This window comes from Mauremys reevesii, linkage group 12, assembly GCF_016161935.1.
Source record: "Mauremys reevesii isolate NIE-2019 linkage group 12, ASM1616193v1, whole genome shotgun sequence".
NCBI lineage: Eukaryota > Metazoa > Chordata > Testudines > Geoemydidae > Mauremys > Mauremys reevesii.
In genome coordinates, this window is record NC_052634.1 from 37,563,997 (window position 1) to 37,685,815 (window position 121,819).

Here is a 121,819-nt window from a genome sequence, read left to right on the forward strand (position 1 = left end):
TACTCACCCACCCCACCCACCCCAGAAGCGAAAGGTAAAACAATCCTCTGACTCTTTTACATGTCACCCTATCTTTACTGAATGCTGCAGATAGACGCGATAGTGCAGCACTCAACACCAACATCCTTGCTCCCCCCCGCCATGGGCGGCTGATCATACAAAAAGATGGCAATCCATCCTCATCATCAGCCTATTGGCCCTAATTTTTTCTGGTGGATGGATAGTGCAATATGGCTGGTAACCATCCTCATCATAGCAACAGGGGGCTGAGCTCCATCAGCCCCCACCCTTCATGTGTAAAGAAAAGATTCAGTTGCCCCTGGACTAGCAGTGGGATGCTGGGCTTCTCTCCTACACACTGCTTAATGTCCTGTCTGGACTATCATAGCAGCTGGAGGCTGCCTTCCACTCATTTCTCACTAACAAGTCAGTGTGTCTTATTCCTGCATTCTTTATTAATTCATCACACAAGTGGGGGGACAATGCTACGGTAGCCAAGAAAGGCTGGAATCAACAGATGGGGTTGTTACAGGAGCACCCCCTGTGAATAGCATACAGATAATAATTTCTGCAGGCTCTGACACAGAGCAGCTGTGCTCTCTGGTTCTATGATACGGTGGCTCTCTAGCACACTTACCTATATTAGGCAGCACTGATTCTATTTTTAGATACCAAAAAGGAGGGATTGACTCAGGGAGTCATTCCCAATTCTTGCTTTTGCGCCCCTGGCTGATCGGCCAGGGGCACTTATGACAGCAGCTAATGGTACAAGACGATGGAAGGTGCAATATGGCTAGTAACCATCTCTGCTGTCATGCAAAAGCAAAAGCATGCTTCTGTGTAGCGCTGCTGAATCGCCTCTGTGAGCGGCATCTAGTACACATACGGTGAGAGTCACAAACTGCAAAACAAGCTCCATGATTGCCATGCTATGGCATCTGCCAGGGCAATCCAGGGGAAAAAGTCGCGAAATGCTTGTCTGCCGTTGCTTTCACAGACGAAGGAGTGACTGACGACATTTACCCAGAACCACCCGCGACAATGATTTTTGCCCCATCAGGCACTGGGATCTCAACCCGGAAGTTCCAAGGGGCGGGGGAGGCTGCGGGAACTATGGGATAGCTAGGGAATAGCTACCCACAGTGCAACGCTCCAGAAATCGACGCTAGCCACGGACCATGGACGCACACCACCGATTTAATGTGTTTAGTGTGGCCGCGCGCACTCAATTTTATAAAATCTGTTTTACAAAACCGGTTTATGCAAATTCGGAATAGTCCCGTAGTGTAGACGTACCCTGAGGTGGGCTAGACAAAAAAAATCGGGGGGGCTGTGCTCCCCATCATCTGGCCCCACCCTTCACGGGGACCATGCCTCCCATGCCTCTGCTCCTTCTCAGTTAAAGGCCAGGCTCATCTCCTCTCCCCCTGGCCAGGGTTTAGAGCAATACAACCTTTATTAAAATAAAATAGTAAACAGGGTTTACTTTAAATAATCTAAATCTGTCCAAATTTTAGTATTAAATCCAAAGTTCTTAAAGATCCCATCAATAACCAAAGCCAAAATAAAAAATTGAAACCAAAAATAATGCTTAATTTAAAACCCAAACACTAAGAAAAACTTTGTTTTCAAAAATAAAAATTAACAAATACCATAAATTAATAATTTCAACATTTTATCCAAAAGGTGTGCTACAGCAGGATGATAAAATAACATAAAATAAATAAGCCTGACCACTAAAACCTTCTATAAAGGATTTGGATCCTTGAATACTGGCCAAATCTGTATAAAATATGCAGAACTATGTCAAAACTGGTGTTGTAGGTCAGCCATTCGAATCCAGCAAATGTCAATTAAAGCTCCAGTCCAACTTAAAAACAAAACAACCCAATAAACCAAAACAGTCACAGCCTGAAACAAGCCTACACAGAAGCAAAATTAAACCTGTGCCAACATTGGAACAAACGATGTAAATTTCTAATTCTAACTTCTTGTTTCTCCCAGGAGGAAAGTGTTTTGCACCCCAGTAACCAGGCTGTCACTGCAGCTTTCCTTTCACTAAATAAGATTTTTACCAAATATAAATTGCCCTCAAATTTCTCTAAGAGAAATTGAAATTGTATCTTTGCACTAATATCCCAAGTGTGCAAGTCCATCCCCTCAGAGCAGTCCCACCCCCTGAGCCCAGGGGAGAATCCCAACTGGTTTGTGCATTTGTAACCCTGGGGCCTGAAGCTGATGAGAGAAAGGGAAGTGAGCCATCTTGGAGCTTTCCGATACCACCTGCTGGGAGCAGAGGGAATTGACTGAGCGACGTCCTGGCTAATTTTCACCTTGTTGTCCGCCAGCAGGCTCCACTGGAGAACTCGGGAGTGACTTGACCATGGCAGCACCCTATTTACATATTAAAAGCCGGCATTTGGGGGCCATTGGGGTGAAATGTGAGTACTTTTGGGGTTGGGACCCACATGAGAAGGGAAGTGGAGAACCTGGAGAGAGTCCAGTGGCGGGCAATAAAAATGATTAGGGGGCTGGAGCACATGACTTACGAGGACCTACAGGCCATATCCTGTATGTTAAGCTAAGGCAAAGTGAGCATCTCTACAGTGTGACCTTTTACTCAGAAAGGAAAATTGACCTTTATCTTGTTACTCAAATAGAGAAGTACCCACACCTGTCTAAGGCCTTTACCTAGACCAATCGACAATGGAGAATGGCATAAGGGGTTTTTCAGTGTTGTACCCACAGATTTAACAGGTACACCACAAGGGAACTTATGTGCATATGTACACGTCATCAACACGCACAAACATACTAGCCTATGAAGTAAGCGTACCCTAACGTTTTGTGGGTAAGGAATGAAATTTGGGCATAGGAGGAAGGATTTCCGGCGCTTGTGCCCTATAAAAGAGGTAACCCACCTCACTAGAGCACGTCGCTCTATCATTCTGACTTACTTCCTCCATTCTCTATCTACTATCAGTAGGCTGTACTTGTTCTTAAACTTTAAGTTTCAAAGTAACTCGGCTAAGCTCGGTTTCCCTAAGTTTTTATTCTTTGTTTATTAGGTTTTGATTTTAAGTTTAACTTATTCAAGTAAACCCAAAGTAACATTAGCTTTTTCTAAGCACTGCATCTTTCACTCAAGAATTGAGAAACCTGAACTGCAAGGCTGGGCCTGTGTCTCTTACCACCAGGTTATCAAGAAAGGGTGTGAGTATATTAACCAAACCTTTGTTGCATATAATGCCATATGTATCTTTTGAATAGCAGTAATGCAACTGTAACTTTATAACTCAATTAAATTAAATAAAATGTAAGCTAATAAATTAAATTTTCATCATATTTTCCAAATTAATATTATTAGTACACCCTAAATCAGGCTACATGGGACAGAGAGTTGGAGTGCAGGGGGATGAGAGCACTGGCTAGGGGGTGCAGGCTTTGGGGTGGGGGTGGAATGAGAGGTTCAGGGTGCAGTAGAGGGCTCAATGTTAGGGTAGAGAATTGGGCTGTGAGGGCTCTGGAACAAGGCCAGAAAAAAGAGAATTGAGGCATGCAGGGCCGTCCTTAGGATTTATGGTGCCCTAGGCGAGATTATTAAACTGGTGCCCCTGTGCCTGATCTGCTCTTAGCAACAGAAATATAAGCTTACAGTATTGGAAAACTTGCCACATTCACGTTATTAAACCAGTTTAACTTAATGAAGCACACTGTAATGCTGATGCACTAGCACTAAAGAAGTGGCACTATAGGAAAAATTCTGATTTGACAGAATGATGCAAATAATATAATTTTTTTAATTTGTCAAAATTGTATTGGAAATTTATATGAAGAGGTATTGAAACAAAGATTTGTTTTTAATTAAAAGCAATCTTTCTGGCTTTTTTGGCTGCAAAATCAGTTTAATAAGCTGGGTTTCCAAACAGTGGGAAAATATGACCCTAGTTTTACTGCTAGGTAAAGCACAAAGTGACCAAAATGAAGTCAGCACAGAATCATCTCATCTAGATTAAGGTAGCACAGAAATGTTACAGAAGTCCTATTGTGCCTTATTTTTGTTTGGAAAGACATTGGCAATAGCAGCACATTCACATGATAAAATACATGATAAATCACTGCCTCTAAAGTTCCATCAAAAACTGACATTTTCACAGCTCTAGCATGATCTGCTGTACAGATTCTTCACAAGGAAGTGTCCCTGGCCTTTTTAACTCATATTAACTATGTATTTACTTTATGAAAGTTGGAGAAAACATTGAAAATGTAAAACATTGGCTGCCCAACTTCTGGGCTGGCAAAAGCTATACTGACTCACAGGAAAAAAAAAAGCAGGAGAATCTTAGTACAACATATGGTCAGTCTATACCAGGGGTCAGCAACCTTTCAGAAATGGTGTGCCAAGTTCACTGTAATTTAAGGTTTCTCGTGCCAGTAATACATTTTAACATTTGTAGAAGGTCTCTCTCTATGTGTATATTATATAAATAAACTATTGTTATTATCTGAGGTCCTACTCAGGCCGCTGCCAGCTGAGTAAATGGAACCCCAGACCGGGTGCAGGCTGAGCGGGGCTGGTGGCTGGAACCCTAGACAAGGATCCCAGGCCCTGCTCAGCCCGCTGCTGGTCTGGGGTTCTGACCACCAACTCCTGCCAGCCAGGATCCCGGCCACCAACCCCCCTCAGCCTGCTACCAGCCTGGGATTCTGCTCACCCAGGCTGGCAGGAGGCAGAGTGGGGCCGGGGGCTGGGCTCCTGACTGGCAAGGGGCCGGCAGCCGGAACCCCGGAGTAGCAGCAGGCTGAGTGCTGCCGGCACCCCAGACTGGCAGCAGACTGAGCCACTCAACCCTCCACCGGCCCTGCTCAGCCCGCCACCAGCCCACTCAGCCCGCTGCCGGCTGAGGGAATGGAACCCCAGGCTGACAGCAGGTTGAGTGGTTCAGCGGCCTGCTCAGCCCGCTGCCAGCCTGGGGTTCCTTGGGGGGTCCCCAGGCCAGCAGCAGGTGCTGAGTGGGGCCGACGGCCGGTATCCCAGCTGGCAATAGGGCAGCAGCCGGTACCCCAGAGCAGTGATGGGCTGAGCCGCTCAGCCTGCCGCTGCGTACCATCAAAAATCAGCTCACCTGCCACCTTTGGGACGTGTGCCGTAGGTTGCCGACCCCTGCTCTATACACCAGTAAGGAGATGAGCATATTACAGTTGTTGGAGGGCTCTTATCAGGAGTAATAGGCTATGGGAAAGTCAGTCAACCTTTTTTGTTTCTCTGATGAAAACTGGCCCACTCCCTGCTTCAAACCAAACCTGTCACTAATAATTGTCAACAACTTAATTTTCTGGTTTTGGCTAAGAGATTGAAATTGGATTCAGGATTGTTAGCAAGAATTTTTGGCAAACAAAGTTGTTAAATGACAATCTAAATGGCAACACAGTACTGCTTTCATGCTTGGCTCACCCCCAGCCTGCTGGTCCAACAGCTGCAGTAGACCCCAAAATCCACCTCTTGGGGTGCAGAGTGGCAACAGCAGCAGCAAACCCTCAGGTCCAATCACACGCCAATGGGCACCACCACCAGCCTTACGGACCATGGTGAAGTTAGCACAGCATCTGATCTCAGGGACAGGTCACCCATGGAGCCACAGCAGCTCATCCTGCCCTGTGCAGCTCCCCCCGGATGAGGTGGATTGCTGGCAGCTGCCAGCCCAGGGGAGATGCGCTCCCCAGCTAGGTTGACCAGATCCAGATGTCCTGATTTAATAGGGCCAGTCCCAATATTTGGGGCTTTGTCTTATATAGGCACCAATTACCCCCACCTAGAGTGACCAGACAGCAAGTGTGAAAAATCAGGACAGGGGGTGGGGGGTAAAAGGAGCCTATATAAGAAAAAGACCCCAAAATTGGGACTGGCCCTATAAAATAGGGATATCTGCTCACCCTACCCCAACCCCCTGTCCTGATTTTTCACACATCTGGCTAACCCCAGCCCAGCCCTGTGTGACATTCCAATCCTGGCTCGCTGCCAGGAAGTGAGTTACTTTCACTTTCATTCCTCAGCAGGCAGCCAGCCAGCCTCCTCCCCCCACTTACCCCCCAGCACCTCACCCATCCCAGCCCTGAGGGAGGGGAGGGAGGAGAGAGAGGGATGCTTCTGGGGAGGAGGGAGAAAGGAGGGGGTGCTCCATGGGGCAGGGGCGGGAGAAGAATGGATGTTATGGGGGACAACAGAGGATACTGGTTCCAGAGCGGCAGAGCCTGCCTCACCTCACCTCAGCCGGGGGGAGAGTCACACTCACAGGTGAGCTCCCTCCCCAACCCCTCCCCCTCCCAGAGACCCCAGCAGCCAATCCCCTCCCTCAGACTGTGCTGCATTCGGCTCTCTCTAGGACCCAGCAGCCCTGCTCTTACATGCTCCACTGCTTCCCATCTGTCCAGACTCCCAGCAGAGCAGTGCCCCCAGACCTAGTGGTGCCCTAGGCAAAGGACGGCCCTGGAGACATGAGAGAGAGATCAGGCTAGAGTAGAAAGTGGTTGGGGGGGTGAAGAGTTTGAAATGGAAGGAGAAGAAAAATCTTCCTCCTGCGCCCTCTCATCCGAGCATCTAAAAACCAGGTGAGATATACCTCTCCCCCACTGCAACACCAGTGGCGGGCTTGAGCTGAGGAAAGAACTTCTTTCCCCAGCAGCTCCAGCACACCTGGGCTGGGCCATGGACATCTCCCCCCAAAGATCTGGTGTGCCTGGCCTGGGACAGGGGAGGGGCTCCTCTCCTCTCCATTGGGGACATGGCGGGATGAGAGATGTGACAGGGCTTTATGGGAAATCATTATTTGCCTGATTCATGTGCCAGTCCTAGTCCCTGCTGACCCAACAAACTGTTTATCCTGCATGCTGATGCCAGTTTGGAGGGTCTGGGAGCACTCTCCTACCAGGAAGTGGAAGGTAAATGTAAATCTGTAGCCTTTGCCAGCTGAGGACTGTCTGATAGCGAAACTCGCTATCCCATCCACCAGCTGCAGTTCTTGGCCTTGAAATGGGCCATCACTGAGAAATTTCCAGACTACTTGTCAGGTGCTCAGTTTCAGGTATGGACAGAGAACAATCCACTGACTTCTGTGTTAACAAGGGCTAAGCTGGATGCTACAGGGAGAGATGGGTGGCTACTTTTGCTAGCAATAACATCAGCATTCAATACCAGTGAGCTGGTATAATAGGGAGTGTGATTTATCAGGATCACCAATTCTTGGCTGGGGGGAGGATGTAAGCAGGGTCAGAATGAACTCTACCCTGCCATCTGTTGGTGATGTGATGCAAAGGCATTTAGTTGCTGATGTGCATGGTCACACCCACCCCGCATTGCATGATGGGGGTGCTTGTCCAAATGGTGATTTTGGCTGCTGTGGGATCCCCAAACACTTCCTTAACAGGGCAGGAGTAATAAAGTGTAGTAATCCTGGTCATATGAATCAAAAACAGTAGAACGGTACTTAGCAGTTCATGATTTCGGGACTCACCCGAACCTACAGAAAAATCGTTAGACAAGAGACATGGGTTCCAAAGAATAGCAATTTAAGAGAGATTGAAAATAAATATATGTTTAACATCATGAGATTCTTCTGAACTATCTAAATGCACATTTTATGGTTTTCTTCTCTCTTTAGTTGAAAAATAGAATTAATTATTATCCCATTATAAATAATGTGCTAAAGCATACACTTAAAATCTTAGATAAGTAAAAATTGAGTTATACTGAAGGAGGTGGACTCTGATGCTACTTAAAAGCTTAAGTTCGTAGGAATATAGTTCAGAATGAGAACCTGGCAGAAAAGTTTTGCTGGAAGAGTTAGCAGAGTGAGATTGTTAGTCACAGGTCAGTGGGTGGGTTTATGCAAATACTGGACTCTTGGAGAGGAGGGGAGCAGGGAGGGCACATGACTTCTGTGGCACATGCACCACCTCTGCAACTAACGTTTGCTACCTCACTCCCTAACAACAAACCTTTTACCTCTCAGGACCAAAGCACACCGTGAAAGAGATCTAACGACATAAGCTTAGGGTGAGCAACTGCAGCACTAATAACAATTTTAAGAGATTCAAAACCACCTCTCTCTTTCCACACCAGGAACAGCAGAAAGGACATCAGCAGCACCTGCAAGAGACCAACAAACATCCATTTCTACCTCCCTCCACGTGATGCTGTTAGGAACCCACACCCCTTAATGGTGAGTACTTTTCAGACGAGGGTGACGCTCTCAGGCCTCAAATGCCAGGTACAGTTACTCTGTCCTTGATCCAAAATCAACAGGAAAATACACTGGATTACTCCTGCCCCAATAACAAAGAGACTGGGGATCCCGCAGCAGCTGAAATGACCGTTTGGACAAGCACTCCCATCATGCAATCCGGGATGGGTGTAACCATGCAAATGACATCAGCCCCAAAAGGCCTTGACGACAGATCACCAACAGATGGCAGGGCAGACTTCATACTGACCCTGCTTCAACTAGATTGTGGCAAAGATTCCAAAACACCGAACGTTAAAACTCACCTAACGCGGGTCAATCCATCCTCATCGTCGTAACCGCTCGTTATACTCCACACCCGAACGTAGCCCTCATATGGACAACATACCCTCCTAACTCAGTGTCTATACGTTAACCTTTTACCCCCAGTCAGGGCTATTGCAGATTATGTATTCCTTACGCCACCCCATTTTAAACCGAACTTTGCACCCCTTGGGTAAGCTGTATGTTGTTCCCTGAGCACCAGAAACTTCTACGCCGAAACTCTGTACCGTACACTTTCTTTTTCTTTGAACCTCATCTTAATAAAATGTTGACTTTTGTTTGAGATCCCGGCTCCTGTTCCTTTGCAAGGCGTGTGCGTTCACTCCGCGTTTTAGTCTGCTAATACGGCGGGGGGCGATTGAGCCAGAGGTGCTTGCCTGCTGCAGACACGGATCCAAGGCTGAACCTCGTCCCCCACAAGCTTGAAAGCGTAACTGAAAACAGTTTAAGAAATGCTCCCGTCTCTGGCACTCAGCTACCCAGCTCCCAATGGGGTCCAAACCCCAAATAGATCCCTTTTACCCTGTAGAAGCTGTAAAATCCTGTGACCAGGGCAGCTGCCTAGCAGCCTGCGCATCTGCCTGCCAGAGCGAGAGCGTGTAAGGCACTAATCCGGATAGGGACGGCTAGGTGGCAGGGGGAGGGTGTGAAGAAGCAGCAGAGTGGCGCAGCGGGGGCGTGCTGGGCCCATAACCCAGAGGTCGATGGATCGAAACCATCCTTTGCTATGTGTGCGCTTGTTTCTTTTCCCTCTGGGCCTTCAAGCGAGCCTGTGACCAGCAGAGCACCAAGAGCCTAGGCCATGAGTCAAGAGGTGGCTGAGGCGAAGCGGCCTGCCAGGGAGCTCCCTGGCACCTCTGGCTGCCTGGGCTGAAGGCAAGAGGCAGGCCTGGGCGTGGTGAGGGCCTCCTGTCCTGGAATGAGGCTGCAGTGCTTCCTGGTCCCCTTTTCCCACCCACCCCGGCAGGCGGCTGCTGCGGGAGAACACGAGGGAGGCTCTGGGGGCGCTAGGCAGCGCTGTGTGTGTGGCTGTCAGGGGAAAGAGCCGAGGCTCCCGACTCGACCTGCCATTGACTCGCGTGGCTCTGCGCGGCCGTCAGCCGGGGCGGGCCAGGCTGCGGACGTGACTCAGGCTTGGGCCGCATGGCCGCGCTTTCCTGACGAGGCATGAGGCAGGCCAAGAGCTTTGCACAGCGTACAGGGAAGTGGGAGGGAGGCGTCTTTGAGCCGGCCTGTCTCCTCCGCTTCTCCCTTGCCGCTTGGGCGGAGGCGGGAAGGGAGCGAAATGTTCCCGGCTGAAAGTTTTTGTGCTCAGCTTTGAGGATTAAGCCTGAGCCTCCGGCACGGCTGCTGGCAGATGGGTTTCTGAATGGCATCCAGCCTGCTCTTTGGACCACCAGCTGAAAGCACTGAGGCCAAGAGGCAGCAAAATGGGACCTTTGAGGCTCCCCCACAGGCCTCGGGGTAGCAAGGAAGTAGCACGGGCTTAGCCTCATCCCTGGGTGGGCTCAAACCACAATCCTTTCGGTTAACAGCCAAACGCACTGACCCATTGCGCCACAGAGACATGAAGGGATAAGGCTGTATTGAGCCCAAAAGCTGGGAATCAGCTCAGGGCATACGGTATAGCACATGCATGCAGTGGTTAGCCAAGCAACAGCAAGGAACTGGACTGCTATGGAGGGGTTTTTTGCCCCACTTGCCCCCCCGCCTGGGTGGCGCTGCCTAAATGTGGTGGCCACCAGAGCCCAAGCAGTAGCCCCACCCCTTCTACTTGAGGCCACGCCCCTTCACCACCCCCTCCCCAATGCCCCGCTCCTACACTCCCTCATCCCCCAAGATCCTTCCTCCCGCTCACTGCTCTCTGTCCCCTCCCCACCCTCACTCACCCTTACAGTCATTACAAAGTGGCAAGGCAGAGCCCTCCCATTTTTTAATGTCCTGGGGTGTTGTTCCCCCATGTTCAGGCCCCTCTGGGGCCCTGCACTTCACACAGCTCTCCCTGATTTCAGCTGTTAGTGAGGGAGCCTCACTGCTAGCGCAGACTGGGCAGTTTCTTCCATGAGAGACACTGTCCCAAAGCAGGACTAATGCTTAGAGCTGGTTCCCAGTGATTTCAGATCTGTTGGTCTGCAGCAAGACTCTCCGTTGAGTCTTAGCCAGCTCTGTTATTACACAGAGAAGAACAAAAGTGTCAAATGGTGCCCGGAACCCTTAAGAAGAATCCACCCCACCGAGTACAACACTTGTCGCTACCTGCTCTCAGCTCCACTGAGAATGTTTAGGGGTCACTCCTTGGCTGTATCAACCTAGGGATTTTGGAGAATCATAACAGGTGCTCCAGTGGCGCAATTGGTTAGTGTGCAGTACTTATAGGGCAGTGCTGAGAGGAGTTATGCTGAGGTTGTGAGTTCAAGCCTCACCTGGAGCACTGGTTTTCATTAGCCAAATGGCTTCACACAGTTATTTGGCCCTGTGGAATGTAGAATTCCAGCCCTGGGGACCCTGAGGCAGGGGAAGAGTCAAAAACACCCCCTTCACCTATTACCTCCTCTCCACAGCACAGGTCAGAACCTGCAATCCTTTCTTCCCCCCTCCCTCCTGCAGCCCCTGTGCCAGGATCCATCAAGCAGAGCCTGGAGTCCTGCCCATCCTTGACCCCTGAGCCTGGAGGGAGAGGAGCAAGGAGCCATTGTTAGAGGGCTTTCCCTTCCCCCGCCCACTTCCCTGGCTCTTGTCACGCAGACAGCAAGCAGCAAAAGACCGGAAGTGCAGACAAAGGGATGGTTACTGGGGTTAGTTTCCAAGCAAGCAGATTCCGAAGCCCTTCACACCAGTCGGGCTTATCTCTATAGACCGACAGAGTCTGTTTCACGTTGTTCCCTTCCCAGCTCTGACACCGCAGAGCGTTTACCCCACATCCCTACAGACAATTCTTTCCTGGGTGCTGGCGGGTGAGTCCTGCCCACATGCTCAGGATTTAGCTGATCACCATATTTGGGGTTGGGAAGGAATTTTCCTCCAGGGCAGGTTGGCAGAGACCCTGGGGCGGGGGCGGGTTCACCTTCTTCTGCAGCGTGGGGCATGGGTCACTTGCTGGAGGATTCTCTGCACCTTGAAGTCTTGAAACAACGAGTTGAGGACTTGGATAGCTCAGACATAGGGCAGGGGTTTGTTACAGGAGTGGGTGGGTGAGAGTCTGTGGCCTGCGTTGTGCAGGAGGTCGGACTGGACGATCATAATGGTCCCTTCTGACCTTAAAGTCTATGAGTCTATGAGCTCTGACACTGCAGCGTGTTTACCCCATGTCCCCCTTCCCAGCTCTGACACCACAGAGCTTTGGCTGTGTCCCTGTTCCCCGTTCCCTAGTCCCATCCCCATCCCCATCCCCCACCCCCCACTAGCATGATTCCAATTTCCCCGCCCACTTCCTGTCTGACCCCAGTTTACACAGTAATATTCTCAGCTAGACCTTAACCAATCATTGTAACTAACCAATTCTAACCTATTGTAACAGAATTCTCTAACCAATTACATCTCACTCCCATAATTAACTTACACCCAGCAAAATTAATTCTGCAGCATTCAGAAACAATTAGAGAAACAGACAGATTGACAATAGAAAAGTGAGGGCCAGAAAGATAAACCCTACAGAAATGAGGGTTTCACAACCACAACCATTGAGAAGGGATTTCTTGCCAGACCGGATGCTCCCTTAAGATCTGTTTCTTTATCTGGTGGTGATGGGCACTATCGGGACAGGATCGTCTTCCTAACAGCCCAACCCCACCTTAGTTCAGTGTGACGGGTTTGGGGGGGTGAGGATGGGACCGTTCGCTTCCCAGCTTATGGCTGCCCCTGCTGCTTAGCCAAAGGCCTTCGCCTACGAACAAGGCTCAGACTCTCCTACGGAGAGAAGGCCCAGACACAGGCAGACTGGGATTTTGGGTCTTTGTTTTATACCCCTGTCACTAGCTAAGTGATAAAAATGCACCTAAGTTCTTAAAGTCTAGGCCTGTACAGGCAGCCTGAATATTTCTATTCTAACAGCCATCAGTCCCTGTGGGAAAATGATCTATTCAGGGTTGTCCCTAGACATTTTGGTGCCCTACAGGGCACCCCTGTCCCCCAGCCCAAGCTGGCAGAGCGGAGCAGGCTGGGGCCAGGTCACTCCATTTCCCGCCGCTCGGTAATTGCAGGGCAGGCCCAACCCCACACTCACGGGGCGGCGGGAAGTGGAGTGATCCGGCCCCAGCCTGCTGCACTCTGCTCCCAGCCTTAGAACTTGGTGGAGTGGGGGAAAAACACCCCCCAGCACTCACCAGTGGCGTGGCTGGGAGCTGGTGAAGCAGAGCAGGCTGGGGCCAGGTCGTTCCACTTCCCATCGCCCGGTGAGTGCCAGGTGCGCCTGATCCCTCCTGCCCTCCACCGGGATGTAGCTCAGGGGAAGGGGCGGAGTGGGGGGGGATGGGGTGGAGCAGGGGTGGGAAGAGGAGGGTGGGGGTAGACCAGGGATGGGGGCGGTGGGGAAGAGGTGGAGCAGAGGCAGGGGCAGCTTTCCTGGCCAGCTCAGCCAGCCGGGGGATCGGGCTGGCCGCTGGAGCAGTACGCAGCTGCGCAGGGCACCAGGAAATTTGGGGCAATTTGGTGCCTCAGATTTCTTGGTGCCCTAGACAGCTGCGTAGTTTGCCTATGGGTAAGGACGGCCCTGTATCTATGTAGCTCACTGAGGGGTTGGTGGGCTGAGTTCCCCCCTGCTGGAGCTTTCCAGGGATGAGATTTTGATGAATTGCAACAAGAAGAAAATCTCCCCTGTTCCTGTTTGTCACCTTGGCCCCTTCTTGTGCCCCCCTGAGCCTCTGTTCTTCCTGCCAGGGGAAATACAGAGCCAAGCCCCCATCTTCCTGCGTCACAGAGTCTGTGGCCACCTCTGAACTATTGCCACTGGCGAGTGTGGCTCCCACTTCTTCCCCAGAGGGGCTGCAACAGCAGCTCCCCAGCTGGGTCTGGGGGTGTCAGAGATCCAGGCTATAGGGTACAGGTGATCCAGGGCCAATAAATCCCCTGCCTGAGGGGAGGCCAATGCGTGTGGTGGGCCATAAGCACCACAGGTTTAACCCTGTCTGCTCCCTTCCCCCCGGCTCTGATTTCGATGACATTGAAGTCCCCCTGTGGCTGGGGAGATGGATTTGTGGGCACAGCACAGTGCAGGGGGCTTCCAAGACAGCCTGTAATTCAGCAAGTGCTTTGCAGCTGGGCCTTGGGCTGGGGGTGATTTTCTCTCCTCACAGCGGATGGGGGATGCGCTGGGACCAGCTCCTGGCTCTGTTTCTGGGAGCTGGTTTCCCGTGAGGACACACCAGACATCACTGCTCTCTGCCTAGGGGAGAACCACCTGGGAATGTGCTCCTGGCCCAGCCGATCTGGAAGGGTAAACGGGATCGTGGCCAGCACAGCAATGTGGGGCTAGGTCCCTGAGAAAACAAAGGGGGTGAGGTAAGAGCAGAGACGAGAACTAGAGATAGGGGAGGAGACAGGGTCTCGAGGGAGGGAGCAGCTGGAGAGAACCAAGGAGCGCAGTGGACAAGTCTGCCATGTGAATACTAGTGGTCACAGGTGTTCTGCCAAAAACCCACAGCCAGCTGGTCCCGTGGTGTGATGGTCGGCCCTCAGGACTCTGACTCTCACAGTCCCAGTTCGGAGCTTGGCAGGATCTGCTGGAGCTGTGTCGTATTGGTACGAAGCCCTGGAGGCCCTACTGCTCAGCATCCCCAATGCACAAAAGTCTCTTTTCCTTCCTGCTGGGTTACTAATGCCCGCTCAAGGGAGATCTTTGGTCCAGATGGCCCCCTGATATTGAACCCGAGAATCCAGCTAGAGATGCCTTCCCTCCTTTGGGCTGACTCATCGCTGCATTCCTGGCTGCCTCAGCTGATGACCACAGGCTCTTCGGCACCCCGGCCCCTAACCCAGGGCAGGTGGAGGGTTTGGAGCTCCCCACAGAGCCTTGGGCTCCCTAGGTGGCTTTTACCATGGCCCGACTTCAGTGTCTGTCCTGGCTTGGGGGCAGGGCCTCCAGGGGAAGAAGAGAGTTGGGGCCATGGAGAAGGGCAGGGCCTCGGGGCTCCCCCACTTCTACCAAGGTTCCGGTGCTTTTGCTCAGGAGCAGAGGCTGCATCATTGTTTAAATCTAAACCAACTCCAGATGGGGGTGGAGACATTCCCCAGGGATCTCAGGCCGAACCTGCAGCCCTCAGCTGTTGCTGCTGGAGGGTGTGAAGCCCTTTCACTCATATTGCCTAGTGTCCCTAGCTCTGAGGCCTTCATCTCTCCTCGTCCTGAGGTACCTTCCACTCCATTCCCAACCCACCTCCTAATTATCCAGGGGCTCTTCTCCCCGAAGAGGATCACTCAGGGGCTGGATCCCTCTTTGCCTTTTCTGTGTGTCTAGCACAGTTCGAGGTGCCCATGGGTGGGGTGTTTGATCACAATGACCCTACGTGGAGCTGCCATTCAGCTTCCCTCATTTCGTCTCATCTTTCATTTTTTCAATCCCTCATCACCATCCTCCCAAGCACATTTCAATTGCTGCCACATCCCTTAACCAGGCAGCGTCCCTGTAGTGTGGGCTGTCTTCATAGGTCCTTTCTCAATCTTTCTCACCCTCTTGTCTTGAGTCTCCTGTGTCTCTGCTTTCTAAGCACAGACTAACTCTGGCTGTTCAGAGGAGGGCAGGACCATGCCTATGTGTGGCCAGCAGACAGCGACAAAGAACCCCAGCCAGCCTGCTCCCTGCCATGCCAAACACCCACTGAAAGCCACCCACAGACCAGCATGCAGGGCGGCTGCTGATGCTCTGTGGCCACCATCAGAAGATGGTAGGAAAGCAGGGCCAACCCCCCTGGTGGGGCCTCTGACCGTTCGTGCTATAGGTGCTCACTCTTGCAGTGGGGCAGGAGATTTTTCCCCAAGAGGCTTTTCCCCAGCTGGCGAGAAGCAGAGAAACACCCAGGCTCCCAAGGTGCTATGTAGCAAACCCCCTCCAGCACAGGGACAGGCGCACACTTGGAAGAGGGAAAGTGCTCCACACTCTAGCCCGGGAAGCTGCCCATTTTCTTTGGCAAGTCAGGAATGGCAAAGGCGAGACTGGAAGCACCTGGGGCTCATGCCCCAGCCTTTGTGATGCCCGACCCCCAGCTCCTTCCCGGGGCTCTAGCTGAAGCCAGAGCATTGGCCTGAGCAGCCAAGAAGAGGTTCAGGCCCTGAAGGGAGCAGGACTTTCAGCACAAAGGTAAAACTGCACAAGCACAACCACGAAGGGACTCGAACCTTCAATTGCCTGATCTAAAGTCAGCTGCCTTACCCATTAGGCCACATGGTCACCCTAGAATAAACTCTCCAAGTACTTCTTTAGAGAAGACGGACACTGTGTTTCTCAGACTCAGGTCATCTACCGAGGGGGTCCGAGACTCTCTGGGCACAAGAAGTCGAGTTCCCAGTGAAATGTGAGACTTAATTCTCTGGAGCCAGGGGCAGGGCTTTGGCAGGGAGGCTCAGGCATGGGGGACTGGGGTGCAGCGGATGGACCGGCTGTCTAGGTACAGAGATTTAGTCACACGAGGCACAGGAGGGAGGAGGAGGAGGAATCCTGCTGATGGTCAGTGGCTGTGCAGAAAAAAGGGTGTTGATTCCCCCATCCTAAATGGGCTGGTTGGCTTGACCCTTCTCCCCTCTGCAGAGCATGGTGGCGACTGCAGCTCACCCCTTGTGGGGCAGGAGGGAACAGGTGCAGGGCACTGGGCTCCGATGCACCTGGAAGGCAGCTCCAGTGTGGTGGGGCAGGGCAGGGCCTGTGGTTTACGTTCTGCGTTGCCTGGTGCTGGGCCATTGCACAATCCCCAGCCACGCCGCACAGCGCACCCCGAGAGGGGGCAGGGGGCCAAGCAGATGATCCAGCACGAGTGGGGTGAGGATGTGTGGTTGGGGGGAGGAAAGGCCTTGGGCTGCACTGGGGGTGTGCAGAGCAGGGGTGACACCCCAGAAACCTGCAGCAAAGGGATGGACAGGTGGGGTGGGTGGATAGAAGTGGCAGCGAGCCTAAAAGGGGAGTGGGGTCTAGTGGTCAGAGCAGGGAGGCGGCTGGGCGCCAGGACCTCTGGGTTCTATCCCTGGCTCTGGGAGTGGAGGGGGGTCTAGAGATGAGAGCAGGGGGACTGGGAGCCAGGACTCCTGGGTTCCATAGTGGCAGCTGCTTTTTCCTGTGTCTCCCTCCCTACAGATCCCAGCCCAGCCCCCTAGCAGAATCTGACTGGGGGAGGGGGTTGCCCTGCCACTCCAGACTCGTGATTCGAACCCCTCCCCCCATGGGCTCTGACATCACGGAATCTCCCTCCCCAAGTCAGAAAGTAGGAGCCCCTCCTCGCATGTGGAGGAAGCTAGTGAGTTTCTTGGGGGTCTCTGGCGGAGGTGACAGCACCCACCAGACACCCACTCATGGTTGCAAGGAGACCCTCCTGCACAGCCCCCTGCTACGAGGGGCCGGGGGTGCCCAGCCAGGGTCAGGAGGTGACATGGGGTCGCAGTGGCAGGAAGGGGGCAGAGCTGGGGGTGGTGCCAGGTCTGGTGCTGGCTACACGGGGAAAAACCACACTGCTACCCCGCAACACACACACATACACACACACTCCTGGTGTTGGGAGGGGAACAAGAGAAAGGACAAAAGAAGCAAGAGACAAAGAGAAAGGAGGAAGGGATTGATGGAGGAAAAGGTGAAACAAAAAGGACAAACCCTAATGTCCCCAGTGATTCTATGGGACAAAATTCCAGGTGCAGAATAAAATTCTGCCTCCTTAAGCTCGTGTTTTCCATGCCTAGAATTCAACTGTCACCAGATGGATCAGACTGAACAGGTTTCAAACCTCGAGGAGGCTCTTACCTTCTAAACAGGGACGGCTGTTTTCTAGTAAAATCAGGAAAAGGGAAGGAGAAAACTCAAAAGAGGTTCCTCCTGGCACTCACGTCCTTGAACCCGAATACTCTCTCAGTCCTCAAAGAGAGACCTGGAGAAGGAGACTTGCTGAAGAAAAGCCACAGGGGTCTCTGAGGTTTCCCTGGCCTCTCGCCCCTGTCCTGCCTGGCTGATGTCAGCATCTCTCTGTGAGGTCACCACCTCCCCACCACCTTTGACCAATAGTCTGAGGTCCTGCAAAAAGCCTTTGTGATGTCACTGCCACACCCCTCCCTTGCTGTGCTAATGTCCTGTCCCTGGCCAGGCACTGTGGCGGTTTGAGCTACTCCCTGTGGATCACCCCGCTGTTAAAGCAACAAAGAGTCCTGTGGTACCTTATAGACTAACAGACGTTTTGCAGCATGAGCTTTCGTGGGTGAATACTCACTTCTTCGGATGCAAGACGGATCCTCGCTGTTGAATTTTTGTGCCTTATTTATAATATGAATTTGTCTCTTTTCACCTTTCAGCCCCTGGGTCCTGTTATGCCTTTCTCTGCTCAATTAAAGAGCCCTTTAATACCCAATATTTTCTCTTCATTAAGGCCCTTCAACACTTTAATGAAGTCACCTTTCAATCTTCTTTTGATAAACTAAACAGGTTGAGCTCGTTCAATAGCTCACTAGAAGGCATTTTTCTCCAGCCCTCAGAACATTTGGTGGCTCTTTGCTGACAATTTCACAACATCTTTTTCAAATGAGGACACCAAAACTGGAGGCAGTATTCCAGTATCAGTCTCACTGATGCCGTGTCACCTCCTGTGACGTTATTGACATAATCTATAACTGTATAGATCACCGTTGCGACCACTGTTCTATATTTGCAGCCAATATGGTAGAAAGGTTGTCATGTAAGGGGTCTATGGAGAGGTTCTGATTGGCTGATTATAATGATGCTATCTCTAGATATGTATCATTTTTGTAGTTGACGTTATGAATATTGGCTCTATGCTGTCCGTATTTCAAACTTGTGTTATGCTTCCGGGAAACATCCCAGACAAGTTGGTGTCAGTTCTGCCTAGCCTGCTTGATGGCCCATTAAGGACCATCAGCTATACAGTCGACCCATTGAGAGAAGGCAGATAAACCTTGTGCCTCAGCAAAGTATGCAGGGACCTGCCTATGCACAGAACTCTAAGGTTTTTCTATGCCACATGCTGGATAGAGTGTCCTTGGGACAAAGAAAGCAAAGACCACATGGCAAGAGACTCTAAAAGGCTGATGCCTCATCTCCATCTTGTCATCATACCTCTGGAGGGACTTTGCTACAAACTGAAGCTCTGTACAAAGGACTGAATGACCTATCCCAGCTGTGGATGGACTCCAGAGACTTGATTTGAACCTGCAGTTTATTCCATCACTGCTACAAGCCTGAATCAAGAATTTTGGCATTACTGTAAGAGAAAGCTGGGTAAACAGAAAGACTTGCTTGTTAAGATAGGCCTGGTCAGCAAATTGCCAGGTGTTGGAGCTAAGAACTAAATAATTGTGTCTTATTCAGAGTTGCAGACTGAACAAAGAATCCCTGTTCCTATTGTGTTAGTCTCTTCTGTAGGGAGACGTTCTTTCCACAGAGCCAACCTTGAGTTTATGAGAAGTTGGCACATGTCAGTATAAGATATTGCATCCTTCCACCTTCCTTCCCAAGAGACCAATGCCTTGCCTTTAGACACACAGAAAACAATCTTTATTGCCATATACTTTCACTGTTTCTTTGCTTTAACCCCTAGGAATGTACCTGTTGGACAATGAAAGGAGTTGCTCCATTCCTATGGACCCCAAATCAGAATTCAGCATAGATATTTTATACTAATAGCTTTCTCCACTGATGTCAGCACCCTTTGTCATACAGGGGTTGGAGGTATCCCAGGAACAGGCCAATAGGAGAAGAAGTGCCTTCCTGAACAGCAAGGGGATCTGAGAAAGGGAAGCCAGTATGTTTCTGCGTGGTTTTGAACCAGGGACCTTTTATGTATTAGGCAAATGTGATAACCACAACACTACAGAAACTCTATCAACTTGGTTGCTGCTTGCCCTGGCACACACCGATGGGAAAACAGAGCGAGTGATGGCAGCCCTTCGACAGGTCAGCTGGTAGAGCAGAGGACTGGAGCCGGTGCTCAGGAAGTCATCCTTACGTCCCCCTTCTGAACCTTGCTTGAAGGGGAGCTTCTTTTTCTTCCCCTTGCTGACAAAGAGCAAGAGAAGAATGAAAGGTCAGGTGGGCCAACTCAGTGCAGAAGCCCATGCTGCCTTTTCCTGCTGCATAGCCTGAAATGAGGGATTTGTGGCAGTTAAAGGAACTGCTGCACTTTCAGAAAACAGCCCACCCTTGCACAAAGGGGGAAAGAAGAGCCCCCCCCAAATCTTGGGATTGAACCACAGACCTTTAGTCTCGCCCAGCTCAACTACTTCAACAGCTGCGAGGTTTCTTTTTAGCCTATTGCTTTGCTCTCTGGGATGCTTTTCTATCAGCGGCCCATTAAGGCAAGATTCACTTTTGCTTTTCTTAGCTGGCTAAAGCCCTTGTTTAATAAACCAGGAGATCCTGGGTTCAACTCCCAGTGGTGCCTTGTTGAGATGCTTTTGGGGCACCTGGCATTGGCTACTGTCAGAAAACAAGACTCAGAGTGAGATGGACCTTTGGTCTAGCCTAGTGTGGTTTTTCTTATGGTTTAAATTACACTCACAGGCACTGATAATAGATCTACTGAAAGTTTGGGAGTTAAGAGCTGATAGGTCAGTGGTCCAGTCCCCTCACAGATGACCCCCTCCCTCTGGGACAGGGGCAGGTCTGAGCTCTCACACCAAATGGCTCTTTGCAGCTGCCAGAATCTGTGGGCAGCTCATTTAGTTTATGCCGAGGGTTGAGTCCTGCTTTGTGCCCAGTGTCTGAGAATGAAAATCCTAAACCACCCTATGAAATAACGAATGCAGCAGGACGTGTTTTTGTCCCTGCCTCAGAGCAGACAGAACAAAGGAGAAATGCCATCAAGTCCATGGTAATACTTCCCTGCGGTTTCACCACTTCCACTCGCTAAACTCCCTCCAAACCTTCTGGGCTCCTAGAGCAGGGGACTGAGCCTGAGCCCAGACACGGACACTGCAACTTTACTCCAGACCAAGCCACATGGCCCTGATTAATGTGACACGGGCCAGTCGTGAGTGTTTCATTGCACTGTAGACGTAGCCTAACATTATGTCTATATTGTGATTAAAACACCCAGGGCACCTGTCTCAAAGCCCGGGTCAGCTGATTCAGGGTAATGGGGCTTGGACCACAAGACTATAAAATTACAGTGCAGACATATGGGCTTGAACCCAACCTCTGAGGCCCCACGAGGGGTGAGGGTTTCTGAACCCAGGCTTCAGTGTGAACACAAATATCTGCACCACAGTTTTTAGCCCCTCAGCTTTAGCTCCAGGAGCCCAAGTCAGATGACCCAGGCCAGCCCTGCTGCCATCTTTATCCCAGGAGAGATAGACTCGAAGGATACATCTCCACTGCAATGGAAGCCCAGGTGTGGCACGCTGTGCTCAAAGCAGCACCTGGAAGCCCCATATTCACCACTCTCATATAATGATGAGATGGTTTGTACAAAGTCTGCCTGGTGAGGTATCATTTCAAAAGTCTTCATCTGTTGTACATTAATATCGTGTTGGATTGTGTGTGCTCGCATTGGTTGGGAAGTTATGAAGTTTTGCTCTGTGTGCGTTACTGGGATATGTTATGAGGTTGGGAAATGCCCCCCACCAGCCCAGGTGTGACAAGGGAGGAGCCAGACTCACTGCTGGCCCATTGAAGGGATCCACACTCCCAAGGACTATCCCAGGAACCGTGTACAATGCAGGCTTCTCCGAGATAGCACAGCGACAATGGACACTGCTTGACTCACATGGTAGCAAAGGAGCTTCCTAGCAAGTTGGAAGAAGCTATGAAAGAGGGGAAGAGACATCATGACTTGGCCTCTCTCCCCCACAACTCGGCAGGTGGAAACACACCTGGAGGACAAAGACTGAACTGAGATGAATCAGAAGAGAATAATAATAATACATTCAAATCAATGTCCCCAAACAGACTAGTATGGGTGTTTCAGCAGAAAATTTTCAGTCTGGGGAATTTTGTTTTCTCAGTCAGACCTTGCCAAGGGAAGTAGGGAGAAAATGTTTGAGTTGCCTCCTTCAGAACAGCTTGGTCTAGACACTATCTCTGGTTCACTGCTCTGGCCTTGCTCGGGTTGAGGATATTTTAATAATTTGGGGAGGTGCCAGGGTGGTTGAGGGAGATGAGAGGGATGTTCCCTTTTGAGATAAAAACTAAGAAATACAGAACTAGAGAATTTTTTTGTTTTGTTTTAGAAATCTGGGATTTAGACATTTTATTTAAAGTAAGGGAGTTCTGAGTTTCTGTTTGCAAGAAGTACCATTGTTTGATCTGTCATTGTACCAAAGGGGGAGATGGTTGTCTATAAAGGATGGGTGAAGACTAAATGCAGCCGATGAGGATGGGATTCGAACCCACGCGTGCAGAGCACAATGGATTAGCAGTCCATTACCTTAACCACTCGGCCACCTCATCAGAACTGTAAAGAAAAGGACAGGAGGAGAAATCTAAGGTCAGCAGAGACAGGGGCAATAAGGCATTTTTAAATACTAAGCGGAAGCAGGGGCTGAATGAGCTCCCTCCTCACATCTAGTGAGGATCTGGGGGAAAGACTTCAGGAACAGATGATGTTTGCATAGACAAACCTACTCTGCCTAGATATGCAGCATGATGGGGCCACTTTCCCAAAAATGACCAGTTTTGGCTGGTGGCGGGTTACAAATCACTTTAGGATTGAGTGGAATGAAATGTTATTATCCTTCCTGCATGAGTGAAGGGCAGCAGAACATACCTAGTCGGTCCTGATGGAGGGGTAGGTGGGTGAGGAATAGCTTTTATTGGACTTCATAGAAGTGATTGAGAACATCACCCTAAACCAGTGGTCCCCAAACATTTCACACTGTGCCCTCTTATCCAGTTGGGGAAGGGCAAAACCAGAGCTTGAGGGATTCAGCCCTGGGTGGTGGGTCTCAGACTTTTGGCTTCAGCCCCAGGCCCCAAGAAGTCTAATGCCAGCCCTGGTGACCCCATTAAAACAGGGTTATGACCCACTTTGGGGTCCTGACTCACAGCTTGAGAACCACTGCTCTATGCTGAGGGGAGAGAGTTTTCCTGTGGGTGCAGTTAATCCACTTCCCCAAGAGGTGGCAGCTATGTCAGTGGGAGAAGCTATATCGGTGGGTGTGCAAGCTGTGGTGTTTGCCACATTTAACAAGTTTAATCAAACCCCATTTTTAAAACCATCTGTAGCCTGGGAATGGCAAAGGACCTCGATGAAGCAGGGTCTGTCCTTTAAAGTCCTGGAGATCATGAGTCGATGCTTTTGCTATCATGGGAGTATAGCTGAGTGGTAAAGTGCTTGATTGCAGATCAAGTGGTCCTTGATTCAAACCCCAGTGTTTTCTTATAATCTTCTTTCTTTTTTTAAAAAAAAGGAAAACATTTTCATTTTCATTCTCCATTCTGTTCAGGAGCTCCACTGTACAGGGGTGCTTGATATGGATGTAAACACTCAACATTTCACTGTCCAAATGCATAAATACCTAGCAAAGCTGTCTATCAGCTGAAATCAGTTTCAGTCCTCAAAGTGTCAATTTATGTTTTCATCAATTAAACAAAGGTATCATATGAATGTACATTTGCAGATCCCTCTTCTCCAGGAGCTGTGCTGTGCAGAAGAACAAGAGTCACATCCAGCTGCAGTTCAGGAGTCTGATAACCAAAGAGCTGTTGCCGGCTCAAAGAGCCTGAGGCGGAGCAACAGCAGGGTTCATTGCCTAGTGTGCGTAGCACTAATTGACACACCAGGGTGGAGAAGCAAAACCAGGTTTATTTGAGCCCAAATAAGGTGCCAGGGAGAAAAAGCATTCTCAAATCCTGCACACCCGCGCGCAGGCGGGGTCCCAGCATTTATACCCCACTTGTTTGTGTAAGCCTTTTGTTTGGTTTTCCCCCTCACCCCTCCCTTCACAACAGCAGTTACTTTAAACATTACATTTCAGCGTGTTAGAAAAGTTCTCATTCGCATGCTTATCTATGGCCTTCACAGCACAAACACATACAGATTTTCCTCCCCGCCGCTTCTGCTGTTTTAAACTCCTGCATTTGCAAGCTGAGACAGCTGACAGTTACACATTTTGCTTGCTGTCTGTTAGCATCTTAGGCTGGTTAAAGTTCACAGCATGGAAGACCTCTGGTTCACTCAGGCCTGCAGTCACAACTTTGGTTTACTTAGGCCTAGTGACACCAACAGAGCCAATAAATGTTCTGAGGGCTGGAGAAAAATGCCTTCTAGCGAGCTATTGAACAAGCTCAACCTGTTTAGCTTATCAAAAGAAGATTGAAAGGTGACTTCATTGAAGTGTTGAGGGGCCTTAATGGAGAGAAAAGATTGGATATGAAAGGGCTCTTGAATCTAGCAGAGAAAGGCATAACAAGACCCAGTGGCTGGAAGGTGAAAAGAGACAAATTCATATTACAAATAAGATGCAAATATTCAACAGCGAGGATGATTCACCACAGGAACAAGTTACCAAGGAAAGAGGTGGATTTGCCATCTCCTGATGTCATTTAATGAAGACTAGATGCCTTTCTGGAATGTGTTTGCCCCAAAAGTAGCTCTTGTGTCATACAGGAGGCCTGTGATATGCAGGGGGTCAGATTAGATGCTCTAATGGTCTCTTCTGGCCATAAAGTCGACTAATTTCTGAAAAACTGAGTGTAGCATTGGGAGCAGCATCTGATGTTTTCCTGTCTAGCCGGCTTGCTGCCTAGAACGAACGCTCCTTGAGTGGGGTGATCCACAGGGAGTAGCTCAAACCTCCAAATTGCCTGGCCAGGGGCAGGACATTGGCACAGCAAGGGAGGGGTGTGGCAGTGACATCACAAAGGCTTTTTGCAGGACCTGAGACTATTGGTCAAAGGTGGTGGGGAGGTGGTGACCTCACAGAGAGATGCTGACATCAGCCAGGCAGGACAGGGGCGAGGGGCCAGGGAAACCTCAGAGACCCCTGTGGCTTTGCTTCAGCAAGTCTCCTTCTCCAGGTCTCTCTCTGAGGACTGAGAGAGTATTCGGGTTCACGGACATGAGCGCCAGGAGGAACCTCTTTCCAGTTTTCTCCTTCCCTTTTAGTGATTTTACTAGAAAACAGACATCCCTGTTTAGAAGGTAAGAGCCTCCTCAAGGTTTGAAACCTGTTCAGTCTGATCCATCTGGTGACAGTTGAATTCTAGGCATGGAAAACACGAACTTAAGGAGGCAGAATTTTATTTCGCACCTGGGATTTTGTCCCATAGAATCACTGTGGTCATTAGGGTTTATCCTTTTTGTTTCACCTTTTCCTCCATCCATCCCTCCCTCCTTTCTCTTTGTCTCTTGCTTCTTTTGTCCTTTCACCTGTTCCCCTCCCAACACCAGGAGGGGTGTGCGTATGTGTCTCAGGGGAATGCTCTGCAGCTCCCACTGTGGGAGGTCCACCCAAAAATGTGGGTGTGGCAAAATACCTGCCCCTCTGCTTGTTAGCTCAGTCCTTCCCAGCCCCAGAGGCACAGGCTAGGGCACAAGGGAAAAGAAAACCCTTCTCAATCTCACAAGGCCGGGCTGATTCCTTCTCAGCCGGCCCCCTAGCTCTAGTTTCTTTCCCCCCCCTTGGGGAGAATACCCTCCGTCCTGCAACGAGTCTCAGAGCTCAGCTGTCCCTCCTTGCTGGCAGCTGCCCTGCTTCTCTCATCCTCCTTCCCCCCCCTTTTGCTTCCTTGTCAGGGAGGGTTTAAAAGGTCTCTAGCAACTGGGGCCAGCTGAACCTGATTAGTTGCTTCCTAACCCCTGCCCCAGCTGAACCTTATTTTGCTGGCTAAGCCTTCTGGGCTAATTGTTACCCCTCTCCAGGTAGCTAATTGGCCTGAATTTGCCACATATCCCCCCCCCCCCGCTCAACACTACGGGGTTGGGCCACTTGGGTCGGAAAACAATGTACCCTTGACAGGCCATCCGCATTGCCATGTTGAGTCCCGGACCGGTGCCGAACTGTGAAGCGGAAGGGCTGAAGCGACAGGAACCATCTTGTCACTCGCGCGTTCTTGTCCTTGTTCTGGTGCATCCATAGCAACGGGGCATGGTCCGTGACCAGGGCAAATTTCCGTCCCAGTAAATAATAGCGGAGGCTTTCTACGGCCCATTTTACCGCCAGACATTCCTTCTCCATGATGGCGTACTTCCGTTCTCTAGGCAGGAGCTTTCTACTGAGGTAGAGGATGGGGTGTTCATCATCCCACTCCTCACACCATGTGTGGCAAAATACCTGCCCCTCTGCTTGTTAGCTCAGTCCTTCCCAGCCCCAGAGGCACAGGCTAGGGCACAAGGGAAAAGAAAACCCTTCTCAATCTCACAAGGCCGGGCTGATTCCTTCTCAGCCGGCCCCCTAGCTCTAGTTTCTTTCCCCCCCCTTGGGGAGAATGCCCTCCGTCCTGCAACGAGTCTCAGAGCTCAGCTGTCCCTCCTTGCTGGCAGCTGCCCTGCTTCTCTCATCCTCCTTCCCCCCCCCTTTTGCTTCCTTGTCAGGGAGGGTTTAAAAGGTCTCTAGCAACTGGGGCCAGCTGAACCTGATTAGTTGCTTCCTAACCCCTGCCCCAGCTGAACCTTATTTTGCTGGCTAAGCCTTCTGGGCTAATTGTTACCCCTCTCCAGGTAGCTAATTGGCCTGAATTTGCCACAGTGGGGCTGAAATAGTGCTCAGGCAGTGATCCCCACCGGTGACCTGGGCCATCCTTTGGGCGAGAACCCTCAGCCTCCCGTCCTCAGTCTCTAACCTGATTGGCTGAGCAGGGGGTTATTGACAGGGAGGAGACTCAGGTCCTTGTTGTTCTCTTTGAAGCCCAAGGAAATAAGTCATAACCAGTCATATGTTTGATGAATTTTGCTGCTCCTCTGCATTAATTGTCTCTGAGCAGTTCATGATTCTCTCTAACATTGCAGTTCTCCTCAAATACTTGCTGAATATTTATTGTGCACTGTTGTTGGTCTGGAGCTCATCTGAGAACACTTTATTCAGGTCATTCAGTGTCTAAAATTCAAGATGCGATGGTTAGTTTGAAAATCAGGGCTCTTGGGTCCTATTCCCAACTCTGCCACTGGCTGGCTGATAATAATGATCTGCTCCTACCTACCTCACGGTGGGTGGGGATCCATTGGAGAGTGTCACTAGGAGTAGTGCATAATATGCGGTGTCCTATCACATTTACTCAGAGCAGATTATGACATAATAGAATAGCTGAAATAGTCTATTTGATTTGTATTTTTTTATTTTGAAATTGTTAAGAGCAGCAATTACTTAGCTCAGACTGAAGCATCTTATCTAATGTTTGAGATCTAAGTGTCTCCTCTTTGTGTGCGACGAGACAATTTAACACACTGTGACAAACAGGAGATGCTTTTGTTTTGCAACAAAATATTTTTGCAAACAACTTTCATCTCACTTGTTTTGATTTCGAGAAACAAACTGGTTTAGTCTGAGGGGATTTTCTGACAGAAATGGTTTCAATGAAATTTCCCCACCATCTCGATTCCTGGGCTCTATCCCTTTCTCTGGGGTTTTTTTTGTCCATTAGAACAGGAGTCAGGACTGTTGGCTTCTCTTTCTGGCTCTGCCACCACCTCGCTGTGTAGGCTCTTGGGAAGGTCACTTCCCTTCTTTGTACTTCAGGCTTCTCCCCATCTGTCCAATGAGAACAGGGACAGTTCTCAAACTCTGGGCAGTCATTTTCAGCGGGGCCCCGGCAGGGATAACTAAAAATGTATAAGACTTTCATTTCTTAGGAACCGGTTCCCTATAAAAAGTTCTGATTTAAGGGATGTGCCACAGTACGTATTTTTTGTACCAATAGCGTTACCATGCGTCCGTATTTTCCCAGGAGGAATTTTTAAATTTTTAAATTTTAAAAATTCCTCCCAGACAGTGATTTAAGAACCAAAAAGCCTGACATGTCCAGGAAAATACAGGTGTATGTTAACCCTACCTAAAGTTCTTTTTTAAAAAGATGGGCCTGAACTAGAAACAAATTCCGTTTTACATGTGTGGGTCCCTGCCACTCCCTGGGGCTGTGCTAGGGTGACCAGATGTCCTGATTTTATAGGGACAGTCCCAATTTTTGGGACTTTTTCTTATATAGGATCCTAATAACCCCCACCCCCTGTCCCGATTTTTCACACTTGCTGTCTGGTCACCCTAGGGTGTGCACATGTGTGGGTCCCAGCTGCTCCCTGCCCCCCTCATTGAAGCAGGTGTGCAGGGTTACTGCCCTGGGAACTGCAGGCACCAGTGGACATGGGGCTGGCTGGAGGCAGGGCAGGGGCTGACTGGAGGTAGGGTCTGGCTGCAGGCAGGGCAAGGGGTGCGGGGCTGGCTGGAGACGGGGTGTGTGGGGCTGGCTGGCTTCAGGCAGGGCTGCAGGGGCGTGCGGCAGGGTTTGGCAGGGCTGGAGACGGGGTGTGCGGGACTGGCTGGCTTCAGGCAGGGGGGTGCAGCAGGGGTTGGCTGGAGACAGGGCAGGGGGTGCGGGGCTGGCTGGAGACAGGGCAGGGGGTGCAGGGCCGGTGGTGTAGGGCTGGTGCGGTGTGTGGGGAGCTGGCTGGCTTCAGGCAGGGCCGCAGGGGGTACGACAGGGGTTGGCTGGAGACAGGGCACGGGGTGCGGGGCTGGCTGCAGGGGGTGCGGGGCTGGTGCAGGCAGGGTGTGCAGCAGGGGCTGGCTGTGAGCAGGAGGTGCGGGGCTGGCTGGAGACAGGGGCTGGTGCAGGCAGGGCAGGAGGTGCAGGGCTGGCTGGTGAGGGGCTGGCTGTGGGCTGGGGGTGTGGGGCTGGCTGGAGATGGGCTGGCTGTGGGCAGGGGGTGTGGGGCTGGCTGGAGATGGGCTGGCTGTGGGCAGGGGTGTGGGGCTGGCTGGAGGCAGGGGCTGGTGCAGGCAGAGCAGGGGGTGGGGGGCTGGCTGGAGGCAGGGGCTGGTGCAGGCAGGGCAGGAGGTGCAGGGCTGGCTGGAGATGGGCTGGCTGTGGGCAGGGGGTGTGGGGCTGGCTGGAGGCAGGGGCTGGCTGTGGGCAGGGGGTGTGGGGCTGGCTGGAGATGGGCTGGCTGTGGGCAGGGGGTGTGGGGCTGGCTGGAGGCAGGGGCTGGTGCAGGCAGGGCACGGGGAGAGGGGCTGGAGGCAGGGCAGGGCAGGGGGTGCAGGTACAGAGGGTACAGCCCACCCTGTACGGTAAGTGCCCCCTCCTCCCTCCATCAGCACCGGGGTAGCAGCAGCAGCCCGGGTTTTGGGGGCTATTTACATGGCCCAGGGCTCCCCTGCTTCTACCACCCCGGCCCTGTAAATAGCTGTGGGAGCCCTGGGGAAGCGGCGGGGCTCTGGGGGCTATTTAAAGGGCCGGGGCGGTAGAAGCAATGGGAGCCCTGGACTTTTTAAATAGCCCCCAGCGCCCTGCAGCCCTACCCCAGCCCTATCCCAGCCCATGCTGGGAGCCCCAGGCCCTTTAAATTGCCCCCTGGGGAAGCCGGGCCACCCCAGTGCGGCGAACCGGCTCTTGCTGGTACACGGTACCGGGGCTTGGGCACGGGGCCCTCTTAGGCGTGGGGCCCAATTCAGGGGAATCGGGAGAATCGGCCTAAAGCTGGTCCTGTGTGGGGGTGGGGTGGGGCAGGACTTGGTCCCATTCTGGGCACCACCAAAAATTATCCAAACCTGCCGCCCCTGTCCAGCCCAACCTTCTGCTGATGCACCTCAGCCCACACACGTGCAGGGTTTGAAGCTTCCATTGCTTAAACTCCAGGACACTGAGGGATTTCAGCTCCCCTTTGCCCACAGGGAGCTTTCACCCCACTCCCAGCCAGGTTCTTGTCCATGGGATCACTGTAGGGGGCTGGGTCCCGCTGGGCCTTTTCTCTCTCTACGACAGGCCCGGGTGCAATAACTGGGACATCAGAGCACCCAGGACCTTCTGTGGGGCTGCCATTCCCCTTCCCCTTCTGTGGTCTCGTCAGTCATTGACTCCAGCCTTTTTTCTACCCATCGTCAGCACCATCCCAAGCAAACTGCACTCGCCTCAAAAAGACAGTGTCCCCTGGTGGGTGTAAATCACTGACCTCTCTCCTCTCTGAGCACTGACTGCCCCTCTGTTTCCTTGCCTCTCAGTCTGTGCAGATGGGACCTTTCTGGAGGATTCACCCTTCTCATCTACCCTTGTCCCAAGCAGCACAGCGGGTGGGAATCGTACATGTACTGAGGTGACTTAGGAGCAGAAACCACCCCAGACCTTACATGCAATTGGCACTTGCCCCTCACTGAGCAGGATTGAAACTCCTGCAGGGAGACTGCTGGGCCACATCCCCTCTGGGCATGAGCAAAGCAGGAGGGTGAAAAAAAGAACCTGGAGATGCTGGGGACTAAACCCAGGGCCTCATACATGCAAAGCATGTGCTCTACCACTGAGCTACAGCCCCAGATAGTCTTTGCTTGCTATGGGTTACACCAGGGGTAGGCAACCTATGGCACGTGTGCCAAAGGTGGCACACGAGCTGATTTTCACACTGCCCAGGTCCTGGCCAAAAGTCTTGGGGGCTCTGCATTTTAATTTAATTTTAAATGAAGCTTTTTATCATAGAATCATAGAATCTCAGGGTTGGAAGGGACCTCAGGAGGTCATCTAGTCCAACCCCTTGCTCAAAGCAGGACCAAACCCAACTAAATCATTTTAAACATTTTAAAAAACCTTATTTACTTTACATACAACAATAGTTAGTTATATATTATAGACTTATAGAAAGAGGCCTTCTAAAAACATTAAAATGTATCACTGGCATGCAGAACCTTGAATTAGAGTGAATAAATGAAGACTCGGCACAGCACTTCTGAGAGGTTGCTGACCCCTGGGTTACACTCAGAGCCCTCTTGTTCCCAGAGCATCCAGTGGCCTAAGAGCAGCCTGGGGGACACATTCCCTGCTCTGAGGGCCAAACCTGCTGTCCTGGAGGCTGCTGGTTCTTAGGGTCACTTTTGTGAAAGTAGAATGAATTATGTTACAAAAATAGATAGGATTAAAGAAATGCTGTCTGTACCTTTAAGGAAAGTCGCTGGAATGCTGGAGTCCAGGTGTCAGGAAAACAGACATTAACATAGAACAATTGCACCGTTTAAGGGCAATTGGTGAAGCATTAGCCTTAGATCGATAGGAGTTAGTAAGGAAGTAGGATATGCATGCTATGCCCCAGGTGAATTTTGCTGTTTTCTCCTCTGTCCCTTTGTTTGATTCCCGCTCTTTTATCTGTATAAATAAGACTGTTTGGGTCTTGCATGGCCGCTCACATTATCTGGGTGTTATTAGCAGAAGCGCTGTGCTAATAAAACAGAGTGGTCTGACAAACTGTGAGTCCTGAGTCTAACTTTGACAATTTGGAGGTCCCACCGAGATGGCAACCGTCTTCACTGGGGCTGTGTGATTCCTGACCGTTTTGTGGGACGACCGTGGCAGCCGGCACCTGGGCATTTGGCCCGAGCGGTCCTCCACCAGAACGGAAAGGTGCACGACCACAGTGAAGTCTACGCCATTGAACCTGTTGGTTCCCACTCTGTTCTGGTAGGGATCCTGGGATCTGACATCAGGAATCTGGTCAGGTAATTATTTCTGTGTTTTGTCCGGACTGAGGACTGTCCTGTCTCTGTGTCTATCTGTCTTCCTGTGGAGTGTTTGAGTCTGGGTGCCATCTCTGTCCGGGGATCAGCCGACCAAGGGGTTCCTGTCCCTGCGGTCTGAGTGAGTGGAATCTGCACAATTGCAGCCGCACCACACTTTGGGTAAAACCCCTGGTGTGAAAGCAAGGGCAATTGAGGCAGTAGCCAGTGGGCTCCTTTTGTGTGTTGCTCTGACGAACCCGAATTTCCTTCTTGTGCGATTGGTGTGTGAAGTCCTCCTGTATGGGTAACCAGACGTCTAAGTCAGGACAGTTCCCTAAACGAACGCTGGCTCATTTTATATATTTAGGATGGGTCCAGACTCCTGTAAGAAGGGTCCGGACTCCTGTAAATTTCTGGAAAAATGGTCTAGGCTAACTCAGGGGAATCCCAAAACTCAGTGGCCACTGTTAAAATCTTGGAACAAAGACCGAGTGGACATCTTAAATGACAAACTCGGCCAACCTAAAGCTAAATTGGCTAAAGAAGAGGTTAATTGTTTCATTCAGTGGTGGGAAGAGGCAAATCGTAGCTGGACAAAATCAAAAACTCGCCTCTCTCAAATATTCAAATAATAAGTTGAAAGCTTTATTAAAAGCCTCCTCTCCCACCACCAGACCGAGCGCTCCCCTTTACCCCGTTCTCAAAAAACCCACCCCGGATCGATCCAACCCCCTTAATACTCCCATCTCATTGTAAAAAGGACAAAAAGCAGGATCGGGCCCAGAAAAGCAGGCAAGCAACAGATAAAAAAAAAAAAAAAAAACTGAAAACCAGGTTGGAAGCCCTAAGGGCATAGTGTAAGGAGTAAGAAAAGCAGTAAGTGCAGGCATGAACCCCTGGAACAATACTTAAAATGGTGAAATCTGAGGTGATAAAGGTGTTATTTTGGGAGATAAACGAGTGATTTAAGGAAAGAGAGTGAAAAGTTAACTCTACAAAGGCTGGAGAGAATTAAGCAGTTAAACTTTGTGAAAATGTTAAAAAGGACCATGTTAAAGAGAGAGAATTCTTGGTTTCTTTGCAGCCATTCTGAAGGGAAAATGGGCCCTTTTCCAAAAGAATGCCTGTAAATAATCCAAATATATATAGAGCTATGTAAAAACAAAGCAGTGCAAAGGAATGTTAAGGAAAAGAAAATGTGTATGTATGTAGTTGTCTGTGAAAATATGTAAAGTTCTAAGAATCTTAACCAGCACATCTGGTTTGTAAAACTCCTGTTTTGTAGGTGTAAGATAAATTAGTTTTGTTTTTGTTTTAATGCCACTAAAAATTCATTTGACTCTTAATTCAAAGTTGCAAAACTGACAGACCTTTTTGCAAGACACAGGTAATTAGTGTTGTTTGGCTTTGGGATTTAGCATTTAACCCTTAAGGGGTAACTTGATTCTTTATAAAATTTAAAATGTTTTTTAAATAAAAACCAAGTCATGGCTGCAATAGGGCAGTCAAAATCAGGAGAATAGGGAGAGATTCTGGAGTCGTTTTGTTTGGTTGGTGGTTGTTTTTTTTTGGTAACAATAGCAGATAAGAGCTGTAGTGAAAGAATTAAAAAAAATATATTTTAACAGTGCCCCTCTGAAGCAACAGCAGAGGTGAGGTGCACAAAACAAAAAGAAGCAATGTTAAAAACACTGAGCCTTAAAATGGCTCTGTGTAATCAGACTGTCACTTTTGATAAGGGTACATGAAAACTCTGTAAGAAAAAAAGAAAGTTACATCGTATGTAAAAATTGATATGGCTAATGTTTAAAAAAAAAAGTTGTAATATAGAAGGAATGTGCTTTTTCCCTAGGACATGTGCAGTGTATATTGTAAAAAGGGGTAAAAGAAATACAAATGAAATATGCTACTGAATTAAAATCCTATTAGGGCTCCAAAAAGAGCCGCAATAGACTGTTTTCTTTTTCAGATCTCTGTGTGTTTTGTAAGCAGGAGTTGAAAGTGGAAAGAAATTAAAACTCTGGTGGAAGTTAATTGTGTCCCTTTTAAGACAAAGTCTCTGAGCTCTGCTAATGGCTTTGAATCCACAAGCCAAGCCTGTGTTAATGCAAATTACCTAACTGATAAAGGAAGGTAAAAACTGCCAGCACAAAAGAAATTGCCTAAATAAAAGACATGGTATAACAAGATCCCTTTAAGAGATTTGATGCTAAATGTTATTGTTAATATTAAACATTGAAATAAATTTAATGTTAGTAAGTACCCCTGTAACAACATATAGTGTGTATGATTTTTGAAAAAAAAAACCTTGAAGGTAATATGGTAATCATGCTTCTCAGCTATTACCTGTGAATAAACTTAAAGCTTAACACAGCAGGAAAAACATTACAAACTTGGTCTGCTATATAAGAAGAAAAACTTTAGTTATTAAATTCATGAGGTGGTATACCTCAACAGTGGAATAATTTCCCCATAACTCTTAAAAAGTAGAACCCATTAAAACCTGGCCTGCCTATAGAACAAAAAAACCACAGGAAAATATGGGGGTAATTCCTCTGTTTTGCCTGCAATCAGCAAGGGTATTTGTAAAAGAAAGGAATATTTTAAGCAACAATCAATGCCACCCTGAAAGGGGTAGAAAAATGTTATTTTTGTCTTTCAGAAAATCAGAAAAAGCTAATACCAGCTACAGAACAACCTATCACAAAAACAAATAAGTTAAAAAAAAAAACATACTGCAATAGCTATGAAATGTACTAAAATGCAGATATTTAGAACATAAGATGTTTTGGGTAATATCAGAAAATATTAAGGTTTTGATGCATCTGTTAAATCAAAGGAAAAGATTATTGTTTAATACCTATCAATATAACTGGATGCAGTATGTCTCCAGTACGGTAAGACAAAATTTGTTAAGTAAAAAAATTGTTGTTAAAATTGCACACCAACAGGCTCTGAAAAAAAAAATAAAAATAAAAATAAAAAGTTAGCCCACTCCACAGATTGCACCTGGGATCCTTCTGGCTACCTCAAACCTCAAGCCAGTGGGCTGGGAAGGAAGGGAAACTATTGGACACTAGAGGTTGTACCAAGTAAACTCCTCAACAGTGGGTATGCTTATCCATGCCTGTTGCTCCAAAGCCCTGTAGTAAAGACACCTCACTAGGATCCTGTATGTGGGATAAAATTAATAATTAGGCCAAAGTATTGTATAACGGGCAATGTGTGTGTTAATTCTTGGAAAGAAGTGTTTTAAAAGGATAAAAGTGTTAGCAACCCACCAGTAGACAAATGTACATGTAATGTAAGTACTGTGTTTACCAATAATCACATTTACTATTTGCCACAACCAAAAAGTCTCAGCTTACTGTAAGCACTGATTTAGCTGAGTTCTCTATCAGTCTTGGCATTAAATGGCAAACAGTTACCCATTATCTGTTTAAAAAGGTAACAAAACAATGTGGGAAACAGAACCATTCATATTATCTGGATGGTCTCCCACAACTACTGGCATACTAATGTTACTACCCCTAATTGTTTTTGGTTTTAAATTGTATGTGTTTAATTAAAATGTTTAAAATATGCTGGTAAATAAAACAAATGTATGCACAGCTAAAGCCACAGGCCCAAATCACCTCCCAGTATTTTACTACATAAGAAGTGACACTGGCGATTGATAATCTTAGTGTCAAAAGGGGGATATGTAGGAGCTGGACTTTATAATGTATAATTTGATTTCATCCTACCAGCCACCCTTTTTGAATAGCAGAAAGAAATGACCCTCTGGGACTATAAGATTCTGTTTTCCCATATGCATTACAAATTGGGCCCTCTCTAACTCTTTGTTTTAAGATTTAGGTAGTAAGAGACAGGATTCTCTATTGTGTCTATGTTAAGTAAATTAGAGAAACATTGAAGGCCTGGGTCTCAATGTAAATTGTCTTGGTTAATTGTAAAACTTAGCAAGGTTTAATTTGCAATGCCTTTTGCTCAATATAAAATACTACTGTTTGTATTCTCAATCTGTTTGTGTGAATGAGGAATGAATGCATCAGGAAAAGATAAGGTGTGAAGGCCATTGTTATAGCCAGAGTCAAGAAAAGAAGCAAAAAGACTTAAAGAGTATCAAAGAATCATCAGGCACTGCTTACTACCCAAACTGCTGTTAAACTGTCTGGCATCCGCAGCATGAATACATGCTTTGCCGTGTAAGAATGCACCACCCCAGCGAACCAATCACCACCTCAGGACCACGCAGAGTCAATTTTGACTCCAGAAGATGACGTAGAGGAACAGCCTGCAATACCTTACAATCTACGTTCTCGTAAGGGTTGCCAGAAGCAGACGACTACCTAAAGCAAGGCCCAAGAAAAAGCAGTAGTGAGCCTAGCGCCTGCTGCCTGGTGGACATAAAACTGTGACTACAGTTCCCTCAGCTGAGGTTGTCAGAACCAGAAGGGCCCTGCCTCCAACATGTGGTGCCTGTTCCTTGGCTGTTGGTGTCTGAAGGTCGGGGGAGTCCACAATGACAATTCTTTTATCCAGCAGCAAGTGTGGATAGCTCAGACCCTTAATATTTCTAAATGCTGGGTCTGCAGCCACATCCCAGCCCACTGTCAAACTGATGTTCCTGTCCTGGCTATCCCACTCAATTCCCCAGACCTCACTGGAGGACCTCGTCCGGTTAATACAATATGGAACAGTAATGACACCTGGGAAGAGACTATTGGCAGTTCCTTTAACCCACTTAGGGGAGTAATACACCGGGCAAAAAGGCTCCTGAGGTTAAAAGAAGTAGTTAAAATAATGGCAAATAAAACTGGAGAAAGTTTTAAGAGCCCTGGCCAAAGAAACAGGGGCGGTCCGACAGGTGGCCCTCCAAAAACGTCAGGCATTGTACATAGTGCTGGCGGCCAAAGGAGGGACCTGTGCTCTCATAAAAAAAAAAAACAATGTTGTGTGTTTATACCTGACGATACCAATAAGGTAATAGATCACGCTAGCCACTTAGAACAAATCGCATATATTCCCCATAAAAAGCCAAGTTCTTTATGGAAGTGGCTAAGTATTCTGTGGTATAGGAAACTGGTTGTTTCAGGAAGCCCTAACTATCCTGTTTGAAATCCTAATAATTTTTGTATGTTTTCAGTTAGTCTCCTGTTGTACCCAAAATTGTGTAAGGCATGCTACTCAGGTAACTGCCCCAGAACAGAGTGCTAATACAATAATTTTAAATATTGCTAATGAACAAAGAGATAAAAAAAAACGGTTAATATGTAAAACCCAGTAAAATTTTGGTCATGGCGTAAGCTTGACCAAAAGGAGGGATTGTGAAAGTAGAATAAATTATATTGTAAAAATAAGAATGGATTAAAGAAATGTTGTATGTACCTTTAAGCAGAAATAAGAAATGTTGAAATACAGGTGCCAGGAAAAGAAACATTAGGCATAAACAATGGTGCTAATGGCAAAACATTAACAGAAGATGGGTAGTAGTTAGTAAGGGAATAAAATATGCATGCCTAACCCAGGTAAACTTATCTGATTCTGCTCCCTTTGTTATCTTGTTAAGTTCTCATCCTTTTATCTGTATAAATAAGATAGTTTGTGTCTTGTATGGGGCTCACATTATCTGGGTGTTATTAGCAGAAGCGCTGTGCTAATAAAACAGAGTGGTCTGACAAACTGTGAGTCCTGAGTCTAACTTTGACACTTGCATACCCCCAAGTTTTACCTCACTTAAAAACTACTGGATTACATAATCAGATGCAACATTTATAAAAATAAATCACTTGAATATAAGTATTGTACTTACATTTCAGTGTATAGTATAGAGAACAGTATAAACAAATCAATGTATGAATTTTAATTTGTTATGAATTTGCTAGTGCTTTCTATGTAGCCTGTTGTAAAACTAGGCAAATATCTAGATGAGTTGATGTACCCCCTGGAAAACCATTGGATACCCCTGTTTGAGAACCACAGCACTAAATCACCCTTACTTTTAGAACTGGTGCCACTTGAACCAAGGCATTCTGAACCATTTCAGTGCTAGTAGGCAGTGGCAACACAGCTGCACTAGGTCTGTTGTTTCTCCCTGCACAATTCCCACTTGGAAAGAAGATATCTTCTGGTCTGACCCTATTTACTATTGTGAGCTGCATAGGCAACTTTCTCTGTGTTATGTGAGCAGAATCCACACACTATATACTACCTGTATGGCCCTGAGGATGCCACATCGGCCGCAGCTGCCGATTGGGCCACAAGTTGAGAATCACTAGTCTATAATTTTGCAAAGTCCATTGCCACAGGCTTTCCCCCCCATGGCTGCTGTGAGACAAGAGCACATGAAATTCATAGCAATATAAATATGAGTGAAACCACCCAAATATATTTACATAAAAACTAGACAGTCTCATTTTAAAACAAAGAAAAACACAGGCCACACAGGGAGTGGGGCAAGAGTCTTAAATGATTTATACCCTCTCCTACCCGCCATTCAGCATAAGAATTAACCTAAATGGATCATGACTATTTACATAGAGCATCTTTCTCCTACAAAGCAGAATAAGACAAAAGGTTGAGGCTGTTCCCCCTCACATTTGAGGGGGAGAGTAGAAGGAGTAGAAGGATTTAGATGCTCAATCCACTTCAGATTATGAAAGAAATCAGACTATTAGGTTAGGTTCCAGGGAATTTTTTTTCACCAGACAAAAGAGTATAAGGTTTAAACAAACAATTTAATACTGATACACAGTGATGATGATTGAGAAGCTTGGTTGAGGTAGAGGAGTCAGAAGGTGGGATATTTCCGTTGCTGCTAAATGATGAACTAGGAATTGGCTGAGCCCTCAAGGGTTAACTCTCTCACTCTGCAAGGCAGCGGGAATGGAGGGAGATATGCACATTTCCCTTAAGTACACTGCCTTGTTAATTAGATCAGCTTGCTGAGACCCCAGCTGCTGCAAGCTCTCTCCCTCCTGAGCCCTGCCAGACAGGAAGATGGGGTAAGCGGGGTGCAGGAGGAGGGGGTAGGGGACACCCTGACATTAGCCCCCCCCTTCCTTCCCTCCCCCCGGCACAGCAAGCAGGAGTCTCGGGGAGCAGCTCCAAGGCAGAGGGCAGGAGCAGCACATGGCAGTGGGGGGAGGGACACAGCTGAACTGCAGGCAGCTGCTGCACAGGGAACTTAGGGGAGTGGGGAGCTGATAGGGGGTTGCCGGTCCATCCTGGGTCCAATCCCCCACCCAGGGGCAGCAGGTTATATGGGCTCGAGGTGCTCGAGCACCAGGAATATTCAAGACTGGGGGCTGTGCTCCACCAATATTTGGAGCTGGGTTTCTCCCCTGGCCCTGCCTGGAGCGTCCCCTGCCCCCCCACCTTGGAGCTTCTCTGCCTGAAAAAAAAAAAAACAGCCAGTGCCTCTCTCCCTTGCTTGTGCTGCAGGCTGCCTGCAGCTGCTTCTGCCTAAGGCAGGGGTCGGCAACCGGTGGCTCGCGGCTCGCCAGGGTAAACACCCTGGCGGGCCGGCCCGGTTTGTTTATCTGCCGCGTCGGCAAGTTTGGCTGATCGCGGCTCCCACTGGCCGCGGTTTGCGGTCCCAGGCCAATGCGGGAGGCAGGAAGCCGCGGCCAGAACATCCCTCGGCTCGCACCGCTTCCTGCCTCCCACATTGGCCTGGGACCGCGAACTGCGGCCAGTGGGAGCCGCGATCGGCCGAACTTTCCGACGCGGCAGATAAACAAACCGGGCCGGCCCGCCAGGGTGCTTACCCTGGCGAGCCGCAAGCCACCGGTTGCCGACCCCTGGCCTAAGGCTATAGAGATCAGCGGCCGGCAGCCTGTTGGAGCACCAAGGGAGGGGGAGGGGGAGAGAGGAGGGGGGAGGAGGCACACACGTGCTTGGGAGCCCTCTCTCTCCCCCCCCCAGCACCCACCTGGAAGAGACGCCAAGGGGGACTCTGGCCAGGAGATGGACATCTGGAGTGGACCTCACTCACCTGAGCAGCTGCTGGGGCTTCTGTGAGGTTTGACCCTGTGATCCGCCCCCTCCCCCCACAGCCCCACTCCTGCCCAGTGCTGGGCAAGGGGCAGCCCCATCCCCAGTGAGACAAGAGTGAGGGGCAGCAGGCCGCAGCAGGGGAAGAAGGAAGCCACATGTGCTGGCAGTTCCCCCTGCCCCCCAGCACCCACCCACCCACCACAGGGGAGATTGGGGAGGGGGGCTCCCTAGACTTGAGCAGCTGGGGCTTGGGTGAATTTTGTGACACCCTGTTTCCCCCCCCCAGCCACCACCCTGCAGTCCCCACTCCTGCCCCACGCTGGGCAAGGGGCAGCCCCATCCGCCATCCCCAGTGAGGCTATGGTGAGGGTCAGCAACAGGGGAGGCCACACTTGATGGCAACCCCCCGCCCGGTACCCACCACAGGGGAGGCGAGTGGGCTTTCTGGACCTGAGAGAGGCCCTAGGAGCATGTGCAGTGACCATGGTGCAGAGTGAGTGTGCTGCCTCGGGGGGATCCTCTCTGGCCCTAGCCCTGGGGTAGCCTGTCTGCACCCCAAGTTCCTTATCTCCATCCCTGCCCCACCCCAGAGCCTGCACCCCCAGCACCCCAACCCTGAGCACCCTCCTGCACTGTCAACCCCTCATCCCCAGCCCCACCCCAGAGCCCTCACTTGAGGGGAAAAACACTCAATTTAAATTTGGTGGTCAGTTTGGAGTATCATTGTGTTTAGCACAATACTTGATTATTTTACACCCTTTAAAGTGTATAACTAGTCGTATACAGGTGTTACGAAGTGAGAATATTCTTAATGTTTTCTCTGAATACTGCGTGGGTGCCTCAGTTTCCCCTATGCATTTCTCAAGGATCTAGTTGGTGGGATAAGGGGGTGTGATTGTTGTAGAGCCCTAGAGGGCCAGTGTGATGCCATCTGCACAGAGAATGGCCGCAACCCTGTCTCCGGGCAACTGATGGCCTGGGCCACGCTCCTGCAAGGTGCCAACTGAAGGTGTTGGAGAACAAAGAGATCAGGTGGCCTCCTAATGCCTGGAAAAGAGACAAAGGCCAGAGGAGGGAGTGTCAGTGCCTGTGCGGACTTCTGGGAAGTGCACGGTGTGGAAGGGGATGCTGGGATGCTTTGGAACAACTCCATACAAAGCCAGTCAGGACTCTGGGGGAGCCTCCTCTCTCGGAGCAGACTGTCTCCAGGGCAAGAAGCTTACACCTTCCTGGGTCTGACCTCGGAGCATTCAGCATGCCCTTCCACATCATGCACTTTCCACAGCGAGTCTGCCCAGGCTGGTCCTGGGGCAACCAGAGGTCCCTGCACCCCCAACTCCGCAGTCAGATGTGAATCTCAGCCAGACAGTAAAACAGAAGGTTTATTAGATGACGGGAACACAGTTTAAACAGAGCTTGTTGGTACAGAAAACAGAACCCCTCTGTCAGGTCCATCTTGGGGGGGTGGGCAGCCCAGAACCAAGTTCTGGGTCTCTCACCATTTCCCCAGCCAGCTCCAAACTGACACTCCCTCCTCTGGCCTCTGTGTCTCTTCCAGACAGGGAGGCCACCTGATCTCTTTGTCCCCAACACCTTCAGTTGGCATCTTGCAGGGGAAACTGAGGCACCCACACAGTATTCCGAGAAAATATTAAGGACATTCCCACTTTATCACAACAGGTGCAACAAAATATAATACTGTATATTGAAGTAGGCAAGTGCTGCTTCTGACTTTCCACGTTTAATTGACCCTTGTAATCTTGTGGCACTGACGCGTTGTAGCTTCATTTTATATCAGCTTACAGGGCGGGAGCAGGGGGGCACCACCATTTTGGGCCCCACCAAAAATTATACAAACCTGCCGCCTATGTCAGCCGGTCCTTAGTTTCTGCTTGGTAAAGGCAAGTCAGTGGGGTCCATCCGTCAGAAAAAGAGTCCCAGGACATCTTGCTGGGTGCCAGGGTCCAAAAGCAGCACATTCCCTCCTGGAAAGTGCTGTGTTTCAAATGTCTGTCCAGTGCGCGTTGAAGGGAAGGACCTGCGTGCCTGGGAAGCTGCGTCCCTCCAGAGGCGCTTGAGAAGCCAAAGGGGCCGTGGGTGAGTTTGTGATGAGGTGAGTGTGAAGTGTGGAAGGGGGAGGGTGGCAAGAGGAGGTTTTGAGAGGAAAAAAGGTGCTGCTGAGCTGGTAGGGGAGGGCAAGGTCCCAGGCGGGTGTTGTGTGAGGAGCTGTGTAGGCCCGAAAAGGCGTCCTGCTGGGCAAGGGCAGGTGAGGAGGGCCAGGGCTGTTGCTGCAGCCAAAGCCTTTGGGAAGCAGAAGAGGGCCAGGGGTGTTGTTGCCTGCTGGGGCCCATGCGACGGTGTAGGTGTACGCTGACCATAGCTGGTATGTGGGAGCTGGGGCCACTCACCGTGCCCCTTTCCTCGTTAGTATAGTGGTGAGTATCCCCACCTGTCATGCGGGAGACTGGGGTTCGATTCCCCGACAGGGAGGGTGATCCCTTTTCAAGGGGGGAACAAAGAAATCCCTGGCCTGCCCGCCACATGCCTTGCATTCTCCTTCGACGGCCACTTCCCTTCGCACCCCGCACTGATGACTTTCACCTCCAGAGAGACAGTTACCTCGCAAGGACACGCTGGCCCTAGCCAAAGCCTCTCCCTGGCCTTCAGCCCCTGGGCCCAGCTTTGGGGCCTGCATGTGGGTGAACGTTTCAGAGCGGCAAAGGGAAATAGGCTGGCCAGGGGCATGAGGACATTGGCCCAGACAAACGGGGAGGGACTTGGTCCAGGGGTGGAGGAAGACAGAAAAAGGGACAGGCATGGGATTGGCTTCCTCTATTTTTTCCTTTGCTCAGCATTTTACCTGTGACTGTAATGGGGAGACTTGAGAAATACCTGTGGCCGCCGGCGAGGTAGGTGGCCGCCCCGAGAGCGCAGAGCTTAGCATTTTGCGGTGGGCTGCTGCCTGCACCCCCAGCGCCTGGCCGTGATCATATAGTGGTTAGTACTCTGCGCTGTGGCCGCAGCAACCTCGGTTCGAATCTGGGTCACGGCATTAATTTTTGGTGGGGAGGGGCTACCCTGCAGCACGCCTCATGGCTCAGTCTGATGGCGTCCGTTTGCAAAGAGAGCCATCAGCCGGTCCTCAGTTTCTGCTTGGTAAAGGCAAGTCAGTGGGGTCCATCCATCAGAAAAAGAGTCCCAGGCCTTCTTGCTGGGCGCCAGGGTCCAAAAGCAGCGTATTCCCTCCTGGAAAGGGCTGTGTTTCGAATGTCCGTCCAGTGCGTGTTGAAGGGAAGGATCTGCGTGCCAGGGAAGCTGCGTCCCTCCAGGGGCGCTTGAGAAGCCAAAGGGGCCGTGGGTGAGTTTGTGATGAGGTGAGTCTGAAGTGTGGAAGGGGGAGGGTGGCAAGAGGAGGTTTTGAGAGGAAAAAAGGTGCTGCTGAGCTGGTAGGTGAGGGCAAGGTCCCAGGCGGGTGTTGTGTGAGGAGCTGTGTAGGCCCGAAAAGGCGTCGTGCTGGGCAAGGGCAGGTGAGGAGGGCCAGGGCTTTTCCCAGGGCTGTTGCTGCGGCCAAAGCCTTTGGGAAGCAGAAGAGGGCCATGGGTGCTGTTGCCTGCTGGGGCCCATGCGACGGTGTAGGTGTACGCTAACCGTAGCTGGTCTGTGGGAGCTGAGGCCTTTCCCTATGCCCCTTTCCTCATTAGTATAGTGGTGAGTATCCCCGCCTGTCACGTGAGAGACCGGCGTTCAATTCCCTGATGGGGAGGGTGACCCCTTTTCAAGGGGGGAACAAAGAAATCCCTGGCCTGCCCACCACATGCCTTGCATTCTCCTTCGACGGCCACTTCCCTTCGCACCCCACACTGATGACTTTCACCTCCAGAGAGACAATTACCTCGCAAGGACACGCTGGCCCTAGCCAAAGCCTCTCCTTGGCCTTCCGCCCCCGGGCCCAGCTTCGGGGCCTGCACGTGGGGGCACGTTTCAGAGCGGCAAAGGGAAATAGGCTGGCCAGGGGCATGAGCAGTGATTTCCCAACACCCCCCTGCAGTTTTGTGAACTAGTTACATGCCAAACCTGGTGGCTGAACTTCGCGACTTTGTCCTCACCCACAACTATTTCACATTTGAGGACAATATATATCTTCAAGTCAGCGGCACTGCTATGGGTACCCACATGGCCCCACAGTATGCCAACATTTTTATGGCTGACTTAAAATAACGCTTCCTTAGCTCTCATCTCCTAATGCCCCTACTGTACTTGCGCTACACTGAAGACATCTTCATCATCTGGACTCATGGAAAAGAAGCCCTTGAGGAATTCCACCATAATTTTAACAATTTCCATCCCTCCATCTACCTCGGCCTACATCAATTCACTCAAGTGGTTCAGTTCCTTGACAGTACTGTGCTGATAAGAGATGGTCACATAAACACAACCCTGTACCGGAAACCCACTGTGGTGGAGTAGGGACTCTCTATGTGGGGGATGGGAGAGCAGGGAGGATGGGAGAGCAGGGAGGATTTTAGGTGAGACGCAGGTCTGCGGACTGTAACATGAGCTAGGCCTTGGGGAGGGGAGGTGACACCTCGGCCTAGGAGCTGGACAAAAGAAAAGGAGCTGAGTGGAGAGGGTGGGGTCAGTCTTCGGTTTTGGGACCGGGGTGGTGGGTTTGCAGGGGAACCTGTGCTGGAATCCAGACACCCTGAACCCCCAAAGAAGCCAGATTGAGGGGTCCTGCCTCTGAACACGAGCTCTGCTGTATCCGGTGTTCCTGTTGTCCAATAAACCTTCTGTTTTACTGGCTGGCTGAGAGTCACTGTGGGTCCCAGGAAGAGGGGTGCAGGGCCGGACTCCCCCACACTCCGTGACAACTGGTTGCAGTGGTGGGATCGACTGCGCCCCGTGGACAGCGCTTCCTGCAGTAAGTGACTGGGGAGCAGCAAAACGAAGGGGCGATTAACCCCCGGGAGAGTGTGACCAGAGAGAAGGACTTTGCAGTAACAGGGTCCCCTGGGGGATCACAGCGAGCGATCCCAGGGGCGGAGGAGTCTGCAGCTCGACCCTGGCAGAGAGGGGGCGACCTCAAGGACTGGCACACTAGGGGTCCTCCTGGAACCCGTGGGGAGCGGCGAGCACCCCGGCCTGCGAGCGGCCAGCAGGAAGATGTATTCCCAGCAGCGCAAGTGTGAGCTGGTGGAGCTGTGCCAGCGGAGAGGGCTGCACTGTGGGAAGCTCACCAAGGCCCAGCTGATTGCCCAGCTGGAGGACGCAGATCGTGTGAATGAACCAATCCCTGTCTCTGAGGGAAGCAGCCGGGCAGATGCAGCGCAGGCACCAGTGTGTGTCCCCGCTGGGAGTGGTCAGCCGGCCGCTGAGGGCTTCCCGAGACCTCCCACCCCTAGGCCTAGGGGGAGGAGGAGGAGGAGCCCAGCTACTGAGGGCACCGTGACCCCCCTGGCCAGCAGGGGGTCGGCCCGGCGAAGCTCACCCCCCAGCAGGGGATCGTCCCGGTGATGCTCGGCCTCCGTCGAGCGCAGGCGGCTGGACTTGGAGAGAGAGATAAAACTGAGAGAGCTGGAGGAGCGTAAGGAACAGAGGGAACATGAGGAGAGACAAAGCCAGCATGAGCTGGAGGAGAAGGAGAACCAGCGTAAACACAAAGAGAGGGAGGAGGAGAAGCAATGCGAACACGAGGAGAGGGAGAAGGAGAAGCAATGTAAACATGAGCTGGAACTGGCCCAGCTGAACAACAGTAAGGCCCCGGCTACGGTGAGTGAGGGGGGACCCAAGCCTACAAAGAGCTTTGATAAGAGCTTCCTGGCCCGGCGTAAGGAGCGGGAGGACATAGACACCTTCCTGACAGCCTTTGAGAATGCCTGCGAGCTGCACCAGGTGGACCCTGCAGACAGGATCCAGTTTCTCACCCCCTTACTGGACTCCACCGCCATGGAGGTGTACAGCCGAATGAAAGGGGCGGAGGCAGGGGACTACAACCTGTTCAAAGAGGCCCTGCTCCGCGAGTTTGGGCTGACCCCAGAGATGTACCGGAAGAGGTTCCGGAGTCAACATAAGACCCGGGAGGTCACATACCTACAACTGGTCAACCGGGCGCAGGGATACTCCCGCAAGTGGACAGCTGGGGCCCAAACTAGAGAGGACCTGCTTGACTTATTTGTACTGGAGCACCTGTATGCGCAGTGCCCCTCTGACCTGCGGCTGTGGTTGATGGACCAGAAGCCGGAGAACCCGCAGCACGCAGGCTGGCTGGCCGACCAATACATGGACAGTCGGACAGGGGATGGCAGAGAGGAGTTTCGAAGGAGCAGGCCTGCCTCAACGCAGAGAGAAAGTCACCATGGGACCTCCCAGCGGGGGCCTATGGAGAACCCCCACCAAAGGGGAACATCCAGCGTCAGGTCCATCCGACCCACTCGAGGGGACCCACAAGACATGGGCTGCTTTCTCTGTGACCAACAAGGCCACATACAGGCCCAGTGCCCCAAGCTCAGGGACAGATCGAGCAGACCCAACAAGCTCCTATACCTGGCCCATGACATTCCCCTCGCAGGGCACCAGGGAATCCGGCGCACCAGACAGAGGCTGCTACAGAACTTTTACTGGCCTGGGGTCTTTACCCATGTTCGACAGTATTGCCAATCCTGTGACCCCTGCCAGCGGGTGGGGAAGGCCCAGGACAAGGGGAAAGCAGCTTTGAGGCCTTTGCCCATCATAGAAGAACCTTTCCAGAAGGTGGCCATGGACATAGTGGGACCTCTCAGCAAGGCGACCCGGTCGGGGAAGAAATACATCCTGGTGGTGGTAGATTTCGCCACTCGCTATCCTGAGGCGGTGGCCTTGTCCTCTATCGAAGCAGACACCGTGGCAGATGCGCTGCTGACCATTTTCAGCCGGGTGGGGTTCCCCAAGGAAGTCTTAATGGACCAGGGGTCCAACTTCATGTCGACCCTGCTCCAGTCCCTGTGGCAGAAATGTGGGGTCCGGCACAACTGGGCCTCAGCGTATCACCCCCAGACCAACGGGCTGGTGGAAAGGTTCAACGGGACGCTAAAGATGATGCTAAAAACATTTAGGAACCAGCACCCACAGAACTGGGACAAGTTCTTACCTCACCTGCTGTTCGCATACAGGGAGGTACCCCAGGAATCTACCGGGTTCTCGCCTTTTGAACTGTTATATGGGAGGCGGGTAAGGGGGCCCCTGGACCTGATGAGAGACGAATGGGAGGGGAAGGCTGCCCGATGGCAAGTCAGTGGTGGAGTATGTCCTGACTTTCCGGGAAAGACTTGCCGAGCTCATGGGCCTGGCCAGGGAGAATCTGGCCCGAGCCCAGAGGAAGCAGAAGGTCTGGTACGACCGCACGGCGCAGGCCCGCGCCTTCGCCACTGGGGGTCAAGTGATGGTTCTCATCCCCATGAGAAAGAACAAACTCCAGGCTGCCTGGGAAGGGCCCTTCAAGGTTATCAAGCAACTAAATGAGGTAAACTATGTGGTGGAGCTGTCTAACCGGGCTCATCACTGCCGGGTGTACCATGATGAAGCCATACTATGACAGGGGGAATGTGGTGTTGGCCGTGTGTGGACATTGGGAGGAGCCGGGAGATGACCCTTTAGTGGATCTATTCCCGGGGACAAAGGCTGGCTCCCCCCTGGAGGCGATTCCCCTCTCTGATCAGCTGACCCTGGCCCAGCAGGCTGAGATCAGAGGGGTGCTGCATCTGTACCGACAGCTGTTTTCCAACCAGCCCAGGCGCACTAATTTGACTGTCCACCGGGTGGAGAAAGGGTCACCCCCCCCCATACGATGCTCCCCTTTTCGGGTCACAGGAAAAACTGCCCAGGACCTAGAAAGAGAGGTCAGGGACATGCTGGCTTTGGGGGTGATCCAGCCATCTTCCAGCCCCTGGGCCTCGCCGCTGGTCCTGGTCCCCAAAAGGGATAGGTCGATCCGGTTCTGTGTGGACTATCGAAAGCTCAATGCCATCACTGTATCTGATGCCAACCCCATGCCCAGGCCTGACGGGCTCCTAGACAAGCTGGGAGGCGCTCGGTATCTCACCACCATGGATCTTACAAAGGGCTACTGGCAAGTGCCGCTGGACGCAGATGCCAGGCTGAAATTGGCCTTTATCACCTCTCTGGGGCTCTACGAGTTTCTGACCCTGCCCTTCAGCCTCAAGGGAGCGCCGGCCACCTTCCAGCGTCTGGTGGATCAGCAACTGAGGGGGATGGAGAGTTTTGCCGTGGCGTATATTGACGACATCTGCGTCTTCAGCAAGACCTGGGAGGACCACGTGTCCCAGGTTAAACAAGTGCTGAACCAACTCCGAGAGGCTGGGCTAACCGTAAAGGCTGAGAAGTGCAAGGTGGGGATGGCTGAAGTATCTTACCTGGGCCATCGGGTGGGGAGCGGCTGCCTAAAGCCGGAACCAGCCAAGGTGGAGGTGATCAGAGACAAGCCTGCTTCCCAAACCAAGAAGCAGGTCCAGGCCTTTATTGGGATGGTGGGGTACTATCGAAGTTTCGTGCCCCACTTTAGCGCCATAGCCGCCCCCATCACTGAGCTGTGCAAGAAGGGGAAGCCAGACAAGGTGGTCTGGACCGAGGAGTGCCAGCAGGCTCTCCAGGCGCTGAAGGAGGCTCTGCTCAGTGGCCCAGTTCTGGCAAATTCAGACTTTGACAAGCCCTTTATGGTGTTCACTGACGCCTCAGACACGGGGCTGGGGGCGGTGTTGATGCAGGAGGATGAAAAGGGGGAGAGACACCCCATCGTGTAACTGAGCAAGAAGTTGCTACCCTGGGAGCAGAACTACGCGGCCATCGAGAAGGAATGCCTGGCCATGGTGTGGGCCCTTAAGAAACTGGAGCCATATCTCTTTGGGCACCACTTCACCGTGTACACAGACCACTCTCTCCTGACCTGGCTGCACCAGCTGAAAGGAGCCAACGCCAAGCTCCTGAGGTGGAGCCTGCTCCTGCAGGACTACGACATGGACGTGGTCCACGTGAAGGGAAGTGCCAACCTGATAGCAGACGCGCTGTCCCGGAGAGGGGGCCCTGAACTTCCCTGGGTCACTGGGCAGAGTGACCCCGCTCAGTTCAGTCTCGAAAGGGGGAGAGATGTGATGGAGTAGGGGCTGTCTGTGTGGGGGTTGGGGGAGACGGGGAGGACTTTAGGTGAGGGACAGGTATTCAGCCTGTAACCTGAGCTAGGCAGGGGGGAGGGGAGGTCAACATCTCTGCCAGGGGAGCTAGACAAAGGAGAGAGCCGAGTGGAGAGGGGGAGTCAGTTTCTATTTAGGGCTGGATGAGGGGAGTTCAGAGAATCCTAGGCTGGGATCCAAGCACCCTGAACCACAGAAGGGCCAGATTGAGAGGTCCTGGCTCTGCCCACAAGCTCTGCTGTAGCCTGTGTTCCTGTGTCCAATAAACCTTCTGTTTTACTGGCTGGCTGAAAATCACTGTGAGTCCCAGGAAGAGGGGTGCAGAGTTGGACTCCCCCGCACTCCAAGAGGCAGCGGGGATCAATGCCCACGTCCTCCAGCGGCAAGGAAGCCGCGGGACCTCTCCTGGCTTTGCTTGGGTTAGAGGAAAGTGGTGAAGATAAGAACGGCCCTCCTGGGTGAGACCGATGGTCCATCTAGGCCACTATCACGTCTTCTGACAGTAACCGATGCCAGGCGCTTCAGAGGCAATGGCCAGAGCAGGCAATCGTCAAGTGATCTATCCCTGCGTTGTCTTCTGAAGTTTGGTGCTTGTTTCAGGGGCTAACTCTCAGCCCAGACACACTCCAGGGAGGGAGCGTTGGTGTTTGTGCCGAGGAGTGTGGCTGGGACTCGGACCCCCTTCCCCAGCTCTGGGTAGCGCCCCCCCTCCCCATTTCAGGCTGTGTTCTGCTTAAGGCCACAGAGCCCTTGCCTTTTTTGCCCGGTGCCTGAGAGTCAGGCCAGCAGCGGGGAATTAGCTCAAGCGGCAGAGCACTCGCTTTGCACGCGAGAGGTAGTGGGGGACGCCGCCCACATTCTCCGAGCTTGTCGACTAAGGGCTCCTGATGAGCGTGGTGGACGGGAGAGCCGGCCATCTGACTTTTGGCCTTGCTGCCCGTAGCGGTCAGGCCGAAAAATCCAAAGCCATCCTCCCCAGGCCCACAGCCACCCAGGGGCTCCTCTGCACCATCTTGCCTCCACGAGTGCCACACTCTGACCAGCTGAACCAGGCAAGCCACGAGAAGCTTCTCAAGGTCTTTCTCTGGTGTGGGCTTGGATGCGAAAAGCATCTGGCCGTTCATCAGCTGTTGCAAGAAGTGTGGAGAGTAGGAGTAGCGATGGGGTTGTAGCTTTCCACAGCATCTCAATTTGGGCAGCTTTCCATTCCCCTTTTCTGTGTAATGTCCCTCCCACGGGTTTCACTTGCGGAGCTGTACGACTCTGGCAGGGTGGCCATTTAGAAATCTTTTCCTTGCTTTTCTTTTTCACCTGGCCCCAGCGTTAGGACCATTTGGGTGTTTCAGTGTGTGTGTTTTCCCATTTGGAGGCATTTGGAAGTTTGGAAGGGGAGCCGAAAGAGGAGTCTTTTTCACAAGCAAGTTGGCTTTCTGCACAGGTAGGGCCCTTGGCCGTAAAGCTTAGCTCCATCAGTGCGTCTGCATGGGGTTCCTCCAGTGCCTCAAGAGCCCGTGCTAAACTCTCGGTGTGGGTGTTTGGCTTGCGCCAGTCAGAGTGCCGTGCCTGCGTCTTCCCAGGGCCGGCTCCCGTGAGGCGCGCATAACTTGGGAGGAAAGGGGTAGAAGAGAAAGCAAGTGAAGCTGACTTCGAGTGGTGGTGCCCCTGGGCGGAGTGGTCCTCCTGCTCCTTCCTGTCGCAGGGGTGGGCTCGAGTGTGGGCTTGGGGGGTCTGGCTGTGGGCGGTGGGAGGATGGTGTCCAGGGAAGTCCCAAAGGTCACCCTGCGCTGGCGGAGTGTGAAGCCTCTCCCCTAGGTTGGGGTGCCGAGTATTAAGCCTTCCTCTGTGACTTGGGCTGGGGAGCGTGATCCAGCGTCGGGTCCATTTGGGTGGAGCTGGCGGCCGGCAAGAATTCGGGCCATCAGGTCAACGCTCTGTGGACAATGGGGGCGAGCCGGCAGGCCTGCGATTTTGGCTTCGCGGGCGGGCAGCTCAAGCCTGGCCTCCTATGAGCCTGGAAGGCAGCCGGCCGGGCTCACCCGTCTCCAAGTTCCTTTCAGGCAGCAGGTGGAGCAAGGAGCCCAGGGAGGGGAGTCCAAGGAGGTGTCTGGAGCCTCGTCCTGCCCGGTGCCCAGCAGGGCTCTTGCCCGCTCCCGGCCCACCTGGTTTTGGCCTCTGCCACCCCTAGCAGTCAGCCAAAAGAGCAGAAGTCACCCTCTCCCTCCCGCAGTGGCCAGCATGGGGCTTGAACCCATGACCTTGGCGTTATTAGCACCATGCTCTAACCAGCTGAGCTAGCTGGCCTACAGGAAGCCCTCCCTTCCCTGACCCTTTTGGAAGGAGTCACCGGCTGGCGCGGGGAATGATGTGGCCTCCGTTATCGAATGGATGGATCAAGACGCCATCTGCAAAGGTAGGGGAATTAGCTCAAGTGGTAGAGCGCTCGCTTTGCATGCAAGAAGCAGCAGGATCAATACCTGCATTCCCCAGCGGCAGGGCAGCCGCGGGGTCTTCTCTTGCCCTTCTTTTAGAAGCCATGGACAGTCAGCCGGCTCAGCTCCTCCAGTGGCCTCCATCCCTCTCCCCGCTTGGCCTCCCAAAAGGCCAGCCCTTGCGGAGCACAAAGCTCTTCCTCCCCGGCCCTTCTCCCCCTTGCGCTGACTGGGAGGCTGGAGACAGCTGGGGGAAGTTAGCTTAAATGGAAGAGCATGGGAGAAGTAGTCAGACCCATACACACATTCTCCAGCCTGCTCTGCTCTGCTCTGCTGGGCTGGGCTCTAGTGGGGGACCTGCACCTTTCTTTCTGAGCTCTCACTGGAGCACAATCCCTTTCCTCCTCCCTCCCTGCTAGTCTACGCCAAGCTCATTGGCCGGGAGGGAGAGCCACTCAAATACACAATTACTCACATCCCAGGGGTCCATGAAGGGAATGAGGAGATGGGCGGGGTGGCACGCGATACCAGCTCAGCTGAGACCGTGAGACCTCGCAGCCTCCTGATCTCAGGCAGCATGGCAGCCGTGGAGCAGAGCAGAGCACGCAGACAGCTTGGAGACAGCCAAAGCAGGGAAGGGCTGCGTTGGTCTGGAAGAGGGAGTCGGTGGCTGTCTATCCTGGCGGAGGCAGGGTCGTTTTGCTGTATGCTGGGCCAGGGGCCAGGGAGCCTGGTAGAGTTGCTGAGCTGGGCCTGCTCCTGGCTTTGCTTGGGTTAGAGGAAAGTGGTGAAGATAAGAACGGCCCTCCTGGGTGAGACCGATGGTCCATCTAGGCCACTATCACATCTTCTGACAGTAACCGATGCCAGGCGCTTCAGAGGCAATGGCCAGAGCAGGCAATCGTCAAGTGATCTATCCCTGCGTTGTGTTCTGAAGTTTGGTGCTTGTTTCAGGGGCTAACTCTCAGCCCAGACACACTCCAGGGAGGGAGCGTTGGTGTTTGTGCTGAGGAGAGTGGCTGGGACTCGGACCCCCTTCCCCAGCTCTGGTTAGCGCCCCCCCTCCCCATTTCAGGCTGTGTTCTGCTTAAGGCCACAGAGCCCTTGCCTTTTTTGCCCGGTGCCTGAGAGTCAGGCCAGCTGTGGGGAATTAGCTCAAGCGGCAGAGCGCTCGCTTTGCATGCGAGAGGTAGTGGGGGGCGATGCCCGCATTCTCCAAGCCTGTCGACTAAGGGCTCCTGATGAGCGTGGTGGACGGAAGAGCCGGCCATCTGACTTTTGGCCTTGCTCCCCGAAGCGGTCAGGCCGAAAAATCAAAAGCCACCCTCCCCAGGCCCACAGACAACCAGGGGCTCCTCTGCACCAGGGCCGGCTTTAGGAAGCGCGGGGCTTGTACTCACCGGGTGGTGCTCCGAGTCTTCGGCGGCAGGTCCTTCACTCACTCCAGGTCTTTGGCGGCACTGAAGGACCCGCCGCTGAAGTGCCGCCGAAGACCCAGAGCGCCGCCAGGTGAGTAAAATTTAAAAAGGCGCCTCTAGCCAGGGAAGGGATTCTCACTGGACATGGGGACCTCTTAGGCGCGGGGCCCGATTCGGAGGAATTGGTGGAATAGGCCCAAAGCCGGCCCTGCTCTGCACCATCTTGCCTGAGCGAGTGGAAGTGGAGCCTGGAACTGAGCTGAGGCACTGAGGGTTATTTGCTCTTTGCGCTTCACACGGAGGTAAAAACATGGGGCACAGATCTTTGAGCACAACCCTTGTCCTGAGGAATGGAGGGGGCTGCACAAAGAGAGACCGGCTCTTCCTGGCGGGGCTGCAGCGGCTCTTCACAGGGTCAGTCCCACTGGGGATTCGTACCAGAGTTTTGAAAGCCTCCTTTTCTGGCCTGGTTCCCCTCTCTTTAGGGAGACTGGCGGCCCCAAACTTCCCAGAAACCATCATAGCGAGGCCAACCTGAGCACAGACACCTGCTCAGCACCCCGGGGTGCAGCCCTGAACTCCGGCAATCAGCTACGCTCAGCTGCCCACCCAACAAGCGTCACACGCAGGAGCCTTCGTGCCCTGCGTGTTCAGGTCGCTCCCAGCACCTGCTTTAAACTCCGCTGCTCAGTTCTAAGCTTTGGCCACACGGGGGCAGCCCGGAGCTCAGCCAACGCCTCCCGGTGCTGGTTGCGTTTCCCACTCCTCGTGGCAGGTCCACACCCCGTAGGCAGATTTCTGAATCGGAGCCGAACCGTTCCCCAAATCCAGCGCTTTAGCAGCAGCTTTGCTAGGAAAGCGCTGACGTCCCCAAGTAAAGTAAGAGCCAGAGCGCTGTGTCCAGGATCTTCTATTGGGCCCCTCACCGTGGTGTCTGTCAGGCGCAAGGAGAAACCAGGGAAATGTTTTCATGGCGTTTCAGGGCAGAAGGGGCCATTAGCTCAGCTAGTCTGACCCCCGAATAACACAGAATTACACGTATTGATCCCACAGACCTTAGATAGATCAAAGCGTTTCAGCCCTCAGGAAGGAGGCTAAACTGGGTACCAGAGGCAGCGAACAAGGGGCCCCCAAGGCAATGGCAGGGAACTGACGAGGTGAAATATGCCCCGATGATCCCAGCAGGCGACCCACCCCCATGCTGCAGAGGTGGGAGTCCCTGTTCCTCCTGCCCTTAAGAATCTCTGGTGGTAAGTGGGTCCCCCCAGTTCCCCAGATAAGAATCCTCCATGTGGTTTCCCTGGCTTCACCTCCAGATAAGAACATTGTGTGGAGGGAGTGGGAGGAAGGTTGTCTGGGAGAGATGTAAAGGGGGACTGTGTCTCCCTGTCTGGCCCAGGCTCCTGGGAGGAAGTGATCTCAGTGTGTCTGGCTGTCTCCATTCGTCCCACTCATAAGAATCCCTGGTGTGTTGGTGCACCCTAGACCATTAAGGATCTCTGGGGGGTGGGTGTCTCTCTCCCCCTAGTCAGGATCTCTGGGGCATGGCTGTATAAAAAGAGACTTTGACTCACCCAGGCTGGGCTGCCATCTTGGAACAGACCAGGTCCTTCTGTGGAGGTTTTGCGTTCCTCCAAGGACGTGATCTCAGTGTGTGTGGGTGTCCCTGTCCCTTCAACCCTTAACAATCCCTGGTGCGTGGGTGCACTGGGCCCCATTACAATCCCCTCTGTCTTACCCCCCATGAGGGATCCGGTGGATGTGGGTGTTCTCCACACTACCGGGGCTGTCTGGTTCCCCTGTCCCTCCTGGTTAATAGTGGAGTGTGTGGGTGTCCCCCCACCCGTTAAGGATCTGTGTTGTGTGGATGCCCCCATTCTTCTCATTAAGAATGGTGCAACGGAGCATATGGGTGTGTCCCCCACCCCGTGAACTAGCTCCCGTGTGTGGTTCCCTTGCCCCCATCCAGGCTCTGTGGTGTGTGGGTGTCGCTGTTCCTCTTTTCAAGATCCGTGTTGCAGGGGGGCATCCCTTCCCCCAAGTCAGAATCCCCAGCATGTGGCTGCTCCCATACCCCCACCCAGGCTCTGCGGGGGGGAGGGAGGTCTAAAAAGAGACCACATCTCACTGTCTTGGCCAGGCTACGCTGCAGGGGCTATTCACAGGTGCAATCCCACTACTGATCAGCATGGGAGTTTTGATCTGCTCTGTTTCTGATCTGGGCCAGTTCACCCCTCCTTAGGCAACCTGGGGACCCCAAGCTTCCCCAGGATCACCATATTGATGCTGAAGTTAGTGCGGACACCTGATCGGCACAGCCCCCTGCAGCCCAGAACTCCTGAGCTCAAGCAATCCGCCAGCCTCAGCCTCAGCCTCAGCCTCCCCAGGTGCTGGGATCACAGGCACCAGCCACGGAGCTGGGCTTGTTTTGCAGTTTGGCACCTGGAGCTTTAAACTCTGCTTGTGAGCTCTGTGCCTTGGCCAGACGGAGACAGCCTGGAACTGGGAAATGCTCCTGCTCCCCTCGCCCCTGTCTCATGTCGAGCTGCAGGCACCGCTGTCCTCCCAGGTAAGATCCCGGATATTTCGGTGCCCCCTTTCCCCGCCCAGGTGTCCGGGTACCTCTGCCCCCCATACAGAATCCTGGATGTGTGGGTGTCCGTCCCTCTGCAGAGGATCCCGGAGTGTGGATGCCCTTGTCCCCCCCTACACGATCCTGGGTGTGTGGGTGCCACTCTCCCCCCCCGTAGATCTCTGGTGGGTGGGTCCCCAGGGTGTGAGTGCTCCCATCCCCCGATACAGGCTGGGGGGGGTATAACTGGCTCTCCCTGTCCTGCCCAGGCGGTGCTACAGCAGCTGTTCACAGGGGCAGCAACCCCACTGTCACCCTGCAGCTTTACCCTGCTCCAGGGGTGACCTGCTTCACCGTCCTGTGGGAGCCCGGGGACCCCGAACTTCCCAGAATCACCTGATTGATGCCGAGCTTAGCACAGACACCGGCTCAGCCTGGCAGGGAGCTGCCCTGAGCCCTGACAATCAGCTTCCCTCAGCCTCCTGCTGCACAGCGAGGGTCCCACGCGAGAGGCTTCGTGCCCAGTTTGTTCAGGAGCGTCCCAGGCTCCAGCTGTAAACTCTACTGGTCAGTACTAGTCTTTGGCCACACGGGGGCGGCACTAACGGTCCCATCTAAACGCTGTTTGCGTTCGGCCCTTCGGATCGCAGATTGTAACCCGCGGGCAGATCTCTGAGTGCAGCCAAATCCCTCCCCAAACTGAACATTGAAGCAGCAGCTCCCATTGGAAAGATCAGGATTTTTGCCTTTAAAAACAAGGAAAATGTCTCCAGCGAGAGACTGAAGAAGCTCAATTGATTTCATTGACTCCATGAATGTTCCTCTGTGTCCCCCTAGGAGTCATGCCCCACTTTTTGGGGACCACTGAACCCTACTGGCTAATCAGGGGCTAGTGATGCCAAAGCCCAGGGAAAGGGAGAACAAGTGCGGGGCCCCCCAGCACTGGAGCCATGTGAAGGGGCTGCAGGAGAGGGGCAATGGCTGGTGGCCCAGGGAGTTAAGGGCAAAGGGGGCACAGGAGGGGGCAGGAGTTAGGGGTGAAGGAGGCGCAATGGTTGGGAGTGCAGGAGCTAGCGGTTAAGGGGGAGTGGGGATCGTCCAGGGGCAATGGGGAAGTGCCAAAGTACAAGCTTTCCCCAGGGCACCATTTTCCCTAATACTGGTCTGAGCAAACAATTGGAAATGACCCTTCAGTGAGACCAGAACCATAGTGTAGAAAAGCCCCTTTGTTAAGTGGCTGTGGCTGAGGGCTTAGGGAGATGGCTTAGAAAACAACAGCCACTTGTCTGTGGAGGTTTGATTCTTGCCTGCTAGGCCAGGCTGGGGTGTGGTGTCTCCATGGCTGTACTTTCAGTGTCTGATCTGCCACAGGGAGCCAAGTCCAGACATACTCAGAGGCTCTATGCCAGGGTTTCTCAAACTTCCTTTCACTATAACCCCTTTTTGCCAAAAAACTTACTACATGACCCTAGAAAGACACACCAAGCCCCTCTACACTGAGCACAGGCAGAGGAGACAAAGCCTGAGCCCTGCCCCAGTTGGGGGAGGGCAAAACCAGAGCTTGAGGGATTCAGCCCTGGGTGGTGGGGCTCAGACTTTTGGTTTCAGCCCCAGGCACCAACAAGTCTAATGCCAGCCCTGGCGACCCCATTAAAACAGGGTTATGACCCACTTTGGGGTCTTGCTCCACAGTTTGAGAACCACTGCTCTAGGCTGATGGGAGAGAGTTTTCCTGGGGGTGTAGTTAATCCACTTCCCAAGAGGTGGCAGCTATGTCAGTGGGAGAAGCTATATCGGTGGGTGTGCAAGCTGTGGTGTTTACCACATTTAAGAAGTTTAATCAAACCCCATTTTGAAAACCACCTGTGGTCTGGGAATGGCAAAGGAGCTCGATGAATCAGGGTTTGTCCTTCAAAGTCCTGGACATCACGATTCCATACTCCTGTTGTCATTGGGGATATTGCTCAGTGTTAGAGTGCTTAACTGCAGTTTTCACATAGTCCTCAGTTCAAACCCCCATGTTCTCTTATAACCTTCTTTCTTTTTTATTTAAAAAGTTAAACATTTTCATTTCCATTCTCCATTATGTTCAGGGGCTCCTCTATACAGGAGTGCTTGATATTAATGTAAACACTCAACATTTTGCTGTCCAAATGCATAAAAAACTAGCAAAGCTGTCCATCAGCTGAAATCAGTTCCAATCCTCTAAGTGTCTAGTTTATGTTTTCATCAGTTAAACAAAGGTATCATACGAATGTACATTCGCAGATCCCTCTTCTCCAGGAGCTATGTTGTGCAGAAGAACAAGAACCACATCCAGTTGCAGTTCAGGAATCTGATGACCAAAGAGCCACGAAGTGTTCTGAGGGCTGGAGAAAAATGCCTTCTAGTGAGCTATTGAACGAGCTCAACCTGTTTAGCTTATCAAAAGAAGATTGAAAGGTGACTTCATTGAAGTGTTGAAGGGCCTTAATGGACAGAAAACATGGGGTATTAAAGGGCTCTTTAATCTGGCAGAGAAAGGCATAAGAAGACCCAATGGCTGGAAGGTGAAAAGAGACAAATTCATATTACAACTAAGGCACAAATATTCAACATCGAGGATGATTCACCACAGGAACAATCTCCCAAGGAAAGTGGTGGATTTGCCATGTCCTGATGTCATTTCATGAAGACTAGCTATCTTTCTGGAATGTGTTTGCCCCAAAAGTAGATATTGTGTCATACAGGAAGCCTGTGATATGCAGGGGGTCAGGTTAGATGCTCTAATGGTCTCTTCTGGCCATAAAGTCGACTAATTTCTGAAAAACTGAGTGTAGCATTGGGAGCAGCATCTGATGTTTTCCTGTCTAGCCAGCTTGCTTCCTAGAACGAACGCTCCTTGAGTGGGGTGATCCACAGGGAGTAGCTCAAACCTCCAAAGTGCCTGGGCAGGGGCAGGACATTAGCACAGCAAGGGAGGGGTGTGGCAGTGACATCACAAAGGCCTTTCGCAGAACCTCAGACTATTGGTCAAAGGTGGTGGGGAGGTGGTGACCTCACAGAGAGATGCTGACATCAGCCAGGCAGGACAGGGGTGAGGGGCCAGGGAAACCTCAGAGACCCCTGTGGCTTTGCTTCAGCAAGTCTCCTTCTCCAGGTCTCTCTTTGAGGACTGAGAGAGTATTCGGGTTCACGGACGTGAGTGCCAGGAGGAACCTTTTTCAAGTTTTCTCCTTCCCTTTTCCTGATTTTACTAGAAAACAGCCATCCCTGTTTAGAAGGTTGAAGCCTCCTCGAGGTTTGAAACCTGTTCAGTCTGATCCATCTGGTGACAATTGAATTCTAGGCATGGAAAACACGAACTTAAGGAGGCAGAATTTTATTCCGCACCTGGGATTTTGTCCCATAGAATCAGTGGGGACATTAGGGTTTGTCCTTTCTGTTTCACCTTTTCCTCCATCCCTCCCTCCCTCCTTTCTCTTTGTCTCTTGCTTCTTTTGTCCTTTCACCTGTTCCCCTCCCAACACCAGGAACGGTGTGTGTGTGTGTGTGTATGTGTGTATGTGTGTGTTGCGGGGGAGTGCTCTGCAGCTCCCACTGTGGGAGGTCCACCCAAAAATGTGGGGCTGAAATAGTGCTCGGGCAGTGATCCCCACCAGTGACCTGGGCCATCCTTTGGGCTCTCTGGTGAGAACCCTCAGCCTCCCGTCCTGTCTCTACCCTGATTGGCTGAGCAGGGGATTATTGACAGGGAGGAGATTCAGGTCCTTGTTGTTCTCTTTTAAGACCAAGGAAATAAGTCATAACCTGTTATATGTTTGACAAATTTTGCTGCTTTGCTGCATTAATGGTCTCTGAGCAGTTCATGATTCTCTCTAACATTGCAGTTCTCCTCAAATACTTGCTGAATAATTACTGTGCACTGTTGTTGGTCTGGAGCTCATCTGAGAGCACTTTATTCAGGTCATTCAGTGTTTGAAATTCACGATCTGATGGTTAGTTTCAAAATCAGGGCTCTTGGGTCCTATTCCCAACTCTGCCACTGGTTGGCTGTGTGACCTAAGACAAGTCAATTCTCCTTTCTCAGCCTTAGCTTCTCCCTCTGTCAAGTAGGGATAATGATGATCCGCTCCTACCTAGCTCAAGGTGGGTGGAGGATGGGGATCCATTGGAGAGTGTCACTAGGAGTATCAGAGGGGCCGTGTTAGTCTGGATTTGTAAAAGCAGCAAAGACTCCTGTGGCACCTGGCTAAGCAAACAGAACAAACCCCAAATCCCCCCTGTGCTTTGGGAGCCAGGTTTGCTGTGGGAATCCTGTAGTTCAGATGACTTCACGCCTGGGCATTGGGATTATTTACCAGTTTCTCTGGCATTGGGGCAGTTTTGTGCTCACAGCTGTGATGGCCGAGTGGTTAAGGCGTTGGACTTGAAATCCAATAGGGTTCCCCTGCGCAGGTTCAAATCCTGCTCACAGCGAGGCCTGTGTTTTAGCCAATCTCTCACCCGGGCAATACCTCTGTACAACCCCCTGAGACACTCTCAATTCTCTCCCCACCCCAAGTAAATTCTGTTCTGCTCCTTTCATAGAGATGCCTGGGACACCACCTCACACTGTGTTGTTGAGGGGTTGGGCAAACTCTCAGCACCTGAAGCCTCTGCCACTCACCTGGTGCCCCATAGATCAGCCATAGCCCTGGTTCTGCTCCTCTCTCTAGCATGTGAAAGGAGCTGAGTCAGCGACTCCATGGGAGCTACGGGGCTGCAGAACCAACAGAGAGAAGAAAAGGTGCTCAGTGCCCACTGGCAGCCAGCTCCCCCCCACCCACTACAGGCCTTGCTGACAAGCTCCTCACACTTGCCAGTGATCAGCTGTTCAGTGGGGTGCAGGAGGCGCTGGGGGGGAGGGGGAGGAGCAGGGAGAGTGGGAGAGGGAGAGGAATGGGGCAGGAAGGTGCAGGGCGGGAAGAGGTGGGAGAGGGGTGGGGCTTGGGGAAGGGGTGGAGTGGGGCCGGGCCGGGGGAGGACCGGGGGGATTTGTCCCATACCCCAGATCCCTCTAGGGCCGGCCCTGAAGGGAAGCACTGACTATCACAGTGACAATAGAAGTGACCAGCCTTGCGGGGGAGGCTGAGGGAGATCCGCACTCACCAGGTCTCTTCTCTCCCCCACGGTGAGCCAGACACTGCTCTCTCCTGGCTCTCACTCTAGCAGCTGGACGCCAAGGAGACATTTCCCCACAGGAAGTGCATCGAGTGCCCCTGTGGTGCTGGGGGGGCTGGCAGGGGGGCTGATGTCTGCACAGACTCTCAGCTGCCAGGCCGGAGGGGGCACTTCGTACCTTACCAGACTGGCTCAGTGAAGACGGGGCGTTGACAGAGCAATACAGACGCTCTCCAGAGCAGGGAGCAGCAGCCGCCCATGCAGCCAGGCAATGAGCATTTCCCACAGCCTGGAGCCGAGGGGGAGGCGGCAGCTGCTGTTCCAGCTCCTCGGGGACAGGCCCTGTCAGCCAACAGCCACTTCTTACTCCCCACAGCTAAGGGCGCCGGGTTCCTCCGGTGGGGGTGTGGAGCAGCTGTTCGTTTTCCTGTTCACGCTCCTCTGCGGTGTGAAAATCGGGGAGGGGAGGCAGAAGCCCCACTTCCCTCCCAAAATGACACCCAGTGGGGGAAGCCAGGACAACAGGGTGGGGCGGCAGGTGGTGGCCAGACTCTCACCGCCAGGGTCTAGTCTAGCTCAGGGTCCAGCTCAACTTCCTCCCCGCGCCACTGGCCCCCAGTCCCCTTCCACCACCAGGTCAACCCGGGCACTAGGGCAGGAACGGGGTGAGGCAGCAAGTCAAGCTGAGCAAGGCAGGCAAAAGTGAGTCTTGTCTTCATGGGCCGCTCACAATGACGTCCTTTTTGTGTGCAACTGCTGCAAAAACATCCAGGACAGAAAAGCAACAGGCCAAAATGCTGCAATACAGCTGCCAAAGTAGCTCAGTTGGGAGAGCGTTAGACTGAATATCTGAAGGTTCCTGGTTCAATCCCAGGCTTTGACAGGTTCTTTCATTCTCTTTGTACAGGTGGGCAGCTTGTTCTCTGGCAGCCCAGTGGTACTTGCACCCAAGGTGAGCAGAGCTGCTGTGGGGCAAAGCAATTTTGGGGGCCCCTTCCATTAAAAAAAGTTGCAATACTGTATTATCATGGGGGCCTGGAACAAATTGCCCCACTTGCCTCCCCTCTGGGTGGCACTGAAGGTGAGTCTCTGATCTTGGGCTCTGCAGTAGGAAAACATAGAATGGGCTTCTGCCCCTAGTTGGCCCACCTGACTTTTAACAAGGAGAGATGGGAGCTGTCTTTCCCAACATGGCAGGAAGAGAGCAAGGTAGGGTGACCCTCAGGAATGGTGCCAGAGGGCTGCTGGGCAGTGACAGGCAGGGATTGGGGATGAAAACTCCTCTGTGCAGCTGAGCGAGGGCAGTACCAGGGAAGGGGAGTCTGTAAAAGTGGCCCTGTGGAAGGTGGCAGGGATTTGGGGGCCCAGGAGGAGGCGCTTGATGTTCATTGCCTTGGAGCAGCTGGACTTGGCCATGGTGAGTGTTCAGGAAATGCACATTAACTACTCTAGGGTAGCTCAATAGGCAGAGGGTGATTGGAGGAAGGGCCTCCTGGCCAGGGAAGAATGATGGGGCTGGAGTCTTGTTCTTCACATTCGCGGTGCGAGTACAGAAGGGGCTGGAGCTCCGACCAGGGAGGGCATTTCTGGTGGGCTTTGTGCTCTGTGGCACTGGTTACGGCTATATTAGTGTGTATGGTCCCCAGTTAAGGCATGAGAGGGAAGATCAAAGGCTCCCTTCCTCTGGGCTGCATGATGTTTGTTGTTGGGGGGGATTTTAATTGTGTCAGCCGGCCTGAGCACCGCTGGTCCCGTGTTCCCAACCGTCAGAGGAAACATTTTTACAATGAGCACTACCTGGCGCAGGTCTGTAGTGAGGTCAGCTTAGAGAAGCTCACTCCAGCCACAGAGGGGGTTCACCTTTCTGCAGGGACAGGCCAGGACTCGTATTGACCGGATTTATGCTTAGCTTTTTTGTCTTTTGCATGTTGCTTCTCAGATTCTTTCTTGGCCCGACTTGTTACACTTTGGCACTTAACAGGCCAGAATTTGTGCACCTTCCGATTATCCTCACTAGGATCTGATTTCCAAATTTTGAGGAATGACTTTTTGCCTCTAACAACTTCCATTATTCGGCCGTTTACCTAGAGTGGCTTTCTGCTGGTCGTCCTATTGTCGTTTCTGATTTAGGGCAAACGTTTCATCTGAGCCTCTAATTGCGGTGTTTTTAAACGGTCTGCATGCTGCTTGCAGGCACCTAACACTTGTGACAGCAGCTCCTTTTAATTCCCATCCAACCATCTGTACTTATGCCGATAGGTTGACTTTAGGTCTTTAACTTTGAGCGGTAGCTGAGAAGATGGTAAATTGGGCAGAAACCTGTTCGACAAACCTCTTCATTTCCTTGTTATTTCCTGACTTCTTCATTCATCCCCTTTTCCTTATTTCCTGGATGAGGCGGCGGCCTGCCAGGGAGCTCCCTGGCACCTCTGGCTGCCTGGGCTGAAGGCAAGAGGCAGGCCTGGGCGTGGCGAGGGCCTCCTGTCCCGGCCTGAGGCCGCAGTGCTTCCTCGTCCCCTTTTCCCACCCACACGGGCAGGCGGCTGCTGCGGGAGAACACGAGGGAGGCTCTCGGGATGCTAGGCAGCGCTGTGTGGCTGTCAGGGGAAAGAGCCTTCTTCTCTAAAGATGGCTGGCAGAAAAGTGGTGCTCAGCTCTGTAAGCGACCTCCCCAGTAGCCTTGCTGCCAGGGGATGCAGACATTTCTGTAAGGTGCAGAAAGAGGGTATTTGGCTTCCAAGTTAATATGAGAAATATGCATTTAGGAGATTGAATTTCCATTTCTGCACAGGGCCCCAGTGGCCTAATGGACAAGGCAATGGCTTTCTAAGTCAGAGATTGTGGGTTCAAGTCCCATCTGGGGTGAAAAACTGCCTCTACATGGCAAGGAAACCTTGGCCTTATTTTCACCAAGGAAGCTGGGAGATGTTTGAACACAAAATATTGGATCTTGGGAAAAATGGCATCTTGACAAATGCTTTCTAAACCCATCAGTAGCAAACAATTAATGCTAGTGTTTGTCTGAGACTAGAGGGAAGGGGAGTGTTTACTCCAACACCTCAGTGAGTGAAACAGACGGAAAGAGCAAGGCCGTCCTGAAAGAGAATGGATCTGTCTGGAGACAAAGCAGCCCCTGAGAACGAGCAATGGTGTGAAAAGAAGAGGTTGAAATGTGTTAGATGTTACTTAGTGTTAGAGGGTTTATCCCTTCACCCTCCCATTACCAGGTCCTTCTTGCATACACACAGAGCAGCAATACCCAAAGTCCGAAGGTGCAAACAATGAGATGTTTATTAGATTGAACTTCCAGCAAGCAATGATTCCAGTTTCCTTCCTCAGTGTCCCCATCCCAGCCCTGATGCCACAGAGCCTTGCCTGTGTCCCTGTTCCCATTCTCCCCCTTAGCAAAACATAGGACATGTGGTGACACATTTCCTGATAGGGCCAGGCATCAAGGTGGAAGGTGTTGATATTCCATTTGTCCCACTGCCCCTTGCGTAGTACATTGCCCTGCACCTTCTCTCATACGGGTGTGTCACACCTGTTCCAATTAGCATCCAGACTTCCCACTATAGTGGGCCCGAGAAGGTTGGGTCCAGGTTATCTAGTACAGGGGGGAGGGGCTTACTCCATTACTTCTAGGTTATTTCCATAGGCAACGTCACACAAGTATACTTAGCAATACACCAGCCGCTGTAACAATCCACAGCAACACCGAGAGACCTGAGCACTGCAGCATGGTCCAACATCCCAGCCACCACCGAAACACCTCCTCTCCTCCTTCGACGGGGTCAAGCCCTTAACATGCACAGTTGCTGGCAGTTGCAATACGCTGCCGCTGCAGGTTTTCGTGCTTTTGTCCGTTTCATAAGTCCATTGAATGTCCACAGAGAAATGGGTTATTGTCCAAACCAACTTAACCTCATGGTGTGGAATCAGGCTGTATGCGCTGGTTTGATTATTCACAGCAGTAAGAGTCACAGATCTATCTGTGCGCCAAAGCCCAGAGAGCAGTGTGTAGTGTGGAATTTGGTTAGGGGCTGGTGTAATTGTGCCCCCAGTAATATGTACATTTCCAGCAAAACACCTCATACACAGACACCCAATTGTCCACCCCTTGCCATGGGCCATTGGGTGTGCTCCTCCACGGCCATCAGGGAGGGGCACATTCAAACATCTTCTCTGGATTTACACCATTTTACACACCCCTCCATTGATTCCGAGTGAGCAAATCCCCTTCTCATTATTCCCATAGGGCTTGTGGGGCCCACCTCAGCTGCCGATTCACTTCCAGATACCACGGTAGCTATTACACAGGTGCTGGCCTCCTTGTCGAGCATTTTGAATTTCCATACTCATCTTCCCCCAGGTCAGCCTTTTGAAGCCATCCCCATCCATGTCATGAGGTTTTCTGTTCATTGAAACACAACAATGCTAACAACAAGACAAACACCACAGACAAACAACACAAAACATAGATTCATGGTATTCTGGGTTAGTCTTTTGCTGGCACCAGCTTGCTTGTAGAGTGTCTGAAAAACAAAAGAAACAATTTCCACACACACCCCCAGTGGGGACAGATTAGTGCTTAATAATAATAATACCACTTCCTTTTACAAATGTCCTTGCTAATTGCAGGAAAAACAGAAGAATTACCTCCAGGCTGTCCTTATTTTGTTCTATAGTTAGATAGTGAATTACCCCACTCACGGGTCATTTATGAAATTCATGAGGTGGTGTGCCTCAGTTTCCCCTCTTGTACAACAGACCCAGTTTGCAATAGTTTCTCTGCTGCACCAAGCTTTAAGTTTATCCTCAGGTAATAGCTGAGAGACAGCTTTAGATTTAGCTTTAGCACTGTACATACACACACACACTCCTTAGGGTTAACCTGTCCCCCTTATTTTCAGGCTTGACTTGTTTTTTCACCTCCCTTTCCTGGAGGGCCACAATCTGAGTCTTCCAGTAGCTTGTTTGCTGACCAGATGTATTTATTATTTGCAGCTCCTTTGTGCTGCCACTGATGGGCAGTTCTCTCCTTCCCCCATCAGCTAGGTCATTTGCATTCACCCCGGCTTTCGGGCTTGGCTTTTGGATCCAAAGCCATCAGCAGCTCAGACACTGTCTTAAAAGGCACACAAACAACTTCCACCGGAGTTCTGATTACTTTCCACTTTCATCTTCTGCTTCAAAACATACAGATCTGAAAAAGAAACCACAGCCTATTGTGGCTCCCTTTGGAGCCCTAATAGGGTTTGAATTAAGTACCATGTTTTGTTTGCATTTCTTTTACCCCTTCTCCAATATACACTGCACACGTCCTGGGAAAATGCACATTCCTTCCATAGTTTAACCTTCATAACATTATGTTACAAAACATAAGTCTCACTTTAGGTTTTTAAAACCTGACACAATTACACACAACATTTTGTTTTGTCTAACAGCCCTTGCACTGCAATAATTTTTTTTATACAACTGTACCCCGATTACACGTCCATCTTGTACAACTAGAGCCAGCCAGGGGTAGACAAGTTAAGTTCCAATAGAAACCCCGGACATTCCTTTAGTGATTTTGCTAACATTACCCAGGAATCAAATCATTTTGATGAGATTCTCTCTCCGCCTGCTGCCTGCAGCCATCCCCTATAGACCGTTTCTGTGGGCAAAGGGCCCATTTCCCCTCAGAATGGCTGTAAAGGCTTCTCGGGACAAAACACAGTGGTGGTAGTAGCCACTTTACCTGACTGTCTTGTATAATTTAATTACTAAGCTTTCATCCAACGTGCGTGCACAGAGCTGCACATACAGTTACATTTATATAACTGGGTTTTATTATTAAACCAAAACCTGCCTTCTTGTAATACCACAACTGTTGCCTTTTACTATTTCCAAAACTCACAAATGTTTACTTTCCTCCAAACTCTGTATTATTAATTTTTGCAAAACCCTGGGCGGCTGCACTGCAGTGCTGGGGTGACTCTGCAGGGGGAGAAGCTGCTGTGGAGCAATGTAGGGCAGGTGCAGGAAGGAGCCGGGGTCACTATTCACATTCTGAACTGCACAATTTTCCATATTTGGGAATGTCCGAGAACAATTCTAAGGGGAAGGTGAATGCAGAGCAGTGACACTGGAGGTTCCCAGACCTCCAAGGGGGGCGGTGTGGAAATTAATAATGGGAAGATCATTTGCGAAATTAGTCGTCACTGACAAGATTTGTCTCTGTTCTCATTTCACATTGTGGTGTTATTTAGCAGAATCAGGACATATTTTACTATGTTAATTAAACACAGAATTTTATTTAACTATGCCAAAAACTTAGTGTCACTTATTTTTTTCTCTCTCCTAGCAAGAATGAATTGAATTTTGTGACTTTCTGGAAAGTGCAGCGAGATTAAACGTGGGGAATTCAGTCTCTGTGTTTGCAAGCTGATGTTTTCCTCTCACAGGTCAGTGCCTGCATTGAAATACCAAGAGGGATCTAAGGGCTGGTGTACGCTGGGCACAGGGGTGTTTGCAGAAGGGGCGGGGCTCAGGTGGAAGGGGCGGGGCAGGGCGTTAGTCTCCACCAGCTGGTGGTTCACGCCCTGCCCATGGTGTTGCAATGAAAGAGGCTGCCCAGTCTGCACTTGTAGCGAGGTTCCCCCACTAGGTGGCCGCGCAGAGGCTGCAGGAGACAGGCAGGGGGCAGCAGGGGAAGTGGCGACACAGGAGCTCTCAGCAGCAGGGTGAAGGACAATGCCGTGGAGCGGCAACGACGCAGAGTGAACAGGGCAAACCGAGAGCCAGTTGAAGGAGTGTCGGCAGCAGAAGCTGAGGTTTCGCTTGATGCCTTCCCTTCCCTCCCCCACCCCTGGGGCTTTGCTGCCCAAGGGGAGTGGGGGTTGGGGGAAGGAGAGCGGAGGAGTCTCTTAAAGGAACATTAGATTGGCCTGTCACACCGCAAGGTGAGAAACTGAGGCACAGCACTGCCCAGCGTACTCTGGGGTGAGGGGGTTGCTGATGAGCGTAGATGTGAATGTGGTTGTGGGGTTTTCCCAAACTCAGGCTTGATTCTCTTTCTCTTTTAATAGAAGTTCTCATTGGCTCTCCGCCCACGCAGAGCTGGGGAGTGGGGGCCTGTTGCCTTTTCCCCAGGCAGCAGGGTGACACCTGCCTGGTGAGTGAGGGTTGGTTTGGGTGACCCCCCACTCAGGGCAGGCTAAAGGCAGGTCTCTGCCCTTTACTCAGCCCAGGGGGAGTTTTTTGCACTAACATCCCAAGTGTGCAAGTCCGTCCCCGCAGAGCAGCCCCATAGGGTGACCTTGAAGAAACTGTGGAAAACGGGACGGGGGTGGGGGATAATAGGCTCCTATATAAGGAAAAGTCCTCCCAGACCGGCCTGTCCCTTTAAAAACGGGACATCTGGTCACCCTGGAGCAGCCCCGCACTCCTGCTCCCCGGTTGGTGCGTTTGTAACCCGGGGGCTGAAGCCGAGGCGAGAAAGGGAAGGGAGCGAGCTCGGAGCTCTCCGGCGCCACCTGCTGGGAGCAGAGGGAAATGATTGAGCGACGTCCTGGCTAATTTAAATATCACCTGGTTCTCTGCCGGGTGGCTCCACTGGAGAGCTGGGGCGTGGCCTGAGCGTGGCAGCACCTTATTTGCATAAATTAAAAGCAGCAGTTTTGGGCCATTGGGGTAAAATATGAGTAAGTTTTGGGGTTGGGCCCCACATGTTTAGTGCAGGCTGTGGGGAGCCGGGCTGAGCAGAGCCTGCCCCGACGGGGAGTGTGGTCACCCTGAGCTGTGAGCGTGTGGCCAGACATGGGGAAGGGGCTGCGGGGGGGAGGGGAGGAGAAGGTTGGTTGTGGGAAGCAGAAAGTGTTCCCCCCTTTTGGGGTGCCTGGGCGGGGTTTTTGTTACCTAATGCAGAGCAGTGGTGGGGGAGGGGAATTGAGACTCTGCTTTAGGGGTTGTTGTGGTGCGTGACACGAGCCACCCGGCGCTGGCTGCTGCTGTGGGGCATAGGACAGGTGGGGGGCGGGGCTGTCTGGGTCCTTGAGATGAGGGGCGGTTCCTGGTTGGCTGGTGCCTGCCTGCCAGGGGTTTTTTGACAGCTGATCTCCCATTGGCCCTCGTGCGGGGCGGGTCTCTGAAAGCTGGTCTCCCATTGGGCCCTCCCCACCTGACGTTTCTGACAGGCTCATCTCCCATTGGTGACGTTGTCTGACAGCGATGTGGGGCGGAGCCGCCAGGGCCTTGTGCGCTCAGAGCTCAGCGCCGCCCGCGAAGCGGCGCGAGGCCGCGCGGGGCGGGTCCCGCTGCCGGGCGGAGGGACCGAGACCGCAGCCGCGGCGCCGCCTCCCGCCTGGCGCGAAGCCGCAGCGCCGGGGTCACAGGGCGCGAGGCGCTTCCGCGCGCGGCTGTTTCCTGCCGGTCGCGGGGTGACGGGTCCTGCCCGGGGGCTGCGGGGTCCCGATGGCAGCGGGGGGCTCTGGCGTCCGCCCGCCCGCGGCGGCTGGGAGCTGCGGGGCCACCTGCACTGGCCGGGGGCTGCGGCTCCTCCTCACCCCGGTGACTGGGAGCTCCGGGCTCTGCCTGCGGTGTCTGGCGCCGGGGCTCCTCTCCTGCCGGGGCGGCCGGGAGCTCCCGGGGCTGCGGCGCTGCAGGGTCTGTGAGCAACGACGTGGGGCTGCGGGGCCCTCCCGCCATCAAGGCCTGTTGGGAAATCCCGGGTCCCTCCGCAGCGGCGGGGTGCTCTGGGGCCCGCTCGTTGGTGCTGCCGGGTCCATACGCAGTGGGGTGGGGCTGGGGGGGCTCCCCGGCCACCCATGGCTGCTGGGAGCTGCAGGGTCTGCCTGTGGGAGCTGTGGGGAGATGAGGGGTTTGGGGTGGAGGAGGGGGCTCCAGGCTGCAGGGTGGGGCCGAGGGATTCGCAGTGCAGGAGGGGCTGTGGGTTGAGGCAGGGGTTGGGGTCCAGGACAGGGTGCTGGCTCTGGGGTGGGGGCAGGGATGACGGGTTCCAGGTGTGGGCGGACGCTCTGGGCGGGGGGCGGCGGTTGAAGTGCAGGGGGGTGAGGCCACGGGGGTGCAGGAGGGGACTCTGGGTTTGGGGGGGTTCAGGGCTGGGGCAGGGGGTTGGGGTGCAGACTTACCTCGGGCGGCTCCTGGTCAGCGGTGCAGCAGGGGACCTACTGGCCACTTCCAGGGCGCAGCGGTGCCCTAGGACACGTGGGACCAGCCTGCCTGAGCCCCGCAGCACCGCTGACCGGACTTTATAACCCAGTCACCCCACTGGGAGCTCCAGGGTCCCCCTGTCACATGTGGTACCTGGGAGCTCTGGGATCCACCCACAACAGCTGGGAGCTCTGGGGCCTCCCACTGCTCACAGTAGCTGGGAGCTGTGGGGTCCATCCGTGGTGCCATGGGCCTGTGGGAGCCCCTTCCGACACTGGTGGCTGATAGCTGTGGGGCCCCCACCGGCCGACAACTCCAGTCTTGCTGCCCCAGGCCTGAGGTGGAAAATGTCACTGAGATCTCTGAAAGTCACAGATTCTGTGACCCCCTTTATATAATCTTAGCCTTAATCGTTGTTGACTGTCTCTCTCAATCTCTAGGTCTGCTCTAGCGCGGATGGGACAGGGAAGACAGACGCTCACCCCCCAGCACAGGTTTGGGCAGCAATGGCTCTTGGGCTATTTGCTGTGCATGCAGAGGACTTGTCCAGGCCGGTGGAGCAGCTCAGCCAGATGAGGAGCTGGAAGAAGGAGACCTGAGCAGCCTGGACATCCCACTTTTTCTCCACAGCCACTGCCTGTCAGCAGGATTCCTCCTTCTCCTCAGTGAGACCAAATCTAAGCACCTAGACAGCCGGTCCGTCCACTGCACCCCAATCCCTCATGCCAGAGCCTCCCTGCCAAAGTCCTGCACCTGGCTCCAGAGAATTGTCTCACATCTCACTGGGAACTTGACTTCTTGTGCTCAGAGAGTCTCGGCCCCACTCAGTAGAGGACCTGAGAAACACAGTGTCTGCCTTTTCCAAATAAGTGCTTGGAAAGGTTTTGTTTCTGTGACCACGTGGCGTAATGGATAAGGCGTCTGACTTCGGATCAGGCAATTGAGGGTTCGAGTCCCTTCGTGGTTGTGCAATTTTACCTTTGTGCTGAAAGTCCTGCTCCCTTCAGGGCTGGAATCTCTTCTTGGCTGCTCAGGCCAATGCTCTGGCTTCAGCTAGAGCCCCAGGAAGGAGTTGGGGGTTGGGTGTCACAAAGGCTGGAGCATGAGCCCCAGGTGCTTCCAGTCTCACCTTTGCCATTTCTGACTTGCCAAAGAAAATGGGCGGCTGCCCGGGCTAGTGTGTGGAGCAGTTTCCCTCTTCCAAGTGTGCGCCTGTCCCTGTGCTGGAGGGGGGGTTGCTACATAGCACCTTGGGAGCCTGGGTGTTTCTCTGCTTCTCGCCAGCTGGGGAAAAGCCTCTTGGGGTAAAATCTCCTGCCCCACTGCCAAAGTGAGCACCTTGAGTGGGAACGGTAAGAGGCCCCACCAGGGGGGCTGGCCCTGCTTTCCTACAGTCTTCTGATGTTGGCCACAAAGCATCAGCAGCTGGCTGTGGGTGGTTTTCAGTGGGGGTTCGGCATGCCAGGGAGCAGGGAGCAGCCTGGCCGGGTGTCTCTGTGGCTGTCTGCTGGCCACGCATAGGCATGGTTCTCCCCTCCTCTTGCCCTGCCCTTGGTTGCTCTGTGGCTTTTAAGCCTTCCCTTGGAGCTGTCAGCACCAGCCGCCTCTGTCCTAGGTGCCCAGAGGAGGAGAGGTGCTGGGCTCCAGCCTGGGACTCTTCCTCCCTCCTGCCTTTCCCTGACTATGAAACCTGGCCCTGACACTCCTTTCTTCAAGCGCCATGTGGGCAAGAGGAAAAGTGTGGTAGAAAGCACAAGGGCCAAACTTGTGGGCATCAGAAATCCCAAACACCCAGTCAAACCACAGCCACTTCTAGACCCCATTCCAACCAAAGACCTGGCTCCAGTGGGTATGAGTCACTCAGCACAAGGTAAACAACTCATTTTTATACAGCTGGAGACAGGAAAGCACTTGGATCTCCAGGGATTTACCATAAGGTCCCACTGAGATTTGAACTCAGATTCCAGCATGCCAACCATTACACCATGGGCTCACCTTATGCTAGTTTCTCTGAACATTGGTGACCCTATCATAGAATACCAGGGTTGGAAGGGACCTCAGGAGGTCATCTAGTCCAAGCCCCTGCTCAAAGCAGGGCCAATCCACAGGCAGATTTTTATCCCAGATCCCTAAATAGCCCTGTCAAGGACTGAGCTCACACACCTGGGTTTAGCAGGCCAATAGTCAAACCACTGAGCTCTCCCTCCCTCACAGGGCCAGCTTGTGTAAGGGGACTTTTGGCCCTTTATTAAAACTGAGTGGGGTTTATTTGGTTGGCTAGTTCCCAGTCCCAATAGAAGGGGGAAGGGTCAATGGGAAATCAGGACCCTGAGACTGACAGGCCCCTGGGGCAATGGTCACCAACTGGTAGGGAACAAGTGAGAATTTTTAATGAGTAAAATTCTTGGTGAAAATTGGCAAAGCTGTGGAGAGTTTGAAAAGTTCCAGTGAATTTACACATGAAGATACAAACAGAGAGAAAGAGACCATCACAGACTGCACAGGCCCACACAGACATAAACAAAAACCAAACGCACACAGCACACAGAGCCATATACACATAAGGGAAAGCCACACAAAACATAGAACAAATCCACACCAAAAAATACAGCAAAAGCCCACAACAGGAAAGCACAAAAACCACATACCAAAAGAATACTTAGCAAAAAACAAGCTGCATGCAAAAGTCACAGACACACACACACACACACGCGCGCGCGCATGGCATCCACAAAAATTACACAGGACCCACATGCACATCAACACGACAGACAACAAAAACCACCGACATACAGAAAGCCAGACAGGGTTTGAGTCTCACAGCGAAGAGGGTGAGCACACAGGTGGTTTGGGGAGCAAAGACTGAGGGGGAGTCAGGGGCAGTGCTCTGGGCTTTGATCGACCCCTCCTGACACAGGCGGCTGGTGGAGAGCAGAGCCTGGTAGATCTGTGGAATCTGCCCTGCTTTCTGTAAAGCAAGGGGACCTCGGTGTCTTCTGAGCTGCAATTGTATTTTCTGCAGGGCAAAATGATTGGCAGAAGCCATTTGCTTAAAGGAAACTTCTGCTGTAGGTGAAGTTTGAACTCACAACCTCAGCATAACTCCACTCAGTACTGCTCTGTAAGTACTGGGCACTAATCCATTGCACCACTGGGCCCTACTTTCAGGGAGCTTGCCTCCATGTTTCACGGATGGATTAGCGGAGTGGGGGGGTTGCATCAGCTAAAACAAATCCATATTAAAGGCTGCAGGATGGCAGCAGCAGAGGTGGGGAGTCTCCTTCCATGTGCTAGAGCTGGTTCCCCCTTCCATTGCTCAGGGGAAGGTTGGTGCTTTGAGCCCACCCGGTGCTGGAACGTCCCATGGGTGAGATTAACGGGACTCTTGGGAAGGGAGGGGAAGTCTTTTCTATCCCTGCCTAGCTCCATTGGTCTCCTGTGGCCCTTTCGGCTCTCTGCTCCCCTGTTGGGGAGATGCAGAGACAAGCCCCCATCTGAGTGAGTCACCGAGAGGCTGTGTCCCATGGTGTGTGTGGGGGAGAGGGGTAGGGGTTGGATGGGCTCAAGGGGAGAAGGTTGTGTGTGACAGTGTGTGGGGGAGGGGGAGGGTGTGTTCCTTAGGATAGAAATGATGGAAAACACAGGGGCAGTGACAGTGAAGCCCCGTGTCTGAGTGTTATGACCCTGTGTGGTGCTGCCGTTCACCTTCCCCTCCTATGGTCTCAGCTTTCATTGAATCCAGCATTTTTTCACCTGTCATCACCACAGCAGTGTCCCACACGCCTCAGATACCAAGTGTCCCTCTTGGAGACGCCGAGGACTGGAACTGATTTCAGCTGCTGGACAGCTCTGCTAGGTCTTTATTCATTTGCACAGGAAAATGCTGAGTGTTTAAATTCATTTCAAACACCCTGCCCCCATTCAGCGAACTCCTGAAAATACTGGAGATGGGTCTGGAAATCGATTTTCATTCAAAAAAGATTTTAAAGGGAATCACTTGGATTGGAACTACAAATTTATTATCCTGTAGGGAAACATTCACCCACTGACCTACCCTCACAACAGAGAGTGTCATGTATAGCCCAGAGCAGGAACAGTTTTTAACTTGGGGGTTAGTAAACTTTCTCTCTGTACAAACACCACAGCTTACAAACTCCCCACCCCCGCTCTGTGTCACCAGAGCACAACAACAACTCTCCTTGGGGCACACACAGCTCCCCAGCTCCCTGCCCGTCAGTCTCTCCAGCATTGCTCCAATCCCTTAAAGCAGGGTCTCAACCTCAATTTACCTTAGGGCCAGGGCCAGTCCTCCAGTTCTCCCCGTGGGCCAATAATGTCACTCATACTGCCCAGAACCCGCCCCCCCAAAACTCTGCCACTCAGCTGCCTAAGGCTCTGGGAGGGAGTTTGGGAGGGGGGAGGAGGTCTAGGGTGCAGGCCCTGGGTTGGGGCTGGGGATTGGGGTGCGGGAGGGGTGAGAGGCTGGTCTCTGGGAGGGAGTTTGGGTGCAGGGTGCAGGCTCTGGGCGGGATATTGGGGGCAGGCGGGAGGGGGCATGTGGGAAGGGGGAGGGGTGCAGGCTCTGGGAGGGAGTTTCGGGGCTGGGGGTATGGAGGGAGAGAGTGCAGGCTGTGGGAGAGAGTTGGGGGCAGGGGTGTGTGGAGGGGGGAGCAGGCTCTGGGAGGGAGTTTGGGAGTGGGAAGAGGTATGTGGGGAGGGGCTGGCAGTGCAGGCTCTGGGAGGGGGTCAGGGATGCAGCACTTACCAGAGGCTCCAAGGCAGGGTGGGCTGCGGGGCCTCCGTGTACTGCTGCCCCCAGACACCGCCCCCGAAGCGTCTCATTGGCTGCAAGGATTCAAAATTAGAATAAAGTTACAGCAAAATTTCATCATAAATGTTTGAGCTAGTTCTGTGGGAAGGAGCAGAAAAGAGCCTCGGGGCTGCGGAATAAGTGATCTCTCTCCTGCCATCCATCTCCATCCTCTGACGAACAGAGGCTAGGGACACCATTCTTACTCATCCTGGCTAATAGGCATTTATGGACTTAGCCACCATGAATTTATCCAGTCCCCTTTTAAACATTGTTATAGTCCTAGCCTTCACAACCTCCTCAGGTAAGGAGTTCCACAAGTTGACTCTGCACAGTGTGAAGAAGAACTTCCTTTTATTTGTTTTAAACCTGCTGCCTATTAATTTCATTTGGTGACCCCTAGTTCTTGTATTACGGGAATAAGTACATAACTTTTCCTTATCCACTTTCTCAACATCACTCATGATTGTATATACCTCTATCATGTCCCCACTTAGTCTTGCGTTTGCATAGGCTTTCTTTGCCCTGTTTTGCTGTAAGAGTTAACAGTGAGAGATTGGTAGTCCAGGTCAGTGGGTGGGTTTATGGAAATTAGGAGTATTAGAGGGGAAACCAGGGAGAGGAAGGAGGCTGAAAGACTTGTCTGTCTTTGAACAGAATTGTGTGTTAAGGGTTCTTGCTTTGAAGTCTTCCACTGGAGTCAATTCGGGGAAGTGATTCTCAGGTAGAGTTCCCGAGTTGTGGTGTTTGTTGCATATCTGGGAGCTCGTCCTGCTGAGGTCGAAATGGGTGGGCGCAGGGGTGCACATGCGTAGCAGAGTGTGAGCATTGTTTCTTGGTGCTAAGTTCAAAGTCTAGTAGCACGTCACCGGCCACTGTCAATACCAAGAGTAAGCTGGTGTGACTTTGTGCACCCACAAGGGGGAAGAGACCTGTAAACTTCCCCTGTTAGACTTTATCCCCTGAACCAACCAAACTGAACTCTGCCCTGTGAGGATCATCCTATCATCATTACCCAGTTGGCTCATTTATTCATGTCCATGACTATCGGTTACCTGCTTGTATGAGTGATGTACCCTCACTGCTTGCTGGCTGTACCTTGAACTCACCCACCGTATACCCCGCATTGGGGACATGACAGACTGTGTATATGTATATGCCGTCCAATACCAAAATGCTAACATCCCCCTACAACCTGTATGTTACCCCCAATGACACAATAACTGACGCTTCAAACACTTTGTATAGTTTATTTTTAAAAATTCTCTAATAAACTTTAAGTTCTTATCAGTTTAATCTCTGATATGTCCTTGATGTGAGGACTGTATATTAACTTGATTTTTGAAACAGAGGGGATTAGAACAGAAGCTTGCTTTGTCTGCCCCATGCATCGACCTGGTATTGCAGTGTTTCCAGGAACAGTGTATCTCCTTTAGGGGAGAACCTTCTGGTTAGAAAAGCAGAAAAGAGTTGAACTGTGATACTTTCTTTAAAGCAGATGTTTTTTGAAGTAGCAGAAAAATCTGGGTGTTTTTCTTCCTTTACAGTTTCTTGGAAGTGTTTTGTGAGTCTATAGATATGAGAGGTTCTTCTTTGTCTTGCTAGAGAATTATTTAAGAAGCGGGACTCCTTCTTTCTGCTGTGAGTCTTTTCAACAGTATGAGGGACAAATGCTTTCCAGATTCTGGGTCTGTTGGGGAGATGGGTTTCTTTGTTGTTGTTGTATTTTTGGGGGGTGGGGCGGTTGGTAATATTTGAGGTCATGTGTATATCCACAACTGCATGAGTTACATAGACTTCTCCCCACCCGGCCTACGTTCTATGTATCTTGGTTCGTAAGATCAAGTCAAGGCACTAGGTGTCGTGCTGCACCCGGCACACAGGGGCCCCAATCCTGATTTTTTCCCCCCCAAGCCTACTGTAATCTAAATGCTAAATAACAACCCTTAGCTTCTCATTGTTGCCATCCTCGCTATTGGAAAATCCCCAAAATCATGACAGTGGCTTACAAATCAGGAGCATTCTTTTTAAAAAAAAATGTAATCTGGGTTCTCTTTCTTTCCCTTCTGGTTTTCCGAACCAGGCAAGCTAGAAACTTACCTTTCTAGTGTGGCCAGAGCCCCAGAGAGCAGGAGCCCCCGGCGCCTGGGGCTGGCAGGCAGCGGGGCTCCTCACTTTAATTTCACCCACCAAGTATCAAGTGTGAACTCCTCGGGCACTAGAACAGCCTTAACATGGAATCACAGACAGACCCCTTGGGCACCCTGACTCTATCTTGCCACCCAGGTGTAGTAGAAGCTGCTGTAACACGCAAGCTCTGTATGTCCTTTAGGGCTAACCCTAGCCAAACAGCTGGGATCCCTTGTTGCTGCTTAGAAGGTGTGCCGTCTCCCTGAAGTCCAAGCAGCATCGTGGGGAGGGGGGACCAACAGTTTCTTCCTGACAGGGATTTTTATTCCATTCCCCCAGAGCTCAAGCTGATGGGGGCAAGTGTTTGTGCAGGGCTCTGCCTCCTCGTAGGTGTGTGAGGAGGAGCAATCAGCCAAGTCTTTTGTCCACGGATGATCCACGGTGGCTTGTCTGATGTCTCAGTCAGGGCCTTCTCTTGTTGGAAAGGAGACTACACCTCTTCTGGTAAACTGGCATTTCACACTTGGTAATGCTTCTCTCCTGACGGGTGGCGTGGCGGCGGCAAGGGTTTTTTTACAGCTTTAGTGCCAACGCTTATATATCACCTTACAACATGGGCTACGGCTATTATAGGTGAGAATAATGCATGCAGCAACTCACGAGCTTGTCATAAACTCTAAACACGTTTTTATAAAGCTAATGCCTGTTTTAACAACACTAACAAACAGGTGAGCAAGACTAGTTTCCACCCATGCATTTGTCACTTTTCAGTAAGGCCTAGGGGCCTTGGCATGAGCTGGCACCTGGTCTGCCAGTGTCAGAAGAGGATCTGCCCTCTCTTATCCCCAGGTGTCTGTACTGGGAGCAGTACTGTTCAACTTATTCATAAATGATCTGGGGAAAGGGCTAAACAGTGAGGTGGCAAAATTTGCAGATGATACAAAATTGCTCAAGAGAGTTAAGTCCCAGGCAGACTGCCAAGAGCCACAAAGAGATCTCACAAAACTGGGTGACGGGACAACCGAATGGCAGATGAACGTCGGTGCTCATAAGTGCAAAGTAATGCACATTAGCAAACATAATCCCAACTATCCCTATAAAACGATGGGGTCTAAATTAGCTGTTACCACTCGAGAAAGCGATCTGGGAGTTGTTGTGGATAGTTCTCTGAAAACATCCACTCAATGTGCAGCGGAGCGTTGGGAATCATTAAGAAAGGGACAGGTAATAAGACAGAAACTATCATATCGCCTCAATATCAATCCATGGTACGCCCACATCTTGAATACTGCGTGCTGATGCGGTCACCCCAACCTCAAAAAAGATATATGGGAATGGGAAAGATTCAGAAACGGACAGCAAAGATGATGAGGGGATATGGACCAGCTTCCGTCTAAGAAGAGATTCATAAGATTGGGACTTTTCATCTTGGAAACGAGATGACTAAAGGGGGATACGAGGGAGGTCTATAAAACCATGACCGGCATGGAGCAAGTAAATAAGGAAAGTGTTATTTACTCCTTCTCATAACACACGAACTAGGGGTCACCAAATCAAATTAATAGGCAGCAGCTTTAAAACAAACAAAAGGAAGTCTTGCTTCATGCACCACACAGTCAACCTGTGGAACTCTTTGCCAGAGGATGTCGTGAAGGCCAAAACTATAACAGGGTTCAAAAAAGCACCAGATAAATTCATGGAGAATAGATCCATCTATGGCGCTTTGAAAGCAGTATCCCTAGCTAGGTATCCCTGTTTGCCAGAAGCGGGGCATGGGCAACAGGGGATGGAGCACTTGATGATTCCCTGTTCTGTTCATTCCCTCTGGGGCACCTGGCATTGGCCACTGTCAGCAGACAGAATAGTGGACTAGGTCTTTAACTTGGACAGATAGCTAGGAAGATGGTAAATCAAACAGAACAATGCAATGAATGAGCCTCACCCTGGGAAAACCACCTGCGTGATCATGGTATCTCCCCTGCCAGATAAGTATGAGTTCCTGCTGCCCGGCCGCCGCCCGCCCTCGCTCGCCCCGCACTTATAAGACACGGGGCGGACCGCCGCGCCCCCACCGCCGGCCTCGCCCACACCGGCCCCCACTGCCGACAGCTGCCCCAACGCGGCCCCCGGAGACCATCCCTTCCCCACGCCGAGCTCCCGGTGCTAAAGTCGGGCCCTGCCTGGCAGCCTGCGTCCGCTCCCACGATGCTCTGCTCACACACAGATCTGCATACCTGCTCACGCGGCTCCGCCCCTCCGCTCGGGCCCCTCCCCCTGCCCGCCCAGGCCGCCGCTCTTGCGTGCTCAGCTCTTTGAGCTCAGATGGGGTGTAGTGCTCAGATCGAGTGCGACAGACCTTAACTTTGCCATGTGAGGGTCATTCTAGCCCCATTACCTGGCTTGCTTATTTATACCTATGACTGTCTTTAACTGTTGTATGGGTGATGTACCCTCACTGCTTGCTGACTGTATCTTGAACTCACCCACAGTATACCCCACATTGGGGACATTGCACACTGTATAAGTTATGTGCTGTCCAATACCGAAGTACTAGCATCCCCCTATACTCTGTATGTCACCCCTGATGACCAGTAACTGATGTTACAAACTCTCTGTATGCGCAAGCTTGAGAAATACGCCCCCTTGGCGGACACCTTGCGGTCGAAGGGCTACGAGGTCTGCACCGAGGCCCTGATTGTGGGGGCCCTGGGCGCCTGGGACCCTTGCAACGAACGTGTGCTTCGGACCTGTGGGGTGGGCCGTCGCTACGCGCAGCTCATGAGACGCTTAATGGTCTCGGACACTATTCGCTGGTCCAGAGACATTTACACAGAGCACATCACCGGCCACCGCCAATACTAGGAGTGAGCGGGCATGACTCTGTGCACGCGAAGGGGGGACGAGACCTGTGGACCCCCTCGTCGGACTCTATCCCCTAAGCCCCAAACCCACCAAACTGTACTCCACCATGTGAGGGTCGTCCCAACCCCATTACTCAGCCTGCTTACTCGTGCCCATGACTATCTGTAACCTGTTTGTATGAGTGATGTACCCTCACCGTTTACTTACTGTACCTTGAACTGACCCACCGTATACCCCGCACTGGGGACATGACAGACTATGTATATGTATGTGCTGCCTAACACTAAAACGTTAACATCCCCCCACAATCTGTATGTAACCCCCAATGACACAATAACTGACGCATCAAACACTTTGTATCGTTTATTTTAAATACTCTCTAATAAAATTTAAATCTATTCTTAAACATTTTCTAATAAACATTTAAAACTAAAATTGCCCTATACTCTGTATATCACCCCCGATGACCAATATCTGACGTTTCAACTCTCTGTATCGTTCATTTTCAAATATTTTCTAATAAACTTTTAAATCTTGGCCTATCCAAGGCCATGATCAAGTGTCTTGATGTTTTTGGTCTTTTGGCCTCGAGATGAAAACCTTGTCTGTGTCTTGGGAACCTTGAGGTAAAAAATTATTTAAGTTGTAGCGGGTCCCGTCCCGGGAAGCCAGGCCATCAGAGAGATGACGTGGCCCACCTGCTGCTGGGGAAAGAGTGCAGCTTGCATTTTGCTTCTCTCTCCCTCTCCCTCACTCTCTCCCCACCGGAAGTTGGTCCAATACAAGAATGACCTCCCCTGCCTTGTCTCACGTCAGTTTCTCCTCAGGGCAGAAGGTCGGGTGTTGTCAGCCACTCTCCAGAAACTGGATGGCCACTCGATCCCTTTTGTTACCTGCCAAGTGAGGCTGAATGCACTGGCAGGCAGCGCCGTTTGAAGAAGTGGAAGATTGGACAAATGACCAGGGAGGAGTATAAAAATATTGCTCAGGCACGCAGGAGTGAAATCAGGAAGGGCAACTCATGCTTGGAGTTGCAGCTAGCAAGAGATGTTAAGAGTAACAACAAGAAGGGTTTCTTCAGGGATGTTAGCAACAAGAAGAAAGTCAAGGAAAGTGTGGGCCCCTTACAGAATGAGGGAGGCGACCTTGTGACAGAGGATGTGGAAAAAGCTAATGTACTCAATGCTTCCCCACCCTCCCCCTTCGTGATTTTGTCTTCACGAACAAAATCAGCTCCCAGACTGCTGCTCTGGGCAGCACAGCATGGAGAGGAGGTGACCAGCCCTCTGTGGAGAAAGAAGTGCTTCGGGACTATTTAGAAAAACTGGATGAGCACAAATCCATGGGGCCGGATGCGCTGCATCCGAGGGTGCTAAAGGAGTTGGCGGGTGTGATTGCAGAGCCACTGGTCATTATCTTTGAAAATTCATGGCCATTGGGGGAGGTCCCAAATGACTGGGAAAAGGCTAATGTAGTGCCCATCTTTAAAGAGGGAAGAAAGAAGGAGGATCCGGGGAACTACAGGCCAGTCAGCCTCACCTCAGTCCCTGGAAAAATCATGGAGCAGGTCCTCAAGGAATCAATTCTGAAGCACTTAGAGGAGAGGCAAGTGATCAGGAGCGGTCAGCATGGATTCAGCAAGGGCAAGTCACGCCTGACTAACCTAATTGCCTTCTGTGAGGAGAGAACTGGGTCTGTGGATGAGGAAAAGCAATGGATGTGTTCTTCCTTGACTTTAGCAAAGTTTTTGATACGGTCTCCCACAGTATTCTTGTCGGCAAGTTCAAGAAGTTTGGGCTGGATGAATGGACTATAAGGTGGACTATAAGCTGGCTAGGTCCTCGGGCTCAACGGGTAGTGATCAATGGCTCCACGTCTAATTGGCAGCCGGTCTCAAGCGGCGTGCCCCAAGGCTCGGTCCTGGGGCCGGTTGTGTACAATATCTTCGTTAAGGATCTGGAGGATGGCGTGGACTGCACTCTCAGCAAGTTTGCAGATGACGCTAAACTGGGAGGAGCGGTCGATATGCTGGAGGGTACGGATAGGCTACAGAGGGACCTAGACAAATTGGAGGATTGGGCCGAAAGAAACCTGATGAGGTTCAACAAGGACAAGTGCCCAGTCCTGCACTTAGGACGGAAGAATCCCGTCCACTGCTCCAGACTAGGGACCGAATGGCTAGGCAGCAGTTCTGCAGAAAAGGACCTAGGGGTTACAGTGGACGAGAAGCTGGATAGGAGTCGACAGCGTGCCCTTGTTGCCAAGAAGGCTAACGGCATTTTGGACTGTATACGTAGGGGCATTGCCAGCAGATCGAGGGATGTGGTCGTTCCCTTCTCTTCGACATTGGTGAGGCCTCATCTGGAGTACCGTGTCCGGTTTTGGGCCCCACACTGCAAGAAGGATGTGGAAAAACTCAAAAGAGTCCAGCATAGGGCAACAAAAGTGATTAGGGGGCTGGAAGACATGATTTATGAGGAGAGGCTGAGGGAACTGGGATTGTTTAGTCTGCAGAAGAGAAGAATGAGGGGGGAGTTGATCGCTGCTTTCAACTACCTGAAAGGGGGTTCCAAAGAGGATGGATCTAGACTGTTCTCAGTGGCACCAGATGACAGAACGAGGAGCAATGGTCCCAAGTTGCGGTGGGGAAGGTTTCGGTTGGATCTTAGGAAAACCCTTTTTCACTAGGAGGGTGGTGAAGCACTGGAATGGGTTCCCTAGGGAGGTGGTGGAATCTCCTTCCTGAGAGGTTTTTAAGGTCAGCCTTGACAAAGCCCTGGCTGGGATGATTTAGTTGGGGATTGGGTTGGACTAGATGACCTCCTGAGGTCCCTTCCAACCCTGATAGTCCATGATTTGAAGCTGTTCCCGTGTATCAACGTGAGCTGCAGCTCAGCGAACCCCAAGGATCTGAGCGAGGCGAGCTACTTTGCAGCAGAGGCAGACCAAGCAGCAGGTACAACACGGGGTCGCACCCCGGCCGGCAGATAGAATCTCATGTGCGAGATCCCGGCTCCTGTTACTTTGCAAAGTGTGTGCGTTTGCTCCGGGTTTTAGCTGTGGGCCAAGTGCCCTCTGGCTTCTCGTCCGGGCTCCGTCCTCCATGCGCCTGGGCATCAGCGGGACTGTCTCAGGAGAGCAGCTGCCCCATCCCAATCTCCGCCCAGCCGGGGAAGGAGCAGAGGCAGCCCAGAGAAAAGACTCCTTTGAGCGCCAGAGACGGCCGGAGCATCTTATTTGCATAGCCACAGTGCATTGCGCGCAGCGAAGCGAGTCCCTGGTCGAGGGGCTGGTTTTGCTCCCTGTGTCCCCGGTTTCGATGATCCAACTCGGGCTGCCAATCGGTTCAATTCCATTTCCTCTGAAAGCTAGCGGTCTAGCGGGCTGGGAGAGTAGTCACCCTGACTTTTGGGAGCGTAGGCGGTTGCCCCGGCAGCGCCTCTGCCACGAGTTCTACATGCTCTGCTTTCTCTTCAGTTCGTATAAATCTTTCGCCTTTTACTAAAGATTTTCGTGGAGAGGAATGTTGATGAGTTTGTACCCAATTTTTTAAGGCTTTGCTTTGGCAAGGCTGTTGCCTGCTGTGAGAAAAACAGAAGAGTGCTCCCTGAGCTGGTGTCACTGGCTGAAGCTTTTCTATAGTATGAAAAAAGTATAGTAGAGAGCACCTGGCATTGGCCGCTGTCAGCAGACAGGATACTGGACTAGGTCTTTAACTTGGACAGGTAGCTAGGAAGATGGTCAATCAGACAGAACCCGTTCGACAAACCTTTTCATTTCCTTGTTATTGCCTGACTCCTTTAATTCTTTTCCTTTTCCTTATTTCCCAGCAGACCGACTAGCCACCAGATTTGGGTGCTAGCAGAGGGACCTGACGAGCTCCTTCTTTTCGGCAGCGTTGAACATGCCAGGGCACAGTCAGATTCTGGATGCTCATCTGAATGTAATGCCTAGCTCTCACCTTTATTTCTGTTTCTTAGCTCTTTTGGGCCATCGATCTTTGGTCTGACCCGTGGGATCCCTGCATTAGGAAAGATGGCTAATTAATGAGCCCATAAACCTTGGAAATCAAATGAAACCTGAAGTCCGTAGAAGACCTCGAAAGGCCCTTGGGGGGTGGAGTGCGAGCTGAGGAAGAGTTCCCTGCACAGCTTACTTCTCCATTCTCGTTTTCCTGTCCTGAGCGGAAAAGCCAGGAAGCATCTCCGGGTAGGGAGGGGATACCATATGTGTGCAGTGGTTAGACAGGAAACAGCAAGGAACTGGACTCGTATGGAGTGAAACTGTAAGCATCTTCTGTATGCCTGATGACTGCAGGTTTGAGAGAGTTATGTGGGAAGTGGAGGCTTTCGGTGGGCTTTCAGAGGAAATGTAATGGAAAGGCAGCCGAAAGTGGAATCCCAGGTTTTTAAACAATCCTCCACTAACACACCAAACAGCTCAGGTCTAGTTACTCATTGAAAATTAGAATAAAGTTACAGCAAGATTTCATCATAAATGAAGTCAAACCCTAAAGATTTCAGAACACAACTGCTATAAGGAGCCACGAGGGAAGCAATACAAAGTCAACCTTGCCTCAGAGAAAGGCAGTTAAACAATTTCTCTTTTTTAAAGCAGCATAATCTCCCCAAACGGAAGGGCACTGTTCCTGGAGAAGGGTCCTGGAGAGGGTTTTCCTCGTTGGTGCCGGCCATCCACCTCCCCGAAAGGCGGGAGCTAGGTCGACGGAAGAATTCTTCCGACCAAGGCGCGGACTGATGTAGCCGCGCCGATTTACGTTCCCCGTGCAGCCCAGGCCCGAGGGTCGGTGCGTGCTGAACAGTTAAGTCAAAACAGCTCCGTCCGTCAGAGGTGTGCAAAAGGGAAAACCCGCTCCTGGGCGACACGGCCACGCCGCCCTAACCCGCAGCGTAGCTAAAGGGCATTCGGGGAGGCGGTGGGTGGGCCTCAAGCGGAAAGCCCTCCTCCAGCATGGGGTTGTGACAGCCTAGTCTCCGTAGCACAGACAGGGTGGCCACCAAGAGACAGGAACAGACAGCGAAAGCCAAAGCGGCCCCAGGGCAGGGGGCGAGGCTGCCTGTTGGACGAGGAGACAGGCGTTTTGGACAGGCCGTCCTCCCGTCAAAAGAGGAAGAGCCCGAGAAGAAGGGCCAGGCAAGAAGCTACAAGCAGGGAAAGAAGCAGAGCAGGCAGGCAGACAGGCAGCTCCCCTTAGAGCCAAGGAAGGCACCGGTCCAAGCCCCCCAAAAGCAGACTAGAGAGCAGATCAGCTGCAAAAGACTAGGGAAAGCCAAGAACACAGAGAGACCCAAGTACAGTTTCAGAGCTGAGCTTTGCTTACAAGGAGGAACGTGTGACAAAGATACCTAGAAGTACAGGGCCTGTGGAAAAGAGCACTCCCAAAGACCCAGAATAACAGCTGTTTTCCTGAGAATTTGCTTTGCAGTGCACTAAGCCTAAAAAGCCCACTATCGGTTCTCTGTTGTTCAAACCAATCACCAGGGGAGAGCGCGAACGCAGTCCCCCACTACCACAAATTATGTAGTCAAGTTTCCCGCATTTGGGGAAATTGCAGGGGTCAGCACACCCACAGTGCAATGGATGAGCCTCACCCTGGGAAAACCCCCTTCATGATCATGGTATCTCCCCTGCCAGATAAGTATGAGTTCCTGCTGCCCGGCCGCCGCCCGCCCTCGCTCGCCCCGCACTTATAACACACGGGGCGGACCGCCGCGCCCCCACCGCCGGCCTCGCCCACACCGGCCCCCACTGCCGACAGCTGCCTCGACGTGGCCCCCGGAGACCTTCCCTTCCCCACGCCGAGCTCCCGGTGCCAAAGTCGGGCCCTGCCTGGCAGCCTGCGTCCGCTCCCACGATGCTCTGCTCGCACACAGATCTGCATACCTGCTCACGCGGCTCCGCCCCTCCGCTCGGGCCCCTCCCCCTGCCCGCCCGGGCCGCCGCTCTTGCGTGCTCCCCTCTTTGAGCTCAGATGGGGTGTAGTGCTCAGATCGAGTGCGACAGACCTTAACTTTGCCATGTGAGGGTCATTCTAGCCCCATTACCTGGCTTGCTTATTTATACCTATGACTGTCTTTAACTGTTGTATGCGTGATGTACCCTCACTGCTTGCTGACTGTATCTTGAACTCACCCACAGTATACCCCACATTGGGGACATTGCACACTGTATAAGTTATGTGCTGTCCAATACCAAAGTACTAGCATCCCCCTATACTCTGTATGTCACCCCTGATGACCAGTAACTGATGTTACAAACTCTCTGTAGAAAGCATTATCTAAATTGTATCTATTCTTAAACATTTTCTAATAAACATTTAAAACTAAAATTGCCCTATACTCTGTATGTCACCCCCGATGACCAATATCTGACGTTTCAAATCTCTGTATCGTTCATTTTCAAATATTTTCTAATAAACTTTTAAATCTTGGCCTATCCAAGGCCGTGATCAAGTGTCTTGATGTTTTTGGTCTTTTGGCCTCGAGATGAAAACCTTGTCTGTGTCTTGGGAACCTTGAGGTAAAAAATTATTTAAGTTGTAGCGGGTCCCGTCCCGGGAAGCCAGGCCATCAGAGAGATGACGTGGCCCACCTGCTGCTGGGGAAAGAGTGCAGCTTGCATTTTGCTTCTCTCTCCCTCTCCCTCGCTCTCTCCCCACCGGAAGTTGGTCCAATACAAGAATGACCTCCCCTGCCTTGTCTCACGTCAGTTTCTCCTCAGGGCAGAAGGTCGGGTGTTGTCAGCCACTCTCCAGAAACTGGATGGCCACTCGATCCCTTTTGTTACCTGCCAAGTGAGGCTGAATGCACTGGCAGGCAGCGCCGTTTGAAGAAGTGGAAGATTGGACAAATGACCAGGGAGGAGTATAAAAATATTGCTCAGGCACGCAGGAGTGAAATCAGGAAGGGCAACTCATGCTTGGAGTTGCAGCTAGCAAGAGATGTTAAGAGTAACAACAAGAAGGGTTTCTTCAGGGATGTTAGCAACAAGAAGAAAGTCAAGGAAAGTGTGGGCCCCTTACAGAATGAGGGAGGCGACCTTGTGACAGAGGATGTGGAAAAAGCTAATGTACTCAATGCTTCCCCACCCTCCCCCTTCGTGATTTTGTCTTCACGAACAAAATCAGCTCCCAGACTGCTGCTCTGGGCAGCACAGCATGGAGAGGAGGTGACCAGCCCTCTGTGGAGAAAGAAGTGCTTCGGGACTATTTAGAAAAACTGGATGAGCACAAATCCATGGGGCCGGATGCGCTGCATCCGAGGGTGCTAAAGGAGTTGGCGGGTGTGATTGCAGAGCCACTGGTCATTATCTTTGAAAATTCATGGCCATTGGGGGAGGTCCCAAATGACTGGGAAAAGGCTAATGTAGTGCCCATCTTTAAAAGAGGGAAGAAAGAAGGAGGATCCGGGGAACTACAGGCCAGTCAGCCTCACCTCAGTCCCTGGAAAAATCATGGAGCAGGTCCTCAAGGAATCAATTCTGAAGCACTTAGAGGAGAGGCAAGTGATCAGGAGCGGTCAGCATGGATTCAGCAAGGGCAAGTCACGCCTGACTAACCTAATTGCCTTCTGTGAGGAGAGAACTGGGTCTGTGGATGAGGGAAAAGCAATGGATGTGTTCTTCCTTGACTTTAGCAAAGTTTTTGATACGGTCTCCCACAGTATTCTTGTCGGCAAGTTCAAGAAGTTTGGGCTGGATGAATGGACTATAAGGTGGACTATAAGCTGGCTAGGTCCTCGGGCTCAACGGGTAGTGATCAATGGCTCCACGTCTAATTGGCAGCCGGTCTCAAGCGGCGTGCCCCAAGGCTCAGTCCTGGGGCCGGTTGTGTACAATATCTTCGTTAAGGATCTGGAGGATGGCGTGGACTGCACTCTCAGCAAGTTTGCAGATGACGCTAAACTGGGAGGAGCGGTCGATATGCTGGAGGGTACGGATAGGCTACAGAGGGACCTAGACAAATTGGAGGATTGGGCCGAAAGAAACCTGATGAGGTTCAACAAGGACAAGTGCCCAGTCCTGCACTTAGGACGGAAGAATCCCGTCCACTGCTCCAGACTAGGGACCGAATGGCTAGGCAGCAGTTCTGCAGAAAAGGACCTAGGGGTTACAGTGGACGAGAAGCTGGATATGAGTTGACAGCGTGCCCTTGTTGCCAAGAAGGCTAACGGCATTTTGGACTGTATACGTAGGGGCATTGCCAGCAGATCGAGGATGTGGTCGTTCCTTCTCTTCGACGTTGGTGAGGCCTCATCTGGAGTACCGTGTCCGGTTTTGGGCCCCACACTGCAAGAAGGATGTGGAAAAACTGAAAAGAGTCCAGCATAGGGCAACACAAGTGATTAGGGGGCTGGAAGACATGATTTATGAGGAGAGGCTGAGGGAACTGGGATTGTTTAGTCTGCAGAAGAGAAGAATGAGGGGGGAGTTGATCGCTGCTTTCAACTACCTGAAAGGGGGTTCCAAAGAGGATGGATCTAGACTGTTCTCAGTGGCACCAGATGACAGAACGAGGAGCAATGGTCCCAAGTTGCGGTGGGGACGGTTTCGGTTGGATCTTAGGAAAACCCAGTTTCACGAGGAGGGGGGTGAAGCACTGGAATGGGTTCCTTAGGAGGTGGTGGAATCTCCTTCCTGAGAGGTTTTAAGGTCAGCCTTGACAAAGCCCTGGCTGGGATGATTTAGTTGGGGATTGGGTTGGACTAGATGACCTCCTGAGGTCCCTTCCAACCCTGATATTCCATGATTTGAAGCTGTTCCCGTGTATCAAGGTGAGCTGCAGCTCAGCGAACCCCAAGGATCTGAGCGAGGCGAGCTACTTTGCAGCAGAGGCAGACCAAGCAGCAGGTACAACGCGGGGTCGCACCCCGGCCGGCAGATAGAATCTCATGTCCGAGATCCCAGCTCCCGTTTCTTTGCAAAGTGTGTGCGTTTGCTCCGGGTTTTAGCTGTGGGCCAAGTGCCCTCTGGCTTCTCGTCCGGGCTCCGTCCTCCATGCGCCTGGGCATCAGCGGGACTGTCTCAGGAGAGCAGCTGCCGCATCCCAATCTCCGCCCAGCCGGGGAAGGAGCAGAGGCAGCCCGGAGAAAAGACTCCTTTGAGCGCTGGAGACGGCCGGAGCATCTTATTTGCATAGCCACAGTGCACTGCGTGCAGCGAAGCGAGTCCCTGGTCGAGGGGCTGGTTTTGCTCCCTGTGTCCCCGGTTTTGATGATCCAACTCGGGCTGCCAATCGGTTCAATTCCATTTCCTCTGAAAGCTAGCGGTGTAGCGGGCTGGGAGAGTCGTCACCCTGACTTTTGGGAGCGTAGGCGGTTGCCCCGGCAGCGCCTCTGCCGCATGTTCTGCATACTGTGCTTTCTTTTCAGTTTGTATAATTTTTTTGCTTTTTACTAAAGATTGCTGTGGAGAGGAATGTTTGTGAGCTTGTACCCAATTTTTTAAGGCTTTGATTTAGCAAGGCTGTTGCTTGCTGTAAGAAAAACAGAAGGGTGCTACCTGAACTGGTGTTGTTTGGCTGAAACTTTTCTATAGTATGAAAAAAGCTCAGAACTCTAAAAATGATTTTTTGGGTTTTTTTTCCCTTTAAGCTTCTCGTGTTAGTGAGATGGCTTCCTAGCTAGCAGGGGACTGTTTTGTGATGTGCATTCTACTGGCTCTTTGGTTTTGTATGTTTTTGGCAATAACAGTAGAGAAGAGTATCAAGGTTGAAGAGCAGCAAAGAAATGTATTGTTGTTTGTGTTAACGTTTGGTTTGTCCTAAGAGTGTACGGTTTGGAGTCATTTGTAACTCTTTGGTTAGTTATTGGTAACAGCTTATTATTGGGCCCCTGAGTTGAAAGGCTGCTCTTGCAGATTTGAGTTTGTCATTGTTGGAAGGTCAGTTCAAGAGCTGCTTTCTTAGTCTAGTCCGTGAGGGTTCTTCCGCCCCCCTCCTTAATATACCTTCCAGAAGGTGATTGCATGGTTTCCCTCGTCTTCCCACAGAAGAAAAAATGTCCATCCCTTTCCTGTTGGGAAAACACCAGTGTTTTAACTTAGGAAACAGTCAACGTTTTGCCCAGATGAGGGCTGGTTCATAGGAGCAGAAGAAGAGGAAGGTTGTGGCCCTTTGAGTCAGATTCCTAGCGTTTCAGGCCAGAAGGAACCAGCCGATCACCTCAGAGGGACTAAGGGGCACCAATGCCCCAAATGGCGAGGAATTGCTTTGATGCAATTGACTGTCTGTTTGAGCTAGTTCTGTGGGAAGGAGCAGAAAAGAGCCTCGGGGCTGCGGAATAGCGCTTGCATAGGCTTTCTTTGCCCTGTTTTGCTGTAAGAGTTAACAGTGAGAGATTGGTAGTCGAGGTCAGTGGGTGGGTTTATGGGAATTAGGAGTATTAGAGGGGAAACCAGGGAGAGGAAGGCATCTGCAAGACTTGTCTCTCTTTGAACAGAATTGTGTGTTAAGGGTTGTTGCTTCGAAGTCTTCCACTGGAGTCATTTCACCCACGAAAGCTCATGCTGCAAAACGTCTCTTAGTCTGTAAGGTGCCACAGGACTCTTTGCTGCTTTTACAGATCCAGACTAACACGGCTACTCCTCTGAACTTGTAATTAGGGAAGTGTGGATTCAAGTGTCTGATCTCGCTAACCAACAGCAGGAATTGCAGGGTTTCTTCTGAGCGCGAAACAAGCGGGCAGTGTTGCTTTAATGCACCTGTTGTTTGCCGTTGATGATCGTTCCTGCTTTCCTTTTGGAGAGTAGCGAGGGGGAGAACACGGACTGAGTGGTTAGACCTTACAAAGCAACTTTAAAAATGTGTTTTTGGGTTTTTCTCTTTCATGAATCTGTTTATAGTTTTTGTTGATAGTCTGTTTAATTGCAAAACTTAATTTGTTTTGATAGGATTTGGAAGAGAAGTAAATCTAGTGTGAAAAGGGTGTTTTAAAGGTTTCTAATTCAGTACTTACTAAAAAAATTTTAATATTCCTTTATGCTGCTATATCTTTTTCTCTTGTAATCTATGTCAGAATTTAGGTGGGGTCCTGTGTCTGCACTTTCTCTTCTTTTTCTACTTTCTTCTCTGCTTTACTTTTCTTCCCTTTCCATTTTTCTGGAAGCCCCTAGTTTTACTCCTACTGCTCTGGCAGGGGGTACGCAGTTTGCTCTTGGCCCCAAGCCCATCAGACAATCCACACAGGATCTGAGAGTTGCTGTCGCCTGGCCCTATAGTGGGTAGAGGGTGGAATGGGGAGAAAAGCAGCTCACACAGAGCCCCTGCCATTGGGGAGAATGGAGGACCTTGCTATGGGTGGAATCAAACACACAGAACCCCTGCCATGGAGAAAGACTGGGGAACCCTGCAATGGGTGGAGGAGACAATGAAGGGCATGGGGGGGGAGGGGTTTACATGAGGGATTTGCATATGTCAACATCTCCCATGCCCCACTGGGTGTTTTCCTTCCCATCTTGTTTCTTCTCTTTTCTGTTACTCTTTTTTTCTGTCTGAGGTAAATGAAAAATCCACACCCCTGAGCTGACCTAAACCCTCCTACAGTAACTCCTCACTTAAAGTCATCCTGGTTAACCTTTCATTATGTTGCTGATCAATTAGGGAAAATGCTTATTTAAAGTTGTGTAATGCTCCCTTCTAATGTTGTTTGGCAGCCGTCTGCTTTGTCTCCTGCTTGCAGGAAGAGCAGCCCGTTGCAGCTAGCTGGTGGGGGCTTGGAACCAGGATGGACTGGGCAACCCCCTATCAGCTCCCCACTCCCCTAAGTTCCTTGCGCAGTAGCTGCCTGCAGTTCAGCTGTGTCCCCCTGCCATGTGCTGCTCCTGCCCTCTGCCTTGGAGCTGCTCCCGGAGACTCCTGCTTGCTGTGCCGGGGGGAGTGAAGGAAGGGGGGACTAATCTCAGGGTGTCCCCCTACCCCCATCTTCCATAGAGCAGGGCTCAGGAGGGAGAGAGCTTGCAGCAGCTGGGGTCTCAGCAAGCTGATCTAATTAACAAGGCAGTGTACTTAAGGGAAATGTGCATATCTCCCTCCATTCCTGCTGCCTTGCAGAGTGAGAGAGTTAACCCTTGAGGGCTCAGCTAATTGCTAGTTCATCATTTAGCAGTAAGGGAAATATCCCACCCTCTGACTCCTCTACCTCAACCAAGCTTCACAATCATCATCACTGTGTATCAGTATTAAATTGTTTGTTTAAAACTTATACTGTGTGTGTATATATATATACACACACACAGTCTTTTGTCTGGTGAAAAAAATTTCCCTGGAACCTAACCCCCTCATTTACATTAATTTTTATGGGGAAATTGGATTTGCTTAACATCGTTTGCTTAAAGTCGCATTTTTCAGGAACATAACTACAACGTTAAGCGAGGAGTTACTGTATAGACTGCTAGTTGGAAAAGCGAGAGGGGAGAGCACAGACTGAGTGGTTATACTTTGTATACTGAATAAAAGAAGGAGTTTTTTTAGTGTACCAGAAATCTAGTTATGAGGAAGGTTAGATATAATAGCTTTATTTAGAAACTTGCATAACGCTTAGGTGCAGATAGTCTGGTTTTCTTTTTGCTGGGATGGGTTTTGAGTAAATCATTAGTCTGCTTGGTTTCTTTCATAATCTGAAGTGGATTGAGCCTCTAAATCCTTCTACTCCTCCCCTCTCCCCCTCAAATGTGAAGGGGAACAGCCTCAACCTTTTGTCTTATTCTGCTTTGTAGGAGAAAGATGCTCTATTTAAATAGTCGTGATCCATTTAGGTTAATTCTTATGCTGAATGGTGGGTAGGAGAGGGTATAAATCATTTGAGACTCTTGCCTCACTCCCAGTGTGGCCTGTGTTTTTCTTTGTTTTAAAATGAGACTGTCTAGTTTTTATGGAAATATATTTGTGGGGTTTCACTCATATTTATATTGCTATGAATTTCATGTGCTCTTGTCTCACAGCAGACATGGGGGGAAAGCCTGTGGCAATGGACTTTGCAAAATTATAGACTAGTGATTCTCAACCTGTGACCCAATCAGCAGCTGCGGCCGATGTGGCATCCTCAGGGCCATACAGGTAGTATATAGTGTGTGGATTCTGCTCACATAACACAGAGAAAGTTGCCTATGCAGCTCACAATAGTAAATAGGGTCAGATCAAAAGATATCTTCTTTCCAAGTGGGAATTGTGCAGGGACGAACAACAGACCTAGTGCAGCTGTGTTGCCACTGTCTGCTAGCACTGAAATGGTTCCGAATGCCTTGGGTCAAGTGGCACCAGTTCTAAAAGTAAGGGTGATTTAGTGCTGTGGTTCTCAAACAGGGGTATCCAATGGTCTTCCAGGGGGTACATCAACTCATCTAGATATTTGCCTAGTTTTACAACAGGCTACATAGAAAGCACTAGCAAATTTGTAACAAATTAAAATTCATACTTTGATTTGTTTATACTGTTCTCTATACTATACACTGAAATGTAAGTACAATACTTATATTCAAGTGATTTATTTTTATAAATATTGCATCTGATTTTGTAAGCAAGTAGTTTTTAAGTGAGGTAAAACTTGGGGGTATGCAAGAGAAATCAGACTCCTGAAAGGGGTACAGGTGTCTCTAAAGGTTAAGACCCACTGATTTAGTGCAGGTACCACCAGTAACATAGAACCCTGCAAAAACTTCTAGTGCAGATGAATTTGAGAGCAAGCCGGAGAGAAACAGCTGCGGAGTATGCTAGAAAGGGTTGACCTGTTCGCATTGTCTGTGCCTGACTGGCTGTCATGTGGCACAGAGGAGCCTGTGAGAGGTATGGCAAAGCAAGAGGGTTTGATTAGTTGCTAGGAGCTCCACATGCTAATCAGGAGGTGTGTTTCTGTAAATAGCGACATAAACATCTTCTAATGGCCAGTCTTCTAAAGCTGTCTCAATTGTGCTTTAATGAAATGGGAACCTGGTTTTAGATTTTTGTTCTTTAATTCGCTGGGGATGAAACCCCTTGTATGAAAACATTCACCATGGGAATAAAGCTTGCGCACATTAGCCTGGGTGTGTAGCCGAGCACAGCTTTATAAGACTATATTTTCAGGGATCATTTCTATAGTTTGTAACTAGAGAATTGTGGTTGAAAGTGTCTGACCTTGCTAACCACGATGAGGAGTTAAAGTGTTCTTTTCTGAGCATGAAGTGAGTGGACAGTGTTGCCTTAATGCACTTGCTGTCTGCTATTGATGACTGTTCTTGCTTTCCTTTTAGGAAGTTGAGAAGAAGAGAACACAGACTGAGTGGTTAGTCCTTATAAAACAAATTTAAAAATAAATGTTTTGGGGGTTTTTTCTGTTATCTGAGCTTGTTTAAAGCTGTTGTTTAGTGGCAAGTCTTAATTTCTTTTAGTAGAATTTGGAAGAAAAGTAAAGGTAGTGTGAAAACTGGTGTTTTAAAGGTTTCTAATTCAGTTCTTACTGAAAGTTTTTTAAATTTTCTTTATGCTGCTGCTCTCTCTCTTTTTTTCTTGTAATCTATTTCAGAATTTAGGTAGGGTTCTGTGTCTGCACGTTCTCTTCCTTTTGCACTTGCTTCTCTCTTCTTCCCTTCCCTTTTTTGGGGAAGCACCTATTTTTACTTCTGCTCTGGCAGGGGGTACGCAGTTTGCTCTTGGCCCCAAGCCCATCAGACAATCCACACAGGATCTGAGAGTTGCTGTCTCTTGGCCATATAGTGGGTAGAGGGTTCTAAAGCTGTGTCAGGGTATGTCTACACTATGGGATTATTCCGATTTTACAGAAACCGGTTTTTGGAAACAGTCAAGTGAACGCGGCCACACTAAGCACATTAATTTGGCGGTGTGCGCCCATGTACTGAGGCTAGTATCAATTTCCAGAGTGTTGCACTGTGGGTAGCTATCCCATAGCTATCCCATAGTTCCTGCAGTCTCCCCCACCCATTGGAATTCTGGGTTGAGATACCAGTGCATGATGGGGCAAAAACAGTGTTGTGGGTGATTCTGAGTAAATGTCGTCAGTCAATCCTCCCTCCATGAAATCAATGGCAGATAATCATTTCGCGCCCTTTTCCCTGGATTGCCTGGGCAGACGCCATAGCATGGCAACCATGGAGCCCGTTAAGCCTTTTTTTCACCGTCACTGTATGCCTACTGGATGGTGCTGACAGACGCGGTACTGCAATGCTACACAGCAGCATTCCCTTGCCTTTTGCAAGTTAGCAAAGATGGTTATTAGCTATACTGTACTGTCTGCTGCTTTGCTAATTGACAATGATAGTTGCAAGTTATACTGTACCGTTTGCTGCTGTCATGCGTGCTCTCGGCTAGCTTCAGTGAGGTTGACTGGGGGTGTATGGACAAAAATAGAAATGCCTTCCTAGATCATTCTCTTCTTTAAGTTTTGTTCTAATGGAGAGGCAGTCCTGGCTAAACTATCAGGCAAGCCTACTAAAGAACTAGAGAAGCAAATGGCTGCTCCAGGTCAGAGCCCCAGACATCTGGCAGAAATGATGAGCTGCATGTCATTCTAGGGGGTGCCCCTGCAACAACCCCACTCATTGCTTCCCTCCTCCCCCACCCCTTCTGGGCTACCGTGGCAGTTATCCCCCCATTTGTGTGATGAAGTAATAAAGAATGCAGGAATTTGAAACAACACTGACTTTATTGCCTCTCCAAGTAGAGCTCAAAGGCGGGAGGGGAGGGCAGCCTCCAGCTGCTATGATATTCCAGGCAGGACTGAATCTCCATTAGACAAAGCTTAAAGAAGAGAATGACCTGGGAGTCATTCCCATTTTTGCCCAAGCGCCCCTGGCCGACCTCACTAAGGCCAACCAGGAGCACTCACGGGATGACAATGACAGATATCAGTCCTCCCATACCATCTGCCCTCAGGAAGGGAAAGAAAAGGGATGCTGCTGTGTAGCGCTGCTGCACCGTGTCTGCCAGCAGCATCCAGTAGACATACGGTGACATTGAAGAAAGGCGAGAAACAATTTTTTTCCGTTTGCTTTGGGGGGGGGAACATATACCCTGAACCACCCGTGACAATATTTTTGACCCTTCAGGCTTTGGGAACTCACCCAAGAATTTTCTTGACTAGCTTCACCTCTGCAGCAACTTGCACTTTTCCTATGTGAGCCTGGCTAGCTCAGTTGGTAGAAGCAGCAAAGAGTCTTGTGGCACCTTATAGACTAACAGACGTTTTGATATAAACTCGTAGTGTTGACTGGGCCAGAGAGAGCAGCAGGTTTCCCCTATTGTTTCTTGCTCTTGTTTTCTTGAGTAGTTTCTCCTCTGCACCAACTTGCTCCTGTGCTTCATGAGCCTGACTAGCTTAGTTGGTAAAGTATCAGACTTTTAATTTGAGGATCCACAGTTCAAATCCATGGTCAGGTGATAAACTACTCATGAAGATCTTAAACTGTCTTTCTCATGTCCTCTTTGATGTTACTTTTTCTCTGCAGGATTTTCCCTTCCCTCAGAAGGGCCTTTCTCTGTGTGGGTTTGAAGGGGCAACTTCCTGACAGCTCCTCTGTCCTTGCAGCCTGGAGGAATAAAGGCCTCTGGGCATAGAGCATGTTCCTCCCCTGCACACACACACACACACACAGACACACACACACACACATACATACACACAGAATGTCCCTAAGGAATTAGAATCACCTGCTGCCTTCACCTGTCCTGCTGGATCCCCAAATGAAGATGCTCTTCAGCCCAAACCCATGTACCCTCTTTTCCCAGTGCCCCTAAATCCCAACCCTCAGTCCCTCCTATGCTCACTGCTCCTCACTCCCAACCAGAGCCTGCTCCTCTTCACCCTTCTCCTCTGTCCCATCCCACAGCCCCCTCCTATTCCCAGTGCCCCTCAATCCCCACCCACAGCCCCTCCCATTCCCAGTGCCCCTCAATCCCAACCCACGGCTCCCTCAATCCCTCCAGCAGCAAGTGCTTCAGACCCCCTCAGGAAGATTTTCTTGCAAGGTTTCGTGTAGGAGTCTGCATGTGGATTTTACAGTATGTGGGAAATATGTTGGATTGCTTGCCGAAATGATCATGTTTGGCTGGTGTTGGATTCCCAGTCTCCATGTTACAGGGGCAGGAGAAATAAAGGGTTGTTATCCTTGTTGTGTGAATCAAGGGCAGCACAACTGTGCTTGGCAGACCCTGATTGAGGGACTCACCCTCAATTCAATAGCACTTGCTAGGCAGGGGACAGGGGTTCCAAAGCCAAGCGGGCTGGGGCCTGGGTCTCAATACTAAAATGTAGGTGTTAGACCAATGTTAGGACAGGGTGGCAGTGGAGGGATGAGTGAGTCCCTAGACACCATAGTGCGTACGGGGCCTTCTTATTTCCCCCTTTTCCACCCAGGATGGCAGGTGAACTCTACAGAGGCACCTCTGGGCTTGCACTGACTAAGGACAACAGCTGTGAGTGGGGTGCAGAGCGGGGATGGCTCATGTTAAAGGACTTTTGGTTGCTGGACTTACGAGCCCTAGGGAGAAGGACACTGCCCAGCTTATTTGGGGGGTGGGTCTTTCCCTCGTGGTTTATGTTTATGTGTTGGGGCTGCTGACATGACTTCTGCTAACCCTGGGCTTACATTGCAGTGTAGACATACCCTGAGAGGGCATCTATACTGTGGTAAAATCCCGCTGGCCCGGCTGGCCTGGATGATCTGATTTGGGCTCCTGGGGCTCAGACTGGAGCCCAGGCTCAGAGACCCTCACCCCTCGTGGGGTCTCGGAGGCTGGGCTCAAGCCCAAGTGTCTACACTGTAATTTTATAACCCTGCAGCACAAGCCCCACAAGCCTGAATCAACTGACCCAGGGTTTGAGAATAGTGACTTGGGTGTGTTAATGGCAGTGTAGACATAAAGCTAGGCTATGTCCACACTGCAATGAAACACCCACGGTTGTCCCGTGCCAGTGCAGGCTCCCGGGGCTTGCACTGCGGGGTAGTAAATTTGCACTGTAGACATCTCGGCTCAGGCTCAATACCAGGCTCTGGGACCCCACAAGGTTGGTAGGGAGTTTAGCAAGCGAAAAAGGTAAAATGGCAGTGGAGTATTACCCTGGACTCAACGGCATTTCTCCATTGGTCTGTCTGCTAATCCAGGATTCTGTCTGGGGGGCAGAAGTACCCGGACAGCTGGGCTGGGGAAGGGGGCACCGAAACATCCGGGATCTTACCTGGCAGGACAGCGGCGCCTGCAGCTCGACATGAGACGGGGGCGGGGGAAGCAGGAGCATTTCCCAGTTCCAGGCTGTCCCCGTCTGGCCAAGGCACAGAGCTCACAAGCAGAGTTTAAAGCTCCAGCTGCCAAACTGCAAAACAAGCTGGGCCCTGTGGCTGGTACCTGTGATCCCAACGCCTGGGGAGGCTGAGGCTGAGGCTGAGGCTGGCGGATCACTTGAGCTCAGGAGTTCTGGGCTGCAGGGGGCTGTGCCGATCGGGTGTCCGCACTAAGTTCAGCATCAATATGGTGATCCCAGGGAAGCTTGGGGTCTCCAGGTTGCCTAAGGAGGGGTGAACCGGCCCAGGTCAGGAAACGGCGCAGGTCAAAACTCCCATGCTGATCAGTAGTGGGATTGTGCCTGTGAATAGCCCCTGCAGTGTAGCCTGGGCAAAACAGTGAGACACAGTCTCTTTTTATACAGACACCCCCCACAGAGCCTGGAGGGGGGATGGGAGCACCCACACGCTGGGGATTCTGACTTGGGGGGAGGGACGCCCCCCTGCAACACGGATCTTGAAAAGGGGAACAGAGACACCCACAGATCCCGGATGGGGGTAGGCAGGGGAAACCACACACGGGAGCTAGTTCATGGGGTGGGGGACAGAGACACCCACCGGGGATCCTGGATGGGAGCACCCACATGATGGGGATCTTGAACTGGGAGGAGGGAAGCACCATGTACCAGAGGTTCTGAAGGGGGAACAGGGACACCCACACACCAGGTGTCTTGCAGCAAGAGCTGCGGTCTTCATTTACACAGGGCAGAGATGGGGAATTAACCATGTCCCTTACGGAGCTTGTTCCACTAGATAATTAGCCTCATGGTTAAAAAATGGTAATTTCCAGTTGGCATTTTGTGACATTGACTGCAAACCAATGGGGTCGTGTTCAACCTTTATCTGGTGAATTAAAGAACCCTTTAAAATCAGATATTCCCCCCTCTGGGAATTTTTAAAACTGTGTATTTAAAAACAGTGATTAAATCCCCTCTTAACCTCCAGTCAATGAAATCCATTGAGCTTCTTCAATCTCTCGCTGTAGACAGAAGTGACCAATGCACATTTTCCTTGTTTTTAAAGGAAAAAATCCTGATCTTTCCAAGGGGATCTTCTGCTTCAACTGTCAGTTTGGGGAAGGATTTGGCTTCCTGGGTTATAATCTGCAGTCTGTCAGCTAAGCCATAGTACCTGCTATTATTTAAAGTATCATGTTTGCCCACACCTGACTCCCTGCCATCCCCACTGGGGCCTGAACACGCTTTGCTTGTGTGTGTGTGTGTGTGTGTGTGTGTGTGTGTGTGTGTGTGTGTGTGTGTGTGTGTGTGTGTGTGTGTGTGTGTGTGTGTGTGTGTGTGTGTGTGTGTGTGTGTGTGTGTGTGTGTGTGTGTGTGTGTGTGTGTGTGTGTGTGTGTGTGTGTGTGTGTGTGTGTGTGTGTGTGTGTGTGTGTGTGTGTGTGTGTGTGTGTGAGAGAGAGAATCTTTGGCCAGGTCTGCACTACAAAGTTATTTCAGCAGAATTATATTGCTCAGGTGTGTGAAGAACACACAACGCTCCCTCGGTCGGCAGTTTTTGGCTGGTGCACACACTGCAATGCCATGTCTGGCGACAAAACTGCCCTGTTTTGGTGACAAAATAAAACCACCTCGACGAGAGGCCTAGAGCTTTTTGCAGCAAACTTAAAGTGACAAATTGTCAGTGTAAATGCTGCTGGTCATTATATCACCATAACTGGTCTCCACCAGTATCCCACAATGCCTGCCGTGAACTCGCCTGCCCTGCATTTCTGCTACAGAGTCTGGGCCCCTCCCCTTTCATAGCTCCAGAAAGTTCTGACTGCTGAGCTGTTATCTACACTGGGATTACGTTTATATAACGGCATTGCCAGCCTAGATAATGTAATTACACCAACCTAATTTTGTAGTGTAGACCTGTCCAAAGAATCACACACACACCTTGGGAGCAAAAGTCACCTGCTCCTCTGCTTTACAGAATCCAAACACGAGCAACACTTGTCAGGGCCCAGTGGGGATTGGCAGAAAGTCAGGTGTGGGCAAACATGATACTTTAAATAATAGCAGGTACTATAGCTTAGCTGGTTAAAACCTTTGTTTTGTAAGCAGGAGATCCTCGGTTGAACTCCCAGTAGTACCTTGAGGAGTGGCTTTTGTGGCACCTGGTATTGGCTACTGTCAGAAGACAAGATTCAGAGCTAGATGGATCTATGGTATAAATTACACTCACAGGCATTGATAATAGAGTTACTGAAAGTTTGGGTGTTAAGAGCTGATAGGTCAGTGATCCAGTCCCCTCAATGTGGTTTTACCGTTTCCACTTGCTAAACTCCCTCCCAACCTCTATAAAATTACAGTGCAGACATATGTGCTTGAGCACAACCTCTGAGGCCCCACGAGGGGGGAGGGTTTCTGAACCCAGGCTTCAGCGTGAACACAAATATCTGCACCACAGTTTTTAGCCCCTCAGCTTTACGTCCATGAGCCCAAGTCAGATGACCCAGGCCAGCCCTGCTGCTATCTTTATCCCAGAAGAGATGGACTCTAAGGGTACGTCTCCATTGCAATGGAAGCCCAGGTGTGGCACGCTGTGCTCAGAGCAGCACCTGGAAGCCCCATATTCACCACTCTCATATAATGATGACATGGTTTGTACAAAGTGTGCCTGGTGAGGTATCATTTCAAAAGTCTTGATCTGTTGAACATTAATATTGGGTTGGATTGTGTGTGCTCCCATTGGTTGAGAAGTTATGAAGTTTTGCTCTGTGTGCGTTACTGAGATATGTTATGAGGTTGGGAAATGCCCCCCACCGGCCTTTCAGGTGTGACAATGGAGGAGCCAGACTCGCTGCTGGCCCATTGAGGGGATCCACAGTCCCAAGGACTATCCCAGGAACCGTGTACAATGCAGGCTTCTCTGAGATAGCACAGCGACAATGGACACTGCTTGACTCACATGGTAGCAAAGGAGCTTCCTAGCAAGTTGGAAGAAACTATGAAAGAGGGGAAGAGACATCATGACTTGGCCTCTCTCCCCCACAACTCAGCAGCTGGAAACACACCTGGAGGACAAAGACTGAACTGATTCAGAAATCAGAAGAGAATAATAACAATAATACTTGCAAACCAAAGTCCCCAACCAGACTAGTATTGGTTTTTCAGCAGAAAATTTTCAGTTTGGGGAATTTTGTTTTCTCAGTCAGACCTTGCCAAGGGAAGCAGGGAGAAAATGTTTGAGTTGACTCCTTCAGAACAGCTCAGCCTAGACACTAGCTCTGGTTCACTGCTCTGGCCTTGCTCGGGTTGAGGGCATTTTAATAATTTGGGGCTGTCCCAGGGTGTTTGGGGGAGATGATGAGGATGTTCCCTTTTGAGATAAAAACTAAGAAATACAGGACTAGAGAATTTTTTTTTTAATCTGGGATTTAGACATTTTATTTAAAGCAAGGGAGTTCTGAGTTTCTGAGAAGGTTTTTGTTTGCAAGAAGTAACATTGTTTGATCTGTCATTGTACCAAAGGGGGAGATGGTTGTCTACAAAGGAGGGGTGAAAACTAAAAGCATTCCAGGAAGAGGGGATTCAAACCCATGTGTGCAGAGCACAATGAATTAGTAGCCCATCACCTTAACCACTTGGCCACCTCAGCTGAGCTGTCAAGAAAAAGACAGGAGGAGAAATCTAAGGTCAGCAGAGCTAGGGCTAATAAGGAGTTTTTAAATACTAAGCGGAAGCAGGGGCTGAATGAGCTCCCCCCTCACATCTAGTGAGGAGCTGGGGGAAAGACTTCAGGAACAGACCGTGTTTGCACAGACAGACCTACTCTGCCTAGCTATGCAGCATGATGGGGCCACTTTCCCAAAATGACCAGTTTTGGCTGGTGGTGGGTTACAAATCACTTTAGGATTGAGTGGCATTAAATGTTATTATCCTTCCTGCATGAGTGAAGGGCAGCAGAACATACCTAGTCTGTCCTGATGGAGGGGTGGGTGGGTGAGGAATAGCTTTTATTGGACTGCATAGAAGTGATTGAGAACATCATCCTAAACCAGGGGTCCCCAAACATTTCACACTGTGCCCTCGTATCCATGGCTGTGGCACCCTTGAAAACCATGGTTGAGAACCGGGGCTGGGAGTGGAGCTGTTGCTTGCTGGGGAGAGAGGGGTGCGGACAGGGTTGAGGGGGTCGAGGCTGGGCTGGGAGTCAGGGGCCCAGGCTGAGGGTGGGGTTGGGGAAGAGCTGGGGCAGAGTGGGGCTGAGTGCTGCTGCCCCCATGAATTTGCCTCTGTGTCCCCCTAGGAGTCATGCCCCACATTTTGGGGACCACTGAACCCTACTCGCTAAGCAGGGGCTAGTGATGACAAAGCCCAGGGAAGGGAGAACAAGTGCGGGAGCCCCAGAACTGGAACCATAACCCCCCACTTCTGTCTGTGGCTCCGCCCCCTTCCACACCTTCTACCCACGGCCCCATCCACTGTCACCTCTGTTCCACCACTGGCCCCACCCTGTCACTCCTTTACCCCTGCCCCGCTGCGGCCCCGAGGCCAGAGAAGCTCTGTGCCCCTGCTGCAGCCCCCGGGCCATAGCAGGGAGTGGGAGCTCCTCCAGCCCTGGGGCTGACATGGGGGAGACTTTTCCAGGGGGGCCCAATTTGGCCAGGGCACCTAGTTATTGGCCCCACTGTCTCCTTGGCGACGCAAGGTTTGGGGAGGCTGAGCAACCCCTCCCCCCCCGAGCCTCCATTATGAGCCACCCAGGCTACCACTGCTCAGTGTGGGGCCAGTCTCCCTGTGTCTCTGCTGTTCGTGCTGGGGAGCCTGGCCGGCCTTAGGGGTGGGGCCCCCGGCAGCCGCCCAGGGCTCCAGGGGGTCAAAGGGCACCGTGTGCCAGTGCAAAGATGCTCACTGCTCTCCCTGCCCCAGTGCTCCTCCGTGGCCCCATAGAGGGCTGGGGGGAGCGAGGAGCAACACTATGTGCTCCATGCGTCCTGGTCACTGTCCCCACCTGGGCTGTGCTGGGAGGGGAGCATCAGAAGCTGCTGCTCTCTGCCCTCCCCTGATGCAGCCCGGCTGAGGAAAGTGACCTGGATGCAGGAAGCTCGGATGATGTCGCTTCTCGCCCTGCCCCTGCAGCGCCTCGGGGTGCCCGGAGGAGCAGCATCCCAGGGAGGAGCAGGCAGCAGTGCCAGCTGCTCCATGCACACAGGTCAGTGTCCCCACATGGGTGCAGGAGGGGGTGCAGGGGTTAGGGGTGAAGGGGGTGCAGGAGCAGGGCAGTGGCTGGTGGCACAGGAGGGGAGTGCAGGAGTTAAGGGCAAAGGGGACACAGTGTAGCGGTTAGGGCACAGGAGGGGGCAGGAGTTAGGGGTGAAGGAGGCACAAGGGTTGGGAGTGCAGGAGCTAGCACTAAAGGGGGAGGGGGATTGCCCAGGGGTGATGGGGAAGTGCCAAAGTACAAGTTTTGCCCAGGGCACCAGTTCCCCTAACGCTGGTCCTTGGTAACATTTCTTGCTGGGAGAGGGAGGGGAGAGAGAAGAGGCGTTTTCTCTCTGTTTCTTTCCTCTCCATTTTCTGCTCCTTCCTTCAATTCCAGAAACCTCCCTTGTGTTTCAGACTGTGCAGTGACGCCCTCCACATGCCAGGACTCTGGTGCCTTTGGAGCAGAAAGATCCCAGGAGCTGAGGGTGAATCCAGGGGTGAGTAGCTGGCAGGAAGGAGCCCTAGCAGCTCTTCTGGGAGCGCAGGGGAGGAATGACTCCCCTTTCTCTAGATTCTCCCCGTGGGGCTCTGGGGAGCAGGGAGGGTTGTGTGATAAATTCCATCCAACTCCCCTTTGATCCAAGCCGAGGGACGTCTCAGCTCTGCACGATCCCCTTGGCAGCACCAAACAAGGGATGTTTTCCACTGGCGAGGAGACCCCAGCCAGGGACTAAAGGCAGCCCCAGACTTTCCCTTTCTCCCTTCTGGGAAATCAAGTTCAAGTTTTTACAAGGAGCTAAGGAAGCCTCAACCCCGCATCTGAATTAATGTCACATTTCTCACTACCTGACAGAAACAAATGTCATTTCAATCCCACGTGAGTCCACTTCAGTCATTCCTCAGCTCTAGTCCTTCCCCCTCCTGCCTTAGCTTAGGGCATTGCACCACCCGGTGGGCATTTCATTTCCCTCCTCAGTTTCACACAGAGACACAATTTCCTTTGCACAGATCCATGAACAGCAAAACCTCCCTGTATCTCTTGTCTGAGCCAGGGCATTCGAATCCATTGAAACCTTCTCTCCTGCAGTGGCGATGGTCAGACAGAGAGGACGTGACCACCTTCAGCCCTGACAGTGAGATATTCACTCTTCTCTTTCTTCAAGCTGCTGCTGTTATTCCATAAAACATGAACCACAGAATAAAAAGCTGAGTTTACTCCAGGGTGAGGAAAGAAAGGAGCCACCAACTCCCTGAAAAATCTCAGTGCCCCAGAGAAAACCTGCCCGTTATTGGAATTACTGATGTGCTGGAGATATGTTGGGAAAAGGGACTGTCTGAATTGCCAAGGCAGGAAACGAACAATCTACAGCAACATCATTAACCACAGACACACTCTAGCCATGCTCCAGCCACTGGGGAAATGGGCAGGAATTCTTGCTGCTCAGCCATGGCCACACGTACAGAGCTGCACAGCAGTGAGTGTGCTGGGGAAGCTGGTCTGAGAAAACCATTGGAAATGACCCTTCAGTGAGAACAGAACCAGAGTGTAGAAAAGCCTCTGTGTTAAGTGATTGTGGCTGAGGGCTTAGGGAGCTGGGCTAGGAAACCAGAGGTGTCTTTCTGTGGCAGTTTGATTCTTGCCAGCTAGGCTGTGTGGTGTATCCATGGCTGTACTTTCAGTGTCTGATCACCCAGGGTACCACAGGGAGCCAAGTCTAGACGTGTTCAGAGGCTAAAGACACGTCAACATTTCAAACTCCCCCGCAACATTGCTGCTGCAGCTTAGTAATGGAGATGCTCTATGCCAGGTTTTCTCAAACTTCTTTTCACTGCAACCACCTTCTGCCAAAAAAACTTACTGCATGGCCCTGGAAAGAGGGACCAAGCCCCTCCCACACAGGGCAGGGGGGAGCCAAAGCCTGAGCTCCGCCCAAGTGGGGGAAGGGCAAAACCAGAGCTTGAGGGATTCAGCCCTGGGTGGTGGGGCTCAGACTTTTGACTTCAGCCTCAGGCCCCAACAAGTCTAACGCCAGCCGGTTTCCCTACCCCATTGCTCAATGGGCATCCTACTAGATTGCCAGTTGCCTTTCAACTGCAGTGTGGAGACTGTGTGTGTGTGGGGGGGAGAGATAACGTGTATGTTGGGGAAGAGTGAGTGTGTTGAGGTAGGTAGGAGCGGATCATTATTATCCCTATTTGAAAGAGGGAGAAGCTAAGGCTGAGAAAGGAGAATTCACTTGTTTTAGGTCACACAGGCAGGCAGTGGCAGAGTTGGGAATAGGACCCAAGAGCCCTGATTTTCAAACGAACCATCGGATCTTGAATTTCCTACATTGAATGACCTGAGTAAAGTGCTCTCAGATGAGCTCCAGACCAACAACAGTGCACAGTAATTATTCAGCAAGTATTTGAGAACTGCAATGTTAGAGAGAATCATGAACTGCTCAGAGACCATTAATTCAGAGAAGCAGCAAAATTCATCAAACATAGAACTGGTTCTGACTTATTTCCTTGGTCTTCAAAAAGAACAACAAGGACCTGAGTCTCCTCCCTGTCAATAACCCCTTGCTCAGCCAATCAGGGTAGAGACTGAGGACGAGAAGCTGAGGGTTCTCACCAGAGAGCCCAAAGGATGGCCCAGGTCACCGGTGAGAATCACTGCCCGAGCACTATTTCAGCCCCACATTTTTGGGTGGACCTCCCAGAGTGGGAGCTGCCGAGCACTCCCCTGCAACACACACACACACACACACACCTCTCTCCTGGTGTTGGGAGGGGAACAGGAGGATGGACAAAAGAAGCAAGAGAAGAAGAGAAAGGAGGGAGGGATGGAGGAAAAAGTGAAACAAAAAGGACAAACTCAAATGTCCCCAGTGATTCTAAGGGACAAAATCCCAGGTGCAGAATAAAATTCTGCCGCCTCAAGCTCGTGTTTTCCATGCCTAGAATTCAACTGTCACCAGATGGATCAGACTGAACAGGTTTCAAACCTCAAGGAGGCTCTTACCTTCTAAACAGGGACGGCTTGTCTCTAGTAAAATCAGTAAAAGGGAAGGAGAAAACTCGAAAAAGGTTCCTCCTGGCGCTCACTTACGTGAACCCCAATACTCTCTCAGTCTTCAAAGAGAGACCTGGAGAAGGAGACTTGCTGAAGCAAAGCCACAGGGGTCTGTGAGGTTTCCCTGGCCCCTCGCCCCTGTCCTGCCATGCTGATGTCAGCATCTCTCTGTGAGGTCACCACCTCCCCACCACCTTTGACCAATAGTCTGAGGTCCTGCAAAAAGCCTTTGTGATGTCACTGCCACACCCCTCCCTTGCTGTGCTAATGTCCTGCCCCTGCCCAGGCACTTTGGAGGTTGAGCTACTCCCTGTGGATCACCCCACTCAAGGAGCATTCGTTCTAGGAAGCAAGCCGGCTAGACAGTAAAACATCAGCCGCTGCTCCCAATACTACACTCAGTTTTTCAGAAATTTGTCGACTTTATGGCCAGAAGAGACCATTAGAGCATCTAATCTGACCCCCTGCATATCACAGGCCTCCTGTATGACACAATAGCTACTTTTTGGGTAAACACATTCCAGAAAGGCATCTAGTCTTCATTAAATGACATCAGAAGATTGTGAATCCACCACTTTCCTTGGTAGCTTGTTCCTGTGGTGAATCATCTTTGCTGTTGAATATTTGTGCCTTAGTTGTAATATGAATTTGTCTCTTTTCACCGTCCAGCCATTGGGGCTTGTTATGCTTTTCTCTGCTACATTAAAGAGCCCTTTAATAGCCAATCTTTTCTCTCCAGTAAGGCCCTTCAACACTTCAATGAAGTCACCTTTCAATCTTCTTTTGATAAGCTAAACAGGTTGAGCTTGTTCAATAGCTCCCTAGAAGGCATTTTTCTCCAGCCCTCACAACATTTGGTGGCTCTTTGCTGACCCAACTCCAATTTCACAACATCTTTTTCAAATGAGGACACCAAAACTGGAGGCAGTATTCCAGTATCAGTCTCACTGATGCCGTGTCATCTCCTGTGACGTTATTGACATAATCTGTAACTGTATAGATCACCGTTGCCACCACTGTTCTATATTTGCAGCCAATATTATAGAAAGGTTGTCGTGTAATGGGTCTATGGAGAGGTTATGATTGGCTGATTAGAATTATGCTATCTCTGGATGTGTATCATTTTTGTAGTTGACGTTATGAATATTGGCTCTATGCTGCCTGTATTTCAAACTTGTGCTCTGCTTCCGGGGAATACTCCAGCCAGACAAATTGGTGTCAATTCTGCCTAGCCTGCTTGATGGCTCATTAAGGACCATCAGCTATACAACTGGCCCACTGAGAGAAGTCAGATATGCCTTGTGACTCAGCAAGGTATGCAGGGATCTGCCCTATGGACAGAACTTTAAAGTTTTTCTATGCCATGTGCTGGATAGAGTGTCCTTGGGACAAAGAAAGCAAAAACCACATGGCAAGAGACTATAAAAGGCTGATGCCTCATCTCCATCTTGTCTTCAATCCTGCTTCATACCTCTGAAGGGACTTTGCTACAAACTGAAGCTCTGTACAAAGGACTGAATGACCCATCCCAGGTGTGGATGGACTCCAGAGACTTGATTTCAACCTGCAGTTTATTCCATCACTGCTACAAGCCGGAACCAAGGACTTTGCCATTACTGGATGTGAAGGGTTCAAATCCATGTGCAGTTTATATAACAACCTGATCTATGGATTGTGCCAGCTCTTTTCCAGAGCCAAAGTCCAGAGTATGGTCAAGGGACCAGAGGCCTAGCAAATAGTGATCAGCTAAGAGAAAGCTAGGGTAAATAGAAAGCCTTGCTTGCTAAGATAGGCCTGGTCAGCAAATTGCCAGGTGTTGGAGCTAAGTAAATAATTGTGTCTTATTCAGAGTTGCAAATTGAGCAAAGAATCCCTTTTCCTTTTCTGTTAATCTCTTCTGTAGAGAGACGTTCTTCCCACAGATCCAATCTTGAGTTTGAGAAGTAGGCACATGTCAGTATAAGATGTGGCATCTTTCCACTTCCCTCCCAAGAGACCAATGCCTTGCCTTTAGACACACAGAAAACAATCTTTATTGCCATATGCTTTCACTGGTTCTTTGCTTTAACCCCTAGGAATGTACCTGTTGGACAATCAAAAGAGTTGCTCCTTTCCTATGGACCTCAAATCAGAATTCAACATAGATATTTTATACTACTCACATTTTATCAAATTATTCATTAAATGTTAACTTGCTAACTTGAGACCATGGGTGGAGACATTATGTAACCTGTTAGCCATTGGCTACTGTGCTATCTTGTCTTGGTGCAGAACCTATCCTGGGGTGTTGAACTGCCTACCCCGTCACTTTACCCTGCCCATGGAAAATCTATATATTCTATTGTAATCAATTGACTGACAGTGTCTCTGAGCCTAATACGCAAGGTGACACTCCGCCAGTGCTGTGTGTAATAAACTCCTATTCTTGACCTCTACACTGTGTAGATTATGTCCTTCACAGACATCTGCTGAATAAAGAGGAGATTCAGCATGCAGCACCCAGTGGTGCCTGGCTGAATGCGTCTCCTCTCCCGCAGCTTGGTGATCTTTTGAGGAAATGAAGAAGACTGCCTCTGCCTAGCTGTACATTGCTTGCAAAAGAAACAGGTCTTTTGGTGACAAGTGTTGAAAGGAGCCATTAGACAAATGTGGAGACAAGAAAACATCCCCTAACTGAACTTGCATCTGTGGATGCTGAAGCCACAACACAGAGTGCTAAATGCTATATGACCACGGCTGGTGTCAGAAGAGTCTCTACCAAAGCCTTTTTCCACCAGCAGGGGCCTCTCTGTGCACAGAACTCCTGGTCACTTGATGGCTGCAGGCAGTGGAGAACTCTATTTTGGCATCTCTTTGTCGATGAACATCTGCAGTGGCTGTTAAAAGGCCTCTGGATAGTGGTCTTTGGGAAGAGCTGGCTGAAGAGCCTTCCTAGTAACCAGGAAATCCTGGCTTGGCCTGCCAGTTCTTCCTTGCTGAACCTAATGTCTCTGTTGGCTCCTTTTTTGTATCTCTTTTCATAAAAAGAAAAGACCTGTCAGCAGAATCCTTCTAAGTAGTAGTTCAAGACAGAGAAAGCCTTCCTTGCGGCTAAGTCTTGGTGCCATGGGGCATGCCTCACTGCAGTGCCTTCTGTTGGCCGTCCTGGCAATTAGCTCTGGTCCCCTGGTGCGCCTTCATCTAGTGGCGTCTGGCTGCCATCTGTTCTATCATTAGGACCCATGTCGCTCTCAGGACTTCAAAATCCTCTTATGGACACAGCCCTCTGGCTGTGCCCCACTCAGTTGTCTCCCTCCTTCCAGGGGGCAGCTGTCCTCTGCCCAGACACTTGCCTCAGTGGCCAGCTGCAGTCCAGGGTGTAGCCACCTGTGTCAGCAGCGACTGAGGCAAAAGGGGTGCACCTCCAACCCCCGCCATCTGTTTCTCTGGACCACTTCCCCACAGACCTAGCACCTTCCTCCGCCTTTGTATCAGGGCCTCAGTCTGGCAGTAGTCGGCCAGGAGGTCACTCATGCTCCCCTTACCCACCCAGCACTACTCTGATCATGGTGCCCTTCCTTCAGGGCAGCCAATCCTCCTTCCTCAATTTCCAAGGAGTGACTGACTCTTGCTGTGCTGAGCAGCCCTTTATATATGGGCTGCTCCAGCAAGCCTTCTCCTGATTGGCTCTCCCAATAAGCCCTTTCCTGATAGGCTGGGTTCTGCACAGCCTCTGCAAGGCTGCCTTAATCTTTCTTCTGCTTGTTTGGGGCAGCCACCCCACCACACTTGGAAAGCAGCAAATGAGAAATCTAGAGCTGAAGGAAAGGTTACCATGACTCAGAACTGAGCTGAGGTTGCTGCGACTGAAACACAGATCACTAACCACTATATGATCATAGTGGCTGGTGGGAGAAGCACATGTTAGAAGCCCTCTGTCAACTCAGCTGTGGCTTGCTGTGCACGGAGAGCCAGACACCTCAAGGTCTGCAAGTCTTGAGGGAAATGGGGAACGTCTGTACTTTGGAATTTGCAGGTGTTATCCTGAACCATCAAATGGAACAGTTGTAAACCCTTTTGCAAGGCAGGCACCATGGCTTAGCTGGCTAAAGCACCTGTCTAGTAAACAGGAGATCCTGGGTTCAACTCCCAGTGGTGCCTTGTTGCATGGCTTTTGTCTCCTCTGCTCACATTTTCCTGTCTTTCTAGGAAACAGAAGAGACCTCCCTTGGTATCCAAGTAATTGCTTGCTAAGGAAAAGGCTTCTTTGGAGAGAAGCATTGGAAAGAATCAAATCACAAGCCTGGAGTTGATGAAAAGGCTGCTGTGACTGGCATTGGCATGGCGGTTGCTTCGACTGCAATTGCTGCAACACAAGAGCCTGTGCCACACGTCCTTGTGATTTGCTGGGGATGTCCACACACAGAGGTCATGTCACCTTCCTTTTGATTGTCAGTGATGAGAAATGGAGCAGCTGGGAGAAAAGTCCCAGAGAGCAGCACTGTGGCTAAGCTGGGCCAGGCACCTGCCAGGTAAAGTGGAGGTTAGGGATGCAGCACCCAGTGGTGCCTTGCCAAATGTGTCTGCTCTTCCCACCTTTTGGTCAATCTTTTGAGGAAGCAGAGAAGATGCCTTTGCCTTGCAGTGCAGATGCTTCCAAAAGAAACCAGTCATTTTTTCTGAAAGTGTCGGAAGGAGGCACCTAAGAAACATGGAGACAAGGAAAAGGTCATCGTAACTCAACTTGCATCCATGGCTCTTGAGGCCACAACGCAGAGCACTGAGCACTGTACGACCACAGCTGGTGACAGAAGGGGCTTTTCCAAAGGCATTTTCCACTAGCAGGGTCCTCTCTGTGTGCAGAATTCCTCATTGTTTGATGTCTGCAGGCCCTGGAGATCACCCAGGCTTCAGTGATCTCCAGGGCCTGCAGACATGAGCCCAAGTCAGATGACCCAGGCCAGCCTTGCTGCCATATTTATCCCAGGAGAGATGGACTCTAAGGGTACGTCTCCATTGCAATGGAAGCCCAGGTGTGGCACACTCTACTCAAAGCAGCGCCTTGGAAGCCCCATATTCACCACTCTCATATAATGATGACACGGTTTGTACAAAGTCTGTCTTGTGAGGTATCATTTCAAAAATCTTGATCTGTTGTACATTAATATCATGTTGGATTGTGTGTGCTCACATTGGTTGGGAAGTTATGAAGTTTTGCTTGGTGTGTGTTACTGAGATATGTTATGAGGTGGGGAAATGCCCCCCACCAGACTTTCAGGTGCGACAAGGGAGGAGCCGGACTTGCTGCTGGCCCATTGAAGGGATTCACACTCCCAAGGACCATCCCAGGAACCGTGTACAATGCAGACTTCTCTGAGATAGCACAGCGACAATGGACACTGCTTGACTCACATCACAGCAAAGGAGCTTCCTAGCAAGTTGGAAGACACTATGAAAGGGGGGTAGAGACATTATGAATTGGCCTCTCTCCCCCACAACTCAATATCTGTAAACACATCCGGAGGACAAACACTGAACTGAGATAAATCAGAAGAGAATAATAATAATAATAATAATACATTCATATCAAAGTCCCCAACCAGACTAGTATTGGTGTTTCAGCAGAAAATTTTCAGTTTGGGGAATTTTGTTTTCTCAGTCATACCTTGCCAAGGGAAGCAGGGAGAAAATGTTTGAGTTGCCTCCTTCAGAACAGCTTGGCCTAGACACTAGCTCTGGTTCACTGTTCTGGCCTTGCTCAGGATGGGGGTATTTTAATTATTTCAGCAGGTCCCAGGGTGTTTGGGGGAGATGATGAGGATGTTCCCTTTTGAGATAAAAACTAAGAAATACAGGACTAGAGAATTCTTTTTTTTTAAGAAATCTGGGATTTAGACATTTAATTTAAAGCAAGGGAGTTCTGAGTTCCTGAGAAGGTTTTTGTTTGCAAGAAGCAACATTGTTGGGTCTGTTATTGTACCAATGGGGGAGATGGTTGTCTATAAAGGAGGGATGAAGACTAAATGTGTCCGATGAGGATGGGATTCGAACCCATGCGTGCAGAGCACAATGGATTAGCAGTCCATCACCTTAACCACTCGGCCACCTCATCAGAACTGCTGAAAGATGAACAGGAGGAGAAATCTAAGGCCAGCAGAGATAGGGACAATAAGGAGTTTTGAAACACTAAGTGGACGCAGGGGCTGAATGAGCTCCCCGCTCACATCTAGTGAGGAGCTGGGGGAAAGACTTCAGGAACAGACCGTGTTTGCATAGACACCTACTCTGCCTAGCTATGCAGCATGATGGGGCCACTTTCCCAAAATGACCAGTTTTGGCTGGTGGTGGGTTACAAATCACTTTAGGATTGAGTGGAATGAAATGTTATTATCCTTCCTGCATGAGTGAAGGGCAGCAGAACATACCTAGTCCGTCCTGATGGGGGGTGGGTTGGTGACGAATAGCTTTTATTGGACTGCATAGAAGCAATTGAGGACCGACTTTTCACAAACTTTTCACACTGTGCCCTCTTAGCCATGGCTAAGGCCCCCCAGAAGCTGCGGTCGAGAACCAGGGCTGGGAGTGGGGCTGTGGCTTGCTGGGGAGAGGGGTGCAGACACAGGGAAGGGGGTCACAGCTGGGCCAGGGGCTCAGGCTCAGGCTCAGGGTAGGGTGGGTGAAGAGCTGGGACAGAGTGGGGCTGAGTGGGGCTCCCTCCCTGCCCTCCATGGGGGCTGGCTCAACCCTGAGGTGCCCCCATGAACATTCCTCTGAGCCCCCCTAGGAGGCATGCCCCACATTTTGGGAATCACTCCCCTAAACTGACCCCTAGTCACTAAGCAGGGGCTAGTGGTGCCAAAGCCCAGGGACAGGGAGCTTTGCCAGAGTGGAGCCTGCAGGTCACATGCTGGGGCCTGACCCAGGCTCCGTGCTCTGGGACAGCTCTGAACCAAACCCAGGCAGAGCCCTCATCAGTGTGACACCGCCCAGGGGACGCTGTCACTGGGGGAAACCTCCTCGCCTTCAGCACCTCCTGGGACTGACCTTGGACCTTTCAGCCCCCCTGTTCCATGCCAGGAGCTTCCTGTAGTGAGTCACCTTAGCAGGACACCGGGGAAAGCCTCACCCCCCCCCGCCCGCAAAGGAGTCCTGCACCCCCAACTTCCACAATCACCAGTGACTCCGCCAGTGCTGTACAACAGAAGGTTCATTAGGGGTCTGGAATCCAGACTGGGAAAGTTCTGTGTTTGCACAGGAAGCAGGAAGATTCAGCAATGTCCATCTTGGGGGGACCCCGAACTCAGAGCCTGGGCTCTCCCGTCGAGTCCCCAACCCAGCAGACTCCTTGCTTCCAACAGCCCAACTCAGCCAGGCCCTTTCCCCTCTTCTGTCCTTTGTTCTGTTTCCCCGGTAACCTGCTCACCTGGCCTCCACCTCGTTCTTTGTTCTCCAGCTCATCCCAGCCAGCTGGTGTCTTGCAGCAGGTGTGCCCCAGCCAGCAGTTGCTAGGAGACAGAATTTGTGGCCATTGTCTGGGCCCAGGCAGCTGGACAGCAGCCACACCTGCCTTTTGGGGGTCTCCGCAGAGTAAACACCCTTGTCCCAGCACCGAGATCAGTGGTCCCAAAACTTTTTGAGGGTCAGGGCCCCCCTTACCCTTGTCCGTGCCCCCATGAGCCACACCTGGGAATGGGGCCACAGCTGTGGGGGAAGGGACGCAGACAGGGGTAAGGGGGCTGAGGCAGGGGCCAGAGCTGGGGGTGGGGGCAGAGACCGGCAGCAGAGCCACAGGTGTAGGGCTGGGAGTGGAGCCCTGGGAGCCAGGCCAGCAGCCAGGGCCAGCAGCTGGGGCTACAGCCAGGAGCGGAGCTGGAGGGTGCTCCCTCCCCACACACTCTGGGGGCTGGCCTGGGCCCCAGGTCCATTCCCCTGAGTGTTACTTCATTCCACCTGGTGGGATGCACCCTGCGTTTTGGACCTCTGATCTAGATAATCATGCAACAACTAGGGGAAACTGAGGCATGCACAATATGCAAAACATTCTGAAAATTCCCACTTCGTCACAGGGGTGTCAGTGGGGTCTGAGCTGGGCAGCAGCACAGGGAGAGTGGGGAGGTTTCCCTTTGGAAAAATTAAACTGCAAAACATCCCCCTGTGTTCCCGCAAAAGTGTCTCATTCATCCCTTAACCCCTCCCCATGAAAATCTCCACCCCTGCCCTGGCCCACAGAGACCCCCTCACTCCAATGCAGATGTTTAACTTTTCTTATTTTTCCTTGGCCTTGTGCAAACATTGTTCCCATCAAAATGATCCAGGGCTTTTACAATGAGAAAGAGAAAACAAACTAAACCAAACCCAAAGAAACCGCTATCGACCTCCCCGCCACAGAGAGTTTGGGTCTGAATTTTTCTACTGAAATGTTGAGACAATAAGACTCTCACTGCTATTGTCCAGAAACAAACCTAAACCTCCCATGCAGTACCTGGGACATCTGTGTCTGACCCATCAAGGCTTCAGCTCCTTTGGGGAGATTTCCAGCTGCCCAATCCTGCTGCTATTCCAGGGGAGCAAATCCTGGCTCCTGTCAGCATTTATCTCAGCCCCGTTCTGTGTACCACAGGTTTCTCCGGGAAAGGGCAGTGAATGGTTCTAGGGTCCAGTGATCCTCATCCAAATCACGCTAGAACCTGAGACTCCTTCCCCTTCCCCAGGCTGTGGGCGGGGAGGCATTTCAAAGAGCTCTCGGCGCTATAGCACGTGGCTAAGGAGAGAGAAAAAGCCTCCTATCCCCCTCTGCTCTGGGTGCTGGGTTTAGTCCTGAAGCCTCTGCCCCCCACCTAGTGCCTATGGCTCATCCCTGACCCTTGCTGCTGTTCCTTGCTATAGACTGTGAGAGGAGCGGAGGCAGCGCAGGAGCCTTCTGGGGATGCAGATCCGAGGCTTTGGGGAGACACATTGTCTGAGACATCAGAGTGCTGCAAACCCTGCAGCCACCCCCTCAATCCGGGGCCTGTTCCAGCCCTGAGTCCGGGCTGCCGCGATCCCTCCCCCAGAGCAGGTGCCCACAGATAACAGCCTGGAAATAGGCATGTGAGACTAACTCCTGCTTTCCCTGACAGGGCCTCCCCTAGACTAAGTGGCGTCAAAGGCAAGACGTGTCTTCGGTGCACCCCAGCCCCACCCCTGCTCCATATGTTAAACCATTGAATACCTTATTTTTGTTGCATTTGTAGCTCATCACATGATTTTGATGCACAATTTGATGCATGATTTTCTCTGTCATATAAAATACATTTTCATGCTAGGATGTGTAAACCTGTATTTATTCATGCCATATATAAGCAAATAAAAAAAATCATTTCCTTTAAGCGTATAGAAACTTTTAAATTTTGACAGTAACTAAAATGTGCTAACACCTAGCAATGGAACTGTCACCAGCACTGGGTGGGCCGCTATTAAATAGTGTTACAGTAGGAGACAGCGTTAGGCTGTTAATCCCAGGCCTTTAGTTCAAAGGTCACTTTTCTCGCCTTTCCTCTCCTGAACTAAAGCAGTGGAGAGATCCAAAGGCTAGTTGATGACATTTCCAAGTGCTAAAATAGCAAGTGATGTCTGTCTTGCATTGGCCATTGTTGACTGGTGAGATGTTTATTGAGAATAAGCTTCAAGGTGAGAAGCAGCAGCCCAAAAAAGCCCCCTGCAGGTGCTGAAGTAGCTCAGCTGGGAGAGCATTAGACTGAAGATCTAAAGTTTACTGGTTCAATCCCAGGCTTCAGCAGACTCTTCCTGCAGTGGTGGGCTGTTTCCTGGAAACACAGCAGTGCCTTTACCCAGTGCAAGTCCCTCATTTTGGGCTTCTCTGCAGGAAAAGGCAGCATTGGCTTCTGCACCTATTTGGCCCACCTGAGCTTTCTTTCTTCTCTTGCTCTTTCTCAGCAAAGGGAAGGAAAAGAAGCTCCCCTTCAAGCTGGAGTCACAAGGGTGACGTAAGGACGACTTCCTGAGCCCCGGCTCCAGTCCTCTGCTCTTCCAGCTGACCCACTGAAGAGCTGTTGCCATGTTCTCCAGGTTCACCCCTCGGTATGTGCCAGGGAGAGCACCACCAAAGTGCATGGAATTTGAGGGGCGGGGCAGGGCAGCGCACGGTGATGGAGTTTCTGTAGTGTAGTGGTTCTCACGGTAACCTGACATGCAAAAGGGCCTCAGCCCAAAACCAGGCAGAAACATAGTGGCTTCCTTTTCCCAGCTCCCCATGCTGTCCAGCAAGGCGCTCCTCCTTCTGCCACTGGCCTGTCCCTGGGATAACCCCAACCCCCGCACGATGGAGGGTGGTGACATCAGTGGACAAAGTACTTTGGCATCAGCCTGGGGAAGCTTGAGGAATTAGGCCAGTCGCCTTTTGAATGCTTGTGGCTTGGCCTCCTCTGCCCTGGGAGGTTGGCCTACGTGCGGCTAAGTGGGGTTAGTAGTAGCCACCATTTGTTCTGCAAAGCCTGGGGAGGTGCGGTTGGCTGCTGGGAGGTAGAATCCTGTGCCTGCGTCTTGGCTTCCCAGGGGTGGCTACTTGCAGCCCAGGAGAAGAAGTGGGGTTCTGGGTGGAAGGAAAAGAAGCAGTGGTGAGTCCTCGTGGGCGGCTTTCTGGCAAGATGGTTTTCCGGTTTAGGCTTGGGAGGAGCCTGCGAGCTGTGGGTGGAGTTGTTCCAGTGAGAACCGCTGCTCTTGTCTCCCAGACCTGGGGGCACCAGTGACAGCTTGAGGGGGCAGGTGCTGGCTTGAGCGACTGGGATATAGGGAACCCAGCCTGCCCCTCTGGGTCAAGTCCACTGCTTGTCTCCTGCGTTGTGACATCCAGATTTAAATCTTCCCAGCATGTGCTGTGGCTCGTGTATTAAGCCTTCCTGGTTGGCCCAGTCATTTCCAAAGTAGCTCAGCTGGGAGTGCATTAGAGTGAAGATCTGAAGGTTTCTGGTTTGATGCCAGGCTTAAGCACCCCCTTCACACTGGGCGTGTCGTGCTGGGCTTTCTCCTGGGTGTGTAGCTGTGCCTTCAACTCACCAGTTTTCCTAATTTCAGAGGCAACACTTGCAGAGGGCGTGTGGGGTCATGTGCCCCACCTGGGTTAGCTATCGCCTGCTACATCATGTGGTGCTGCCAGGTTTTACACGCCCCTAGGGGCCTCCAGGATCCTGACATCCCAGCACTTTACACACCTTCCTGGAGCCTCCCAACCCCCCTGGGCTGTCGGGACTGTGACCCCAACCCCACTGATGAGAAACAGGCCTGGGGAGGGGAAGCTACTGGCTCAGGGTCACACCAAGTGTCAGAAGGATGGATGGGACCCAGCAGTCCTTCTCTCCAGGCCCCTTCGCTAACCACTGCTGCACACTCCCTCCCACAGCCGGCAATTACAAGCAGCCCTCACGGCCGCTCCCCCTGCCTTTGAGAGGGAGTGAGCTCCGCTGGAGTGACCGGGCCAGGGGATTGGGAGTCAGGACTCCTGAGTTCCATTGCTGGGGATTTCATACTTTCCCGCTATTGGAAAGTGCTGGGAGAATCCCCCAGCCAAAGCTGCTCTGACAGTGCTAAGCAGCATCTGACCATTCAAGGGCAGAGCGCACGGCCCAGGAGGAGGAGGGTTTGGCTCTGGGGTTTCACTTCAGCCCAGTCTAGAGAGAGGGGCCCAGCCACAGAGTTTGGCTCAAGAAGACCAAGTCTCCAATTTGTTAAGGGCGTTTTGAATTCCAATCCTGTGCTCCAAAGTGCTTGGTGTCAGTTGCCAATTTTAGCAGCATGCTCTCCACTCCATTTTCCAAATTAGTAATGAAAATATTGACTAGTACTGGACCTCGGACTGATCCCTACCGAACCCACTAGGTGCCCCCTCTCCGTTGGACAGCCAGACATGGAGAAGGGCTCTTGGAGTCTGGGCTTTCAACCAGCTCTGCCCCCACATGACACTGATTGCATCTAGACGGCATTTCCCTCATTTGCTTGTGAGAATGTCCTACGGGACTGTGTCAAAAGCCTTAGTAACACCGAGCTAGATCCCATCTACTGTTTACCCACCTCCACTAGGCCCGGAACCCTGCCGAAGAAGGCCAGAGGATTGGTTTGGAATGATTTGTTCCTGACAAATCCATGCTCACTAGTCCTAAGAACCAAAGTATCCTGAGGTGCTGCTGACAAACTGATTGTTTAAGAATGTATTCCAGGATCTCTCCAGCTATGGAAGTGAGGCTAGCTAGTCTGTAAGTCCCAGGGGTCTCTTTGTTCCCCTTTTATAGATAGGTCCTGTCTTGTTCATGGATGGGAAGATGATTTTTTTCCAGGGATCTCAGACGAGAACTGGGGCACAACACCTGGTTTGTTAAGGCCACAAAAATGGAGGCAGGAACCTCTTCTCTCCTGCTGGCAAAGAACCCCAGGTACCTAAAAGACAGGGACTCACATCCCTGAATGGGCTTTTAAAAAGGCAGTGGTTAAAAAGTTTGGCCCCGACCATTTCTTGTTTCCACAGACTAGACATTTTAGCAAACTTTAGAATTCCTTGGTGCTAAACTCTGTGAAACTCCCCTTTCTCCTTCACAGAGGGCTTTAACGCCCCTTATCTCACTCAGGCTCAAGACTGCACAGCGTTCGAGAACTGTCCCTGTTCCCATTGGACAGATGGGGAGGAGTCTGAGGTACAGAGAAGGGAAGTGACCTACCCAGAAAGGTGGTGGCAGAGCCAGAAAGAGAAGCCACCGGTCCTGACTCCTGTTCTAACAGACAAACACCCCACCACCACCCCGAGGCAGGGACAGAGCCCAGGAATCGAGATAGTGGGGAAATTTCATTGAAACCATTTCTGTCAGAAAATCCCCTTCAGACTAAACCAGTTTGTTTCTCAAAATCAAAACAAGTGGGATGAAAGTTCTTTACAAAAATATTTTGTTGCAAAACAAAAGCATCTCCTGTTTGTCACAGTGTGTTAAATTGTCTCTTCGCACACAAAGGGGAGACACTTAGATCACAAACATTAGATAAGATGCTTCAGTCTGAGCTAAGTAGTTGCTGCTCTTCACAATTGCAAAATAAAAAATACAAATAAAATAGACTATTTCAGCTATTCTATTATGTCATAATCTGCTCTGAGTAAACGTGATAGGACACCTCATATTATGCACTAATCCTAGTGACACTCTCCAATGGATCTCATCCTCCACCCACCATGAGGTAGGTAGGAGCGGATCATTATTATCCCTACTTGAAAAAGGGAGAAGCTAAGGCTGAGAAAGGAGAATTGACTTGTCTTAGGTCACACGGCCAGTCAGTGGCAGAGTTGGGAATAGAACCCAAGAGCCCTGATTTTCAAACTAACCATCAGATCTTGAATTTCAGAGACTGAATGACCTGAATAAAGTGCTCTCAGATGAGCTCCAGACCAACAACAGTGCACAGTAATTATTCAGCAAGTATTTGAGGAGAACTGCAATGTTAGAGAGAATCATGAACTGCTCAGAGACAATTAATGCAGGGAAGCAGCAAAATTTGTCAAACATATGAGTGGTTATGACTTATTTACTTAGTCTTAAGAGAGAAGAACAAGGACCTGAGTGTCCTCCCTGTCAATAACCCCCTGCTCAGCCAATCAGGGTAGAGACTGAGGACGGGAGGCTGAGGATTCTCACCAGAGAGCCCAAAGGATGGCCCAGGTCACTGATGGGGATCACTGCCCGAGCACTATTTCAGCCCCACATTTTTGGGTGGACCTCCCACAGTGGGAGCTGCAGAGCACTCCCCCGCAACACACACACACACACACACACACACACACACACACACACACACACACACCTACCTCCTGGTGTTGGGAGGGGAACAGGAGGATGGACAAAAGAAGCAAGAGACAAAGAGAAAGGAGGGAGGGAGGGAGGGAGGAAAAGGTGAAACAAAAAGGACAAACCCTAATGTCCCCAGTGATTCTAAGGGACAAAATCCCAGGTTCGGAATAAAATTCTGCCTCCTTAAGCTCGTGTTTTCCATGCCTAGAATTCAACTGTCACCTGATGGATCAGACTGAACAGGTTTCAATTCTCGAGGAGGCTCTTACCTTCTAAACAGGGACGGCTGTTTTCTAGTAAAATCACTAAAAGGGAAGGAGAAAACTCGAAAGAGGTTCCTCCTGGCACACACGTACCTGAACCCGAATACTTTCTCAGTTCTCAAAGAGAGACCTGAAGAAGGAGACTTGCTGAAGCAAAGCCACAGGGGTCTCTGAGGTTTCCCTGGCCCTTTGCCCCTGTCCTGCCTGGCTGATGTCAGCATCTCTCTGTGAGGTCACCACCTCCCCACCACCTTTGACCAATAGTCTGAGGTCCTGCAAAAAGCCTTTGTGATGTCACTGCCACACCCCTCCCTTGCTGTGCCAATGTCCTGCCCCTGCCCAGGCACTGTGGAGGTTTGAGCTACTCCCTGTGGATCACCCCACTCAAGGAGCGTTCGTTCTAGGCAGCAAGCCGGCTAGACAGGAAAACATCAGATGCTGCTCTCAATGCTACACTCAGTTTTTCAGAAATTAGTCAACTTTATGGCCAGAAGAGACCATTAGAGCATCTAATCTGACCCCCTGCATATCACAGGCCTCCTGTATGACACAATAGCTACTTTTGGGGCAAACACAGACCCCCTCCCTTGTTTTAAATTAAATGTCTAAATCCCAGATTTCTAAAAAAAAAAAAATTCTCTAGTCCTGTATTTCTTAGTTTTTATCTCAAAAGGGAACATCCTCATCTTCTCCCCTAAATACTATGGGACTTTCCCACATAATTAAAGTGCTCCTATCCTGAGCAAGGCCAGAGCAGTGAACCAGAGCTAGTGTCTAGGCCAAGCTGTTCTGAAGGAGGCAACTCAAACATTTTCTCCCTGCTTCCCTTGGCAAGGTTTGACTGAGAAAACAAAATTCCCCAATCTGAAAATTTTCTGCTGACAAACCAATACTAGTCTGTTTGGGGACTTTGGTTTGGAAGTATTATTGTTATTATTCTCTTCTCGTTTCCTAATCAGTTCAGTTCAGTCTTTGTCCTCCAGGTGTGTTTCCAACTGCTGAATTATGGGGGAGAGAGGCCACAACCAGTTTCTGTAAAATCAGAATAATCCCGTAGTGTAGACACACCCTGTGATTAAGAACTTTGGTGGCTAATTGAAAGGCTGATGGTTCAAACCCAAGTGAAGTTGGAGGTGTTTTTTTTTAGTGATGATAATCCAGTACATTTTAACAGAGAGAAAAGCTCCTCAATGCTGGTCTAGCCTCATTGGGCAAGCCTAAGGTGGTGCTCTACTAACCCCACTTAGTCGCACTGAGGCGCTTAGCTTCTGCCCTGCCTTCCTCAGCTCGACTTTCCTCTTTTGCCCCATTCCCGCCTCACTCCCTCCTTTGGCAAGTCACGCAGAAGAGCCGGCCGCCATAGGCCAATCTCCAAGGGCAGAGGAGACCAAGCCACAAGGCTTCAAAAGATGACTGGCCCAGATCCTCTAGCTTTCCCCTGCTGATGCCAAGGATTTTTCTAAGCTCATTTCACCACCCTCTATCCTGCAGGGGTTGAGTTTATCGCAGGTGTTACCCAAAATTGGGCCAGCTAGTAAGCGTAGGGAGGACTAATGACCCACCAGAGTTTGGCAGAAAGTAGCACATTTATAATACTGACAGCTAAGCTCAAAATAAGCAGGAGGTGTGGGGGAGTCACACTTGCACTTGCACACTCACGCTCTCAGGACAGGCACGGCACTGGAGATGTCAAGATTCTGCAAGGTAAGTGTCCCACAGCACAGCTACGGATGGTGTGATGAAGGTAAGTCTTCCCGAGGCACAGTGAAATGCAACGCTGTGAACCACTGGCCAGGCAGTCCGGGCGAAGGGCATTCACTAGAGGTACAAGCTTGTGAGTGCTCTCCTGAGCACAGGGCCCCTCCCCCTTTTAAGGACCTGCACCTCATGGCCTGCGACTAGAGATGACTTGGCTGCATCTGGTTGGTCACACTCCACCTTAGGCAGTGTCCATGCTCTGGGTGTGTGATCGCTGCCTAATTAGCGTCCCAGACACCTTGTCTACCTGGAAGCTCTTCTGCTCTTCAACCAGCCCATTCATCCCACAAGCATTCCAGGGGGGAGCGGGAGGGGGAAAAGCCACTTCACAGGCATTCAGAGAGGGAGAGGAGACAAAAGTGGGAGCAGGGGAAGTATAACAGACCTTTTGAGCATAGAAATCACTGCTGCTCCTACAACAGCAGGAGCTGGGAAAATTAAGCCAGCATGTTTCTGCCTGGTTTTGAAC

At 51.2% G+C, this 121,819-nt stretch overlaps 15 non-coding genes across 15 annotated transcripts; 9 read left to right on the forward strand and 6 right to left on the reverse strand.

Moving 5' to 3' along the window:
* The first annotated feature begins 10,901 nt into the window (after nt 1-10,901).
* TRNAI-UAU lies at nt 10,902-10,995 on the forward strand. Its single transcript has 2 exons — nt 10,902-10,939; nt 10,960-10,995. It is a non-coding gene; the product is annotated as a tRNA-Ile (tRNA).
* Nucleotides 10,996-22,067: 11,072 nt separating this feature from the next.
* TRNAS-GCU lies at nt 22,068-22,149 on the reverse strand. Its single transcript has one exon. It is a non-coding gene; the product is annotated as a tRNA-Ser (tRNA).
* A 7,939-nt stretch (nt 22,150-30,088) lies between these two features.
* Nucleotides 30,089-30,160, reverse strand: TRNAA-UGC. Its single transcript has one exon. It is a non-coding gene; the product is annotated as a tRNA-Ala (tRNA).
* Nucleotides 30,161-50,741: 20,581 nt separating this feature from the next.
* TRNAI-AAU lies at nt 50,742-50,815 on the reverse strand. The gene has a single exon. It is a non-coding gene; the product is annotated as a tRNA-Ile (tRNA).
* Nucleotides 50,816-59,309: 8,494 nt separating this feature from the next.
* TRNAS-UGA lies at nt 59,310-59,391 on the forward strand. Its single transcript has one exon. It is a non-coding gene; the product is annotated as a tRNA-Ser (tRNA).
* Nucleotides 59,392-62,867: 3,476 nt separating this feature from the next.
* On the forward strand, nt 62,868-62,940 carry TRNAR-UCU. Its single transcript has one exon. It is a non-coding gene; the product is annotated as a tRNA-Arg (tRNA).
* A 12,347-nt stretch (nt 62,941-75,287) lies between these two features.
* On the forward strand, nt 75,288-75,470 carry LOC120376477. Its single transcript, XR_005587352.1, has one exon. It is a non-coding gene; the product is annotated as a U2 spliceosomal RNA (small nuclear RNA).
* A 2,531-nt stretch (nt 75,471-78,001) lies between these two features.
* On the reverse strand, nt 78,002-78,161 carry LOC120376304. The gene has a single exon (XR_005587197.1). It is a non-coding gene; the product is annotated as a U1 spliceosomal RNA (small nuclear RNA).
* A 4,326-nt stretch (nt 78,162-82,487) lies between these two features.
* On the forward strand, nt 82,488-82,603 carry LOC120376057. The gene has a single exon (XR_005586980.1). It is a non-coding gene; the product is annotated as a U5 spliceosomal RNA (small nuclear RNA).
* Nucleotides 82,604-84,529: 1,926 nt separating this feature from the next.
* On the reverse strand, nt 84,530-84,693 carry LOC120376217. Its single transcript, XR_005587121.1, has one exon. It is a non-coding gene; the product is annotated as a U1 spliceosomal RNA (small nuclear RNA).
* Nucleotides 84,694-88,399: 3,706 nt separating this feature from the next.
* Nucleotides 88,400-88,515, forward strand: LOC120376087. Its single transcript, XR_005587009.1, has one exon. It is a non-coding gene; the product is annotated as a U5 spliceosomal RNA (small nuclear RNA).
* A 1,098-nt stretch (nt 88,516-89,613) lies between these two features.
* LOC120376616 lies at nt 89,614-89,824 on the forward strand. The gene has a single exon (XR_005587464.1). It is a non-coding gene; the product is annotated as a small nucleolar RNA U3 (small nucleolar RNA).
* Nucleotides 89,825-93,091: 3,267 nt separating this feature from the next.
* LOC120376559 lies at nt 93,092-93,308 on the forward strand. Its single transcript, XR_005587417.1, has one exon. It is a non-coding gene; the product is annotated as a small nucleolar RNA U3 (small nucleolar RNA).
* Nucleotides 93,309-109,593: 16,285 nt separating this feature from the next.
* Nucleotides 109,594-109,667, forward strand: TRNAT-AGU. The gene has a single exon. It is a non-coding gene; the product is annotated as a tRNA-Thr (tRNA).
* Nucleotides 109,668-111,536: 1,869 nt separating this feature from the next.
* On the reverse strand, nt 111,537-111,618 carry TRNAS-GCU. The gene has a single exon. It is a non-coding gene; the product is annotated as a tRNA-Ser (tRNA).
* Nucleotides 111,619-121,819: the final 10,201 nt, after the last annotated feature.